The sequence below is a fragment of the Salmo trutta genome, chromosome 30, assembly GCF_901001165.1.
Source record: "Salmo trutta chromosome 30, fSalTru1.1, whole genome shotgun sequence".
Taxonomy (NCBI): domain Eukaryota; kingdom Metazoa; phylum Chordata; class Actinopteri; order Salmoniformes; family Salmonidae; genus Salmo; species Salmo trutta.
Window position 1 is genome coordinate 21,797,499 of NC_042986.1, and position 118,960 is coordinate 21,916,458.

Consider the following 118,960-nt stretch of genomic DNA (forward strand, 5'->3'; position numbering starts at 1 on the left):
CCTTTTGGAACCCTTTAAAAAAAAAATGTTTTCCGAAAAGGAATGATGATTCATCATCATTGTGACCAAGGGTGTCATTTCTTGGTCCACCTAGGCACTGAGGGGCTACTCCACAGCCTTCCATATCCGCTCCACACACTACAGTTCTGGGAAGTATTGTGCACTGGGAACTAAGCTTTCCTTTTTGAGGAAGTGACTTATCCATTACAGGATACAGTTCCAAATCGGTAGTGAACACCACTTACTATGTACTAGTACTGGCTTAACTATTTACACTTGTTTTAAAGTTTTCCAGCAAACAGTCATCTAACAAAATCTTAATGCATTTTGTTCTGAGTCAGTGTACCCCTGAAAGTGTAGGAATATAAATATAGCCACATCTTAGGGGAGATCATCCTGACGTTTCAGAGAACAATAGCTACAGTATGACTGATGATGGGGCTGTGACTTTGTGTGATCCTTATGTCAACTGGCCCAAAGGAAATGTATTATTTGTGGCTACCACCTGCCTTTATTCATTTTCGGATGACAGAGAACGATGGAGAATTTTACTTTAATTGAACGTAATGACAGCTAAACTCTTCCCCTTTAGTAATCTACACGCTGCTGATATATCAAGTTATTGTGTTTTATTGTGTTTTGTTAAGATGTTAAGATTTAGTGTTTTAAAATGATATATTATCATGAATTATAAACCAGTTTAGCCCTGGTTGTCCTTTGGGTGAAAAACAGAAGCTGCGGAAAAGTCCCGTAATGAATAATTATGCATAAAACTGGCAGACCTGATGTTCCTGTAAATATTATAATCTAAAAAGAACTCATACTGTAGATATTAGAAATAAACTAATGCAAATTATTTGTAGAATATCGTTAATTGATCAAAATAAAGAATTCCTAAAGTCATCATATAAGTCATTCATTGGCTGGGGTGAATCCAGTACCTTAGGTTGGTTGACTCTAGTGTAACTGACATTCAGGGTGTGTGTGACAGAGTTTCCTGAGCTGGAAATGAACAATATCCCTTACGAGATGTAAAACAGTGACAGAGTTGACAGAGTTGACATCCCACTTCTGTGTGTGGGTGTTCTCTCACAAACTCATCCCCATCATAACTTGCTGACTCCATACTGAAATGATCCCCCATCTGTTTTTGAACCAAACCTCTATGTGCTTTGGACAAAACACTCAAGTATCTTCTGTTCTATGTATTGTGGATATGACATACACTGTTGTTGCTGTCCTCCACAGACCTTAAATGATCTGAGTTTGAATAACCAGTGTTGTGAAAGGAGATTCATGTTCAGTATGCCAACATGCATTGTAAATTCACATTCAATCCCAGGATATGGTGTAAACACTACCTCAAGGAAATGCTACATGTATATCCATAGCTGTTAGCTAATATTCCAATGTGGCCAGAAAAACAGTATTTTGTGACAAACAGGTGTCCTACCTGGAAGCCACCTAACCTCTGAGCAAGCATTAATTATGTAAAAACATTTTATGAAATAAAACAACAGAGACAAGCTGTGTTTTACGTGACACAAATCCTAATTGGCTCTAACTATAATGTTCTGCATAAATTAGCCATGCCCCCACTGTGCTGGGACTCCAAGCTGTTTTCAGAAATGTGCTCCCAACAGGATCCCTTTAATTGTTGAGAACAAAATACTACACAATACATTTTTCTTCAGTAGAATCGCCATAACAGAGTCCTACTGTTTGCAGCTGCTCTAAAGCATACTCATGATAGTACTCTGGCTGCAGAGATGGAATGGAGAGTCTGGGATATCTGTCCAATGAAACAATAAATCTTTCACTCCTTACAGTACATAAGTGCAGGAAACTGCAGAAAAAAAGAAGATTCTGGAAATGCTTTAACTCATTAATGATGTATACTCTTTTCATTTGGAACAGATCATTCTCCAAGATAGCTCTTGAAAAGTAATGAGACAGAGAAGCCCAAATGAATCTGGATTACTGTAATGGTTTATATCATGTTTACTGACATCTCAGTAGGCTATCAGGGATGGGAACGTTTTCAAAGCAGCTACAACAAATCAATAGGCTTTAAAAAACGTCTTGGGAAAATCTTGTTGTGCATGGATATAATTCAAAAGTTCCTTTTTGGGAGAAAACATGCATTACATTTAGACATGGATGAAGGTAACCTGTAGCTGTTCATTTTACCACAATGGACTTCATTTAGCCAACTCAAAAGACGCCACTGTGGTTTCTTTGAACGTAAACAACCTATCACCCTAGCGGAATGGTGGTGGTGTGTGGGGGGGGGGGGGGGGGGGGTCAGGCAATGGGGTGTTGGAAGGTTGGATCAAGCCATTCATCTGGTTTGCATAACTCTGTCATATCAAAGGAGATGGGGCTAATTACCCAACTATACACCATTCTGCCCTCTACTAGAATATGCGTGCTTGTGTGTTGGTGGGGGAGGGGGTTGTCTGTCTTTCTGGATTTGTGTGCATATGTATTCGTGAGTCAATGATTGTGGATGTATGGCTATGTGTAGTTCTGCTGTGTGAAATCACAGGCAATAGTATTGTTGTTTACAAAAGCATGTTTAGTGCCAAAATGGGACAATTCCAGTGCTAACTCAGAACCAACGGTGGACATGTAAATCCACCCAAGGGATAAATCTTCAATGTAGGACAACTGTCCCTCTTTGTTCACTGTTGTCAAGCACAGCACAGTTGTTTTTATTTTCTATGAGATATGTTTCAAGAGTGTTGCATCTCTCTTTTGACTGCTAAGTGTGTTCAACGGGTGTGTTTAATGTGTTCACACTTTGCTGAGGGACTTTAATCATGCTCTGAGCAATTATATTTTATACAGCCCGCCAGCAGGAGACAGAGAAATGGGTGAACTCATGCAAGTTATCATCCGTCTCCCCCCAGGCTGCTCCATTCAAATGTCATGGCATCAAAGTGGTGGAAAGTCCTGGGCTGTCAGACAGCATCAGGAGCTTGTCAGGCCCTCCGGTGGGATAACCCCATCCAGTGAAATGGAAACCAGCTCTCTGTTCATGTTCTCTGTTCAGATACAGCATCTTCTCTCTCAAAGACAGTGGGAGCGGCACCATAACAGAGGAAAACACAGACAATGTCATTCCTCTGAACTAAATCCTGAATATGTATTTTGCAATCATTATAGGAATTCATATCAGACATGAATCCCTTTATAGTTTGTAGTTTCCTGGAAAAACAGGAAAAAACTGAGAACCATCTTGAAGCATTTAGTTTGAAGATTGGGTTTAAATGTGTCCCCCATAGGATGGGCTTGGCTTGGAGGGCTTTGATATTCAGAATAACTCGTTGGGGATTAGGCATGACCTTTGAACCCATAATCCCCAACAGCAAAACACAGAGTTGGGAAAGGACTACAACTGTCAAAACTGCAGCCACCAGGTCATGCAATATGCTTCTGAGCTGTGACAGAAGTATAACAGAACCACATTATCCAAACAGTAAACTTATCCAAAGGGTACACTTATGATTGTATACACAACATACCCGCCAATTAAATGTTATCTTGCAAAATCAAAGTATTTGAACATTATCTTTTTGGGATAGTCCAGCAGATGGGTGAAATAATTGTTCTGGTGACTATTAAACACTCTGAATCTGAATCCATTGCTGCCTAGAAAGCCAGCAGCCTGGAGTCACCTCTTCACTGTTGACGTTGAGACTGGTGTTTCGCGGGTACTATTTAATGAAGCTGCCAGTTGAGGACTTGTGAGGCGTCTGTTTCTCAAACTAGACACTCTAATGTACTTGTCCTGTTGCTCAGTTGTGCACCGGGGCCTCCCACTCCTCTTTCTATTCTGGTTAGGCCAGTTTGTGCTGTTCTGTGAAGGGAGTAGTGCACAGCTTTGTACAAGATCTGCAGTTTCTTAGCAATTACTCACATGGAATAGCCTTCATTTCTCAGAACAAGAATAGACTGACAAGTTTCAGAAGAAATTTGTTTCTGGACATTTTGAGCCTGTAATTGAACCCACAAATGCTGATGCTCCAGATACTCAACTAGTCTAAAGAAGGCCAGTTTTATTACTTCTTTAATCAGGACAACAGTTTTTAGCTGTGCTCACATAATTGCAAAAGGGTTTCCTAATGATCAATTAGCCTTTTAAAATGATAAACTTGGATTAGCTAACACAACGTGCCATTGGAACACAGGAGTGATGGTTGCTGATAATGGGCCTCTGTAGATATTATGTAGATATTGCATAAAAAATCTGCCGTTTCCAGCTACAATAGTCATTTACAACATTAACAATGTCTACACTGTACTTGTGATCAGTTTGATGTTATTTTAATGGAAAAAAATGTGCTTTTCTTTAAAAAACACCGACATTTCTAAGTGACCCCAAACCTTTGAACGATAGTGTACATATCCTTAAAAATGTGAGTAGAAAAGTGGCAAAAACATGTGCCAACTTAATTTTTTATGTACATGTTTTCATGGCTAGTTCCAATAGTTTACATGTAAATGCTCCAAAAAAATATATGGGTGTTCCCTGAAGTCTACTGATTGCAATAATATGATATTATGTTTAGTTAAAATGCCATATGTCCAGCAGAGAGACAGGTGACCCATTAAAATGAGAGCTTTCAGTCTTTACACAAAGTCAATAAAATAGTACATAAAGGTGTCTAGCTATAGTGCCATTGTAGATTTAATAACCTAATATACCACAGTGTTGTTGAATACTCGTTTCTGATTGGCTAGAAAAGTATTCTAGAATGGACATTACAGTTTTTTTACAATCGCTAGGACCCATTTCTCAATACTTAGGTCACTTTTTCAAAACTCTTCACACAGTTCTCCTAACTAACTTTCAGCTTGGCACAGCAGCAGGGGCGGAAATCCCGGGGGGGACGGGGGGGACACGACCCCCCCAACCTGGGAAAAATATTATTTGTCCCCCCCAATATATCAATGAAACATAACTATGTCATTTAAATAATATTAATAATACGCAATGAAAGCAATTGTGCTGATTATAGACACTTAATAGCGCGTTTTTAAGTTGCAAAAGATTGCGACCCCCCCACCCTTTGCCTCACAATGGTTTGATCCACTGCCAGTTCCTTAGCTTGCTAGGTAACAGAGAGGTCGTATCTACTGTCTGAAAGGCACTCAATGCACATAACTGACGTGAGGTTAATCCAGTCAATCGCGCACACACACTAGCTGAATATGCAGAGCTAGCGCGCAAATATTAACTATTAAGCTAGCTAGTACCTATTCCATTTATGTGGCGTCGTCAAAGATGGAATCTTTGCTATCATCAATTTATTCCAAGATCAGCACGCAGATGATGTAAGTTAGTGCTTCAAAGTCCCTGTGATAAGGTTAGCGATAAACTGAAATCCAAACTGAACAGAACTACACTCTCTTCTACCATTGTCTTAAATATATTTAATGGTCTCGTTGCAAAAGCTAAATTGTCGCAAGGGAACTTTTATTTATTTATTTTATTTCACCTTTATTTAACCCGGGTAGCAAAGATTATAGCAAACACCACTGAAACTGAATTGGGGCTCGCTAGCTTTGCAAATTCAGCTATTGTTGGAAGCCAGTCAATATGAAACAAACTATTAAAATTACAAAAGGTTGCAGCATATGTTGTGTAAATGGTGAACTCATACAGCTGTCAACTCTTGTCATTTTAATCCGTTTCACATTTGCTAGCTACCATTTAGATCGAAGCCCAAATAGAATGATTGAAGATGATAGAAGCCCATCTCCTACTGTAAATAACCTACACACTGTGTGTGTAGCCAGCCAGCCAGCCAGGTAGAAAAATGGCAGAAAAATAAAAGACGGACATCAGAGTATTTTTCAATACACCAAAACGCATAGTAAGAACCCTAGTAGCCTAATATCTCAAAGACTAGTTGATAAAATGTTCATAAGAAAGAAATGAAATTCTAATGGAAATGTTTCACAATGATGTCATTAGGCAGAGCAGGCAACAGATGGCACACAGACAGCAGAGTTGGGGACAGATATGCAGGGACAGACTGGCAGAGACAGGGAGTCACAGGTAAGTTTGTTGAGTCTTTGGCAACATTATGAAAGGTTCTCAATTTTTTTGACTTGTAAAATAGGAACATAATTGGAAAATGCCATGGATACCCCCACTCTCAACTTAAACTGGTGACTGAACTAAGATTTGTTAAAGGCAATGGTATTGCTGTTGTGATTAGTTGTGTAGTTTTGGGTACCGGTAGTTAGGAGTACTGCAAATACCTTATTTCTTTGGTTCCTCAATATACATTTACCATATTACAATGTAGGCTATGTGTTACAGCACTACTTTTGGTGTCCCCCTCAGGAATTGCTCTTGAGAAAATTTCATGGAATTGTCCCCTCCAAAGTTGATATCAGATTTTCGCCCCTGCACAGCAGTTAATTTCACGTTCAAAATGCCCTAAAACTACCAAAACACTTCATACATGTCTCAAATCAACTCGTTCTTCCATAACACTAGCAAAGGTTGTCACCCAACAAGCACACGTTGTCACTCATAAAACAACGACCTAAAAAACACTAACAACAGGTAGCATTACACAATGTTTTCTTTACAAAACAAGAATGACACCTCGCTACTGTTTAGAATTCACTGCAGAATATGTTACAGGAATGAATCAGACATGATACAATATGCTTCAATATGTTTTATGTCATTGAGTGATTCCAAAATACAATAATTTGTATATACACCATCTACCGATACAGATACAGTAGCAATACTAGTCAACCATGTCTTCTGCATTTGGCCACAGGTTCTCATCCACGTCACATCTTATGTCAATTTGTAAGTCGCTCTGGATAAGAGCGTCTGCTAAATGACTTAAATGTAAATGTAAATGTAAATGTCATCTTGGGCAATACACCTAGGAAAGAATATTTTGGCATGCCTGATCCATCCCTGGCAATCTTCTGCAGATATGTCCAGGCATCCAGCATTCATTGCGTCCAGGAGGGACATTTGATCATGTGGATGGTGGTCATAAACCTTCCACCTCCATGAGGAAAATAATTCCTCTATGGGGTTGAGGAATAGAGAGTAAGGTAGGAGAAGAAGTGACATCATCCTGGGATGGGCTGCAAACCACTCTGTGACTGCACAGGAGTGGTGAAATGCCACATTGTCCCATACAATTACAAACATTGGCCGATTTGGCCTCACTGCAACCCTTTCCTCACCTGGCACAACCCTTCCATAGAGGTCATCCAGGAATGAAGTGAGACGCTCGGTGTTGTATGGCCCAATTAGCGGTTTGTGTAACAGCAATCCATCAGAGGATACTGCTGCACACATTGTGATGTTGGCACCCCTCTGGCCCGGGACATCCACTGTGGCTCTTTTTCCAATCACATTCCTTCCTCACCGCTGTGTTTTGGCCAAGTTGAAACCAGCCTCATCCACAAAGATGAATATGTGGGGTGTTTGCCTGGCTTCAATCCCCATAACTCTCTAAAATAAATCAACAAGGCAACATAAGAATTAGGCTATTACGGTAGCTTACATTATACCTTAAAACATGCCATTGTGTGCCTCTGCCCTGTTTGGTTTTGTTCAAAACCAGTTCTGTATTTTATAGTCATCTTACCTGGACTTATTGGTTTCTGAGTTGCTTGACTCGTTCAGAGTTACTCTCAAAGGGGACAGTGTACAACTGCTTCATCCTGACTTGATGTTGTTTCAGGACTCTAGAAATATTTGTTATGCTTACATTGTCTGCCAACACTCGTCCCGAATCTCTGTGAGTTTTATGCCATTGTTTCTGATGACCATATCAACGATTGCAGTTTCCTGCACAGCAGTGAAAATCCTACCTCTCCCGCCTGTAGGAGGTAACCGTTGGGTCCTAAGCAGAAATACAAAAGCAATTACACACAAGTAGGTTTGGAGGCTTTGCTCAATTTACTTCTGTAATGTGAAGTTCAGTCATATGCCCTTGCAGAATGCACATCTTACCCTTTGTTTTGCCGGAAATTTCTCAGAATAGATGCCACTGTTGAGCGTTGCAGATTTGGCTGCACTCTCAGACCAGCCTCTCTCATTGATAGATCATGATTTAATACATGATCAATTATAGTAGCCCTAATCTCATCTGAGACGACAGCTCTTGATCTTCCTCTCAGTCTTCTTCCACCACGCGTACGTACTCCTCTCCCTCTCCCAGCCACTCTTCTTCCTCTGTCAGCCACTTCTCTATCTCTTGCTGGGTCCATGTTTACATTACACTACAGCATTATTCCTAAGATGTCCCCTTTTGTATAGATGGCAATGTAATTGAAAGACTAACACCTGTGTAGGTGTTCAGCTACAATGGGAATCAGCTGTGGTTGGTCTAATTGTTTTGATAGTATTTCATTTTTTAGATTTGGAATATATTTCAATATGGTATTACTGTAGAAATGTAGCAAATTTATATCTTATTCAATTTTGTGTTATTTTAGGTTTTGAACTTAAGTTTAACAGTTTTGAAAAGAGTATGTAAACATGTGCAAATTGTCCTGTAGCTACATAGAGTTTTGGTGGTGGTTGTGTCTGAGTGAGAAAAGAGTTCATGAAAATTGAAAGATGTAGTCATTGAATGCATTGAATCAGTAATTTTGTTGAGCACTTTTTAACCACTTTTCTATAAAATATTTAAATGAAGTAGGTGCCAGGCATAGAGGTTTGTGTCAAGAACTGCAACGCTGCTAGGTTTTTCACACTCAACAGTTTCCCAAGTGTCAAGAATGGTCCACCACCCAAAGGACATCTAGCCAACTTGACACAACTGTGGGAAGCATTGGAGTCAACGTGGGCCAGCAACCCTGTGGAACGCTTTTGAAACCTTGTAGAGTCCATGCCCCGACAAATTGAGGCTGTTCTGAGGGGGGGGCCTTCCCCAAACTGTTGCCACAAAGTTGGTAGCAAAGAATTGTCTAGAATGTAATTTTATGCTGTAGCGTTAAGATTTCCCTTCACCTAGCCCGAACCATGAAAAACAGCCCCAGACCATTATTCTTCCTCCACCAAACTTTACAGTTGGCACTATGCATTCGGGTAGGTATAATTCTCATGGCATCTGCCAAACCCAGATTCGTCCGTCGGACTGCCTGATGGGGATGCGTGATTCATCACTCCAGAGAATGCGTTTCCACTGCTCCAGAGCCCAATAGCGGCGAGCTTTGGTGATCTTAGGCTTGTGTGCTGCTGCTCGGCCATGGAAACCCATTTCATGAAGCTCCCAATGAATAGTTATTGTGCTGAAGTTGATTCTGGGGGAAGTTTGGAACTCGGGAGTGAGTGTTGCAACTGAGGTCAGACGATTTTACGCGCTACACGCTTCAGCACTCGGCGGACCCGTTCTGTGAGCTTGTTAGGCCTATCACTTCGCAGGCTGAGCCTTTGTTAATCCTAGAAGTCTCCACTTCACAGTAACAGCACTTACAGTCGACCAGGGGAGCTCTAGCAGGGCAGAAATTTGACGAACTGACTTGTTGGAAAGGAGGCATCCTATGACGGTGCCATGTTGAAAGTCACTGAGCTCTTTAGTAAGGCCATTCTACTGCCAATGTTAGCCTATGGAGATTGCATGAATGTGTGCTCAATTATATACACCTGTCAGCAACTGGTGTTGCTGAAATAGCCGAATCCACTAATTTGAAGAGCTGTCCACATACTTTTGTATATACTGTGCATTCGGAAAGTATTCAGACCCCTTGACCTTTTGCACATTTTGTTATGTTACAGCCTTATTCTAAAATTGATTCAATCGTTTTTTCCCTTATCAATCTACACACAATACGCCACAATGACAATGAAAGAACAGGTTTTTAGAAAATGCTGTAAATGTTTTACAAAAAAAATATATATATATCACATTTACATAAGTATTCAGACCCTTTACTCAGTACTTTGTTGAAGCAACTTTGGTAGCGATTAAATCCTCGAGTCTTCTTGGGTAGGACGCTACAAGCTTGGCACACCTGTATTTGTGGAGTTTCTCCCATTCTTCTCTGCAGATCCTCTCAAGCTCTGTCAGGTTGGATGGGCAGGGTCGCAACACAGCTATTTTCAGGTTTCTCCAGACATGTTCGATCGGGTTCATGTCCGGGCTCTGGCTGGGCCACTCAAGGACATTCAGAGACTTGTCCACAAGCCACTCATTTGTTGTTTTGGCTGTGTGCTTAGGGTCGTTATTCTGTTGGAAGGTGAACCTTCACCCAGTCTAAAGGTGCTGAGCACTCTGGAGCAGGTTTTTACTTTCCTTCGTTTATCTTTCCCTCGATCCTAACTAGTCTCCCAGTCCCTGCCACTGAAAAACATCCCCACAGCATGATGCTGCCACCACCATGCTTCAGGTTTGCCAGATTTCCTCCAGACGTGATGCTTGGCATTCAGGCCAAATAATTCAATCTTGGTTTCATCAGACCAGAGAATCTTGTTTCTCATGGTCTGAGAGTCCTTTAGGTGCCTTTTGGCAAACTCCAAGAGGGCTGTCATATGCCTTTTACGGAGGAGTGGCTTCTGTCAGGATGCACCTGAGCTCATTTTGAGTCTCATAGCAAAGGGTCTGAGTACTTATCTAAATAAGGTATTTCTGTTTGTAATTTTGAATGCATTTGCAAACATTTCTAAAAACCTGTTTTAACTCTTACATTATGGGGTATTGTGTGTAGATTGATGAGGATTTAATTTTAAATCCATTTTAGAATAAGGCAGTAACGTAACAAAATGTGGAAAAAGGGAAGGGGTCTGAATACTTTTCAAATGCACTGTATAGCGTAACATACCATAACGTAACTGTAAGACCAAAAACAACACGTCATTTGTTATTAGATTTAAGGATGATTGTGCTGAATATTCACGTTTCTTCTCATAGTGTGGCCAAAACTAAACAGCACGCGACATAGGATAAATGTGCTCTGATGGAAGCAATACAGGTAGAATAAGCTATAGCTTGTTAATATCCCCTGCTCTGAAATCCGATCAAAGAGTATTTACTCATATCACTCAAGAAGATCTAAATGCATATTGTCATGAAACTGCATGAGATCAAATGGTTATGGTTGGCATAGTTGGCAGCTTGGACGTTTCACCCGTAAAATGAGAAGAATTAGGCCTATGATGGCCTATTTTGAAATTAGGTTTGCCTAATTTGGCGTTTGGGGGTATTAAATGTCCAAACATTTATTCAAGTCAGTGTGTGTAGCCAACGGCAGACACTGCATTTGGATGATGCGTTTTATGCATATAAAATTATATTATTCAACAGGTTAAGGCACATAGTACTTCACTAGTGAGAATAAGGTTCAATCTGCAATGGCAATATAGCTAGACATCTTTGTTAGACTTCTACTTACTTTGTGTAAAGGCTGAAAGGTCTCATCATAAAAGTATTTAGTTAAGATGGGTTACCTGTCTCTCTGCTGGACATAATACATTCCTATGGGATTTTACCTAAAGTGACAGGTACAGCTAGAGCAGGTTTCCTGTAATTTTACTTCAAATTTAAACACAATATCATATTATATATCATTGCAATCAGTAGACTTCAGGGAACACCTGCATTACTTTTTAGAGTGTTTACATGTAAACTATTGGAAATAACCATGAAAACATTTACTAAAAACAGAGCTAAAAGTGAATTCAAAATGGATTAAATAGATTTTTTTCTCTCACCCATCTAGACACAATACCCCATAATGACAAAGTGAAAACATGGATTTAGATATGTTTGCTAATTTATTGAAAAGGAAATCCAAAAATACTGTATCTTATTTACATAAACATTCACACACCTGAGTCAATACACCCCTTTGGCACCGATTACAGCTTTGAGTCTTTTTGGGTAAGTCTCTAAGAGCTTTGGTTGTACAATATTTGAACATTATTATTTTAAAAATTCTTCACGCTCTGTCAAGTTGGTTGTTGGACATTGTTAGACAGCCATTTTCAAGTCTTGCCATAGATTTTCAAGCCGATTTAAGTCAAAACAGACATTTGCATCCTGTAGCACTCCAAAAAGTTCTGGGACACTGTAAAGTCCTTGGAGAATAAGAGCACCTCCTCTCAGATGCCCACTGCACTGAGGCTAGGAAACACTGTCACCACCAATAAATCGGCGAAAATTGAGAATTTCAATAAGCATTTTTCTACGGCTGGCCATGCTTTCCACCTGGCTACCCCTACCCCGGTCAACAGCCCTGCACCCCTCACAGCAACTTGCCCAAGCCTCCCCCATTTCTCCTTCGCCCAAATCCAGATAGATGATGTCCTGAAAAAGCTGCAATATCTGAACCCCTACAAATCAGCCTGGCTAGACAATCTGGACCCTCTCTTCCTAAAATTATCAGCCGAAATTGTTGCAACACCTATTACTAGCCTATTCTACCTCTCTTTCGTATCGTCTGAGATCCCCAAAGATTGGAAAGCTGCTGCGGTCATCCCCCTCTTCAAAGGGGGAGACACTCTAGACCCAAACTGCTACAGACCTATATCTATCCTACCCTTCCTTTCTAAGGTCTTCAAAAGCCAAGTTAACAAAGATCACTAACCATTTCGAATCCCACCGTACCTTCTCCGCTATGCAATCTGGTTTCCGAGCTGGTCATGGGTGCACCTCAGCCACGCTCAAGGTCCTAAACGATATCATAACCGCCATCGATAAGAGACAATACGGCGCAGCTGTATTCATCGACCAGGCCAAGGCTTTTGACTCTGTCAATCACCACATTCTTATCGGCAGACTCAACAGTCTTGGTTTCTCAAATGACTGCCTCGCCTGGTTCGTGTCAAATCGGAGGGCCTGTTGTCCGGACCTCTGGCAGTCTCTATGGGGGTGCCACAGGGTTCAAACCTCGGGCCAACTCTTTTCTCTGTATATATCAATGATGTAGCTCTTGCTGCTGGTGATTCTCTGATCCACCTCTACGCAGACGACACCATTCTGTATACTTCTGGCCCTTCTTTGGACATTGTGTTAACTAACCACCAGACGAGCTTCAATACTCTTAAATGCAAGCAAAACTAAATGCATGCTCTTCAATCGATCGCTGCCCACACCTACCCACCCATCCAGCATCACTACTCGGACGGTTCTGACTTATGTGTACAACTCCAAATACCCAGGTGTCTGGTTAGACTGTAAACTCTCCTTCCAGACTCACATTAAGCATCTCCAATACAAAATTAAACCTAGAATCGGCTTCCTATTTCGCAACAAAGCATCCTTCACTCATGTGGCTCAGTTGGTAGAGCATGGTGTTTGCAACGCCAGCATGGTGTTTGCAACGCCAGCATGGTGTTTGCAACGCCAGGGTTGTGGGTTGGATTACCACGGGGGGCCAGTACGAAAAAGAAAAAAAAAAAGAAATGTATGCATTCACTACTGTAAGTCGCTCTGGTTAAGAGCGTCTGCTAAATGACTAAAATGTAAATGCTGCCAAATATACCCTTGTAAAACTGACTATCCTACCAATCCTTGACTTTGGCGATGTCATTTACAAAATAGCTTCCTACACTCTACTCAGCAAATTGGATGCAGTCTATCACACTGCCATCTGCTTTGTCACCAAAGCCCCATATACTACCCACCAATGCAACCTGTATGCTCTTGTTGGCTGGCCCCCGCTTCATATCCCTCGCCAAACCCACTGGCTCCAGGTCATCTGTAAGTCGTTGCTAGGTAAAGCCCCACATTATCTCAGCTCACTGGTCACCATAGCAGCACCCACCTGTAGCACGCACTCCAGCAGGTATATTTCACTGGTCACCCCCAAAGCCAATTCCTCCTTTGGCTGCCTTTCCTTCCAGTTCTCTGCTGCCAATGACTGGAACGAATTGCAAAAATCACTGAAGCTGGAGACTCATATCTCCCTCACTAACTTTAAGCACCAGCTGTCAGAGCAGCTCACAGATCACTGCACCTGTACATAGCCAATCTGTAAATAGCCCATCCAACTACCTCGTCACCATATTGTTATTTATTTTATTTATTTTGCTCCTTTGCACCCCAGTACCACTACTTGACTTTCTCTATTGTATTATTGACTGTATATTTGTTTATTCCATGTGAAACTCTGTGTTGTTGTTTGTGACGCACTGCTTCTCTTTATTTTGGCCAGGTCGCAGTTGTAAATGAGAACTTGTTCTCAATTAGCCTACCTGGTTAAATAAAGGTGAAATAAAAAAATTAAAAATAAGAAAACTGTAACTAGGCCACACGGGAACATTCAATTTAGTCGTAGTAAGCAACCTCAATGTCTGCTTTGTTTAGTTTTACCTATCTACCAATAGGCATTGGAAAACCTCCCTGGTCTTTGTGGTTGAATCTGTATTTGTTATTTACTGCCAGCTGATAATTGTATAGTGCATTCAAAAATAATTTAGACCCCTTGACTCTTTCCCAATTTTGTTACGTTTCAGCCTTATTCTAAAATTGATTAAATAAATTGTATCCTCCTTAATCTACACACAATACCCCATAATGACAAAGCGAAAACAGGTTTTTAGAAATGTTTGCAAATGTATTAAAAATAAAAAACAGAAACACCTTATTTACTTAAGTATTCAGACCCTTTGCTATGAGACTCGAAATTGAGCTCAGGTGCATCCTGTTTCCATTGATCATCCTTGAGATGTTTCTACAACTTGATTGGAGTCCACCTGTGGTAAATTCGATTGATTGGACATGATTTGGAAAGGAACACACCTGTCTATATAAGGTCCCACAGCTGACAGTGGATGTCAGAGCAAAAACCAAGCCATGAGGTTGAAGGAAATGTCCGTAGAGCGCCGAGGCAGGATTGTTTCAAGACACAGATCAGGGGAAGGGTACCAAAAAAATGTCTGCAGCATTGAAGGTCCCCAAGAACACAGTGGCCTCCATCATTCTTAAATGGAAGAAGTCTGGAAGCACCAAGACTCTTCCTAGAGCTGGCCGCCTGGCCAAAGTCAGCAATCGGGGGAGAAGTGCCTTGGTCAGGGAGGTGACCAAGAACCCGATGGTCACTGTGACAGAGCTTCAGAGTTCCTCTGTGAAGATGGGAGAACCTTTCAGATGGACAACCATCTCTGCAGCACTCCACCAATCAGGCCTTTATGGTAGAGTGGCCAGATGGAAGACACTCCTCAGTAAAATGCACATGACAGCCTGCTTGGAGTTTGCCAAAAGGCACCTAAAGAACTCTCAGACCATGATAAACAAGATTCTCTGGTCTGATGAAACCAAGATTGAATTCTTTGGCCTGAATGCCAAGCATCACGTCTGGAGGAAACCTGGCAAACCTGAAGCATGTTGGTGGCAGCATCATGCTGTGGGGATGTTTTTCAGCAGCAGAGAAGATGAACGGAGCAAAGTACAGAGAGATCCTCGATGAAGACTGAGGCGAAGGTTCACCTTCCAACAGGACAACGACCCTAAGCACACAACGCAGGAGTGGCTTGGGGACAAGTCTCTGAATGTCCTTGAGTGGCCCAGCCAGAGCCCGGACTCGAACGCAATTGAACATCTCTGGGGAGACCTGAAAATAGCCAGAGACGCTCCCCATCCACCTGACAGAGCTTGAGAGGATCTGCACTAAATAATTGGAGAAACTCACCAAATACAAGTGTGCAACGCTTGTAGCGTCCTACCCAAAAAGACTCGAGGCTGTAATTGCTGCCAAAGGTGCTTCAACAAAGTACTGAGTAAAGGGTCTGACAACTTATGTAAATGTTTTTTTTTGTGTGTTTTTTTTTTTTTGCAATTAAAAAAAAAAAAACCTGTCTGCCTTGTCATTATGGTGTATTGTGTGTAGGTTGATGAGTGAGGGAAAAACGATTTAATTAATTTTAGAATAAGGCTCTAATGTAACGAAATATGGAAAAGGTCCAGGGGTCTGAATACTTTCCGAATGCACTCTATGTGTGGGGTACAAAGATGAAGCAGTCATTCAAAAATCGTTTTAAACATTATTATTGCACACAGAGTGAGATCATGCATCTTATTATGTGACCTTTTATTTAATATTTACTCCTGAACTTATTTAAGCTTGCCATAGCAAATGGGTTCAATACATATTGACTCAAGAAATTTCTGCTTATATGTTTTATTCATTTGTAAAACTTTCTAAAAACATTATTCCACTTTGATATTATGGGATATTGTGTGTAGGCCAGTGACACAAAATCTAAATGTAATACATTTTAAACTCAGGCTTTAACAGAACAAAATGTTGAAAAGTTAAAGGTTGTAAATACTTTCTGAAGGCATTTCTGAGCCATTTTATTGTGTTTTTATTTCATAAAATGTTAGGTGTGCTTGCAAAGCAAAACACAACTCCAGATTTATTACATACTCATATTATTATTTGATTTCTTTAGTTTGCTCTAGAGCTTAAATTATTTAAGTAATTAACACAAAACCAACTCCAAATGTCTAGACTGCCCCAACTGTGATTGCTTAAGAAAAAAAATGTCATAGCATTTATACTTTTTGAACTATAACAATATTTAAATGAGCTCCCAATGCACTTCAATGGCAAAAAAATGTCCCATAGACTTGAATGTTAAAAAAACCCTAAACGTTCTAGAACTATCTCCTCCTACACTGTTTAGACCATTAACACCAAACCAACATTGAGATGTTCAGACTGGCCAAACTTAGATTGCTTGTCAAAGGATATTTGATACTATGCATACTTTTGGAACTATAACCATTTTAAATTGTAATAAATTAACATGGGTTTGAATGAGAACCATAGGAATAAAGTGATAGCAATTCAAAAGTGTCCTGCTCCTTGGTTATCTTGAATGAGAACCATAGGAATAAAGTGGGAGCTATTCAAAATGATCCTGCTCCTTGGTTAATTAAGCTACAAGACCAACTTTAAAACATTCAGGCTATCCTAACTTCAAATTCTCTAAAACCTTTATAAACTATTTTTTTTTAGTATTAGCAAAATTACCATAAAATAACTCACCTATAGTAACTCAAGCTAGAGACACCAAACTAACTTTCACATGTTCAGGCTATCCTAACCTAGCTATCCTAACTTCAATATTAGTTTTTACTTTGATCAATTATAACTATATACATTTGCATAAATATGCATAACATAACACACCAACAGTACAGTAACTCTTGAATCTTTCAAGAGACACCAAACCAACTTTCACATGTTCAGGCTATCCTAACTTCAAATTCTTAAATAATGTTTATCAACTTTAACTATATAAATGTGCCTACATTTGCATAATATAACTCACCAACAGTAACTCTTTTATTTTTCTATATGTACTTTTCTAGTTTTATTTTGTGTTTTTATTTTGTTTGTTTATTGTGTTTCCATACCCCCTCAAACAATCTGAAGTATATGTATCTGAGTTAGGAGTAAAAATGCTAATCATGATATGAGATCAGTTTGTTATTGATTTACAGGCGAACACTTTTATAATTTAGCGGTTGCCTTGAACAGGCGTCGGCTAGTTAACATTTTTCCATATTTTGGATGGTTATTTTACAGGTGAACACTTTTATATTTACGACTCAAGGTCTGAAAAGTGGAAAAGTGTCATCTCCACAGAACTCTCTCTGTCTTGTCCTGTCAAAAATACCTTGCCTGAGGCACTTTTCTGAGAGCTAGCAGGTTTGTGGATGTGAGCTTGTCAGTGAGAGATAAGAGGCAGACACTTTACAGACTTGAAACAAAATATGGGGGGAAATATGCATATATCTCTGGAAAGAGAGAGCAAAGAGGAATGTGCAAAATGACTCACCTCATATGGAATTACACAGAAATGTTTTTCACATTGTAGTATACTTTTGCGTTTAGAAAGCATTATTAGCATGCATTATCTTCCAAGTCATAAGGAAAAGAGATCTACACCATATATAATTATTCGCATTACCCAAGGCTTGTGCATATTTTCTGTCATGCATGTTTATATTAAGAAGTACATTGTAAAAACACTTGATACTGTAGTCTTGAATTTAATTGAGTTACATTTTGGGATTGCACATAAAACAGACATCGACAAGATGTGCAATGGTATCTCCTATGAAAGTAATTTCACATGAAAACACTTCCAAAGTGATCTTATTCGATCAGGTCAATGTGACAACTACTATAGGTCTACTCATGAATGAGCATACTGCACATCTGGATATATTGGACTTCATACTGCACATCTGGATATATTGGACTTTCCATACTTCACATCTCCACAGAAACAAAACACTGGTCCAAGTGCTTATTTAAGCAGATGAGGAAAACACTGTGATTAGCTCAAACTGTCCTCACTTTCAAGACTACACCTTATACTTTGAGATGGTGTGTTTTCCCCAAAAGGAAATAGCTTTCGATTTTATCTTGTATTGGCAGTCTGTTTGTGTCATTGTAAATGCTGCCAAGGGGTTTGATGGCTAGCGTTTACAGAGGAAGTTGAATCGGTAATAATAACCACCTGCCAGCATAAACCATAAGAGTAGAGGTTTTAGAGGATGTAACACTGTACAGGATTCTCCTAAAGGAAATGCTTTAAATGACAGGCCTGGGAAATGGATCTGGTCCAGCCTGAGGTGTGCCTAGAGTAAGGAGTTATATTTTAGCCTCATATCGCACAGTCTCATGTTTACCCATGCACACCAGATAAATCCCTTTTGTCCTTTAGAAAAATAACTCTGGATATAAATAACTGGATATCCCTTTCTAGTGGAAAGACTGATTCATACAGAAGGACAACTGCTGGGTCTGTGGAAAAACTGACTAATAGCTGTGAAATATGAAAAACACAATGGAGACATTTAAAAACCGTAGGGCTAATGTATAGACAATATTTTGCTTGATGTCAGTGACACTGTGGAATGTTAGACCCATTGTGTTCATGAGATATTATTCAGTTTGTGGTAAAGATTAAGTGGCTAAAGTTCAATGGCAATGAAGGAGTGTCAGGAGCAACAAAAGAGGCTGAAGGCACTGAAGCAAGACGGAGGCTCTCAAAGGTTGTGAGAGCATTGAGGAGTACATGTACTGTCGGAATCATGCATGTGGGAGCGAGGAGAATGGGTTTTATTTATACTTCACCTTCTGACTGAGACTCACCAGGGAGCTGAGAGAACTGCAGCAGGCTGCTACTCACAGGTGAAAACACTATTAAACAGGGCTTTCACATTGCAGGAAGATACATTCTCCCTTTGTCTTTCACAGAGTTAATCTGGACTTATGGAGAATGATGTAAAAGGGATTGTGGAGGGTAGCTGTTATTTGAAGGTTTGTGGGTAAAGTGGTTAACTGATTTGGTTTTCTCACAAAATATTATCAAATAATGACTGCAACAGGTGATCCAAAATCAGAGATACATTCAAATATGAATTTAATTATTTTATGAATTTTTGACAGATATCAAATTTTTACTTGCGTAACACATATGTAGCCAACACTACAAAACAAATGATTGTTCACCTTTTCACTGTGTTTTTATTGACAAATACTTTTTAAGTGTATATTTGTATTTCAAAGGCTGCAAAATATATTGCCATTCCAGCCATGCATACTTCTTCATGATCAGAGTCTAGAGAGGCAAAAGAGTCCGGGGCTATGCTATGTATTATAGCACCATCTGCTGCTGAACAAAGAAGGTGATGCTGGGTGCTGTAGATACTGTAGACCAGGACTGGTCAACCCTCCACCTGGAGAGCTAATATGGAGGCTTTTGCTCCAGCCCTGTTATAATATACCTGATTCAGTTATAGGTCCTGGTGACTTCCTTTTCCTGTAGTTTTCATTCATTGAAGGGGTGGCTATGTTCAAGGTTCCTCTGGACGGAATAAGGAGAAGGGTGCCAACCATTTCACATGATGATCCCTGAAATAGTTTTTCATGTTATTACAATATAATAAAAAACATGCCTTTGTTAATGGGTGGGGTTAACAATAGCACACTCACTTGTTGAGTTGGAATGAAGTTGCAAAACTAAGAGTGAATGAAGAAAGCACATCCAGAGCAGAGGCCTACCTGTGATATTTTTGTCCCTTTCTCCTTTGATATTCCATTTCATCCACTGTCCAGACAGCCCCCTTGCCTCCCTCCACTCGCACAAAACACTTGTGCAAGCTAAGATTATGACGGACAGCGTTCTGTGGTGGCAAAGGAATACAGCTTGTGTTAGGATCTCGGGAGCCAATATTCCTCAAAACTCAAATGTAAGACTCAAATGTAAGTTAACATAATGATCCAAGGAGAAGCCAAACCTTCCATGTGGCCGTGTTGTGTCGGAAGTAGAAGAACATGGTGGTGAACCAGTTGTAGATGTCATTCAGAGAGCGCTGCTTGTCTGGAGTCTCCATTATAGACTGCAGACAGACATGGTGGACATTCACAGTAGACTTGTGCAATTGAAACAGCTCACATGAAGTCTAGACATAAATAGAAGTCTTGCTACTCATGTAGTCCAATACAATGGATTCGATATTAATGTCCCACTTGTGTAGACGAAAAGGTAGAATGTTGTTGTCTTTCAGTTCAACAAAGATGCGTGAACTACAGATCAAACTGTATTAGTTGCTCAGCCAGACTCTCGACACTCTACCTTTTCCTTTACTCAAGTGTGCCTTTACCTGAGTGTTCAGAGGGACTCTACTGTCTGATTCAGACAACTCACCCATCTTATCAGGCAGGCGTAGGTGTACGGAGGCCGGATGTTGTTGTATTTGTAACACTCAACACTCGGGACAAGATCTGTGGGGTGCCCAACGAAAGCAAACATGCTGGGTCTTGAGTTTGGATCAGATTTCGTGGCAACGCGACAGGCATCATCACCAAAACAAACAAGCAAAACACTTGGAGGAATGCAAAATGGAGTGGAACTTTCTCTAGCTTAAGAAAAGTGAATCAGCAGTCATGCTATGTGAATGTTATGTGAATGTTACTCCGTGTTGAAGATGAGCGTGAAATGGTGTTACCTGGGAGTAGGTGGTGGGGAGCGGCAGCGGGCCAATACTCCTGCTGTGCCAGCTCCTCTGGCTCTTTAGTGGCGCAGCGTGGCACTCCATCTGCTGCCCGAGCCGGGGAAGGGTTCTGGGGCAGGACTAGTGCCAGGCTGTGGCTGTAGGGCCAATCTGAACCTGCCTTCTGACAGGGAGAGACAACCAACAACACAGACATTCAATATGGGCAGGTTGGGGTGCATAGGACATTTCTTAAAAAGGGAAGGATAATGGGCAATGGCATGGGCGGTTACTATAGTCATTTGAAGGCATTAGCCAAAATAGGGAAGCCTTGAGGAGTTACCATGCCAGTTGACTTGTGTTCAGACAGGTGCAGATGGAGTTGCATTGCAAAGAGTTTCTGTTTTTCCACAGTCAGCTAAAAAAGAGAGAAGATTAATCAAGGTTCATTAGGGGCCACATTTCCACTTAGTTGGACTTGGAGCTTTACAACCTTTCTCTGTTGTCAGTGTTCACTATTTGGAGCTTTTCTGTAAAACTGTCTATTATACTGTGTGTAGAACTACAGGAACAAACCTGGGTCTCCATGTATTGCACCATGTCTTGTTGTACCCTCCACTGTGCAATGCTTCTGTCTCCATGGCCATGGTCAGAGTGGAGGTGTCTGGAGATGTAATCAAAGTCATGACTATAAAGAACAGCACTCCAACTGCATAACAATAACCAATGAAATATACTGGTGCTCATGACTCACTTCAAAAAACGGGGAAATTCTTCAAATACCGCATCGCAGCCTGGCCAGCAGCAGAGTCCGTTGAGAAACAGAGCACTGGAGCTCCGTAGGGTTGGGTGACCTGGCCTGCAGAAGGAAGGGAGGAGTATTATCAACTCAGGACTGAACGCAATCAAACCAGCCTTGCATTGTTTATGCAGTGTCTGTTTACACACGTACACACACATAGAGGACGGCTCCTAATAATGGCTGGAAAGGAGCGAATGGAATGGCATCGAACACATGGAACCCATGTGTTTAATGCAGTTTATGCAATCCACTCATTCCACTCCAGCCATTACCACAAGCCCGTCCTCCCCAATTAAGGTGCCACCAACCTCCTGTGACACACATAACTCACTCATGATGCCTGGTGATGATGGAGCTCTGCTTAGGACTGGCTCTCCTCAGGGGCGAGGGGTGACGAGTGGGCCCAGGAGAGTGCTCAGAGTGTGGGGGTGAGGACTGTCCACGGCTCCCTGTGTCCACCTCCACCTTGCACAGTGATATGGGTTGAGCTGAACCGGCCGCTGCTATAGTGCACGGTGTTGGAAAAGAAAGGTAGAGAAATATTTATATTATGGAAAAAGACCTACAGTGGGAAGAAAAAGTATGTGAGCCCTTTAGAATGACCTGGGTTTCTGCATAAATTGGTCATACAATTGTATCTGATCTTAATCTAAATCCCAACAATAGACAAACCACAGTCTGCTTAAACTAATAACACACAAACAATTATAATTTTTCATGTCTTTATTGAACACACCGTGTAAACATTCACAGTGCAGGGTGGAAAAAGTATGTGAACCCTTGGATTTAATAACTGGTTGACCCTCCTTTGGCAGCAATAACCTAAACCAAACGTTTTCTGTAGTTGTGGATCAGACCTGCACAACAGTCAGGAGGAATTTTGGACTATTCCTCTTTCCATTTTTTTTCAGTTCCACAATATTCTTGGGATGTCTGCTGTGAACTGCTCTCTTGAGGTCATGCCACAGCATCTCAATCGGATTGAGGTCAGGACTGACTGGGCCACTCCAGAAGGTGTATTTTCTTCTGTTCAAACCATTCTGTTGTTGATTTACTTCTGTCTTTTGGGATGTTGTCCTGTTGCATCACCTAACTTCTGTTGAGCTTCAATTGGCGGACAGACAGCCTTACATTCTCCTGTAAAATGTCTTGATAAACTTGGGAATTAATTTTTCCGTCAATGATAGCAAGCTGTCCAGGCCCTGAGGCAGCAAAGCAGCCCCAAACCATGATGCTGGTGTGCTGTACCTTTTTTGGTGTGCTGTGCCTTTTTTTCTCCACACATAGTGTTGTGTGTTCCTTCCAAACAACACAACTTTAGTTTCATCTGTCCACAGAATATTCTGCAAGTAGCGCTGTGGAACATCCAGGTGCTCTTTTGCGAACTTCAGATGTGCAGCAATGTTTTTTGGGACAGCTATGGCTTCTTCCGTGGTGTCCTCCCATGAACACCATTCTTGTTTAGTGTTTTACGTATTGTAGACTCGTCAACAGAGATGTTAGCATCTTACAGAGATTTCTGTAAGTCTTTAGCTGACCCTCTAGGATTCTTCTTAACCTCATTGAGCATTCTGCGCTGTGCTCTTACAGTCGTCTTTGCAGCACGGCCACTCCTAGGGAGAGTAGCAACAGTGCTGAAATTTCTCCATTTATAGAGAATTTGTCTTACCGTGGACTGACTTTTGGAGATACTTATGTAACCCTTTCCAGCTTTATGCAAGGCAACAATTCTTAATCTTAGGTCTTCTGAGATTTATTTTGTTCGAGGCATGGTTCACATCAGGCAATGCTTCATGTGAAAAGCAAACTCAAATTTTGTGAGGGTTTTTTATAGGGCAGGGCAGCTGTAACCAAAATCTCCAATCTCGTCTCATTGATTCGACGCCAGGTTAGCTGACTCCTGACTCCAATTAGCTTTCGGAGAAGTCATTAGCCTAGGGGTTCACATACTTTTTTCATCCTACACTGTGAATGTTTCAATTATGTATTCAATGTAGACAAGAAAAATACAATCATTTGTGTGTTATTTGTTTATGTCACGTCCTGGCCAGTATAAGGTTAATTGGTATTGTAGTTTGGTCAGGACGTGGCAGAGGGTATTCGTTTTATGTGGTTCGGGGTGGTGTGTTTGTTGAAGGGGCATTTGATTTAAGTATTCCGGGGTTTTTGGGCATTGTTTGGTTTTCATGTATTCTATGGTTAGTCTAGTGTGTGTGTTTCTATGTTGAGTTAATTGGGGTTGGACTTCCAATTGAAGGCAGCTGTTTGGTGTTGCCTTTGATTGGAAGTCCTATATTAGTTGGGTGTGTTTGTCTTGTATTTTGTGGGAGATTGTTCTGTGATGAGCCTTATGCTTTGCCAGACTGTTTGTTGTTGTTGTTGTTGTTGTTGTTGTTGTTGTTGTTGTTGTTGTTATTCGTTCATTTTGTTCGTTCGTTCTCGTGGTTTTGTTATTTTGATATTCATTTTTGAAAGTAAATAAACATCAAAGATGAGCATACACATACCTGCTGCGTTTTGGTCCTCCATTACCGACGACAACCGTGACAGAATCTCCCAACAACTATGGACCAAGCAGCAGAGGAAGGAGCAGAGGGACTTCGAGTTGGACTGGCGGGAGAAATGGACCTGGGAGGAAGTTCTGGACGGGGCCGGACCTTGGCACCAGGCTGGGGATTATCGCCGCCCGAAGTGGGAAATTGAGGCAGCCAAGGCAGAGAGGCGGAGGTACGAGGCCATGGACGCGCTGAGGGAGAAGCACGAGAGGCACCCCCAATAATTTTTTTGGGGGGGGCACACGGGTAGTTTGGCTAGGCCTAGGAAGAGCCGGAAGCCAGCTACCCGTGGTTATATGGAGGAGCGTATGGGGTGGAGAGCGCCATGTTTCGCTGAGGAGCGCACTATCTCACCCATACGCACGCACAGTCCGGTGCGCGTTATTTCAGCCCCTCGCAGGTGCCGTGCTAGAGCGGGCATCCAGCCTGGTAGGAGGATGCCTGCGCAGCGCATCTGGTCGCCGGTACGCCTCCGAGGACCAGGCTACACAACTCCCGCTCTACGCACGGCTACCATCAGGCCCCTGCACAGCCCAGTCTGCCCTGTACGAGCACCCCGCTCGTACAGGGCTACTAGTTCCATCCAGCCAAGGCGGGTTGTGCAGGAGGTAAGATCAAGACCGACTGTGCGCCTCCATAGCCCTGGGTTTCCAGCTCCTGTCTCTCGTGCGAACCCGGAAGTGCGTCAACCCAGTCCGACTCGTCCTGTTCCCGCTCCCCGCACTAGCCTGGAGGTGCGTGTTCACAATCTGGTAAGCCCAGTACCAGCACCACGCACCAGGCTTCAAGTGCGTAAACCCAGCCTCGCCAGTCAACAGTCACCAGAGCTGCCCGCCAGTCAACAGTCACCAGAGCTGCCCCCAGTCAACAGTCACCAGAGCTGCCCACCAGTCAACAGTCACCAGAGCTGCCCGCCAGTCAACAGTCGTCGGAGCTGCCCGCCAGTCAACAGTCGTCGGAGCTGCCCGCCAGTCAACAGTCGTCGGAGCTGCCCGCCAGTCAACAGTCGTCGGAGCTGCCCGCCAGTCAACAGTCGTCGGAGAACAGTCGTCGGAGCTGCCCGCCAGTCAACAGTCGTCGGAGCTGCCCGCCAGTCAACAGTCGTCGGAGCTGCCCGCCAGTCAACAGTCGTCGGAGCTGCCCGCCAGTCAACAGTCGTCGGAGCTGCCCGCCAGTCAACAGTCGTCGGAGCTGCTCGCCAGTCAACAGTCGTCGGAGCTGCCCGCCAGTCAACAGTCGTCGGAGCTGCCCGCCATTCAACAGTCGTCGGAGCTGCCCGCCAGTCAACAGTCGTCGGAGCTGCCCGCCAGTCAACAGTCGCCGGAGTGGCCAGACTGCGCTGAACTGCCGGAGTGGCCAGACTGCGCTGAACTGCCGGAGTGGCCAGACTGCGCTGAACTGCTGGAGTGGCCAGACTGCCCCGAACTGCCGGAGTGGCCAGACTGCCCCGAACTGCCGGAGTGGCGAGACTGCCCCGAGCTGCCAGACTGCCCAGACTGTCCCGAGCCGCTAGACTGCCCAGACTGTCCCGAGCCGCTAGACTGCCCAGACTGTCCCGAGCCGCTAGACTGCCCAGACTGTCCCGAGCCGCCAGACTGGCCAGACTGCCCCGAGCTGCCAGAGTGGCCCGACTGCCTGGAACGGCCAGAACCGGAGCCACCTCCTGATATAGGTGGGTTGGGGAGGGGGGGTGTAGCACAGTGCCGTCGTTGACGGCAGCCACCCTCCCTTCCCTCCCTTTTAGTAGAGGGGAAATTTTGTTTTGTTGTTTGGGGTTGTGGTTTGTTTTTTGTTTTTTGTTTTTGTAAGGTGCTTCCGGGGTTAGCACCTTTAAGGGGGGGGGGGGGGGGTACTGTCACGTCCTGGCCAGTATAAGGTTAATTGGTATTGTAGTTTGGTCAGGACGTGGCAGAGGGTATTCGTTTTATGTGGTTCGGGGTGGTGTGTTTGTTGAAGGGGCATTTGATTTAAGTATTCCGGGGTTTTTGGGCACTGTTTGGTTTTCATGTATTCTATGGTTAGTCTAGTGTGTGTGTTTCTATGTTGAGTTAATTGGGGTTGGACTTCCAATTGAAGGCAGCTGTTTGGTGTTGCCTTTGATTGGAAGTCCTATATTAGTTGGGTGTGTTTGTCTTGTATTTTGTGGGAGATTGTTCTGTGTTGAGCCTTATGCTTTGCCAGACTGTTTGTTGTTATTCGTTCATTTTGTTCGTTCGTTCGTTCTCGTGGTTTTGTTATTTTGATATTCATTTTTGAAAGTAAATAAACATCAAAGATGAGCATACACATACCTGCTGCGTTTTGGTCCTCCATTACCGACGACAACCGTGACAGTTTAAGCACACTGTGTATGTCTATTGTTGTGACTTAGATGAAGATCAGATCAATTTTATGTAAAATTTATGCAGAAATACAGGTAATTCGAAAGGGTACACCTACTTTTTCTTGCCACTGTAGAAACACTTTCCATGAACCTCCTATATGAATTATGCATAATGGCTGTATAGAATTGTGTACAACATATGTAATGACACCATTTTTTTATTAAACCACCAGTGTTTCCATTCAAAAGTGCGACCCTACACCCGCATTACCTGGGGCATCAGGTAGCGTAGTGGTTAGAGTGTTGGGCCAGTAACCGAAAGGTTGCTAGATTGAATCCCCGAGCTGACAAGGTAAAAATCGGTGGTTCTTCCCCTGAACAAGATAGTTAACCCACTGTTCCTAGGCCGTCATTGTAAATAAGAATTTGTTCTTAACTGACTTGCCTAGTTAAATATAAATGACCTATGTTGGGAAGGGGGAATTAAAAAAAAAAAATTGACAATGAAAAGCTATAATGGTTTGGTTGTAAGGATGCTGCAGTGGGAGAGAAGAGCGGAGAGAAGTGAACTATGGAGTTGGTTTTGGATTCTATACATCCATTCTACATCCATTCTACATTATTACACAGCAGTGTCATGGACAGTGTTTCTCCATACAGAGCTGTTTTATTCTATCTTCTCATACGACATGATAGTTCAGTTGTATATGTACTGTAAGGGTGCTGGTGCAGAGGATCAGTCAGAGCAGAGCTTACCCTGTGGTCGTACGTGGGCAGCTAGGACACCCTGGCGTAGGACAGAGGGTCTGTGCTGGCTCAGCTGGGTGCACCGAGACACCCGCTGCAGGAACGGTTTCCCCTCCTCCTCACTGGAACACTGGGAAGGACGAATAACATGCTCACACTTACAGTACCCCCCTTTTACCAGCAGGGAGTGCTCTGAGCAAACACAAGCAGCTTTTTTTGTGAATATCAGTGTATGCATTACATGAATCTCTGGTCAGAATAGGGCCTTGAAACATGTTATAATAGGAGGTATAAGAAGAGGATAATATCCTACCTGCTGTAACAGTATGCTTTGGAGCTGAGATGAGGCCATAAGTGGACGTCCAGGTCTAATCATCAATGGGAAACCCATCTATAAATAATGGCCATTTATTTATATCATTCATCTATCTCACTATTAGGAAAAACTCCATGTAATGAAAATATAGATATTGCCTCCTGGGAACTTGTCTTTAAATTAGCATTATTATACAAAATATAATAAACAAAAACAACATGAAAAAGCCAACTGTAAGGAACTGTCTTGATTTAAATTTTAGCTCTATACTTTCCATTGATATTTATTTTAGTCTTCTTCCAATTATGTGTTACATGTTGATTGAAACCACGCTAGCAGTTCAACCAATACCTGAGTAACAGAGGTACGAGCATAGAGCCGAGGGGAGACAGAATCATTTGGCTTGGTACGTGTGTCTGGCTCCTCTCCGTGTTCACCCCGCCGATCTCGCTGCTGCTGCTGTCTACCACTGTTCAGCCGCCCACTCTTCAACCTCTCACTCTCAGTCTGTGGCATCCCTGGGCTTGGTGTAGAAGAGAGGAAACGGATGGTTAGTGCTAAGTGCATGCCTCCGCCAGGAATGCATGGGTGGCGGTGGATAAAAGTTGTGAATGTGTAGACAACATAAACATTTGCAAATAATCAAAAGTCACAATAGATCGTCCCCACACAGGGCACCAATTATGTAGAGATGTTCATATTTGTAAGGATATGTTGTATTCGGTCTTGCATATATTTCAACATATGACATTAAAACAACACATCGCTACCATAAGAAAGAGAGAGAGCGAGAGAGAGAGGAGGTGGGGCAAACCAATGTGCTCTTTGATAAATGTTAGACAGCAACAGGTTTGGAGGCATGGTGTCTTTTGTTCCCTTATCAGACATAATGAAAGGTAAAGGAGTTCAAACCCAGTCTGGGCTGAGAGATGTTGTGGTTGCGCACAGGTGCAACTACACAGACATTGAAGCGTACAGAGATGGAACTGATAGCAGCAGGTATCTCAAAAACATACAGTGATTCGAACAGTGACATATTTAGTTGTTGTTTTGGCTCTGTACTCCAGCACTTTGGATTTGAAATGATACAATGGCTTTGAGGTTAAAGTGCAGACTGTCAGCTTTATTTTCAGGGTATTTTCATCCATATCGGGTGAACCATTTAGAAATTACATCACTTTTTGTACATAGTCCCCCTATTTTAGGGGACCAAAAGTATTGGGACAAATTCACTTATATGTGTTTTAAAGTAATCAAAAGTTTAGTATTTGGTCCCATATTCCTAACACGCAATGACTACATCAAGCTTGTGACTCTACAAACTTGTTGGATTCATTTTCTGATGTTTTGGTTGTGTGTCAGATTATTTTGTGCCCAATAGAAATTAAAGGCAAATTTAACTTCCTGACTGATGTCTTGAGATGTTTCTTCAATATATCCACGTAATTTTATTTTCTCATGATGCCATCTATTTTGTGAAGTGCACTAGTCCCTCCTGCAGCAAAGCACCCTCACAACATGATGCTGCCACCCCCGTGTTTCACGGTTGGGATGGTGTTCTTCGGCTTGCAAGCCTCCCCCTTTTCCTCTAGACATAACGATGGTCATTATGGCCAAACAGTTCTATTTTTGTTTCATCAGACCAGAGGACATTTCTCCAAAAAGTATGATCTTTGTCCCCATGTGCAGTTGCAAACCATAGCCTGGCTTTTTAATGGCAGTTTTGGAGCAGTGGCTTCTTCCTTGCTGAGCGGCCTCTCAGGTTATGTCGATATAGGACTCGTTTTACTGTGGACATAGATACTTTTGTACCTGTTTCCTCCAGCATCTTCACAAGGTCCTTTGCTGTTGTTCTGGGATTGATTTGCACTTCTCGCACCAAAGTACGTTCATCTCTAGGAGACAGAACGCGTCTCCTTCCTGAGCGGTATGATGGCTGCGTGGTCCCATGGCGTTTATACTTGCGTACTGTTGTTTGAACAGATGAACGTGGTACCTTCAGGCGTTTGGAAATTGCTCTCAAGGATGAACCAGACTTGTGGAGGTCTACATTTTTTCTTCTGATTTCTTTTGATTTTCCCATGATATCAAGCAAAGAGACACTGAGTTTGGTAGGCCTTGAAATACATCCACAGGTACACCTCCAATTGACTCAAATTATGTCAATTAGCCTATCAAAAGCTTCTAAAGCCATGACATTCTTTTCTGGAATTTTCCAAACTGTTTAAAGGCACAGTCAACTTAGTGTATGTAAACTTCTGACCCACTGGAATTATGATACAGTGAATTATAAGTGAAATAATCTGTCTGTAAACAATTGTTGGAAAAATGACTTGTGTCATGTACAAAGTAGATGTCCTAACCGACTTTCTAAAACTATAGTTTGTCAACATGAAATTTGTGGAGTGTATGTAAACTTCCGACTTCAACTGTAAGTATTCAGACCCTTTGCTATGAGACTCGAAATTGAGCTCAGGTGCATCTTGTTTCCATTGATCATGCTTGAGATGTGTCTACAACTTGAGTGGAAACAACCTATGGTAAATTCAATCGATTGGACATAATTTGTAAAGGCACACACCTGTCTATATAAGGTCCCACATTTGACAGTGCATGTCAGAGCAAAAACCAAGCCATGAGGTGAAGGAATTGTCTGTCGAGCTCTGAGACAGGATTGTGGTGAGGTACAGATCTGGGGAAGGGTACCAAAAAATGTCTGCAGCATTGAAGATACCCAAGAACACAGTGGCTTCCATCATTCTTAAAGAAGTTAAAGAAGTTTGGAACCACCAAGACTCTTCCTAGAGCTGAACTGCTCTGCGAAACTGAGCAATCGGGGGAAAAGGGCCTTGGTCAGGAAAGTAACCAAGAACCCGATGGTCACTCTGACAGAGCTCCAGAGTTCCTCTGTAGAGATGGGAGAACCTTCCAGAAGGACAACCATCTTTGCAGCACTCCACCAATCAGGCCTTTATGGTATAGTGGCCAGACGGAAACCACTCCTCAGTAAAAGGCACATGACAGCCCTCTTGGAGTTTGCCAAAAGGCACCTAAAGGACTCTCAGACCATGATAAACAAGATTATTTGGTCTGATGAAACCAAGATTGAACTCTTTGGCCTGAATGCCAAGCGTCATGTCTGGAGAAAACCTGGCACCATACCTACGGTGAAGCATGGTGGTGGCAGCAATATGCTGTGGGGATGTTTTTCAGTGGCAGGGACTGGGAGACTAGTCAGTATCGAGGGAAAGATTAATGGAGCAAAGTACAGAGAGATCCTTGATGAAAACCTGCTCCAGAGCCCTCAGGACCTCAGACTGGGGCGAAGGTTCACCTTTCAACAGGACAACGACCCTAAGCACACAGCCAAGACAACGCAGGAGTGGCTTGTGGACAAGTGTCTGAATGTTCTTGAATGGCCCAGCCAGAACCTGGACTTGAACCCGATCGAACATGTCTGGAGAGACCTGAAAATAGCTGTGCAGCGACGCTCCCCATCCAACCTGACAGAGCTTGAGAGGATCTGCAGAGTAGAATGGGAGAAACTCACCAAATAAAGGTGTGCCAGGCTTGTAGTGTCCTACCCAAGATGGCGCCAAAGAGGATGGCTGACGTTTTACATGCCCGTAACCAACTCTACTTGTTCATTCTTTTGTGTTGTTTGTAACTTTTTTTATATTGTGTAGATAATGTTGCTGCTACCGTCTCTTATGACCAAAAATAAATTCTGGACGTCAGAACTGGGATTACTCACCACGAACTGGAAGAAGCCTTTTCCTTTAACGAGTCTGACGAAAAAGATATAGTGCTCTCCCGTGAACAGGGCCAGATCCCCATAATTTACATGAAGAAAAGACAGAGGATAAGAGGATGCAGATCGGGCTGCATTTTGAGAATCTGTAGGCAAGCGTGTAAACTCCCACTGCCATAAATTCTACTTGCTAACATGCTATCATTGGAAAATAAAATTGATGTTCTACGATTACGATTATCCTACCAACGGGACATTAAGAACTGTAATATCTTATGCTTCACCGAGTCGTGGCTGAACGACGACACAGATAATATAGAGCTGGAGGGATTTTCAATGCACCGGCAGAACAGAGAAGCTACATCTGGTAAGACAAAGGGTGGGGGTGTGTGTCTTTTTGTCAATAACAGCTGGTGCGCAATGTCTAATATTAAAGAAGTCTTGAGGTATTGCTCGCCTGAGGTAGAGTACCTTATGATAAGCTGTAGACCACATTATCTACCAAGAAAGCTCTCATCTATATTATTTGTAGCCATCTATTTACCACCACATACCGATGCTGGCACTAAGACCGCACTCAACCAACTCTATAAGGCCATAAGCGAACAAGAAAATGCTCACCCAGAAGCTACTAGTGGCCGGGGATTTTAATACAGACAAACTTAAATCAGTTTTACTACATTTTTACCAGCATGTTACATGTGCAACCAGAGGAAAAAAAACTCTCAACCACCTTTACTCCACACACAGAGATGCATACAAAGCTCTCCCCCGCCCTCCATTTGGCAAATCTGACCATAATTCTATCCTCCCGATTCCTGCTTACAAGCCAAAACTAAAGCAGGAAGTACCAGTGACTCTCTCAATACGGAAGTGGTCAGATGACGCAGTAGCTACGTAACAGGACTGTTTTGCTAGCACAGACTGGAATATGTTCCGGGATTCATCCCATGGCATTGAGGAGTATACCACCTCAGTCATCGGCTTCAATAAGTGCATTGACGACGTCATCCCCACGGTGACCGTATGTACATATCCCAACCAGAAGCCATGGATTACAGGCCGCTTTGAAGGATCGAGACACTAATCCGGACACCTATAAGAAATCCCGCTATGCCCTCAGATGAACCATCAAACAAGCAAAGCGTCAACACAGGATAAAGATTGAATCCTACTACACCGGCTCTGACGCTAGTCAGATGTGGCAGGGCTTAAAAACTATTACAGACTACAAAGGGAAACCCAGACGTGAGCTGCCCTGTGATGCGAGTCTACCAGGCGAGCTAAATGCCTTTTATGCTCGCTTCGAGGCAAGCAACACTGAGCATGCACGAGAGCACCAGCTGTTCTGGATGACTGTGATAACGCTCTCGTTAGCCGATGTGAGCAAGACCTTTAAACAGGTCAACATTCACAAAGCCGCGGGTCCAGATGGATTACCAGGACATGTACTCAAAGCATGCGTGGACCAACTGGCAAGTGTCTTCACTGACATTTTCAACCTCTCCTTGACCGAGTCTGTAATACCTACATGTTTCAAGCATACCACCATAGTCCGAGTGTCCAAGGAAGTGAAGGTAACCTGCCTAAAAGATTACCGCCTTGTAGCACACAGCCATGAAGTGCTTTGAAAGGCTGGTCATGGCTCACATCAACAGCATCCTCCCGGATACCCTAGACCCAATCCAATTCGCATACCGCCCCAACAGATCCACAGATGATGCAATCTCAATCGCACTCCACACTGCCCTTTTCCACCTGGACAAAAGGATCACCTATGTGAGAATGCTGTGCATTGACTACAGCTCAGTGTTTAACACCATAGTGATCACGAAGCTCATCACTAAGCTAAGGACCCTGGGACTAAACACCTCCCTCTGCAACTGGATCCTGGACTTCCTGACGGGCTGCCCCCAGGTGGTAAGGGTGGACAACAACACGTCTGTCACGCTGATCCTCAACACTGGGGCAACTCAGGGGTGTGTATTTAGACCCCTCCTGTACTCCCTGTTCACCCACGCGGCCAATCACGACTCCAACATCATCATTAAGTTTGCTGATTACACAACAGTGGTAGGCCTGATCATCAACAATGATGAGACAGCCTATAGGGAGGAGGCCAGAGAACTGGCAGTGTGGTACCAGGATAACAACCTCTCCCTCAATATGAGCAAGACAAAGGTGCTGATCGTGGATTACAGGAAAAGGCTGGCCGAACAGGCCCCCATTAACATCAACAAGGCTGTAGTGGAGCAGGTCGAGAGTTTCAAGTACCTTGGTGTCCAGATCACCAATGCTCTATCTTTGTCCAAACACACCAAGAAAGTTGTGAAGAGGGCACGACAAAACCTTTTCCCCTCAGGAGACTGAAAAAATTTGGCATGGGTCCTCAGATCCTCAAAAAGTTATACAGCTGCACCATCGAGAGCATCCTGACCGGTTGCGTCACCGCCTGGTATGGCAACTGCTCGGCATCTGACCGTAAGGCGCTACAGAGGGTAGTGCGTACGGCCCAGTACATCACTGGGGCCAAGCTTCCTGCAATCCAGGACGTATATAATAGGTTGTGTCAGAGGAAAGCACATAAAATTGTCAGAGACTCCAGTCACCCAAGTCATAGATTGTTTTCTCTGCTACTGCACGGCAAGCGGTACCGGAGCGCCAAGTCTAGGACCAAAAAGGTATTTTACAGCTTCTACCCCCAAGCCATAAGACTGCTGAACAATTAATCAAATGACCACCAGACTATTACATTGACCCCCCCCCCCCCCCATTTGTTTTGTACACTGCTGCTACTCGCTGTTTATTATCTATGTATAGTCACTTCAGCCCTACCTACATGTACAAATTACCTCTAACCTGTACCCCCGCACACTGACTCAGTACCGGTACCCCCTGTATATATCCTCGCTATTGTTATGTTAATGTGTTACTTTTTATAATTATTTACTTTAGTTTATTTGATAAATATTTTCTTAACTCTTCTTGAACTGCACTGTTGGTTAAGGGCTTGTAAGAAAGCATTTCACGGTAAGGTCTACACTTGTTATATTCGGTGCATGTGGCAAATAAAGTTTGATTTGATTTGACTCAAGGCTGTCATCACTGCCAAAGGTGTTTCAACAAAGTACTGAGTAAAGGGTCTGAATACTTATGTAAATGTGATATTTCAGTTTTTTGTTTTATACATTTGCAAAAATTCTTAAAGCTGTTTTTGTTTTGTCATTATGCGGTATCGTGTGTAGATTGATGAGGAAAGTAAAATATTTAGGCAATTTTAGAATAAGCCTATAACATAACAAAATGTGGAAAAAGACCAGACCACCGTGTACAATTGCAAATGCACGCCCTCACCCAGCAACCCAGGAAGAGGAAACAGGAATTCAGTAGAAATAGAAAGTACTGAAGCTCTTTGTGGTTTCTCGTTTTTATCTCCACTTCACGAGCAAACCTAACATATCTCCTGTACAGAGAGCTCAGATCAAAGTAAAGAGAAGACTGAATCAACAAGTCACATAACAGGCATTAAATGAATAAGCAAATCTTTTTTATTTGGAATTGAGAGCTACGTGTTGATATCACACAGATTTGTAGAGTGTGATCTGATGAATGGATGTGCTACAAGAACATTACAAGTAGAAGATATTAACACTTCTTTCAACACTTCTCTCAACTGAGGGCAATGACATTCAGCTTTTACTGTAGTCTAGGAGTGGGTTTGATGATCAAAATACCATATTTTTAATCAACTACATACTGTTACAGTGAGGGGAAAAAGTATTTGATCCCCTGCTGATTTTGTACGTTTGCCCACTGACAAAGAAATTATCAGTCTATAATTTTAATGGTAGGTTTATTTGAACAGTGAGAGACAGAATAACAACAAAAGAATTCAGAAAAACACATGTCAAAAATGTTATAAAATGATTTGCATTTTAATGAGGGAAATAAGTATTTGACCCCTCTGCAAAACATGACTTAGTACTTGGTGGCAAAACCCGTGTTGGCAATCACAGGGCTGTTGTCCCACTCCTCTTTGCAAATCTTCTCCAAGTCATTAAGGTTTCAAGGCTGACGTTTGGCAACTCGAACCTTCAGCTCCCTCCACAGATTTTCTATGGGATTAAGGTCTGGAGACTGGCTAGGCCACTCCAGGACCTTAATGTGCTTCTTCTTGAGCCACTCCTTTGTTGCCTTGGCCATGTGTTTTAGGTCATTGTCATGCTGGAATACCCATCCATGACCCATTTTCAATGCCCTGGCTGAGGGAAGGAGGTTCTCACCCAAGATTTGACGGTACATGGCCCCGTCCATCGTTCCTTTGATGCGGTGAAGTTGTCCTGTCCCCTTAGCAGAAAAACACCCCCAAAGCATGTTTCCACCTCCATGTTTGACGGTGGGGATGGTGTTCTTGGGGTCATAGGCAGCATTCCTCCTCCTCCAAACACGGCGCGTTGAGTTGATGCCAAAGAGCTCCATTTTGGTCTGTTGACCACAACACTTTCACCCAGTTGTCCTCTGAATCATTCAGATGTTCATTGGCAAACTTCAGACGGGCATGTATATGTGCTTTCTTGAGCAGGGGGACCTTGCGGGCGCTGCAGGATTTCAGTCCTTCCCGGCGTAGTGTGTTACCAATTGTTTTCTTGGTGACTATGGTCCCAGCTGCCTTGAGATCATTGACAAGATCCTCCCGTGTAGTTCTGGGCTGATTCCTCACCGTTCTCATGATCATTGCAACTCCACGAGGTGAGATCTTGTATGGAGCCCCAGGCCGAGGGAGATTGACAGTTCTTTTGTGTTTCTTCCATTTGCGAATAATCGCACCAACTGTTGTCACCTTCTCACCAAGCTGCTTGGCGATGGTCTTGTAGCCCATTCCAGCCTTGTATAGGTCTACAATCTTGTCCCTGACATCCTTGGAGAGCTCTTTGGTCTTGGCCATGGTTGAGAGTTTGGAAGCTGATTGACTGATTGCTTCTGTAGACAGGTGTCTTTTATACAGGTAACAAGCTGAGATTAGGAGCTCTCCCTTTAAGAGTGTGCTCCTAATCTCAGCTCGTTACCTGTATAAAAGACACCTGGGAGCCAGAAATCTTTCTGATTGAGAGGGGGTCAAATACTTATTTCCCTCATTAAAATGCAAATCAATTTATAACATTTTTGCCATGCGTTTTTCTGACATTGTTTGTTGTTATTCTGTCTCTCACTGTTCAAATAAACCTACCATTAAAATTATAGACTGATAATTTCTTTGTCAGTGGGCAAACGTACAAAATCAGCAGGGGATCAAATACTTTTTTCCCTCACTGTATGTAAAGCTATTCATCATGTGTCATATCTAAAGTATTTCTCTTTGAGTTTTGTTATTACTCACTATCCTCCCATATCTAGGATATCTGTCTGGTGTTGGCGCTTTGGTAGGAACCTATGGGTGACATTGATTTGAAGAGGAGCTTTTTTTGGCCTATAACACTACACTAGGGGAGGGAGACTTCATAAGCAGAGGAAATGTTATTGTTAATCTTTGATCCAAAAAGGACATTATTTAACTTGATATTTTTCTAAATTCTATTACGTTTAACTCATAATATATTTTCTTCAAAATAAAATGTTCTATTTGAATGAGAACAAAACATATATAAAATAGATTAGAGTATACTGGAGTGGTGACAATTTCATGTCCAAAATGACCGAATGAATCTAAATAGCAAAATCAGTATGAAACCAAACTACGAATTTGATCGTCATGTAATACAAGTCCTACAGCTTTTTATTTTTATCATACTGAGCAAATTAGGAATTTGCTAACATTTTTGCAGTTTAAATTACAAAGTCAGGATATTTCTTGAACATTTATGTCCAGATTCTATATTTCCAGATGTTGGGCTGTAAAGGAACATTTAAAAAGCAATTGAGATAGAACATGAACGTCTACTCAAGATTACTCATGTGGCATTAGCATGCAGCGTAAATCCAGCCACAACAAGTGAGGGGTGTAAATGCTGGAATGAGCAGTTCCCACATTCTACAAACCCACACTCTACAATCATGTCACACTGACTCAGAGCTTCCATTTATAACTATGACTAGTACATCACTATTGGCTTTCACCAGAATTTAACCTACATTTATTATTCTATAAACTACAATACAAAGAATTGTGCTCATTCCCTTATGTATTAATCTGTTCATCCTAATCTGATCTTTAAATTAGGTTAAGCATCAATATGTCCATTAGAAACACAACCTAATCTTCCTGGAATGTTTTGATGAGTTTCAGATTAAATGCATGTTGTGAAGCCTCAATACTTTATTTTTAGACTCACTGCAAATAAATCATAGAGACTAAATGCTTTCTTGGTTTCTAACCTAAAAATGTATATCTCACAGATCAAAAGTAATACAATTGAAAGACCAAAGCATAACAGTACAAATTCTGCAAGGTGATTCATAGTTTTTGACATTGATGTACCGAAAACATTATCGTATTCCATCATTTGCTTTTTTGTGGTAAGAAAAAGTACAGTTATTGACAGAGTCAGATAAACCAGAATGTAGGGTCATTTTGATTACACGGCAACATGTGATGATAACGGTACACATTCTTGAAAAAATGACATCCTTGTACTATATTTAAGCAATAAGGCATGAGGGGTTGTGGTATATGGTCAATAAACCATGGCTAAGGGCTATTCTTACGCACGATGCAAAACAGAGTGCCTGGATATAGCCGTTAGCCGTGGTATATTGACCATATACCACAAACCCCAGAGGAACCTTATTGCTATTATAAACTGGTTACCAATGTAATTACAGCAGTAAAAATACATGTTTTGTCATACCTATACGGTCTAATATACCACGGCTGTCAACCAATCAGCATTCAGGGCTCGAACCACCCAGTTTATAATTAGGTATAAAATCCAAATGTGCCACAGAACAAATTCTGTTTGGTGTAAATACATGAAATTTGTCGTCAACAGTAAAAGTGTCTAGACAGGCCACATTGGATTTTAAGATGGTCATTATCGATCATACTTCCAGTGTCAATCAAAGTTGGGATTTAGAGAAAATATGAAAAAATCTAAAATACTAAAGCATATATTTATTTAAATACAAAAGAAACAAATACTATTGTTATTTGACCTGTTCTAAGCCCAAATATGCTAAATATACACTGAGTGTACAAAACATTAGGAACACGTGCTCTTTCAATGACAGACTGACCAGGTGAATCGAGGTGAAAGCTATGATCCCTTATTGATGTCACTTGTTAAATCCACTTCAATCAGTGTAGATAAAGGGGAAGGCAGGTTAATTAAATAAGGATTTTTAAGCCTTGGGGCAATTGAGACATGGATTGTATATTGGGGCAGCAGGTAGCCTAGTGGTTAGAGTGTTGGACTAGTAACCGGAAGGTTGCGAGAGCAAATCCCTGAGCTGACAAGGTAAAAAATCTGTTGTTCTGCCCCTGAACAAGGTAGTTAACCCATCATTGAAAATAAAAATTTGTTTTTAACTAACTTGTCTAGTTAAATAAAGGTAAAAAAATTAAAAAGGATTGGATATATGTGCCATTCAGAGGGTGAATGGGCAAGACAAAAGATTGAAGTGCCTTTGAACAAGGTATGATAGTAGGTGCTAGGCTCACCGGTTTAAGGGTGTCAAGAACTGCAACTGCTGTTTTTTTTACGCTCAACAGTTTCCTGTGTGTATCAAGAACGGTTTACCACCCAAAGGACATCAAGCCAACTTGACGCAACTGTGAGAAGCCTTGGAGTCAACATTGGGCAGCATCCCTGTGGAATGCTTTCGACACCTTGTAGAGTCCATGTCGGATGAATTGAGGCTATTCTGAAGGCAAAAGGGGGTGAAACTCAATTTTAGGAAGGTGTTCCTAATGTTTTTTACACTCAATGAATGATTCAACTTATTGTCGTTTGTGAAATACAGCCGTTTCTGTATCATACTATATTTAGTCTATGGGCATGTGGTTACTGTTTTTTTTTACACAAGTCTGTGGGAGATAAATAGAGAGAATTATTTAGCATGCCTCATTCTCTATAGATGTGCATTGGATTTTCTTATACTGTACAATATACTCTAGGAGTGTGTGTTAGTGTGAGTGTGTGTGTATTTCTTTAGATATTGTTTTTATATATATATATATTGGTTCAGACAATATATACACCAAAATGTATTAAGATCTGAACATGTTTAAGATCTGAGAAGGAGAGAAAATGTTGTAAAAATGATGGATTTGCTTATGTTGCTTAATATACGCTACAGGTGTGTGTTTGTGAGAAAGCGTGTTTGTGGATTTTTTTAGATATGTTGACAGTGCCTCCAGAAAGTATTCACACCCATTGACTTTTTCCACATGTTGTTGTGTTACAGCCTGAACTTAGAATTTATTACATAGCGATTTTTTGGGGCATGGAGTTATACAAGATGCCCTATAATATCAGTGGAATAAGTGGAATAATGTTTTACAAATATTTGTACAAATGAATGACAAATGAAAAGCTGAAATGTCTTGAGTCAATAAGTATTCAACCCCTTTGTTATGGAAAGCCTAACTACGTTCAGGAGTAAGAATGTGCTTAACAAGTGACATGATGAGTTGCATGGTATCACTCTGTGTGCAATAATAGTTTTTAACATTATTTTTTTATGACTACCTCATCTCTGTACCCCACACATACAGATAACTGTAAGGTCTCTCAGTCGAGCAGTGAATTTGAAACACAGATTCAACCACAAAGACCAGGGAGGTTTTCCAATGCCTCGCAAACAAGGGCACCTATTGGTAAACATTGAATATCCCTTTGAGCAGGGTGAAGTTAGTAATTACACTTTGGATGGTGTATCAATACACCCAGTCACTACAAAGATACAGGTGTCCTTCCTAACTCAGTTGCCGGAGAGGAAGGAAACCAATCAGGGATTTCACCATGAGGCCAATAGTGACCTTAAAACAGTTAGAGTTTAATGGCTGTGATAGGAGAAAACAGAGTATGGATCAACAGCATTGCAGTTACTCCACAATACTAACCTAATGACACAGTGAAAAGAAGGAAGCTTGTACAGAATAAAAAATATTCCAAAACATGCATCCTATTTGCAACAAGGCACTAAAGTAATACTGCAAAGAATGTGGCAAAGCAATTAACTTTTTGTCCTGAATACAAAGTGTTATGTTCGGGGAAAATCCAACACAACACATTACTGAGTACCACTTTCCATATTTTCAAGCATAGTGGTGGCTGCATCATCTTAAGGGTATGCTTGTAAATGTTAACGGCTGGGAAAATGGTTGTCTAGCAATGATAAACAACCAATTATTTTCATAATAATGGCCAAATGTTGCAGAATTCAGGTGTGGAAAGCTCTTAGAGACTTACCCAGAAAGACTTACAGCTGTAATCACTCCCAAAGGTGCTTCTACAAAGTAGGGGTGTAGGGGTGTGAATACTTATATAAATGATATACTGTATTTTTGTATTTTTCGAAAAACAATTTCTAAAAACCTGTTTTCACTTTGTAATTATGGAGTATTGTGTGTAGATGGATGAGAGAAAAAAATCTATTTTATTCATTTTGAATTCAAGCTGTAACACAACAAAAAGTGGAATAAGTCAAGGGTTATGAATACTTAGTGAAGGCACTGTATATTGGTCCAGGCAATATATATACCAAACATGTTAAAGATCTGATGATTTGAACATGTATTCATTCACATGACTTGATTCATGAAATGTGTAAAAACTGTAACCCCATGTATCCAAGGACTAAATATTGTACAATATCAAAAACGTACATAGTAGAAAAAGATGTTCAGATTTGTCCGCCAGTAAGCTCAGAGAACAAGTTAACCAAATTAAATTAGAAATGTCCATTATGGACATTAATGGGTTAATAATAAAAGACACATCCAGGACAAGTCCCCATGTTAGTCACAAATTACTTTTCGCATCATGACTACCATGCAAGTGAAGAGATCAATCCATCAACAGTTCATTGTGTTATGAATATCAGATCTTGGGTCTTAACCCAAATCAATTTAAAAATTATATTGGATGAGATTGTCAATCATTTTTTATTTATTCTTCTCTTGAACATACTGAATTCAAATAATCTACCCGAAATGTAATAGATATCATTCCAGAGTCGTTTCAATTTTGTGAATGATTGTGTCAGAACTGTGTCGACTGGGGTGTCATTGAATAATCCATTCACTGAGAAGTAAAAAAAAAAAAAAGCTATTGAACATAATGTTTCAATGTGAAGAGGAATGATTAGATTGTTTTAGCCTAAATTATTAGTGATGCTTTAAATGCTTACTTTTACACCTGTTAACACCTTTTAACAGGTTCCTCACTACATCAGCCATTGCAAACTTTTCTTGATCGTGTGTACTTAATAAAATCTATCAGCCGCTTTTCACAAAACATACCTTTTTCACTCTTTCGCTATATGCCTACAATCTCTCATCTATGTTACCCAACTAGTATACAATATTGATACTTTTTACATTTTTAAAGGAGTAAGGTCCATGATCATTAGACTACACTATGAAATAGCTCATACACCACAGTTACATACAATCCACCATTACAGATCACACCACGGTCTGGAGTTTTGCGTACCTAGCATACCTCTGGTGGACACGCACCCCAATTTGAGAGACACTTGCCCACTGAATTATCTCCCTTCTGATGCTCAGAATGGTTTGCCAACAAATACTCTAGCTGAAAGCAAAGAAGTACATTCCTAAAATGCAAATGCCACACACTAAAAGAGACAGTTTTCTCACCTTACTCTGTATCTCCTGCTCACTTTCTGTCTTCCTGTTCTCAGGAGGAAGAGATGCTAGAAAATGAAAAAAGATAACAAATGTGTCAGAGGAAGGGGGGGGAGTAGTATTCCACTAATGATGTTTGACGTCTATTATTCAACACTCACCTAAAGATGCCTCACGCAATGTGCGAGAGAGGGAACAGATGTGTGAAATGTGTGTTTGCAGAATCCAGTCTGTATTTATACCTGGAAGTTACTGAAGGTAAGAAAAGCTTTCTCAAAAAAAAAGTTTGAGCATGCCAACAGAATAAAAATGTACTACATACATTCACATCCAACATTATTGGCACCCTTGATAAAGATGAGCAAAAAAGACTGTATAAAATAAATAATACAAATACTGAGCTATATTGAATCCTCAAAAACATTTTAAAATTATATTATTTTATACTAGTACAATGCTCAGAAAATAATATTTTGTTTAACAAATAATAAAATAACATTTTCATTTTGTGGGTCAATTAAGCATTTCTTTGTGGATTTTATGTGTGCTTGGGGTTATTGTCTTGTTGGAAGATTCACGTGTGGCCAAGTTTCAGCCTCCTGGCAGAGGCAACCAGCTTGTTGGCTAAAATATCCTGGTACTAGGTAGAGTTCATGATGCCATTGACCTTAACAATAATAATTGACCCCAGGACCAGTGGAAGCAAAACGGCCCCATAACATCAAAGATCCACCACCATATTTTACAGTAGGTATGAGGTTCTTTTCGGCATATGCATCCTTCATTTGAGACCAAACACTGTGTGGCCAAAGAGCTATACCCCAGTGAAACAGGAAGCTATGGAAGGTCACAATAATTTGACATCAACATTTTTTATGAGGAATGGTCTACAATCCCTCCCAATGTGTTCTCCAATCTCATAAAACATTTTTGAAAAATGCTCAGTGCCGTTATCCTCGCAAGGTGAGGTATAGAAAGGTACTGAAAACAGGGGTGCCAATAATTTCGACACCTATCTTTTGAGGAGGGAATAAATATGACTTGTTAAACAAGTTTTCTGATCATTTGTATTCATTTAAAATAATATAGTAAAATATATATATATGTATCATACAATATAGCTCAGTATTTGGAATTTCTATTTTATACTGTCTTTTATGCTCATCTTTCTCAAGAGTGCCAACAATTTGGGATGTGACTGTAACTGTAACTGGGACAGGTTTGACACAAATAGGGCTTGCATAATTTAAGTGACTTACCCTACCCTCAATAGTTTGAAACACAATATATTTCATTCCAAACAAATCCTTCAAGCCACAATGGCTATAAGGGCTCAGGGCTCAGGGCCAGACCCAGATGCAGACACGGGAGGCAGATGGTTTGAGTGTTTGATATTTATTCGTTCCAAAAGGGGTAGGCAAGAGAATGGTCGTGGACAGGCGAAAGGTCAAAACCAGATCAGAGTCCAGGAGGTACAGAGTGACAGGCAGGCTCAAGGTCAGGGCAGGCAGGCAGGCAGGCGGGTACAGAGTCCAGAAAACAGGCAAGGGTCAAAACCGGGAGGACTAGTAAAAGAAAGAATAACAAAAGCAGGAGCACGGGAAAAAGACGCTGGTTGACTTGAAACAGACAAGACGAACTGGCACAGAGAGACAGGAAACACAGGGATAAATACACTGGGGAAAATAAGCGACACCTGGAGGGGGTGGAGACAATCACAAGGACAGGTGAAACAGATCAGGGCGTGACAATGGCAGTGTACAGAAAGAGTTTGTGTTGTGATACTGTTGATTAGCTAGGCTAGGGGTTAGGGTTAAGGTTAGGGTTTAGTTTAGGAGTTAGGTTAAAGGGTTAGGGGAAGGGTTAGCTAAAAGGGTTAAGGTTTGGGTTTAGGGGAAGGGTTAGCTAACATGCTAAGTTGTTGCAAAGTAGCTAAAAAGTAGTAAGCAGTTGAAAATGTGCTAATTAGCTTAAATGCTAAAGTTCTCGTGATGAGAACTTGCAACCTTTGGTTTGCTAGACATTCGCGTTAAACACCCATCCACGCTGACCAAGCACTTTCATTTTTGCCTTAATTAACCATCTGTCTTATGTAACCATACCAAATGTAACATTTTTTACTAATTTGAAAAGTAGTAAGCAGTTGAAAATATGCTAATTAGCTTAAATGCTAAAGTTACTCGTGATGAGAACTTGCAACCTTTGGTTTGCTAGACATTCGCGTTAAACACCCATCCACGCTGACCAACCATTTTCATGTTTGCCTTAATTAACCATCTGTCTTATGTAACCATACAAAATGTAACATATTTTACTAATTTGAGTAAATGTACATTTACTATGTTATGTCTAGTCTATGAGACCACGTTACGGGACACCATGACCCTGAGGGGCCTACACTCTCTGCAGTGCTATCTGCAGGCTCTAAACCCTGCATCTAGCCTACAATTAACCAGCACTGTCTCCAAACCACATCCCTAAATAACTTTCCAGAGTTCTCTCTTAACTCCTTTTACCCATTTAACTCTTGGACTGGCTATGAGGAGTAGGGTTTATCATGTGTACCAAGACACATTTGCCTGAAACTTGTATTCTTGTGTGAATGTAAAACACAGCTGAGGGAAAACAATGAAATTAACCTCATTCTGCGGTGGAACAGAGAAAGGACACAGATTGTTCCGTCTTTTACCACACATTCTGACATTCCTGACCACACATACTGTATTGATACTTGCTGACAAGACATTTTAAAAGCACTTTTTTGTGAATTTGCATCCTTACCTCCTACATATTAATTTGAAAGTGATTCATAATGAAATGAATATGTCTCTGATTCAACTTTTCCTCTTTCCTCGCGTGAGAGGAGTGGTGGTGAAAGTAGGCAGTTGTTGACCTCAAAGTGTCATAATCGTGACTTGCTGAAGGTTACATTTTCATTATGACGTACAGTAGTACATGCTCAAAACAGTAATAGCATGAAAAGTTCCCTAGAATGAAGGCCAGACGTAGGTTTATATTGAATGAGAATATAAGGTACTGCAAGAAGTTGTGCAATGTTTACCATTGGGTAGTAGACTGATCAGTATCGTTTTAGAATTAAACAGTTTATGAAAATATCAATGTTACAGCTGATGACATCAAAATGTGTATTTCTTATGAGAAATTGAATTTCTTGCTGTTGTTGTGTCTACTTTACTTCTTCATTTATTCTGTAATAAAGATGATGATCATCAGTATCATTAATACCACCATCACCACCGAAAATTGTTAGCAAGGCATTTTACAGAGGAAACATTAACATAACCAACGAAAAATTGTCCATTACGCAACGGGGAAGCCCACGCGAGGTAAAGTACGACATTCTAAGCAGGTGTAAACACTTTGTTCTGAAAAGTTATTTTTCAGGTTTTCAAAGGTCATCTATCTAAAATACACCACAGGAAGTTGCAAGGAAGCTGTCTACTTGAGCATCTCAATTTCATTTTCAATACATTCTTATTAAACATTACCCTTATTAGATAACAACTGAATACAGGCCTTGACAAAAACCTGTGTGGGGTTTGTTTTTCATAACTGTTTTTTAATTAATGCCATGGTGTGTTTTTCAATTTTTTAGGATATAATTTGGAAATTCTGTAACGGTTACTGTATGATTGTCACGGTTGTCGTCGGTGAAGGAGGACCAAAACGCAGCAGGTACGTGTATGCTCATCTTGAATATTATTTATTTTCAAAAAATGAATACAAAAGGAACAAAACCACGATAACTAACGAACGAACAACAAACAGTCTGGCAAAGCCGAAGGCTCAACACAGAACAATCACCCACGAATAACAAACAAACACACCCTAATATATGGGACTCTCAATCAAAGGCAGATAGACAACATCTGCCTTCAACTGAGAGTCCCAACCCCAATCAACACAACATAGAAACACACTCACCAGACTAGACATAGAAATACATAAACATAGACTATAAACCAAAACCCCGGAAATACTAAATCAAACACCCTTTAACCAAACACACCACCCTGAACCACATAAAACAAATACCCCCTGCCACGCCCTGACCAAACTACAAAACAATTAACCTTATATACTGGCCAGGACGTGACAATGATAGTAGGCCTATTTTCATTCATCATCACAAATCTATTTGTTAAAAACCAATAGTTTAATCTGCTAACTGAAGCAACAAAATACACTGAAAATTACAGAAATATATCCATTGATATCACATGACTTTGACTGAATACAGATTGACAAAATGTTTTGTCCTAAAACTTATTTCAGAACTCATTAGCCTTGCTGTATTAATAACTTGTCATTGAAAATAGTCTCATCAAATTTCAAGGTGGCCTTTTTCTATTACTATTTTATGACAATGGCCAACATACAGTATTAGTAATTTAGTACAGGGTTATATAGAGTTAGATAATGACTTTACTTGGTAATACTCATATGTGGTTCATCCTGTTACAGAGCTAACATTGACGTTGATTAATGCAGATGGAATTGAGATGTTTTAGTTCCAGTACCACTGTATACAGTATAACTACATTGAGGTCATTTGATTTAATTCTAACTACCCAATGGTAAACATTACACAACAGTATTTTATATTCTCATTCAATAAAACCTAAGTCTGGCCCTCGTTCTAGGGAAATACCCATCAGTTTCATAGACCATTCAGATAACACTGTTGTCATACCAACAGATGAACCATAAACATGTGAGTACAAGGCTATTGAGAGAGATGAACCATCTCTGTTAAAGGGAAAGTTCACCCAAATTACAGATTTAAGTAATTGTATTAATAAAGTATTCTAAAGGCATACAGAATCTGCAATCCATAGTTTTGCTATGCTAACGAATATATTCTCATCTTAATATTAGTATCATAAAATATAAAACAATGGGGGGTAATAAGCCCTGTTCTTCCAGATAGTATTGGGTCATAGACTCCCCAGATCCTTAGCCTACACATCAAACACTGCAGGTTCCCAGACTACTCCATATGATATTCAGCTCTTTTTTATGGTCTGTCGAGACAGATAGGAACAGTTGTCCAGGAATCATGAGCAGTAGGGACAGGCTACAGTTCACTTTGCCTCCCAGCCAAAATCTTACCTGGGACCAGGCTTCCCGGTTGGCAGATGCACACTATATGCCTCGTTTGCCATACACACAACGGCAAGAAGTTCCTAGAAGTCCATTATTATGTAATATTCACCATTTACTTTGACATTGACCTTGGCTGAACAAGCTTATACTAGGACACAAATTAAATTGAAAAAAGACAGTTTTACATTCTTCCCCGGCCCCACAGAATGAAGAAAAACCTCCAATGGATTGTTGCTATGATTTTTGGGAGAGTTACTCTGTGTCCAGCTCTCTTTCCTAAATATTTCCCTTTGTCAGGAGATGCCATCTGGTCCCCTAGCTTCCAGCGGTTTAGACAGCTGTCGAGGCAGGCATGACGGCACTCGGCACAGTGTTGTGTCATGCCGAGACAAAACACCTTTTTACCAGGGATTTAGAGCAGGATTAAATGATTGGGCACCAAGAGCCTTACAAGGGAAGTGACTTACAGCACCGCTTTTTATGTCAATATCAACATCACCTGGTGGAGCCATGTGGTCTGATGCATCCACAATGCAGTCTGACCTTCACTAATACTATGGAAGTATTTGTAGAGATGACGATAGTGATGATGGTGATATTAATGATGATAAGGATGAGGATGGGGTTGAGGATGATGATGATTATGATTATGATTATAATTACGATGATGATTATTATGATGAGGAGGATGATAGGGCGATGATGATTATTATGATGATGATGAGGATGACGATGATTCAAGTAAAAAAACAACAACATCTAAACAGATAGTCATCTAAACTAAAGCCAGATGAGAAATTGCAGTGCACCTGACTTTTTCTTTAGCTCTCTAGAGTGGCAGCTGTTGCTTCAGTCTGACCCTTGATATATAGTGAGCTCCAAAAGTATTGTAACAGTGACACATTTGTGTTGTTGTTTTGGCTCTGTACTCCAACACTTTGGATTTGAAATTATACAATGGCTATGGTAAATAATGTATTGTGTTATTTTGGAGTCACTTTTATTGTAAATAAGAATAGAATATGTTTCTAAACACTTCTACATTAATATGGATGCTACCATGATTACGGATAGGCCTGAATGAATCGTGAATAATGATGAGTGAGAAAGTAACAGACGCGCAAATATCATACCCACCAAAAAATGCTAATCTCCCCTGCTATTGTAATGGTGAGAGGTTAGCATGTCTTGGGGGTATGATATTTGGGTGTCTGTAACTTTCTTACTCATCATTATTCACGATTAATTCAGGCCTATCCGTAATCATGGTAGCATCCAGATGAATGTAGAAGTGTTTAGAAACATATTCTATTCTTATTTACAATAAAAGTGACTCCAAAAGGACGCAAGGCATTATATACCATTCATTTCTATTGGGCACAAAATATAAACAAAACAAAGAGCAAATGCATTCAACAAATGTGTAGAGTCACAAGCTTGATGTAGTCATTGCGTGCTATGAATATGGGACCAAATACTTAACGTTTCGCTACTTTAATACACATATAAGGGCATTTGTCCCAATACTTTTGGTTCCTTAAAATGGGGGGACTATGTACAAAAAGTGCTGTAATTTCTAAACGGTTCACCAATATGGATGAAAATACCCTCAAATTAAAGCTGACAGTCTGCACTTTAACCTCATATCATTTCAAATTCAATTGTCACTGTCCCAATACTTTTGGAGCTCACTGTATAAACAATCTATATTTACATATAAATATACTTTGCTATCACATGATCAAGTCAAGTAATACTTTATTATAGGGCCTACCACCATGATGGGAAAGCAACAACATTAAAAACAATAGCCTACAGCAATTGAAATATATGCTTTGTTAAAAAAAAGGGCACAGTAACTTCAAACTGTCACATCATGAAGAGGGGAGATAATATTTCCAATATCCTTTCCATGTAGGGAAGTTATGTGATTGATTGTGTATCACACGGATTCTTTTTTTTCTCTAGAACACGGTACCACGCGCCTGTCCTATTCCGAAAGATCCCGAATCTTACCTCGCTAATTCCGAAGGGAGCCGAGGGAAAACCGAGGCTCCGCGCATAGACGAGAGCCGCTGTTTCCAATTCACCATTGCTAACAGCCATTTCATTTAGGTCATTTCTAGTTTTCATTATTTATACAAGGACCGAGGATGGATTCCGAACGACTTGACATGTCCGTGAAAGACCTGGGATTTGGGATTTATCACCGCAAACAATGAATCGTTTTTTTCAATCCCTTCAAAGACCAAACCAGACGGGTGCATTTTTAAATATATAGGGCGCCTACAGACACAGTGTACATATTTTTCAAAAAAAAGATGACTGCACTCTGAACGGAGTCCGCATATTGGCCTACAGTTGAATATGGAAGAGGATGGGTTATCACTGAAAATATAAATCACTGGAGACTAGAATGGTCGAAAAAAGGCGTCTCTTTTTTTGATGGAGAATCCAACAAGCAGATCAAGACCCACAATAAAAGCGTGATGTTCTGTAATATGACCACCGTTATTTTCACAATTGAGAGGCGTTTACCAGTGATAGGATCCAGTTGATGACATTCACCGAGAAATAAGTATTTGAAAACAGAAAAGATTGTCAGAATTGGAATTTACCCATTTGTTCTATTCTGTCAATGTGATGGGAATTTATTGCTGAACATTGGGAGAGCTTTATGGAAAACCCGAAGACATGACATGCACACGAAAAAAGAGGAAACGATCCTTTTTGTTCTTTAAAACCTGTGTTTATTTAAGAAGTCTGCAACAGGCTTAATTGACGGGGAGCCTTGCAAAAGTAAAAGTATATGTGCATTAAGATCTGATTCTACTGAGGTGACAATACCCTGTATAAATTATGTTTTCAGTCATTTAATTGTGAAGGATGTCGACATTCATTGTGGATTATATTTGGAATTTATGCTCGTTTTGTTGACCCCTCTATGCCATTTACTGTTGCTTTACCATGATCTTTGAATCATTTTATATTTAATGTGGACTGCAACAAGCGGCCTAGAATAAAATCCTAAGCCTTTGTCTCGAGGACAAGCATAATAAATAAGGTAAGATTTCCTTTCACCTTCCTATGTCATTTTTTTGTTTCGGTGTTTTTGTTATTACTCCCAGGCCCCACGTAGCCTTATTTTTTTCTCTCGGGTACCTGGTTAATTCGTTAACGCGAGTGAAACCCATTTTTGGGGCTACAACATAGCCTATTTCTGTTATGATTCATGCAGCCCCATGACGCATGCCATAGACAAACTGTACATGTAGGGCCTTAATATCTTTTGGTTATTGTAGTCGACACACACCACTGCAGATTTAAGTGCCATTTGTGTGATCTATGCCCTATGTAAATTACAACAAGGAACCGCATTATCAATCGGTAACTATATTATTCACTGGGCGAATTTCCGTTATGACAGCATCGATACAGGTCTACCCATTTGCGAATGCGATGCAACTGGGGTGTTGGGGTCTCGTCATCAGCCCTCGGTGATGAATTATTATCAACATCATCTGTTCTTGAATTCTGAAAGGATCGGATCAAGTTGAATGCTTCAAATGACCCAGCCTACCATAGGCTCTAGGCCTATTCGCAATTGTTCATGCATTTACTTAACTTCAAACATGACGCGTCAAGCCCACCACTAAACCTATTGTATTTTCCCTAGCCCCGGATGTGTTTATTCATATTCTAATACCGTTGTTTATAATTGCATTCGGTCGGTGTTGAACAGTGTCAGAGGGATTCCGGCTCCTTTGGTTGGTGAATTCCGCGTCGCCTCCTCCCACCGCGACCATGGCAGCGGTACTCTATTGCTGTTGCTATCCAGTTCTTGACAATGGCTCAGCTACCACCAACCCACTCCAATTTCTCCAGGCCCCTCCCTTCATGATCAATAGCCTTTCGGTATTCCTGTGAAGCTCTTATATCCCTATAGTCAGTATATTCATTTTGCAATCAAAATTATATAGGCCTACACATGGTGATGTAATCTTACCTCATCAATATCTTTATTTTTTCCCAACGTTTGAACTCTTTTTCCACTCACATCTTTCTGTAAATTAATAATCTATTCTTCATATGCCTATTTCTCTTATACCTTTTTGGCCAACAGGCATAAGTAACATAAGCGGCAAAATGAGTAGAATCGCAAGAAATGTGTTATAAAATTGTTAAATGTTCTCTCCGCCCCATGGCAAAATGGGTAGAACTGCAGAAAACTTGCTTTAAAACAGCAAAAATGTCTCCCTGCCCCGAGGCAAAATTTGTGGAATTGCAGGAAATTAACTTTAAAATTCTCTGCTGTCAAGAGTTGGCCTGCTTGTTAGCATTCCCCCAAACCAAATCTCGCTTAGGGCCTCCAAAAGGCTAGAGCCGGCCCTGACTGTAGGGCTTCTACAAACTGTTCTCATGTTCTAGCCACCAAGGTTCATGCCACTTAGACTAATAAAGTCACATGAAATGTAATAGACTTATATTTGGATTATAGATTCTTTATCTCAATATAAGTCTCTGGAACAGCCTAATTCATTCTAAATATCTTAGGCCTACAGTGTAATGATAGAGGTGATTGAATAGGAGACACCAATAGTGTATGCTACAATAAAAAAAAGATTCTAATACTTTACCAATTATTAGCCTATGACAGGTGTTTCTGCTGTGATTCTGCTATTGACACAGACAAGTGACCCTCAACCACATACTTCATCTAGCTATTGTTAATCTACTAACTCAATATATCAGGTGCCACCCAGGACCGGCCCCAGGCATAAGCCATAAGCAGTCACAGGGCCCCCGGTCGTTTGTTGGAATCTATAGTATTCCACAAATGTAACCATGGGGAATGGTAATATAGAAGACATTATGTCTCCATGACCATAGTATTGCATCATGTGAACAGAGTCAAATGATACCACAGTCCCTTTCTATAGCTAGCAACACAAAACTGTGACATTGCTTTGGTTTAAAAATGTCTCATGACTTATTCGGTAAGCCCCTGTTTATATCTGAAATATTGGATTTACTATAACAAATAAAAAATGGAAGAATATATGTATATGAGAGATTAGGCAATTAACAAGAATATAGGCCCCTATAGGTTTTTTTTTTAAATATGCCATATTGAAATTGGTTTAAAGGTACACTACCGGTCAAAAGTTTTAGAACACCTATTCATTCAAGGAGTTTTCTTTATTTGTACTATTTTCTATATTGTAGAATAATAGTGAAGACATCAAAACTATGAAATAACATATATGGAATCGTGTAGTAACCAAAAAAGTGTTAAACAAATCAAAATATATTTTAGATTTGGGATTCTTCAAATAACCACCCTTTGCCTTGATGACAGCTTTGCACAATCTTGGCATTCTCTCAACCAGCTTCACCTGGAATGCTTTTCCAACAGTCTTGATGGAGTTCCCACATATGCTCAGCACTTGTTGGCTGCTTTTCCTTCACTCTGCGGTCTGACTCATCCCAAACCATCTCAATTGGGTTGAGGTCTGGTGATTGTGGAGGCCAGGTCATCTGATGCAGCACTCCATCACTCTCCTTCTTGGTAAAATAGCCCTTACACATCCTGGAGGTGTGTTGGGTCATTGTCCTATTGAAAAACAAATGATAGTCCCACGAAGCACAAACCAGATGGGATGGTGTATCGATGCAGAATGCTGTGATAGCCATGCTGGTTAAGTATGCCTTGTATTCTAAATAAATCACAGACAGTGTCACCAGCAAAGCACCCCCACACCATAACACCTCCTCCTCCATGCTTTACAGTGGGAAATACACATGTGGAGACCATCCGGTTGGAACTAAAAATCTCAAATTTGGACTCCAGAACAAAGGACAAATTTCCATCGGTCTAATGTCCATTGCTCGTGTTTCTTGGCCCAAGCAAGTCTCTTCTTCTTATTGATGTCCTTTAGTAGTGGTTCCTTTGCAGCAATTCGACCATGATTCACTCATGGTCTCATGATTCACTTGATTCACTGTCTCCTCTGAAAAGTTGATGTTGAGATGTGTCTGTTACTTGAACTCTGTGAAGCATTTATTTGGGCTGCAATTTCTGAGGCTGGTAACTCAATTTAAAATATATATTTTTTATATTATATTTTTATATAATAATATTATATTATTATATTATTATATATATATATATATATATTACCTTTATTTAACTATTAACGTATTATTTGCAGTAGAGGTAGCTCTGGGTCTTCCATTCCTTTGGCGGTCCTCATGAGAGCCAATTTCATCATAGCGCTTGATGGTTTTTGCGACTGCACTTGAAGAAACTTTCAAGTTCTTGAAATTTTGCAGATTGACTGATCTTCATGTCTTAAAGTAATGATGGACTGTCGTTTCTCTTTGCTTATTTGAGCTGTTCTTGCCATAATATGGACTTGGTCTTTTACCAAATAGGTCTATCTTCTGTATACCCCCCCACCTTGTCACAACACAACTGGATTGGCTCAAATGCATTAAGAAGGAAATAAATTCCACAAATGAACTTTTAAGAAGGCACACCTGTTAATTGAAATGCATTCCAGGTGACTTCCTCATGAAGCTGATTGAGAGAATGCTAAGAGTGTGCAAAGTTGTCATCAAGGCACAGGGTGGCTATTTGAAGAATCTCAAATATAAAATATATTTAGATTTGTTTAACACTTTTTTGGTTACTTCATGATTCCATATGTGTTATTTAATAGTGTTGATATCTTCACTATTATTCTACAATGTAGAAATAGCAGAAAATAGTAAAAATAAAGAAAAACCCTTGAATGAGTAGGTGTTCTAAAACTTTTGACCAGTAGTGTACATTTATGTATTTCAGCTCTTATTCATTAATATAAGCATTATTATTCAATAATGTGGGTGTTATTTTAAATGAAGGAGAACTGGGTTCATCAGGGACCACTGGGTTATTATGAGTAACTGTGTTAGCAGTTACGCCATCATAAATACTCAGGTATGCTTATAAATGTTTTAGAAATTATTCTAAATGTGTATAATAATTTTACTCTACGTATAAATAATTGTTTATTAAGAAAATTATTCTGAAGTGTTATCATAGACTTTGAGAACTAACTATGGGTGCACTAATAACTGAAAACAGTTTATTGTGTGATACCTTCATTGGCTTTCTCATATGGTATGCACTCCCCAGAAAAAACGAAACCATAGCTATTCTCCATCTGAAACTATCAATGCCCCCACCATTCATCACAATAGTTCATATAGTCTTGCAGACAGACAGACAGACAGACAGACAGACAGACAGACAGACAGACAGACAGACAGACAGACAGACAGACAGACAGACAGACAGACAGACAGACAGACAGACAGACAGACAGACAGACAGACAGACAGACAGACAGACAGACAGACACAGAGACACACAGAGACACACACACAGAATAGCACAGCACAAGGCAGAATGGTCCTGTAGCCTAGCAACAAGCTGCTGTAATTACTGTGACAGAAATACATTAGTATGCCTGCGGTGAAACAATGGGTCTAAGCCCTTCTCTCTCCTGTAGGACTCACATACTCCATAATCATCACCTGTGCATTCCCCCGATCACTTCCGACGGTTTCATCAATACAAATGATGGTGGTGGAGTGGTCAATACCGATTGACTCCCATCACACACACACACACACACACACACACCCACTCATACACAAGAGAGCATGCACAGACACCTACACATGCACACCACTGAGCTATCAGACATACTGTACATCTCAAGTGTCACTGTGCAATGCAACCTCTTTAGGAAATGCCCGGTCAGTGGTCCCCAAAGTGACTGCACCAATGAGGCTTCATCAAGCAAATGCCATCTCAACTTCACAAGTGATTTGTTTTCCCCCATCTCCTTCACACACACACACACACACGCACGCACGCACGCACGCACGCACGCACGCACGCACGCACACACACACACACACACACACACACACACACACACACACACACACACACACACACACACACACACACACACAAAATAATATAAGGTGTTGTAGCCTAGCAACAAGCGAGGTAATTACCGTGACAGACTAGTTGCTGGCATGCCATGTAGCGTGTGGAGAAAACAGCTGATATGATTGGTGCTGAGGGGGAAGGAGAAGATGTTCCACAGCATGCTACAGCAGATGCCTATGTGAGCCCTGTTTCGCCCCTTGTAGAAACAGTTGATTGATTCCATGGGACAAATGATTTGTGTAATTCCGAGGATGATGACTTGAACATCTTCCTCCACTATTATGACATTTGATTCTGTATTACAGGCCTTGTATAATGCTCGAAGATAGGGGCTTTAATACAATGTATTAATGTTGTAAACAACTAGTCAGAACTTTATTTTGGGGTAAAGGGTGGGACAGGTGGGACAGACTTAGACATAAATATGGAAAATGAGTTAAAGGGATAGTTCAGGATACCATTTGTATGTCTCTGCGTCCAGTATGAAGGAAGTTAGAGGTAGTTTTGCGAGCCAATTCTAACTAGCGTTAGCTTAGTGAAAAATAATAATAATTGTATCCACGGGTCCATCTGACTCTGGGGAAGTAGATAAAGGGGTTAATTGTCAAAATCCCGAAGTATCCCTTAAAGAGTTAACTGAAATGGAATAACATACCTTATTATTATGATGTACTACATACAGTGGGGTCCAGAATTATTGGTTCCCTTGATAACAATGAGCAAAAAATACCGTATAAAATAAATAAATAATTCAAATACTGGGCTAAATTGTATGCTCATTTGTTAAACAAGTAATACAAAAAATATATTAAAAAGATATGGGTCAAAATTATTGGATCCCCTGTTTTCAATGCTCCAGAAACATTTAATTACATTTGCATTTTAGTCTTTTTTGTATTTTTTAGCAGAAGCTCTTATCCAGAGCAACTTACAGTTAAACTAGCTGAGACATATTATTTAAGATACTCTTTGAAGAGGTAGGTTTTCAGACATTTTCATAAGATGGGCATGGACAGTGCTGTCCTAGCATAAGGGGAAAGCTGGTTCCACCATTGGGGTGCCAGGACAGAGGAGAGCTTTGACCACTGCTCCCGTAGGGGTGGGACAGCCAAGAGACCAGGGGTGGCAGAACAGAGCGCTCGGGTTTGGATGTAGGGTTTGAGCATAGCCTGAAGGTAGAGCAGGGCAGTTCCCTTTGCTGCTCCATAGGCAGGTACTTTGGTCTTGTAGTGGATGCCCGCTTCGACTGGAAGCCAGTGGAGTGTATGGAGGAGTGGAATGAAGAGAGAACTTGGGAGGTTGAACACAAGACGGGCTGCAGTGTTCTGGATAAGTTGTAGGTGTTTGATGGCACAAGCGGGGAGTCCAGCCAGTAGAGAGTTGCAGTAGTCCAGAAGGGATATGACGAGTGACTGGATTAGGACCTGCGCCGCTTCCTGTGTGAGGTAGGGTCATACTCCACGGATGTTGTAGAGCATGAACCTGCAGGAGCGAGTCACTGCTTTGATGTTTGCAGAAAATGACAGGGTGTTGTCCAGGGTCACGCCAAGGTCTTTTGCACTCTGGGAGGGGGACACAGTAGAGTTTTCAAACATGATGGAGAGGTCTTGGGAGGAAGAGCAGCTCTGTCTTGTTGAGGTTGAGCTTGAGGTGGCGGGCTAACATGCAAGCTGAGATATCTGCCAGGCACGCAGAGATGCTTGTTGCCACCTGGGTGTCAGAAGAGGGGAATGAGAAAAGCAGTTGAGTGTCATCCGCATAGCAACGATAGAAGAGACCATGAGAGGATATGACAAAGCCGAGTGACTTGGTGTATAGAGAAAAGAGGAGAGGACCTAGAACTGAGCCCTGGGGGACACCAGTAGTGAGAGCACATGGTGCAGACACAGATCCTCTCCGCGCCACCTGGTAGGAGCACATGCCAAGTAGGATGCAATCCAGGAGTGTGCAGAGCATGAGACGCACAATCCTGAGAGGGTGGAGAGGAGGGTCTGGTAATTCACAGTGTCGAAGGCAGCAGATAGATCGAGGAGGATAAGAACAGCAGAGAGAGAGAGTCAGCTTTGGCACAGAGAAGAGCAGTCTCAGTTGAGTGACCCGTCTTGAAGTCTGACTGATTATTGTCAAGAAGACCGTTCTGAGAGAGATAACGAGAGAGTTGGTCAGTGAAAGCACGCTCAAGTGTTTTGGAAAGAAAAGAATGAAGGGATACCGATCAGAGGGGTTGAGTGTTGGTTTCTTGAGGAGGAGAGATACTCTGACCATCTTGAAGTCAGAGGGGACGCAGCCAGTGGTCAGGGATGAGTTGATGAGGGAGGAATGGGAGAAGGTCTCCAGAGATGGTCTGGAGAAGGGAAGAGGGGATGGCCGTCGAGTGGGAAGGTTGTAGGGCATGGCTGGATTTCAGCTGGATTTCAGCAGGATTTCAGCTGGAGAAAGAGGGAAGAAAGAGGTCAAGGCGTAGGGAGTTCTGTGTGAGTGGGACCATTGGACTCAGTATGCTGAGTGAATGAGGAGTGGATGTCATCAACTTTTTTATCAAGAGAGGAAGGAGGGAGAGGAGGTGGAGGATTAAGGAGGAAGGAGAAGGTGGAAAAGAGTTTCCCAGGGTTGGAGGCAGAGGCTTGGAATTAAGAGTGATAGAAAGTGGCTTTAGCAGAGGATACAGAAGAGAAGGTAAAGAGGAGGGAGTGGAAGGATGATAGGTTCTCCGGAAGTTTAGTTTTCCTCCATTTTTGCCTAGCTGCTCAGCACCCTCCCCCTGCGAGGATAAAGTCACTGAACCTTTTTCTAAAATGTTTAGGAGATTGGAGAACACATTGGGAGGGACCTTAGACCATTCCTAGTCAAAAACCTGGTTGCCTCTGCCCGGAGGCCGCAAGTGAATCTTCTAGCAAGACAATAACCACAAGCGTACACCAAAATCCACAAAGAAATTGTTAATTTACCACAAAATCAATATTTTGCAATGGTCATCTCAGTCTCCAGAATTGAACCCCATTGAAAATGTGTTGTTTGGATTGAAGAGGGCAGTCCATAAGCACAGATGAAGGATATTGAGGATCTGGAAAGATTCTGAATGGAGGAATGGTTTAAGAACCCTCCCAATGTGTTCTTTAATTTCATAAAACATTTTAGAAAAAGGCTCAGTGTCATTATCCAAGCAGGGGGAGGGTGCTGGAGTATTGAAAACAGATGATCCAATCATTTTGATCAATATCTTTTAAATATTTTGTATTACTTGTTGAACAAAACCTCTTTCTCTGAGCAATTGTATTAGTATAAAATAATATAATTGTTCTATTTTTTGGTAGCATACAATATAGCTCAGTATTTGTATTATTCATTTTATACAGTCTTTTGTCCTCATCTTTATTAAGGGATCATTAGCTGACATGGTCTAGTTGATCTGGAGATTCTGAATAGTTATAAATAGCTCTCTTAAGACAGGGGTTCCCACACTTTTTCATTCGGGGCCCCCCTTCCAGCGTTGGGGAACATCCACCGCCACGTCTATATCTATGGGCACCATCACTGTTCATCACTGTTCAGAGAATTTTGCAGGTTTAAAGCTTATTTCTTGCAATTCTACACATTTTGTCAGGGTGCAAAGAAAATTTTTCAGTTTTAAAGGAAATTTTCTTGCAATTCTATACATTTTGCCATGCCATGTGATATTTGAGTGACAAAAAAATTGACAACAGTATATATGGGCTAAAAAAACATTAGCTGCAATGGGCTAGTTGATCTGGACATTTCTGACAAGTTATAAATATCTCTCTAAGGTCTGCAATGACTGACATGACAAGAGGAACTGATGATGCACTAGCCAATTTCAAATTGCACCTTGTGCATTCTACTATTACAACTTTTAAGAGTAAGTTGAAAGCCGGCGTGATTGTTTTATTATTTATTTTTTGGGGGAGGGGGGACCCACGGGCCCCAGAGTTTGGGAACCACTGTGCTAAATGACATCAATGCAAATGTAAAAAATGCTGCTGGAGTATTAAAAACAATTTTGACAAATAATCATTTTGACAAATATCTTTCTTTTTTTTTAATTAAATGAGCATACAATTTAGCTCAGTATTTGTATTATTTATTTGATATCGTATTTTTTGCTCATCCTTATCTAGGGATCCAATCATTCTGGAAACCACTGTATGTAAACTGGGACTACTAGGGCTAATCATCTGCATATCTGCCATCTGCCGTTGTATTACACGGTTGGTAGAACGGCTGTGTCTAACACTTCATACTGTTACCTAACTCCATATTGGCCTAGCACGATATTGACAGTTAGGCAATCATTGCATATCATAACCACCACTTCCTGGAAATTATGACATTTTACAAAACAACTGCTGCAGTCCAGCTAGGCCAATGCTGGAATCATAAAAGCATTGTATTTTAATACTAGAAAAGCCAAGAGACACACACCTCTCATATTAACCTTATACAGTATACTCCCTGTAAACGCTTACACTGTTGTATTATTCCACACTGATGTCAGACCTGGAAGTCCATCCAAACGTTTAATGCTTGCTGTTCTTACTTCCTGTTTACAGGAGCTGAAGCTGTGAGAAGAAGAGGCACGAGAGGTAGAGCTACAGGAAACGAGGGGCTTAGTGAAAAATGGGGCAATGCGGACTGAAGCGCTCCGGTTCCATGTGAGATCAAAAGGAGAGGCAACCACGAGGACGAACGAAAGGGCAGCTGGAGGAGGAGGCGGAGGAGGAGAGGGAGAAGGAGGAGTGGATTTCAGGAGAGAAGAGGGCATAACCTGGCAGACAAAGGGATGGCCAATGGCAACGAGACCAGTGAGGGGCTCGGCGGTCCCCTGGCGGCGGTGGTGGCCACGACGGGAGGGATGGCAGTCGGGGGCCCATCGTCAGCTGTGTCCACCTACATCAAACTGGTCCTACTGGGGCTAATCATCTGCATCAGCCTGGTGGGGAACCTGGTGGTGTCTCTGCTGGTCCTCAGGGACCGGGCCCTGCACAAGGCCCCCTACTACTTCCTGCTGGACCTGTGCCTGGCCGACACCATCCGCTCGGCCGTCTGCTTCCCCTTCGTGCTGGTGTCCATCAAGAACGGCTCGGCCTGGACCTACAGCGTGCTCAGCTGCAAGGTGGTGGCCTTCATGGCCGTGCTCTTCTGCTTCCATGCCGCCTTCATGCTGTTTTGCATCAGCGTGACGCGCTACATGGCCATCGCCCACCACCGCTTCTACTCCAAGCGCATGACCTTCTGGACGTGTGTGGCGGTGGTGTGCATGGTGTGGACACTGTCGGTGGCCATGGCCTTCCCACCTGTCTTTGATGTGGGCACCTACAAGTTCATCCGCGAGGAGGACCAGTGCATCTTCGAGCACCGCTACTTCAAGGCAAACGACACACTGGGCTTTATGCTGATGCTGGCCGTGCTGATCCTGGCCACGCACGTGGTCTACATGAAACTGCTGCTCTTCGAGTACAAGCACCGCAAGATGAAGCCTGTCCAGATGGTGCCAGCTATTAGCCAAAACTGGACCTTCCACGGGCCTGGCGCCACCGGCCAGGCGGCAGCCAACTGGATCGCAGGCTTTGGTCGGGGCCCCATGCCGCCCACCCTGCTGGGCATCCGGCAGAACTTGCACAACCAGAACCGGCGCCTGTTGGGCATGGAGGAGTTCAAGGCGGAGAAGCAGCTCGGCAGGATGTTCTACGTGATCACCCTGTTGTTCCTGGTGCTGTGGTCACCCTACATAGTGGCCTGCTACTGGCGGGTGTTTGTCAAGGCCTGCACCATACCGCACCGGTACCTCTCCACCACCGTATGGATGAGCTTTGCCCAGGCAGGGGTAAACCCCATTGTCTGCTTCTTCCTCAACAAGGACCTGAAGAAGGGGCTCCTGGCACACCTGCCAGCCAGCTGTAGGACTAAACCTCATCTGCCCCGAGAGCCTTATCGCGTCATGTGAAGGGGACGGTGGGCGGTCGTTACCTGGGGAGGGTGGGGTGACAGGGATGTCTGGGAGTTGTTTTGGTTGGCTGAGGGACCATTTGAGTTGTTGTGGCTTTTGATTCAGTGCAAGATGATTTAAAAGGGGTGGGTGTCAGTCTGGAACAGCTGAAGAGGTTAGAATGTCAGAATTCCATTCACCTCCACGTGATGTATCTGGGTTTCTCCTTGTCAGAGGAGAGCAGAGGTATTTCAAGCTCATTTGGGATGTTCTAAATTGTTTTTCTAAAGTCTTATTGGGGGAGTATTACACGCAGTAACAGGCATGTGGTTGCTGCAGTGTAGAAATCATGAAACCAATTGTTGGTCTAAAATTATTATAGAAAGAATGTATGATTTCCACATTTTATTATCAAACCAAAAACACCTTTGACTCCAGCTTATAGATTTGGATACATTTTTAGATCAGTTACATTAAACTGCTAACTGCCATTTTTATTTTTTTAATAAATGGCCTTCTCCACACAGAAAGAATAGGAGACTGAACCAACAACAAAAGAGTCCATCTCAGATGCATGTATGTATTCTTACTTTTAATGTGGAACAAATATGAAACTGCTTCCTTCAACTGCTTGAATCAAAGGCATCAGTAACACAGTCAAACATACAAAATATGAGTTTTGTACAAATAGCATATTCAGGCACTCTCATGGGTTTATTTGGTGTTTCTCAGATTATTTATTATGTTTATTTATTTGTCCATCTTGAGATCTACATTAATTTTGATGATTTGAACAACTAATAGCCTTGAAAGAAAACATGCAAGATTTAGTGAAGTCGACGGAAGTAGAAACTGACAAGAGGCTATCATGGAAAGTCAGCAAGAGTTATTATGGCATGGTCATACGTTACGAAAATGTGCAATTAACATTCTCATTTGGTCTAATGAACACCTCAAATCAGTGGGAGATGGGAAAAACACGTGTTAACAAGAGCTGCCATCGAGAAAAGTTTGATCTTGTATTCATTAGCGTTGAACAGAAATGAGCAGATACTAATTGTGAAGTGTTAATAGTAAGACAGAATTATGAAGTGCATGTTTAGGTGATATTTGTGTTATCCCATGATTCCTGAGGATAACTTAAACAAAACAATGCCCCAATCAAGGACAAACTATGAGAATCTGAGTCCATTTTATAACAGAAAACCAATGATGCATTGACAGAAAATGCTCAGTGCTCTTTCTAAATTCCTGTTGCTGCAGGTGGTATTGTTACAGATGATTGAACACCTTGGAAATCTCTTTAAATCTCACAAATTGTTTAAAAAGACAGTTGATAGTAATGTTCATAAAAGCTAAATCAGAATGTTTATATCTTCAGATAGAATAAAGTTATTTATCTATGATGACATCATCACTTCATGTGAAGGTCTTGGAAGAGGGGTGGGGGGAAAAACTTGCCCATTTATGTTTTTGCACATCGGAGGATGATAAATCAATTGTTTTTTCTTAACATGATTTAGAATTGAACCAGAATGCTAACCAAGTGTAGGCCAGGACACAGAGATTGTAATATCTTAAGTGAATGTCAAGGAGAGGTTTGGAACGTGAAACTATCCCTTTGTGGGTACAACTGTACGTTTCTTTAGGTTTTCTAATTGTCAACTGTTGTCTGCAAACAATAACAATGACACAAACTAACAATAACAATGAAAAAGCAACAGAAATTTGAATTGTTATTTCTATTATCTGGGTTATGGCCTTACTCTGTAAAAAAAAAAGAAAAAAAGTTTGTTTATAACCAATGCAAGAAAGAGTTGACAGCTGTATGCCTCTATGTGTTGAAGTAATAAACATCAAGGGATTATTCCAACTAATGAGGAAACACAACACTGTGGAATGAATGACTTTCAGTGGGAACACATAACTCTCCCCCTCGCAACCTAAAAGTAAATGCTCCAGTCAAAAACTTTAACAAGGATGGTATTAGAGAAAAAACACTTGCCAAATTGTAACACGGGAGTGTACAATTTTGTGCAAAGGACAGAGGAAACTTTAATCCAAAATGGACAATTAATGGAATTAACAAAAGCCCTTCCTGGATTAATGTGGATTTCTTTCAGAATTTTTGTTGTTGTTTCTTCTCTTATCAGTGGAAGGGGGGAGGGGATGAGGCTGGTGTTGTGTATTGATCTGTGAAAACAAGGAATGAAAAAAGATGTGTGAATTTTGGGGTTGGTTGGTGTTGGGGAGGGAAGGAGGGAGACCGGGAGGGATTTTTTGATAAGCAGAAATGCCTGACAGTGCTTTTTTTGTTGCTTCAGGCACACTACCTTTTGTAAATTAACTGTGACCTCTGTACTATTTAATGTGTATTATATGGACAATGGACTAACTTGGAATTGAGGGGGGGGGGGGGGTCCCGGTCATCATATTTTTACCATGCATGTGTGTGTGAGTGTTTCTGTTCGTAAGTATGATGGTGTGTATGTTTAGAGGCTAGACTAGAGGGATGAAAACCAAGGATATTTGGGGAATAGGAATGGCCAGAAACACGTTGCATTTTGAAAAATGTCAGTCCTGCAATGCTTATTCGAGTCTTTTTCACCCTCAGCCTGTTCCTGACACAGAGAATTGAATGTGCTAAAACCAATGAGGTTCATTCAAAAACCTGATGCAACGAGTGTGTCTTCTTAAACTATTGAATTGCAAAGCCTCTAGAGGTATAACATTTTTTACACGTGCAGTTCCTCTAAATTGGACGACAGAGCCTTCTGTCTGAATGGGGATTATGTTATTGCTTGTATGGGAATATAAAGGTTGAAGACAGTTTGAGATTGTCTTGGGGCGAGTGGTTCTATCCACACAGATACTATGATTATTGCACTCTTATTAATTTCCAATGTGTCTCAGTGAAAGGAATAACATCATATAAAATAATGTTATACATGATTTTTGTTTGGTTTGAAATACACTGCATTTTGTTAGTCATAGAACTGATTCAATTTCTATCTCTTCTGTAGTGTTTGGGCTTTGTAAAAGCCCAAAGCCATCCAAAAGCCAATTTGACTTCTGAATATTTCATTTGATGTCTCATCTAAGTTCACGGATTTTACAGTGTAGTTGTAGTTATTATGACCCTGTATGTGGAGAGACTACATACATACTTATGTTGTGGATTTAAAATAAGAAATTTCACGTGTGCATCCACAGTGTTATTATACATGAAATCTATGAAAACACAGAATCATAAGAATAGTCTCTGAATAGTAGAACAAATCCTGAATTTCAGGACTTAAACACTTTTTTTTTACTTTACCCTTTAAGCTGGACCCCAAAATGTCAAAGCTCACAGAACAATCCGCAGATGAATATCAAACGTAAAATACAAGAGGTTTGAAGGATACCTATGTAAATGTCTTTAAACCCCTAAATATTATGGAAGCAGCAAGTCAGAGTGTGTGATTTCCATTTCTTTCTTGTATTATTTAAAAAGAAAATGGTTGAGCTGTTAAGCATGTCTCGCGCCATTTAGGATTTTTGTTGTTGGTTTTTGTAATGAAAAATAAATTTCCTTTGAAACTATTCTCTGCTAGAGTATGTTGCTCCTCACCTGGGATATTAATGCTAACATGTATTTTGTGTATTGCACTCATAATGGTTTTTAGCACACGCAATAGAAAGAGGACATAACCCCGCCACAAAAGTATGAGTTCACAGGGTTACAAGACCATTGTAAAGGTAGTAAAGATACGGTATTCCTTTTCCATGCCTTGTTATCCATATTTAAGGTCACCAAGTTGTCAAGAGTTTACAAAGCCCCAGATTAGCATAGATTTTGTCATTTAATCTGCCTTTTAGATGATCAGCACTTGTGGGTAGAAAGAAGCTCATGATCAGTTCGCAGATCCGTAATATTATGATAAGCTATGTTTCAACTTTTGATGTCATCTTTCCTTTATACCAACTTTTGGCATCAAACTTGGGAAGCTTCCCCTCAAATTAACTTACAACTAATGCTATCCCACATGCTTGAAATTAAGTAGACATACCTGTACATAGTGGCACAGCGGTCTAAGGCACTGCATCTCAGTGCAAGAGGAGTCACTGCAGTCCCTGGTTTGAATCCAGGTTGCATCACATCTGGGAGTCCCATAGGGCGGCACACAATTGGCCCAGCGTCGTCCGGGTTTGGCCGGGGTAGGCCATCATTGTAAATAAGAATGTGTTCTTAACTGACTTCCCTAGTTAAATAAAGGTTCAAATAATGTATATATTTTCTTCAATATGACCAAATTATTAAACAAATCTAGATATTTCTAATGGTTCTTTAGAGAATTCATATTTGTCATATAACCTCATCCTCATACAGGTTGCTCATCACTGTTGATGAGCAACCTGAAAACAACTCTCTAGTCAGTCCATTCATAAAATCAAATCCCTGTTCTCACACATGCCTGTTCTAGACAGGGGCAATCTGGGTGCTTTGGTTGATTCTCCATTTCCATCTCTGATCCTCCATAAATCCAGCCAATTCAATAAGGGTCCCAGTCATGCCCTCTCACCCAGCAGACACCTAGCCTAACGCAGCCCCCCATGGGTGTCCTGCTGCCCCAGGCTCTGGTGCTGCTGCAGAAATCTGAATTCCAAAGTAAAGCTAATGCTAACCAGAGGCAACTGCTTGACCAGAACATTCTGAAGACTGAGATATGATAGTCCATGATAGCTAATAGGGAGCAGCCTCCTGACCCTTGACGTGTCAATAGAAATGGTGTGTATTGGTGCCATTGCATTGACGTTGAGAGGGGAAGGGAAAAGGCCCTGTGCTGTGCTCACTAATGCCAGTTACTGCCTATACAAACTTGACTAAAAAGAGCTCCAGTACATATCCTTGAGCCAAGAGCGGAGAGAGCTGTGGCCTGGTGAATTCATCGGATAGAGTGGGAGGTGAGAACAGGCAGTGGAGGGACAGAGAGGGAGGAGTGTGTTGTGTGTGAGACATACATAGAGGGACAAGCACTACTCTTTACTGAAAGACTGGGATGGAAGATACAGGTATTGCTGTCTAAATGTTGATAGAACAAAATTACTGTCGACCCAGAGACATGTCATATTTTTGCCGTTTCAGCTAGTGCTAATACTTAATGTCAGGACAATTATAAAAGGAAAGTATACATTTTCAGTTGTTGGGTATCGCCAGTATAGAAATTATGCTACAGGTTTTTAGAGATGTAAAACATTTTTTTTTTTTTTAAATGAGAACACCATTGTTTGATGTTGAGTTGAAAAACCTAAAATATCTACATTCTGACCAGGTGAAAGTTATCCCTTATTGATTTAGTCACTTGTTAAATCCACTTCAATCACTGTAGATGAAGGGGAACATACAAGTTAAAGGAGGATTTAAGCCATGAGACAATTGAGAAATGGATGGGGGGGGGGGGGGGGGGGCACTTAGAGGGTGAATGGGCAACACAAAATATTTAAGTACATTTGAACAGGGTATGGTAGTAGGTGCCAGGCACACCGGTTTGTTGTGTCAAGAACTGTAACGCTGCTGGGTTTTTCACTCAACAGTTTCCCATGCGTATCAAGAATGGTCCACCACCCAAAGGACATCCAGCCAACTTGACACAACTGTGGGAAGCATCCCTGTGGAATGCTTTCGACACCTTTTGGAGTCCATACCCTGACAAATTGAGGCTGTTCTGAGGACAAGAGGGGGACTCCAGATTAGGAAGTTGTTCTTAAACGTTTTGCAGACTCACTGTAGCTACAGCAGCACCATATTATTGGGGGATTTGATGTGAAGTCATAGGAATGCAGTTGCACCATCTAGTGGTATTGAGGTTGTACTCAAATTAATTGTAAACTTTACATTTTGATTCAGCTACATTTACATTACACTTTTAGTGCTGCATCACTCAAAATATTGTCCAGAAGAATAAATCAGATTAAAACTTTTATTTACAATGTTTTTTGCTGGCTGTAAACCTTAAAAAAGATTTGCATTGATAAAAATGAACGTGAATAAAAGAAAGTTAAATATAAATGACTAAGGAAAAAATAAAAAGGAACAGCTTTGTTTGGCCATCACATTACTACATGAACAATAATATTGACTTCCACACAAAGGACATTTCTCATCTGATTCACACAAAAATAGGTTAAACCATGGAGAGCCGTTTCATGGTGTGGCTTGTTGTGAAATTATACTGCAGCTCACAAACAACCAATTGAAGGACAACAAAATGGGAGTGTCAGAGGGGATTCATTCACATTTAAGAAAAAGTAGGCCAATTCAAAAACAAAAAAAGCACTGGGACAGTTTGGAGGTACACAAAATTCCTAAACATTTTTTCAAGACAACATACAGCACTATCTACAAGAAGTGGGGAACTTAGTCATTTTCTCAACAGTCATTGAAAGCATATCAGTATAAAAGTACACCTTTTACACCTTATAATGCTTCTTTCCACCAACAAGGCTTGAAGCTCAATAAACTTGAGACAGGACGAACTGCTAGCGAAAATGACTGGGCACCATAGAATTTGCAATGACTATGTTCCACTGAATTTATAGGTTGAGATTTTGAATTCTCAAACACTGACAAAATGTACAGACTGACAAGTGCACTACAGATATGTAAGCTCTGAAGATATTCTAAAATCCAGATTTGTGTAAAATGTATGTTTAAGCTGGGTCATATTGGCCATTGTTTTACTAAAATGGTTTACCAACATACTAGATACATTTGGCGACATTTAAAATGAAGTAAAAAAAAATATTACAAAAATGCATCATATCACTTTTGATATCACCCAACATGCACCAATGTGGCTTAAAAGTTAATGAAAGTAAAAAAAGAAAATAAAAAAAATTGACAAATACAAATAAAGCCGTACAATTTTCATAATTCCCCAAAATATTACACAGTGTCTGTTCAAGCTTTGCTGTTCCGTTTACAATCCATATCAGAAGAGATACTTCCGACATGTGTCAGATCCACACCGGCATTCCACCCGAATCCGCTTTTTGGGAGAGCTTGGGAGTCCCGCTAAACTGAAATTTGAGTCCATCCTCGTGCTCTCCGCATCGACTGGATCAACTGCAATGACAATGTCAAGAGTCAAATTCAGCCAAGACAGCACATCTGAGATATATACGTTATGGTTAGCTCACCTGCACCACATAATTGTCAAACTGCTTAACAAGCCAAATATGAAAATCATTTTGCCCAAGCATCAAACACACTCAAGAGTGAAAAGCTAAACAAAGTTTCATGTTGAAATGTCCAGTGTTCATTGAAATTGTATAACTCAATGTAATTAATGTGTTACTGTAGTACAAAAACAAAGTTGGGTTTTCCCAGCTGCACTCTCCTACCTAGCTCTGAAAGGACTGAGTTTAGGTAATATGACACATTTGGTGCCCACTCCCACTTTTACAGTTAGTGAAAGTAGCTAGCAAGTTACCTGCAATGCCCACTAGCAGTGATGGGTGATGACAAAATGACAGAGCCTATTCATTTTCAATGAGCCAGGTGAAATGTGCAAAGCGAAGACAGCGACGCAAAAAAATTGAGAAAGCCAAACTCTATGCAAATCTCCAGCGATATTGCGGCACGATTACCAATAGAGGCTCACGATAGCTTCCAGCCGATGCTGTATTGGATGTTGATAAATCCACTACCTATTGTGCTGTGGGCTTGCTGCTCGAAAGAATCACCCACATGGTGATCAACTGTTGGAAAATCAAGTGACTTGTTGCTTTCAGTTGATATTAGTAACAGTAGCTGTATTATCTACCTTTAATGTGTAAACTGTCATGTTGGGTCAAGCTAGTAGAGCCGGGACGAAACCAGAATCGCAATACTCATTAGTATCGTGGCAAGTAAACAAAACGCGAAGCAGATTTACCTTCTTTAGGAAAACAGCTCTAATGTTGGAAACAAACATCATTATGTTGTCATCCAGAGTCACATGTATTTATTTTCTAAGTTATAACACACTATATATTTTACATATAGCAGGTTTTTAAAGGACCAAAGCGATTAGTTTGCTTTGTGTTTTCATTTTTGAAATGTAAAAAATATCTTGATACTAGTATCGTCACAGCCCTACATGTCAGGCAGTGAAACTTCACACTTACTTTGCATCTTGTAGTCAAAAGTGAGCTCTTCTCCTGCCCTGATGGGGCGTGTTGAAAATAAAGCTATCCTCGGGAGCCTCTCATCCAGGTTGTCTATAAACACATTGTATACTTGCAGGTTGGGGTTGCACTGCAAAACAGAGAAGAGACAACTTAAAGGTCAATACTTTATGGTCAAATCACATTACAGCAATTAATGCTTTATTTCAGAATAGCCTACTGCTTATAATACATTCATAAACACAATTATATTCAGATTTTCATACAACTTTGAGAAAGAATGCTCTATAATATTGACAAATTTGCTGCACTTCATGCTGTTTGAGGAAGCATATTACAATGCAATACTATAACATTCATGGGTTGAACCACTTCCATTCGGCTGTGTCTACGATGCGACTGCTTTCACTTGCACCTAGAATACCAAAATATACTACTACCAAAAAGGTACGACATGGTGCTTTGGCTACTCTGCAGGTATGCCTCAGGTTTTAAAAGGAGAACATATATGATAATGTGCCACTCACACTGTGGTTGACAAAGTGGGAGATGTTGCCATGGTGAGCAGCATCCACTGTATAAACGTCCTCCACGTAGTCCAGGTCAAACAGGTAGGTGGCGCCCTGCCGGTCGTACAGGTGTCCTCTCTTCTCCGCCTCGTCCGATGTGATGATCTTGACAAACAGACACACACACCACTTCAGAAACTGTTCAAACACCCGTAATAGAAACACAGCACTAGCACAACGTTTGTCTAATGTTCTTTGTCCATTACTCCAATCCAATTTATACATTTTCATGACAGAATAGCTCATTCTGGTAAATGCAGTTGACATAGGCCAATACATTTTACCTAAAGTATTGGCCAATACTTTATACTACTTACCTCTCCAACGTACTCCATGACAAAGGTGTTCTTTTTGATGTGCTGTAGTGCGCGCACGCCCCAGCCTCGGCCATTCCCAGTCTTGAAGATGCACAGGTCGAATGGAATGCCCTTCTGGACCACTCGGTTGGGGCAGTCAGAACCGCAGCTGCAGCGGGTGTTACACTCGTAGATGGGCTCCCCGGCCCGCACTCGCACCTGGCCCTTGTCAGTATAGGCCAGGCGGTGGAGGGAGGCCCCGGGGCAGCAGCCTCCGACCGGATCACTGAAGCAGTCCTTACACTCACAGCCAACGGCCATCTCATTGAGCACGATGCCCTCGCCCACCTTATAGGTGTTGATGTAGGTGAAGTCCCTGGGAGGGCCGTCCAGGTCCACCTCGTTCAGGACAAAGATGCGGCCTGGGTGGTTGCGCGTCTTGTTCAGGTCGGCCTCCCAGTGCTGGAGCCTCTGGCGGAGTTTGGCTTTCTGCACCAGGATCCAGGCTACGTCCTTGTCCAGCCGCTTGGGACAGGTGGTCCGTCTCTTTTGCCGCCTCAGCTCACGCTCCATGTCCTCATGGAACTGAGTCATCAGCTTCCTGCACTTGAGATTTTTGCGGGGCTCCCAAGAATTGGCCGACTCAGGGAAGCCCTTCCATTTGACCAGGTACAACTCCTGCTCCTGATAGATGACAAGAGGACACATGACTTGGATTGCGTATTAAGCCACAAAATAATTATACTGAACGTGGTACATTTTACAGTGAGGTCCAAAAGTATTGGGACAGTGACACATTTTGTTGTTTTGGCTCTGTACTCCAGCACTTTGGATTTTAAATGATACAATGACTATGAGGTTAAAGTGCAGACTGTCAGCTTTAATAGAAATGAATGGTAAATAATGTAGTGTCATTTTGGAGCCACTTTTATTGTAAATATGAATAGAATATGTTTCAAAACAGTTCTACATTAATGAATGAATCGTTAATAATGAGTGAGAAAGTTAAAGGGATAAATATCTTACACCCCCCCCCCCAAAGATGCTAACCTCTCCTGTTATTGGTAATTGTGAGAGGTTAGCATGTCTTGGGGGTATGACCTTTGTGCCTCTAACTTTCTCACTCATTATTCACAATTCATTCAGGATTGCCTGTAATCATGTTTGCATCCACATTGTTCAAAAACATTATATTCTTATTTACAATAAAAGTGACTCCAAAATGGCACTACATTATTTACTCTTCATTTCTATTGAGTACAAAATAATCTGAAACCAAAACAAACTGCAAATGCATCACAATTTGTCGAGTTATAAGCTTGATGTAGTCATTGCGTGCTGTAACTGCTGACTCTTTCTCAGTATCCATATGAAACCAAAAGTTAAAGGAGCCACACCAACTGACAGTTGCAATGCTTGAGATAACTCTACCGAGCACTTGTCCCAGCCTTCATAGTCCCATTGTGAATTCATTCACTCACCTTAGACTTCTTGTAGTCACAGAGGTACTCAACCTCATAGTCATCGATGTTATGCTTGTTCACCTGTAGTTCTTTACAGTGAAGCCTTTCCCGGCGGCAGACAGCCTGCAGATCGTCCAAAGACAGCTTGCAGGATACGCTGCAACCTGCAATGTTGTAATTGTAGCCACCATGTTTAGCTAGCTACGTTAGCTAATAGCTGCCAACTACGTTAGGTTTAGAAGGCAACAAATGAACGAGACAATTAAATATATTCAGCTTGAACATATTCGTATTTGTTGTAATTTGGAATTGTGCAGGCTAACGGGTTCTGTGAAATGATTGCAAGACAGCTTGCAGACACTGCCAGACATTTCTAGCTAACTAGCTACTCAACGAGGTCTGTGTTTTGGCGCGTTATGAAGTTATCCGTTGTTTGCAAGTAGCTATGGCTGTCTGAAAACCGGGCCGATTTTCCTCGAATTTACGCTTTATATTGCCATGCAGCTTGCGATCCTTTCTTTGGCTAGTTTAGTTACTAGTTATTCGATATCCGTATGCATTCGTTTAGCTTTTAATCAAAACGTTATCCACTACAATTTATTTTTTTAAAGACCACACAATCGAAGTGCGCAGATAGAGCTGCCTACTCAATGTCATTGTTATTGCTTTATCAATGCTAAATATTCCATGACAAGCGTGTATTAAAGGTCACAGAATTAAGTGTAACATTTGATCAGTTGAAACAGCCACAATAACCTCAAAACACAGCAAATATACACGTATTAACTTCCCACCCTCCTTACCGTTCAAATCTTCCGCCATGTTTTCCGCACCGCCAAAATGGAACAATCCTTCGATTGGGGGAAAGACTTTCGAGGAAGCAGCGGTTTCATGCTGTTGATTGGATGGAGCACATTCTAGCGGTATTTCTATTGGAGCAGAAATAACTGTTGCTGCAAGCGAAGCTTTGTAAGGATGTAATTCTTTTGCAAGGTCAGCAAGGTATGGAAAGAGAAGAATATGCATATTCTCACTCTAATGTTCAGATAATATTGGTGGGAGAATTTTTTTTATATTCTTATTTATTAATTAAACCATTGGAAAAATGTGTATCACTAAAAGGTCACAGTAGACACATTGTTTCAAAACGTGGCTCTTACTACATGCCTGGGGGAGTTACAGTAGCCAGCGTAAACTACTTCATATTTGTTTGACATATTTTACAATATGAGACCTACAGTACACTACATGGCCAAAAGTATGTGGACACCTGCACGTCGAACATCTCATTCCAAAATCATGGGCATTAATATGGAGTTGGTCCCCCCCTTTGCTGCTATAACAGCCTCCACTCTTCTGTGAAGGCTTTCCACTAAGATGCTGGAACATTGCTGCGGGGACTTGCTTCCATTCAGCCACAAGATAATTAGTGAGCTCGGGCACTGATGTTGGGCGATTAGGCCTGGCTCGCAGTTGGCGTTCCAATTCATCCCAAAGGTGTTTGATGCTGTTGAGGTCAGGGCTCTGTGCAGGCCAGTCAAGTTCTTCCACACGGATCCCGACAAACAATTTATGCATGGAACTCACTTTGTGCATGGGGCCATTGTCATGCTGAAACAGGAAAGGGCCTTCCCCAAACTGTTGCAACAAAGTTGGAAGTGCAAAATCAGCTAGAATGTCATTGTATACTGGAGCGTTAAGATTTCCATTCAATGGAACTAAGGGGCCAAGCTCGAACCATGAAAAACAGCCCCAGGCCATTATTCCAAACTTTACAGTTGGCACTATGCATTGGGGCAGGTAGCGTTCTCCTGGCATCCTCCAAACCCAGATTTGTCCGTCGGACTGACAGATGGTGAAGCGTGATTCATCACTCCAGAGAATGCGTTTCCACTGCTCCAGAGCAGTGGCGGTTCTAGACCATTTCAACTGGGGGGGCCAAGCTGGGGACAGTTGTACTGTTAGAGGGACCAGTTACATTAGACGTTATTGTTGTCATATTGTTTTCTTCACTGCATTGCAGGCATTAGAAGGCAAAATACCATGTTCATAATCATTATCGTTGCCACTGTCTAATAACCGATGTAAAAAAAGAACGATAGCAAAAATTTGTTATGTAAAAATTATTTCATACTCCACATTTAGGGGGGCCACAAGGAGGTCCAAAATTATTTTCACAGGGGCACTGCCCCCCCCCCCCCCAGAACCGCTAGTGCTCCAGAGTCAAATGGCGGCTAGCTTTACACCACTCCAGCCGACGCTTGGCATTGAGCATGGGGATCTTAGGCTTGTGTGCAGCTGCTCGGCCATGGAAACCGATTTCATGAAGCTCCCAACAGTTATTGTGCTGACGTTGCTTCCAGAGGCAGTTTGTAACTGGGTAGTGAGTGTTGCAACCGAAAACAGACGATTTTTACGCGACATGCACTTCAGCACTTGGCGGTCCAGTTCTGTGAGCTTGTGTGGCCTACCACTTCGCGGCTGTGCCGTAGTTGCTCCTAGACGTTTCCACTTCACAATAACAGCACTTACAGTTGACCAGGGCAGCTCTAGCAGGGCAGAAATTTGAGGAACTGACTTGTTGGAAAAGTAGCATCCTATGACAGTGCCATATTGAAAGTTACTGAGCTCTTCAGTAAGGCCATTCTACTGCCAATGTTTGTCTATGTTAATTGCATGGCTGTGTGCTCGATTTTATACACCTGTCAGCAACTGGTGTGGCTGAAATAGCCGAATCCACTAATTTGAAGGTGTGTCCACATACTTTTGTGTATATAGTGTATCTTTGGTATCAAGGCACTTCAGAGGGAAGGCTAGGCCAGAGGCCTACTATGTATGTGGTGTGAGAAGCTCATAGGGAGCCAATATCATCTGCCCCATGGGGCAGTTATGAGAACAGATTATATTAGTGCTTACTTTGAATTGAACATTACATTAACCCATGAAGGTAATCAAATTCATATCATACTCCAAAGATTTTTTGTACGTTTTGAGAGACGGCATTAGAGACACAGAGACCGATTAATAAATATGCAATAGGCATTTTAAAAATGAGTTTATTGGCTTTTTGAGATAACATTGCAAAACAAAATGTAGAGTATAAAAAGTAGGAAAAAAATCTGGGTAGGAAAAAAAAAAAATCACAGCCTATCACACCAGTAGCTACCAACTTCATTCAGCTAAGGAATAGATAGAATGGATAGAGCCAGAGTCTCAGTCAATATACGCAAAAAGGAACAAACTGGTTAAGGTAGTACCTCAAGCGGTGTGGTGTGTTTCTTCCATTTTCTGGAGGTGACCCCTATGTTGTCTTCCCACCAGGAGATTCCAGGACAGTACATTCCATATTGTCATACAACAGTAACATTTCTAGATTCTACAACATTGATGTCAGCAGTGACAGTCAGTTTGGGCAACTCCAAAGTGCCACTTTCATCAGTTACGTTTTCTGGCCTCACTGTCTCTTGACGTCTTGGTTGAAGAGGGAAAGGGAAGCAATCCAAAGGGGCGTGTTCGACTTTACAGAGGCTGTCCTCATTGCTGTCACTACTACAGTCGGGATTGGAGACTCCGGCGCCGCCCCAGCAAGGCCAGGGGTTCTCCCTGAGCGGCACCACATCTTCAGTCTGAACCGCCTTCTCCATCAGCATGCCTCTCGGGGGCCTCTCCTCCAGCCCAAAGCCCTCCTCTAGACTAGGCTCCACTTTACGGAAAGTGTGGCGGGCAAAGAGGCATATGCAGAACATCTCCACAATCACAGAGTAGTGGTAAATTACTGAGAGAGGAAGATAATAAAATAGAAAAAGTTACCACCAATGTCACATTGATAATTTCATAATAAACATGTATCTCCACTGTTACAATATTGACATGGAGATGATGTTGAGAGGGAGATGTATGGGGGAGGACTTCCATCACAGTGCACTTACGCTGGGAACGCATGAGGACAGAGAAGGGAGGGGTGCAGGGCACCACCTCCAGGGCCCCCATGGTCTCCAGGATTCCACTCTGAAGGCCACACAGCACCAACACTACAATGATACAGACAAATTTGGCCCTCAGCCCATAGCCAGGCAAGGCCTTTTTGGTGGCCTTGTAAAACAGCAGGTGGCCATAGAAGGACAAGAAGGTAGACACGCCTATGATGACATTCATGTACATATTGGGATTGGCATAATCCACCTGTGAAAAATTGCATGGATATGGTAAAAAAAAAATATATATATATATAATGAGCTAATTGACTTATTAACCAGGGACTCATTTGGTTAAATTAAGGACAAAAATAAATTGATTACAATGCAAATATGTCTTGCAATATATGCAATCCACTCACATCTCCATAATCATACTGCTCATCTGTCCAGAGGACCAGAGTGACAAAGAACAGGATGGTTCTGACCACAGACAGTTGCAGCACAGCAGCCATCATCCATCCCAGGCTGGTCCTATGGAGGGAGAGGTAGTGGGCAGGGTGATTACGGCAATATATGTGCATTTATCATTATCGCAACATGGGAGATTATGGTGATATATTGTGCATTTATCAATATTGCGATATGGGGCCATTACAGCAATATTGTTTATCTATCATTATTGCGATGTGGCCATATCTTATGAATCTATCATTATCAGGATATGGATTCGCACACTGAGGAGGACACCCAGTTATAAAGTACCTGTTGATGGCTATCATAGGGAGGCAGCAGCAGCAGCAACATGGGAACGGATCCGGAGACACCTGCTCTCCAGCTAAGATCTCCAGCATGCAGGCCTTACCCCCAAAGAAGTCTGTGATGAGCCCCATAAACTTTAGCAAAGTAATGGAGTGGTACCTACAGAGCGAGAGCGACAAATGGAGAGATAGTTTTACTGATGGACGTTTTAGCCCAGAATGATGTGAACAATTGAAATTAGTACACAAAACAAAATGATGGTCAGAAAGAGGTTGTACTCGATACTTACAGAGAAGCTATGAAGCTACATAGTGAGGAGGAGCGAGGAACGTACAGCGCAATGATTGAGGTTAAGCCAAAGACCTGACCGAAAGAGAATGAGTGTAGTTAGGCAACAATGACAAAATTTACAAATACCTATCCGAAACAATTGAAATGTGTGGCAAAAATGAGAGGTCCCTTTACCGGGTACATGCCCAGTATCCACAGGTAGAGGCGCCGGCGTCTGGAGTAGGGCACGTGACGCAGGAAGAAGCCCACCTCTTCTAGGAACAGGGCCAGCATGATCACAGCGAACCCAGCAGGAATGAGAAACAGCCATAGCTCATCCTTGATCACTGGGTACAAACGCACAACACAAGGACTTGTGGTGGGACAAATCATATACAACACATATACAGTGAGGGAAAAAAGTACTTGATCCCCTGCTGATTTTGTACGTTTGCCCACTGACAAATAAATTATCAGTCTATAATTTTAATGGTAGGTTTATTTGAACAGTGAGAGACAAAATAATAACAAAAAAAATCCAGAAAAACGCATCTCAAAAATGTTATAAAATGATTTGCATTTTAATGAGGGAAATAAGTATTTGACCCCTCTGCAAAACATGACTTAGTACTTGGTGGTAAAACCCTTGTTGGCAATCACAGAGGTCAGACGTTTCTTGTAGTTGGCCACCAGGTTTGCACACATATCAGGAGGGATTTTGTCCCACTCCTCTTTGCAGATCTTCTCCAAGTCATTAAGGTTTCGAGGCTGACGTTTGGCAACTCAAACCTTCAGCTCCCTCCACAGATATTCTATGGGATTAAGGTCTGGAGACTGGCTAGGCCACTCCAGGACCTTAATGTGCTTCTTCTTGAGCCACTCCTTTGTTGCCTTGGCCGTGTGTTTTGGGTTATTGTCATGCTGGAATACCCATCCACGACCCATTTTCAATGCCCTGGCTGAGGGAAGGAGGTTCTCACCCAAGATTTGACGGTACATGGCCCCGTCCATCGTCCCTTTGATGCGGTGAAGTTGTCCTGTCCTCTTAGCAGAAAAACACCCCCAAAGAATAATGTTTCCACCTCCATGTTTGATGGTGGGGATGGTGTTCTTGGGGTCATAGGCAGCATTCCTCCTCTTCCAAACACGGCGAGTTGAGTTGATGCCAAAGAGCTCCATTTTGGTCTCATCTGACCACAACACTTTCCCCCAGTTGTCCTCTGAATCATTCAGATGTTCATTGGCAAACTTCAGACAGGTATGTATATGTGCTTTCTTGAGCAGGGGGACCTTGCGGGCGCTGCAGGATTTCAGTCCTTCACGGTGTAGTGTGTTACCAATTGTTTTCTTGGTGACTATGGTCCCAGCATCCTTGAGATCATTGACAAGATCCTCCCGTGTAGTTCTGGGCTGATTCCTCACCGTTCTCATGATCATGGCAACTCCACGAGGTGAGATCTTGCATGGAGCCCCAGGCCGAGGGAGATTGACAGTTCTTTTGTGTTTCTTCCATTTGCGAATAATCGCACCAACTGTTGTCACCTTCTCACCAAGCTGCTTGGCGATGGCCTTGTAGCCCATTCCAGCCTTGTGTAGGTCTACAATCTTGTCCCTGACATCCTTGGCGAGCTCTTTGGTCTTGGCCATGGTGGAGAGTTTGGAATCTGATTGATTGATTGCTTCTGTGGACAGGTGTCTTTTATACAGGTAACAAACTGAGATTAGGAGCACTCCCTTTAAGAGTGTGCTCCTAATCTCAGCTCGTTACCTGTATAAAAGACACCTGGGAGCCAGAAATCTTTCTGATTGAGAGGGGGTCAAATACTTATTTCCCTCATTAAAATACAAATCAATTTATAACATTTTTGACATGCATTTTTCTGGATTTTTTAGTTGTTATTCTGTCTCTCACTGTTCAAATAAACCTACCATTAAAATTATAGACTGATCATTTCTTTGTCAGTTGGCAAACGTACAAAATCAGCAGGGGATCAAATACTTTTTTCCCTCACTGAAGTTCCCAGAAAACAACACTAGAGCTAACATTATCATAAACACTGGTGACACACTGGTGTGAGGTAAGTCTCAGGCGGAAATGCCCCAATACATTAGCAGGGTTGGTGTAGCAGAGAATGGCTCAGTTAGCATCACTCAGAATCTAAGACGGCCAACACCAATATTGCACATAGTCAAAGTATTGAAAATGCATTGTGCCGTTTTTGGCATAGAAAGAAAATGTTGGTGTCTTCAAACACGGACCTTTATCACACAGATCTTGATATGTATCAGATCCAATGACTGTAAAATCTCTGGCCAGTCAAAAACATAGCCCATACAGTTCATGTGAATGCATAAATGCTGGTCTTACCGCTGAAGAACTCCCAGGACAGCGGGATCTCTGCTCCTAACCAGCTGCAGTTAACTCCTCTCCTCATCCTCTCAGAGAGCACAGTTCCCACTAACAAACACCACAAACCCTAGACGTATTATGAATAGGACAGAATTTAGAGTAGATCTCAAATTTAGGGAGGGACAATTACTTTTGAACTAACTGACCTCGTATAGAAAGACTGATGTAATAAAGGACGAGACTTTGTTTTTCTATTCTCGAAGGACAGACACTTGGCGAGTGTCTTGTCAGTTCCGTGTTGAGATGGCGTCCTGTCGTCTGAACGATGCTTTCCTGATAGCAGTGTTTAATGATTGACTAAACACAGGTAAGCCGACAGATGGGGAGCCAAGTCCACTCTGGAATGTGTCAACTTGTGTTGTCTCTGAACCGATTATGAGGGGGCTCTAAACAAGCTGGGTTGTGAAACTAACGTAACAAATTGTTTTAAAGTTGTCATACCATGTATCATTTAGCTATTTGATTTGGAATTCTAGGACCCCTGTAGGTATCAAAACAATTGTTTAAAATTATTTGATAAAATATTGAATTTGGGATTTACTAGTATAGCCCATAGAAATGCATTGAATAAGACATTCATAAATGGAAAAACACAGTAAAAAAAAAAGGATAAAAAATCATAAGGAATAAGTGTCTCTAGGAGATACAGTATAAGAACGCTCAGGAAATATTTTACTTTTTTGGACACATATTTCACCCCTTTTTTTGTTGGTACAAAACTACCTCCATAGTTCCATAATTTTTTAAAGTTGGTGTTACCTTCAGTCGAGTCCTGTCATTGTTGTGGGGGTTGTAGAGCAAAACAGAAATACCACCGTGTTCGTAAGTCTCCCCTTTCCAATATGGGGTCATATCAGCAGAGGCTGCTGAGGGAAGAACGGCTCATAATAATGGTCGGAACGTAGCAAATGGAATGGCATCAAACACCTGGAAACCATTTGTTTGATGCATTTGATACCATTCATCTGAGCCCGCTCTCCTCAATGAAGGTTCCACAAACCTCCTGTGGGTATTATTAGTTTGTAGCCCAAACGGTTCGGATGCTACAGACAGACATTGGCACATTGACGGTACTGATTTTAGACCAGTCCCATGGGGCTTGTGGGGGTCGTAGAGCAAAATGGAGTACACCATCGTGTTCGTGAGTCTCATCTTTCCATATAGTGGTCATATTAGTTAGTCGGCCAAACCGTTCGGACACTACGTTTTCGTGAGAAGACCAATTTTCAATGTCTCCTGGTCTGACAAACAGTACTGTAGCTCTGCCACTTTCCACCGCAGATACGGAAGGCCGACATCGGCGGATTGAGATGCAGCCCATGCAAAAAAGCCCATACAGATATCTCTACCTTAAAACTGACGGATTTTGATGGGAATTGTTGTATTATGTTAATTAGATTGACGCATAGACTCTTAAGGATTAAGACAAATTATTTACAATCGTCTTTGTACACAACACTTGTAATAAGCATGATACTCTTCTTAGTGGTTAAGATTAACTCCACTGAACAAAAATATAAACGCAACATCTAAAGTGTTGGTCCCATGTTTCATGAGCCGAAATAAAATATCCCAGAAATGTTCCATATGCACAAAATGCTTATTTCTCTCAAATTTTGTGCACAAATTTATTTACATTCCTGTTAGTGAGCATTTCTCCTTTGCCAAAATAATCCATCTAGTTGACAGGTGTGGCATATCAAGAAGCTGATTAAACAGCATGATCATTACACAGGTGCACCTTGTGCTGGGGACAATAAATGGCCACTCTAAAATGTGCAGTTTTGTCACACAATGCCACAGATGTCTCAAGTTGAATGCAATTGGCAATCTTGACTGCAGGAATGTCCATCAGAGCTGTTGCCAGATAAATGTTAATTTCTCTACCATAAATCGCCTCCAACAACATTCCAAAGGCCACAATCAACAGCCTGATCAACTCTATGTGCAGGAGATGTGTCGCACTGCATAAGGAAAATGGTGGTGACACCAGATACTAACTGGTTTTCTGATCCATGCCCCTACTTTTTATTTTAAGGTATCTGTGACCAACAGATGCATATCGGTATTCCCAGTCATGTCAAATCCATAGATTAGGGCTTTGTGAATTTATTTCAATTAACTGATTTCCATATATGAATTGTTACTCAGTAAAAAAATTGAAATTGTTGCATGTTGCATTTACATTTTTGTTCAGTCTACTTGTACTAACCATTGTTTTGATCTGGCATTTTAAATTATATAATTTGCTACAAAATACAGTACAATCCTTCACCTTGTTGAATAAATAATGTAACTACTAGGGTGCGTTTTACCTCCCATTACCAAATAAACCCTTCATTGATTAGTGTTTAAGTAGGGCCACGGAACTAGAAATAAAATGTCTTTAATAGAAAAACAGATACACAAGTAGAAAAAAAGTACCTCCATCGAGAACATCATGTATTATAAACTGGGTGGTTCAAGCCCTGAATGCTGATTGGCTGACAGCCGTGGTATATCAGACCGTATACCACGGGTATGACAAAACATTTATTTTTACTGCTTTAATTACGTTGGTAACCAGTTTATAATAGCAATAAGACACCTCAGGGTTTGTGGTATATGGCCAATATACCACAGCTAAGGGCTGAATCCAGGCACTCCACGTTGTGTCGTGCGTAAGAACAGCCCTTAGCCGTGGTATACTGGCCAAATGCCACACCCCCCCGTGCCTAATTATAACATCAATGGTCCAACATAATACATTCACTTAAGGCACACTGCACCTTAGCCCCAGGTTAACAAATGCTTGTATGAACACAGGATAAGCTAGCCCAGGGCCCAGTCTTAGCCTGGGGCTAAGAACAATGCAGTGTGAGAAGGCTAATAGTGCTACTAATATACACAGAAGCATAAATATTCATAATGATTGTGTGTGATCAAACTCCAAAAGACCTGAAGATGAACAGTAGCCTATACAGAAGCCACTGACAAATCTTCAGCCTACCTCTGGTTCTCAATCTCAACAGTGTGATGCATCATAGCAAGGAACTTGTGTGTGACTGGTTTGTTAGTGTTCACCACAACAAACAAATACAGAAAGACCCTAGTAAACAATGCAGCATTCTTCCAGTCATGATGGTGTGGGACAATCGCTACTCCGTGTCCACTAAGTCTTTACCCACACCAGACCTTGCTAGGTAAGATGGCCCACCTGTGAACTAAGGGTTCTTTTTGGACCAGGCTTTTGTCTTCTGTTCAGTACAGACCTTCGCCCAATGAGATTACTGAATGAGGCGGTAGAAGAGCCAGCTGCCGAACACCAGCCAGTGGCCGGCCCAGTTCAACTCTGACCACTTCTGAATGGTGTGGTTGGCCACATAACCCTGAGAAGGAGGACAATGGTGACTAAATGTGTATAAGTAATATGTTCATATAGACCACTGTTTAATTCTTATGTTCTCCATTAACTTGGCCCTAGCCAGCAGTAGCAGGTCATTGGTGGGCCTTACCTCCTCTGCAGCCAAGTTGTCTACTTCAGCGTCAAACAGGGAGCCCAGGTATGTCAGGTGGAAGATGGCCATGGCACTGAAGGCCAGGTTGATGCCATACACCCACAGCTCCTACGAGAGAGGCACAGATCATTCACTACACTGGGGATGTGTTCTGAATCCCAAACCTCCCCGCAATGTGCACTAGCTAGCTCACTCACCCCACATGGACCCATTCAATGTGCACTAGCTAGCTCACTCACCCCACATGGACCCATTCAATGTGCACTAGCTAGCTCACTCACCCCACATGGACCCATTCAATGTGCAATTAACAATAGGTTCTCTTATGGAAAGCATCTTCAAAATATGATATACAAACTTGAGTGTAAAACATTCCTGGATGCAACAAGCATGTACCTTCTTCTGCTGATGATGGCAATTGTTGGGACACTGTTTGGACAGGATACAGGCACTAAAGATGGCTGCCAGCCTCTTCCTCAGAACTGACAGAGGATGACAAGACAATAAGGTGATGTACAACCTTTGAAACAAAACTCACATAAAACAAGCGAGCATGTGAATGTGAAAAGCAGATAGGCGCGGTAACTTCACCATGTTCCACGTAGGTGATGAAGCCCAGAGACAGCAGCACGGCCCCAAGATGGAAGCTGAGGCCCTGGAGAAAACAAAATGGCAGGTTGGTTTTACAACATCGGAAGCTGATCAACCAACTATTCACTTTGGCCTCAGCCAGAGGGATAAGGCAGTGACATTTTCAAAATCAGAACAAATCTTACTAAAGCAAAAAAACAGTATTAAAGTGCAATGGTGAGTGACCTTTTCTGAATCATCACATAAGATGACATCACTGAGTTGGTTGACTCATACTCACATGTAGCAGGGCACTGGCTGTGTAAGTCACAATGATGGAAGAAAATGTGCCAAGTTTCAAAGCACTTTTGAAAACATCTATAACAAAATGGGGGAAAGACACAGTAATCAGTTGACATTTTAATGTGTAAAAAAATAAATATGGTTGGTTAAACAGGGCCCATAGTTCTAACATTTCTGTCTAATCTGTTTATAGTAAATTGAAGGTGTAATGATGCTTACATATGTTGAGCCAGCGAGACATGGGGATGTTCCAGGAGGTCACCACCAGCACCATGGACCTGGGCAACTCCACATTCAGAGGCTTAACCACTTTCAGATCCCTAAAAACACATTTTGTGCATTCATGCACACACACATTATTTTCACATATCTTATCTAGACAGATATTACAATAGGTACATAGTATAGTAACACAGTGTCTATCACAATACTGCAATTATAAACTTAACCTACAGGCAAATTGATAATATTTGAAATATGTGTACCACTAATTGAACCACAGATCGTATGAATTGAACTCCCCATTTGACATTGTCTTTGTCTTCAGTGAAACCTCCTCCTGCCAGCACAGTAGTACTTTCACTGAGGTGGCCCACAAAGTAGTTACTGAAGTGGAAGGATACAGCATTCTCATACGCATGGAGCCACCTGTACACAGGGAAAATAGACAGGATAGCTCTAAGATACTGTTTATAGCCTTTCTTCATTCAGCAATAATGCCAGGAATAGCAATATGCACTGACACCATCTTGAAGTGTTAACTATTGCTACTACCACTGCTTGTCTGAAGAACTTTGCTTGATGTTCTTCATCACAATAACCCTTACCTTGCTTATGTGCCTCTTGGAAGCAGAGGAACAGAAATAAATGGAAATCACTAATATAAAGTTGGTGTACATTCACATATCAAAATAGCACTGACATTGGAATGACCAAGGAATTGCTCAGTGAAACGTGCACTCACGTGCGAAGTCCTCTGCTCCCGTGGATTGGAATGAAGTAAGGGAAGAGGTATGGGGCGACGCAGTTGGATATCACCAAGCATACCTGGCATTTCACCAAGCTGACTGAAAACTTCTGGAGCCAGGACCAACTCTGGGGGACAGAGAAGCCAAGTTAAAAAAGGACAGATTTTAGCAGCCATTTTGACTTAAAGCAGCTACAGAATGTGAATCTAACTGCGGTGAAAAGAGGTGTAAACTTTGCACCAGCGCAAACACTTAGTAAATCTGAACCAATATGTTATAGGCCTATATGTCAAATGGAAATTCAGATACTATCCAGGAATCTATTCAGCTTTCTTTTAACAAGTTGACTGAGAATACATAATTTTTTTGCAAAACAGTAGCACATCTCTTCACCTGTGGCTTACCAGTTTACGGCTCTCAATGGCCTCTTTGTAGCTTGAGTAGCTAATCCAGGGTCCAAAGATGACAGTGCCCACAAAGAGAATGTAGCCTGTGAACTCCAGAGGGTTGGGCACAGCGAGCACAGTGCCTCTGTCCAGGTCAAAGGCCAGAGAAATGGCCTTCATGGCCACCACCATCTGAGAACCTGAGGAAGTGGGGATGATAGGTAAAGCATGCACAGTTGATCCTTCACTAAGAACTCAATGTAACAGGAGGATGTCCGTGTCTGAATCTATAAAATCATGCATTTGTCTCATACTGCCTTTCCATCCAACCATTCACATCTGTGCAGGACATTTACCTCTCATTTTATGCCAGGTCACTGTGTCAATCATATGCAGCTCTCTGGAGAGAAAAAAGCCCAGGAGAAAACAGTTAAGTGGAGCAACATTGCCTATGATGCAGCATTAGCAATAGATGGCGTTATCATTTTCATTCATTACCCCATGAGTAGATAGATGAGGATAGTGGCAGAGAGGAAGATTCCTCGGCTGCTGGAGTGGCGGTTGAGGAACAGGACAGTGTAGCAGAGCATACTGAGCATTAACACCCACACCATGGACTGCTCAAAGAACAGGTAGAGGGCATATAGACCCGCTGACACTGAGCCAAAGTGTTTCACAGAGGACGAGAGACCTACTGGAGGACAGGAAACACTAAGTACCAGGCTGGCACCACCAAAGGCCTTTGTACAAATTGGGGTACTTTTCTAGACATCAGTAAGGTAATACTGAATGATTTATCTGTCATCTTTACATGTGTCCCACACACTGTGGATTGTGTCATGGCAAAGTATACATTACATGATTCAGTCTTTGTCTCTAAAGTTTGGCACATCCTCTGTTTAATCCTCATTAAATAATGTTATTGGTCAAGTGTTCAAGTGAACTCACCCAGCCTACAGAGGAGTCGACAGAGCAAGCAGAGGAGCAGTAGCTGCCAGACCTGTTCCACTCCCTGCTGTGCCGTAGGGAGCACACAGCTCTCCCCTAGCTCCTGGAAGAACTCTATCCTGCTGAACTCCATGGTGTAGCCTCAACTCTGCCTGGCTCTCACTGGAGTGGAGAAACATGAAAATAATGCAGCTGTATGTGTGTGATCAATGTTAAAAAGGCATAATGTATAAAATGTCCTACTGTTCAATTGTCAGTGTAATTTAAATTAATGCCTTGGCTTTCTTGAGTATAACTTATTATATATTATGAGCTTGGTACAATGGCCCACAATAGGTTGTAATCAGGGTTGTGCGGTCTGTCCAACGCATCACCGGGGGCAAACTACCCGCGCTCCAGGACGCCTACAGCACCCGATGTCACAGGAAGGCCAAAAAGATAATCAAGGCCATCAACCACCTGAGCCACTGCCTGTTCACCCTGCTATCATCTAGAAGGCAAGGTCTGTGCAGGTGCATCAAAGCTGAGACCGAGAGACTGAAAAACTGCTTCTGTCTCAAGGCCATCAGACTGTTAAACAGCCATCACTAGCACATTAGAGGCTGCTGCATATAGGCATAGCCTAGAAATCCCTGGCCACTATAAGGAATGGTACACTAGTCACTTTAATAATGTTTACATATATGGCATTACTCATCTCATATGTATATATATTGTATTCTATTCTACGGTATCTTACCAGGTAGCCTAGTGGTTAGAGCATTGGGCCAGTAACCGAAAGGTTGCTGGATTGAATCCCCGAGCTGACAAGGTAAATCTGTCGTTCTGCCCCTGAACAAGGCAGTTAACCCACTGTTCCGCGGTAGGCCTTCATTGTAAATAAGAATTTGTTCTTAACTGACTTGCCTAGTTAAATAAACGTTAAATTAAAAACAAATAAATAATAATAATGTTTACATATCTGGCATTACTCCTCTCATATGTATATACTGTTTTCTATACTTCTACGGTATATTAGTCACTTAATAATGTTTACATATCTTGCATTACTCATCTCAAATGTATATACTGTATTCTATACTATTCTACATTATCTTAGTCTGCTCTGACATCGCTTGTCCATACATGTATATAGTCTTAATTAATTCCTACTTAGATTTGTGTGTATTGGGTATATGTTGTGTAATTTGTTAGATATTGCTTGTTCGATATGACTGCACTGTTGGAGCTAGAAGCACAAGCATTTCGCTACACCCGTAATAACATCTGCTAATCACGTGTATGTGACCAATACAATTTGATTTCATTTGATTTGTATTACCGGTATTTTGTGTTGTCAATAATCCGTGTTGGGGAGTAGTGAACTACATGTAGTTCAACAAGTAATTTAATAAATATTCAGTTGCTTCGTGGTAGTTTAACTAAATTCAAACCTTGGTAGTGTTTGCAGTAGTTTCTTTTGCCATGTAGTGGTGAAGCTAACTATACTCTACTTGTTTTGCAAAAAGAAAAGATGGGTGAAGTAGGCAATAATGTTCTTTCTTTTTCAGCATCAGACCTGCCTATTCTGATTTTGTGTTTAAAAGGCTAACTTCTTCCAGTGTGAAGTCATTGGTAGCAAGCTTGGTAAACTGTATTTTCCCCAACACTGTAAATAACGTAACATGTTTGAGTAAATGTCCGAACTCCATTACAAAAGTAGCTGGGTCAAACTGTTGAAATAAAAAATAAGAAATCCTCTAAAACTTTGTAATTTTTAACGAGGTTTTGTCATGTTATGGCAGTGGCTACTAATTTAAGGCGGGGTTGGCAAAAATAGCAAACTTGCCTGTTGCTCGAAGACAATGGTACAAGGCAGAGGCAGCAAGAGTGCAACACATTGAAAGGATAGCTAGCTAGCTTGCAGAGTATTTGTGCCAACTCTCGATATCTGGACGAAAGTTGAAGAAACGCCAACCTCCGCTAGCTAACTTTAAACTTGAATGAGTTGTTCGCTAACATGCAGCCAACACTGCTGGCTAACTAATAAAGCAGACGAAGTGAAACGCTAGCTAACTCGCTAGCCAGCCAGAGCTCACCTGAAACACTTTTCACTTGTCTGATTCGTGTCCTACTCGTCCTGTACTATGCCAATGTCCGTGTCCACTCGTCTCCTACTGAAAATCAAGTTATTTTAGAATCAATATATTCCAAAAATGTTTTGGAATAGGAAATCTCGTGCAACGCATTACCTTGAAAGACATTCGTATTTCGACTCTTCATAATCACTGGCTACACTGTCCACCAGGGGACACCATTCTCTGAGCTCTCTCTGTGTTTGCATGCTGAATGCAAGCGGAATCCACATGCTATATTCCAAATGATCAAGCTGTTTTTGTATAAACCTTATGTACGTGTTGAGTGGGTTAAGATGCAAGTCACACTTTGAACGGATTGGACTGCCATTTTTGTGATTTTGCTCACTGAGAAAACGCATGGCCCCTGCTGTAACAGTGTGAATGTGAAAAACACAATTACTCTAATAACATAATTACACTGGCTTGAATAATATCCAAACATGCATCAGCACCCAAACCTTTGAATCTAATTTCTAGCAAAGCAGCGCAATATCCTACATGACAAGGCTACTCAACCCGTGAGATATGAACTACCACTTTTGTCAGACTTGTGTTACCTTTAACTGTATGTACCATACCCACAGCACTGACAGTCATTCCAGAAACTATATATTTTAAATGTGTAGATTTTATTGTGTAGATGCAATGGATAATTCTTGTGTATTGTGTATTAATGAAAATGTTACATTTGTTTCAAGTAATTCAGCCTTAGCTGCTATTGATAGCTGCTATTGATACCATGGCATGTTGCCTTATTGAAATAAAACCACTCTTTCTTAACTCACACTTTTCTCTTCATGACAGATAATGAGATGTCTTTGCATGAAATAGCCTATTCTATTCAATTGTACACCATCAACCTAAGAAACAATGAAAACCAATATTGTTAGTATGTTAACAAAAGATGACTGTAAATTCATTTCAATACCAGTGTTCACAACTGTAAGCTTCAGACTTCTATTTTTTTGTCATAGAGAAATGAGATTGAAACTGATCTGGAAGAGGGAAGAAAGATGAGAGGAAAGAATAAATGTTTTCCCTTCATCTCCCCTTTCCTTCTGAGGGTCCTGGGCAGTATCCCCCCCTGTCGTTCTGTCTTAATGCCGAGCCTCTTCTCTCTACTTCCTCTTTCCCTCTCTCTTGTAGGAGCATATGTTAAGACTGGGCAGTTCTCTACTAATAAGAGGCTCCTATTGTGTCAGGTTTCTTTTTTCAGTGCAGTAGTAGTGGTTGTTATAGTTTTGTTGGTGGGGGAATGGTGCAAGGCTTGCTGTGCTGGCAGAAGGTTTTTATAGGACTCTTAATGAGTTTACCTCCAGGTGGTCGGCTCTGTAGACCCACTGCTTTGCACATGTTTGTTTGTTCTGCGTTGAGAACAGTCAGGCCCTGAAGAGGTCCACATTTCACCTTCTATCCCCTCTTTCCTGGTGAGAGAAGTTTGTCAGTGAGCGGTAACAGAGAGCATTGACATGAAACCTTGTCATGAATACTTTAAATTAAAACAGATGCACATGTATATGTTCAATATATACTAAGATAATAATATGTTTTTAAGCCTGTTGTTCATGCAGTATATAATAAATGATAAGCAGGCCATATGTGATTATTAGGTTTGTTTAATTGAGTTGCAGTGTTGGCAGTGTCTATGTTGGCAGTGTCTCCCTCACCCCTAGGGAGAGAGGCACGTGTGGCACATTCAACTCCAGTAAATAATCAAACAGCCCTTTCATTCTCCTCAAGAGGTCAGCCCTTTTGCAACACCTGCTCCCACTGGAGGAGAAAGAGAAGCCTCTCCGGGGTGGCGACCTCTGTTACCACGCACCTCCGTGAGGTCAGGGGTCAAAGAGTGACCGGTGTGGCTGCCCATCGTGACACTTCTTCTCTGGGAGAGGTGTCCTGTTTCCCTGTGACCTCCAGGGAATAGAGTGAAAAGTTGGTCATCAGAAGACATTTTCATACATTATTGTATAACAAATAAGTAAATAATTCATTAATAAATGTCCTCATTTTGTGCAGGTCTAGACATCAAAATGTCTCCAGCCATTATAATACTACATGAAAACATTGTCTGCAATATTGTGTTGTTTATTGTATGGTTTATTTTAGATGTGTGTGTGAAACAGATGTAGGAACATGCATGGGGAAACAGCTTAATAACAAAGGCACAGAAATGCCCGGTTTTGAAGTACTGTTTAAAAGATGTTCACAATGTAATAATGTAAGCAGATTGACTTAATTAAGTATTTTTTTCATTTGTAACAATTTCATAATCAATATTTTACAAATGGCAATTGCAAGGGGCTTTGCCTCTCTGGATGACAGCCATAGAAAGCAGGCCGGCAGCTGCTTATAATGTCACACAATTTATATCTTAGTGCATAAGTATGGGGGAGTCCTACATCCCCTTCCCCTCCATACATTATCTATATACCATGAAGGTTATTTGCATACAGATGCCAACTCAGCCTGGCTAGTTGGATGAGAAAGGGGGGGGGGGGGGGGCAATTCACCCAGTCCTTTGGCTCTGCGCCATGGCGACAGGAATGTGGAATTAAAATGACCATGGATACTTCGGAGTGTTGGCCGGTACTAATTAATCTTAGAAGATGTCTAATCTAACAGTGATATTGGCTGGGCTTCAGCAGTCTGCAGATAGATTTTATATTTTTCTGGCTTTCTTTTTGAACGAGGGGGAATGGGGGCTGCTGTATAGCCGGAGGCAAGGTGACGAAACAAAAATAGTCTGGAGACCAGAAAGTGAGTGTGCTTAATTATGGGGGGGGGGGGGGGGGGGGGGGGGGGCTGAGCTGGGTGGGAGGGTGTATGAGGGCAGGTGGCATGAACATCTAGAGTAGAAGGCAAATTGTCTTATTGGGAGGGGTATGGTGGGGGGTCTATTGAGAAGTTGAGGGATGAATGAAAAAAGAGGACTATTGGCACGTTGTCATATTCCCTCCACCAAAACAAGTGAACCTATATTTTCGACATCTGCTGAGCTTATTTGGCAAGGCATGGCAGAATACTATCCACACAGTACTAAAACTTTCAGCGCAAACCCATTGGTGAACACTCCTCTTGATCGCGGTTCTCTAACAACTCCAAATATGTCCTCAATATTTTGGTATTTTAAGTGTGATGCATTTTTACAAATAGAAAAATTTACTTGAAAATACTGAAATGTGTCTTTTTTTGTATTTGAGCTTCAAATAATTATTGAAATGATCCAGGGATATTGATGCAGTCGTTCTTTTCACACTAACTTTAGACAGACTAGAGTGATATTACACTGAAGTATGACAGCTGTGGCAAAGAGCCTTTTTTTCACTATTCACACACAAACACACACACACAGACACACACACACACGCAGACACACACGCACTCACAGAGTCCTCATTAAGCAGCCAATGGCCTGGAAATCATCCCGCTGGCTCCGCCCCAAAGTGTGAGCAGCCTTTGTTATTGTAATCAGGCTCTTAGTGTGCAGGGGGCAGGGGGTGCATGTGTGTGCGTGTGTGCAGTGCAGCAGGACTTGGCCATCCGTCAGTACGCCTCCTCACAGCTCCCATCCATAGGCCCATACAGCATCAGATTTGAAAAAACAACTACTGATGCAAACACTACAAAATACAGTTTATTTTGATGAAAACCATTGATGAAAACCATGTGAAAAACACCAAATCGAAAAAGGAAATTTCAAGGTAATCATAATCAGGTCTCAGCCATATGCCTCAACTCTCAAAAGTTTGAGCCTGCAAAATACCTTTACGACAACCAGAAACGCTGTCAGAAAGGAGGTGGGGGGGGGGGGGGGCTGCAGCCTGCGGTCATCAATATCTGCAGGCCATCTGTCATAGGGGTCTATGGAGGCGCACAGTCTCCACTCAGGACTAGAAGGACATATGGTGAACCATAAAGTTACAGAGCACCATTCACAGGGAGAGGAGAAGGGCCAGACTAACAGAGACACAGGGACAGACAGACAGACAGACAGACAGACAGACAGACAGACAGACAGACAGACAGACAGACAGACAGACAGACAGACAGACAGACAGACAGACAGACAGAGTTGAGTTGAAAACAATGAGAGAATGGGAAGCAAGTAAGAGAGAGAGATGGCATTTGTAGATGACAGTCAGGCTACAGTGTGTCAAACTGTAGGCATGTGTCTGAGAAACGTCCTTCATTGATTTGTAAGTAACTGATTGATAGACCTGTCAAACCTTGACTAGAACTCAGTGATCGGGGTTTGGCATCCCTATCTGACAGAACACAACCTTACTGTAGCATGTTGCTGTACTATAGCACAACAAATGTGGTGTAATAGCCTGAAGAAAGAACGTAATTACACTGAAATTAAGGGTATAGGCTATGTGAGATTTCATTAACCTATGAGTAGGCATACTAGGCCTATAACTTGTTTCCACACTATTGCCATGTTATAACCACTTTATTGCATGCTATTCTATAAAGTGCTACCAACATAATTGCATTGACTAAATTAATCTGATTGTGCATTTGTACACACTACTTCAGTATTATATAATTAGTTTCATTACATTTTATGGGAAATTGGTAGGGTATGCCTTCCTTTCACCTGCTGATAAGATTCTGAGAGAGGCATTCTAAGAAATGAAAGCTTCCTTTCAGAGACACTTTGAAAGCTCAAGCATCTTTGAGGAGTTGCAATGAGAGAGCCGGGAAGAAGTTGAATTTCACTTGTGACTTACTAGGGATACCGCGACCCCTTTGTGTTCCTTTTCAATGGGCATTGTTTTGGAACGCTGACAGTGTGCGGCGCTCTCATTGGCTGTTTTGGAAACAATAAAAGGACCGGTGGCCTCTGATTGGTTCAAATCGACAGCTGCCCAATAATACCCCCCTTCCCGAATCGTAAGTTTCTCTACCCAACTTTCCATAGTATGAAGTAAAGTTGCTGTGTTTGGAAGCGGTGTGCAAGTGGAAAAGTCACAGCAAAGATGAAGATGAAGCTGTGTAAAACTTTTTTAGGTGAGTCACCTATTTATCATTTGTTTCTCGCTCTCTCTTCAGCAAGCAATGTGTTGACGGCTAACTGAACTATGGTTAGGAGCAGATGTGACGGTCTACGCATCTGTCACTTTTTAGACTGTTAGGATAGGCCTTGCATGCTCTTCTGTTGTAGCCTAAACTGGCATGTTCTCTATTCAAACTCATTTAAAGACACAGTAGCCTATTCATCGTAAAGAAAGTGTCAGTATTTGCATTGGCTTTTGTGATGATAAAGAAGCATCTTCCACCCACTACAAAACACTCACAGGTGGCGTCAACATTATTTAAACATACTCCAATTATGTTAATGTAACTTCTTCGTATTTCATTAACAAAAACTCATCAACTATATTTACACAATGTCTAAATTTAACCCAAAATGTACGGAAGCTATAAGCTTGTCGACAACGTATAAAAAAGGTTGATTTGTAGTCTGTGCCCAGTTGCTGAATTTTCTGGGCCTTTTAACCGTTCAGCTGTTTATGAAAAGTTTTTCAGTATATGCCCGAATTTATATTAACAGAAAAACAATGTTGAATCCTAACCACACAAGGCCCTTTGTGCTGACCAAAGATTTCCTGAACTCACACTCTGTTCAGACACTTTGTTAGACAAAGGAAAGTTTTGTCCCCTCAGGGATTAGTGGCTCTTAACTCTGTATAGGAGACGTCAGGCTGCAAGCGTATTAAACATTTTTATGCGGGGTGGGGGAGTCTGTCAGATAGGTCCATCTGTTTTTGGGGAGTCGAGAGAGCAGCCTACCCTCTCGTCGGTCACCCACCATGTAATATTTATACAGCCTGTCCCAGTCACAGCAGATCCGACGCTGATTGTATTCCAGAGTAGGGCTGTCCATCTGCACTGGGGCTTTAAAACGTGACTGAGATGGGGGAGAAAATGGCCCCAGCTGGTAACCGAAGAGGAGTTGAGACTTTAAATATGCAAAACTCTTTTGAAGAGCTTTAACAGTGCCAAAATGTTGATCATTTTTTCACCATATTTACAACCGGACGTTTGAGGGGTATAGACTAGGCCTACTAGGGTACTTTATATGCCCAATAAGTAAAAACATTGATTTACACGCATTCAAAAGGGTATACTACTATAAAACTACTAATAGCATATTCGTTTTGTTTAATTATTGATTGGTTTTCCTAATGTGTATAGGTATAAGCTTCATGATTAGACCTAGATTATGGTCATATCCTATATATTCGTGGTTATATTAGCATTTATTAGCCTACTCTATTTTAACAATACATTGTTCTAAAGTAGCTTTTTTTCTGTAACATTATTTGATTTTCCTCAAAACACAATCAGTAGAGAGCAAATATAGGCAAAGATACGTATTGGGCTCCCGAGTGGCGCAGCGGTCTAAGGCACTGTATCTCAGAGCTAGAGGGGTCACTACAGACCCTAGTCCGATTCCAGGCTGTATCACAACCGGCCATGATTGGGAGTCCCATAGGGCGGCGCACAATTGGCCTAGCGTTGTTCGGGTTTGGCCGGGGTAGGCCGTAATTGTAAATGAGAATTTCTTCTTAACTGACTTGCCTAGTTAAAGAAAGGTTAAATAAACACTGTTGGATTACTAGTACTTCGTCCAGAGGCGCTCAGGCTGTAGGCCTAATTATATTTTGCGGAGTATTGCCTATGTATTGTTGCACAAGAAAAACTTGTTCCCTCTGAGAGGGGTAAGTTACGCTTTTTTTGCCTTGACAACAATGTTTCAGTTTTTGTGCTACGAAGACATTGTCTTTAACAGACACCATGCAATCGATATTTTTTTCTTCTCCAATAAAACATCGGTATTTAAGTTAACTTTGAAGGAATTTAAATCGGTGTGAATTGGAAAGTGGTTTATATTTAGCTCTGAGAGTAGTTACCACATCTATAAGGACCAACGTTACAGTATGTTTCTGGACCGCCGTTTTAGCAGAGCGCTCTAGCTACTGTCCATGGTGCTGAAACTAAGGCACGCACCACCCGGGCTACTGAAATCTTCTAAATATTTTTACGGTGCTTAGATTTACCTTGATACTGATGCTGATGGAGGGTGTAGACTACAACAAATTATGATTGATGCTGCAGCATGATAACTGATATAAAAAAATGACCGGAGTACCCGAAGCCACCTCTTATCCTATGTTGTGGGCTTTGCTATGGTGATGTCAGAGCATGGGGGGAGGGGTGAACAATGACCCATGAGCGAAAGGTAAGGCAATATTACGTAGGCCTGTTCTCGCTGACAAAGGCAAATGAAGCCATGTTTTTTTTGCTTATGAATTTTGGAGTAGGCTATTCTACATTTAAAGTTGGAGTAATGCCGCTTTTGTAAACTGAAGACTGGTGGAAGAGCACTGAGCTCCGGATTATGTTTGATGTCTCTAACGGTCAATTAAAGAGTTGCGGGGATATTGTGGAGGTAGTATTCAACGCTGAGAAGAAGTTGTTGAAATAGGAATCAGGAGGCCCGCCTTACCTACTTGAAAACAACGAAGCAACCAGAGCCATTCAATGATGGTATTTATAATCATATTATGGTTTCAAATTCTGTAGTATAGTTAAATGCGTGTGTTCCTCAAATGTATTTGAAATCAGATTGTAAACATATTTATTATCTTTTCGCGAACATCCATTGCTGTTGGTTTCTATCGCCTAATGGATGTCCCGGTCATAATTCTTAAAGATGCAGTCTCTTTAGGATGCTAATTCGTATAGAAAATAATTGTATCTTATTTCACACAACCTTCAGTACTATAGACTTATGGCATGAACAAGCAGAACACACCGTTCTGTTTTGGTAATCCAAAAGTAATCCAGACGGCCAGAGAATGTCCTTTCGGACGAATTACGAACTCTTTTGATAGTCCCCTTTAAAAAAACGTTGATCGTTTTGATGTGAGTTTCAGATAAGCTATATTGTTCACAGTTTGTAAAAACATTCATGTGTGATTTGTATCGGACTTCGTGTTGCTTAGGGTTTCTGAAACTTCGAGAAAAGAGGCATATAGACCTAATGTTGATAAGTTTGAAAGCTGTAGGCCTATTGTGTGGCATTGTACATAGACATGTAATTGTATTTTATGGTTTATCCTTTCTTTCCATTACGAAGAGCCTATAGAAAAGTAGGCTACCGGGGTGATAATATAAAATAATATTTGAACCACTAGGCATATTTGTTTCGGTTTAGGGTTCTATTGTGAAAGTCATTTAGTGTTTTTGCGATCCGGAGAGGCATAGGCCTTTATACGGGCAATGTAGCCTACTTTTCTTGTTCTTATCTCGTGTATGTTTTTTGTCTTTATATTTCAGTTGTATGTGGATGTTCAATCGATGATCAAGGCATAAACCGGCATGTTATTTGGTTACAAAGTGACTTTGCAATGGGCCTACTGCTGCGTTGCTATATATCTGCCTGTGCTTTCCTACTCGGCTTGCAGGAGGTCGTGTTTGTAGTCGATGACTGTGAAATGTGTCAGTAGGAAACTGGGGGAGGTGGAGCTACATATCCGAGAGCCGATGATCATGTGCCCCTCAAATGTCACCATCTCCCGGGGCTATGTGCGCTAAGAGTGCCATTACAACGACCTTATTATTATAATAGCACTAGAAAAACACACCCAAACTTGATATTTGAAGGCTTTCTCTCTCTCACTAAAGCAAGACCGATAAACTCGAAGGCGTTGTGTCATAGCGGAGCGTGTGAGGTCGTGTTAGCAGCACCATGGACAGCACCGTGGTGTTTTTGTGCAAGGCCGATAAACAAAGCCACGAAGCCATTTTCTTTCTCTTTAAACACATATTCATAAATCATTTAAATGTATTAAAATGTGTCCTACTCTAGGCCTTGAGGTCTAATTCCATTATGTGCAAGAGAGAAGAAAAATAGGCTAACATGGTCGAGGAGGAGGCTTTGGGTAGGCTAGTTGCAGTTCCGTTGTAAATGCAGTTTAATATTTTAGTATATACTGATTAACTGTCTGGTTCATTAAAGGCTATTCCTCAAATAATATAATCACCACCGGTTATAACGTCCAACTACATAGGCCAAGTAGGCCTAATCATAGGTATGCCTAAAATGCTATATGATACGTATTTTTTTGCACATTGCTGCATGTTTAACGCAACATGATCTTGGAACAGTGTAATGTCATTGATTTAACAGCGCTAGTGATAGCACATGGGCAGACCTTCTGTACCTGTCGGCCTACTGTATTGTTCTCTTTTATTTCTCTGGGAGAATCCCAACCACACAGCCCTATTGTGTATGGGGAGCTTGTTGTGTTTGCAATAACAGTCATGGTTATTTATCGACCTCTTATCAACCATCGACCGTTTTTACCTGTAGCTCTGTCCAGATTGAACATGTGATGATTTTCTAGGGCTTCTCTTCAAGGATCGTTTTGTGTTTAATCTTTTTAGAACATTTTGTACACAAATAAGAATAACAACAAATAAGAAGAACACCAACAATTAACATTACATTATGTCATGGAATGAAATTGCCATACATGGAAAAAATAAAGCATGTCACACAGTCTTATATCTTGTATCCCTAATAGTTTTAGGAAGTCACCAGTATAGGCCTGTCTAAGTGTGTACACAATATATACAAAGTATGTGGACACCCCTTCAAATGAGTGGATTCTTCTATTTCAGCCACACCGGTTGCTGACAGGTGTATAAAATCGAGCACACCGCCATGCAATCTCCATAGACAAACGCTGGCAGTAGAATGGCCTTACTGAAGAGCTCAGTGACTTTCAATGTGGCACCGTCATAGGATGCCACCTTTCCAACAAGTCAGTTTGTCAAATATCTGCCCTGCTAGAGCTGCCCCGGTCAACTGTAAGTGCTGTTATTGTGAAGTGGAAACGTCTAGGAGCAACAACGGCTCAGTCACAAAGTGGTAGGCCACACAAGCTCACTGAATGGGACCACCGAGTGCTGAAGCGCGTAGCGCGTAAAATCCTCTGTCCTCTGTTGCAACACTCACTATCGAGTTCCAAACTTGCTCTGGAAGCAACGTCAGCACAATAAATGTTTGTCGGGAGCTTCATGAAATGGGTTTCCATGGCCGAGCAGCCGCACACAAGCCTAAGATCATTATGCGCAATGCCAATCATCGGCTGGAGTGTGGTAAAGCTCGCCGCCATTGGACTCTGGAGCAGTGGAAACACATTCTCTGGAGTGATGAATCACGCTTCACCATCTGGCTGTCCAGTGGACGAATTTGGGTTTGGTGGAGAGAACGCTACCTGCTTGAATGCATAGTGCCAACTGTAAAGTTTGGTGGAAGAGGAATAATGGTCTGGGGCTGTTTTTCATGGTTCGGGCTAGGCCACTTAGTTCCAAGAAAGGGAAGTCTTAACGCTACAGCATACAATGACATTCTAGACAATTCTATGCTTCCAACTTTGTGACAACAGTTTGGGGAAGGCCCTTTCCTGTTTCAACATGACAATGTCCCCATGCACAAAGCGAGGTCCATACAGAAATGGTTTGTCGAGATCGGTGTGGAAGAACTTGACTGGCCTGCACAGAGCCCTGACCTCAACCCCATTGAACACCTTTGGGATGAATTGGAACACCGACTGCAAGCCAGGCCTAATCGCCCAACATCAGTGCCCGACCTCACTAATGCTTTTGTGGCTGAATGAAAACAAGTCCCCACAGCAATGTTTCAAAATCTAGTCGAAAGCCTTCCCAAAAGAGTGGAGGCTGTTGTTGCAGCAAAGGGGGGACCAACTCCATATTAATTCCCATGATTTTGGAATGAGATTTTCGACGAGCAGGTGTCCACACACTTTTGGTCATGTAGTGTATGTCAAAGGTGGGCAAACTTTTGCGCGCCTCTGTGTGGCCCTCCATTGAATTTCGAAATCCCGATGTGGCTCTCGAGCCAAAAGGTTTGCCCAACCCTGATGTATGCTGTATGCTGTTGATGTATAACCCTGACTGTGTGTCCTATGTCTCTCCTCTCCAATAGAAAATGAGTTCAGAGGGCAGCTGCTGAACCAGAGGTGGACGCGAGGAGACAGAATAAGCAGATTCTGTGAGACCAAGAGGAGCCTTCGAATCAAAGTCAGAAGCTGTGTGTGTGTGTGTGTGTGTGTGTGTGTGTGTGTGTGTGTGTGTGTGTGTGTGTGTGTGTGTGTGTGTGTGTGTGTGTGTGTGTGTGTGTGTGTGTGTGTGTGTGTGTGTGTGTGTGTGTGTGTGAGAAAGAGAAAGAGAAAGAGAAAGAGAGACAGATAGTAAGTGCAGTGTCATGACACTCTGTGTGTTTCAGATGAGTCAGGACACAGCAGAAACGAGAACCCGGACCCGCTCAAAAGGCATCAGAGGTGAGCTGGGGCCAAACACACATGCACGTACAGTAGACACGCACGCAGCCACCGCACGCAGCCACACATTCACACACACTAATTGAAACGGCTTCATTTGTCGTGTATTTAGGATAAGTGTGTGTCTTATGATGTTCTCTCTCTGTCTTTTTATTCCCCAGTACCCGTTGAACTCGTGGGAGCAGAGTTAAGGTGAGAGAATACTTTTTTTTCTGCTACTGTATTGAATCCAGCCACACAGTTGTCCTATTACTGTATACATGTAGTCCACTCCTGATAAATGCAATATGGCTTTAGACTGGTCGGGTGCACTAAAACCAGAGCATGCAGATATTCAGAGCAAATTAACTAGGCTGGTAATGAACTGAAAAGCACATACAAAGTTTGAACGTATTCATTGTGCAAAATGAATAAAACAAATGTTTGTTTTCTGTTTGTACCACTAAGTAGCTGCCCCACCCCCGGGTGCGATGGTTCAGGCCATGTCATAGGGAGATATTCACGACACAGAAGGTATGATATGCTAACTACACTAACCACCACCAACTCTTAGCGCTCCTCTGTTAACACCGGTTTTTAAATACAAATACTATTCAATTGAGAAAAAGCTCCATTAAAAATACCACATATAGTGGTATTAAGGGTAATTCAATAGTCTCTTAAAGACATTCTCCAGTGATTTTTAAACTTTACCTGTTGAAAAACAATATCCCATGTATAAATACAGTAAAGTGCATACACTAAAGGGTAAAAAAATGTGTTTTGAGCAAAATAGTGTTTTTTGGACAACTGCAAACTTCAAGGAGTAGGGCATTGGTCTGATGGTGACTTTGTGATGTCATCGGCCACCCTCCTTGCTCAAGGAACAGTAGAGAACAAAAGAGGAAAGGCTCCTCCCCCCACTTGTGCCATGTCATGAGGATACCTGGACCACCTATTGAGATGTGCCTTTTGTTAAGTAAATCAGGTGTTAAAAGAGATGAAAAGGAGACTGGAGTAAGACTTTAACATCCATCTCCTCACCTTGCACCCATAGCATTCTTGGATGCCCAATAGTGAAGAAGAGGAAACTTGTGGAGGCGGAGGCAGAAGAGAATCAACCTGCCCCCAAGAAAAAGACCCTGGCCCTGAAGTTGGCCATGGACGAGGGTTTCAACACAGCAGATAGTGATGCCACCAGTGAGGCAGAGAATAAGGAGGGGGAGGAGTCAGAGGAGGAGGAGCAGAAAGAGAAGGAAAATTACAAAACGCCAAACCCAGCCATGTCCATGAAAGGTGAGTCAAGAGAAGACCAGAATCCAAGGAATATATCACATTTATCATGGATTGCTATTGGCCATTGCAGTGGTACAGATTGATAATGATACTAAAGTAAGTATTGATAGAAAGACAAATACAGGGAGCGCTCATTATTTAGCAATAATCTATCAACTCTGCACTGTACACAGCCGATTGCTCACAGGTGGTACCCGAAGACACCGAAAAAGAGACCTCTGTCGAGTCCGACACCATAGCTGTACCTGAAGCAGGTACTTCACAGAAGGACACAGCCACCATAACCCAACAGCAAGCTTCCACAGAGGCAGAAGCAGAGGCAGAGGCAGACAGACACAAAGAGGAGGTGCAAGTAGTGACAGAGATACAGGCCGCTGAGGAGGAGAAGGAGGAGGAAGATGAGGATACAGTTGATGTACACAGAACAATAGAGCAGAACAAGGGAAACAATGAAACAGGGAGAGCAGAGAGTGAGGAGAAGCAAAAGGAGGAGGTAGGAGAGGAGGAGGAGGGAGGAGGGGAGGAAGAGAAAGAAGAGGAGAGGCAATTTGTGAGTCAGGAGATCTCAGATCACCAGTATTCCAGTGGCGACTATAGCAGGCATCAGGCAAAAGAGGAGGGAGATGAGGAAGAAGAGAAGAAGGGAGAGGAAAAGGAGGAGGAGGAGGAAGAGAAGGAGAAGGTGGAAGAGGAGGTAGAAGAAGAAAAGGAGGAAGAGGAAGACGAGGTGGTCTACATGGAGCCTGCCATCCCTTTTGCCCCTAGTACTCCTGCTCAGGAATGTGAGGATACAGAAGTGGCAGCGGGGGAGGTAAAGATTGGTTCCCCGTTGACTGAAGAGGAGGAAGAGGAGGAGGAAGAAAAGGAGGAAACAGAAGCAGGGGAGGTAGAAGAAGAGGACCACGACTCTCACAAAGCCCCACCTATCACAGTGGTCATTGAGATACGATCTGAGGAGGAGGAGGAGGAAGATGAGGAGGAAGATGACTGTCTCTCACAGGGTTCTGGTGTGACAGATGACTCAGAGACCTGGGATATGACCCGGGGGAACTTGGGACTGCTGGAGCAAGCCATCGCCCTGAAGGCCGAGCAGGTGAGAGGGCCGCACGTCGACCAACAGTCTCCAGAGCACCAGCACTACCACAGCCCCGACGACAGGGCCAGCAAAGCCATGGACCAAGCCATGCGACACAGAGGACACCACAGCAAAGGTAGGACAGTTTATGCTTTATCAGGATATCTTTTAACCCGCCATAGAATCAGAATCATGTTCTAATTGTTAGGGATTTTGCTCACTCAACATCCCTCCCTTTCCCATCCAGAAAAGAAGGAGGTGAAATGCCCTACCCCTGGGTGTGATGGGACGGGTCATGTGACTGGGCTGTACCCCCACCACCGCAGCCTCTCTGGGTGCCCTCACAAAGACAGGATCCCACCTGAGAGTGAGTACTAGCAGAGCACTAACACGCTAATACCAAAGTTCTAACAGCGAAACATTACACCTACTCGTTTGAACAATTTGCATATCTGACCCACATTCTTATATCTCTCTGTCTATCTCTCCCTAGTACTGGCCATGCACGAGAACGTGCTGAAGTGTCCAACTCCAGGATGCATAGGCCAGGGTCACGTAAACAGCAATCGCAACACACACCGCAGGTATTATACTATCCAACGATTACAACCTGACATTGACCTTATATTTCTGGTGGAATTCTATGAGAAAATGTATACATTTTCACTATCTCTCTTTGTCCCTCTCAGTCTGTCCGGTTGTCCCATAGCAGCTGCAGAGAAACTCTCCAAGGGGGGCCATGTCACCCCCAGTCACCCCCAGCTTTCAGTCAGCGAGCCCCCAACTGGGAGCCCCCATTCAGACAGAGTTCTCAGGTGAGCCCTCTCAGGTCCTCCCTTTCTCCATATCTCCACTTACTACAATAGCTGTCCATCTGATGCATTTTACTCATCTTTTACCCCTTCTCTTGTACAAAATGTTCTGACTGTTTCACCACCTCTGTCTTACCTTTCACCTCTCTCTCTCTCTCTCGCTCTCTCTCTCTCTCTCTCCTACAGACCTATGTGTTTTGTGAAGCAGCTGGAGATCCCTCAGTACGGCTATAGACCCAACATGGTGCCTGCCACACCCCGCGCCAACCTGGCCAAAGAGCTGGAGAAATACTCCAAGGTCTCCTTCGACTATGCAAGTTTCGACGTCCAGGTGTTTGGGAAGCCTTTGCTGGTTCCAAAGATACCCGCCACCAGTCAAACCTCACCCAAAGCCTTCAAATGTAAGATGATCTTGTCAGTTGTTGAATTTCTGTTGGAAACCAAAAGGACATCGTTTTTTTGCCCTGTAAGCGTTCTATGGACAAGGTATCACAGCAATTCATGCTCTGGTTTGTTTCCCTGGCACTGTTTCCACATGCTAACTTTTTAGCATTTGTGGCACAAATCTATTCAAGTCATGAGACCGATATTAGCATTTTTCGCGCATCATGTCCAAATCATCCAAAAGCATTTAAAATTTGTTTCATTTTTTCATTTTTAAAAGTCTATATATAGCATGTGCAAATGAGGTAGGATAAGGGAGATAAATAGGCCATGGTGGCGAAGTGATTACAATATAGCAATTAAACACTGGAATGGTAGATGTGCAGAAGATGAATGTGCAAGTAGAGATACTGGGGTGCAAAGGAGCAAGATAAATAAATAAATACAGTATGGGGATGAGGTAGTTGGATGGGCTATTTACAGATGGGCTATGTACAGGTGCAGTGATCTGTGAGCTGCTCTGACAGCTGGTGCTTAAAGCTAGTGAGGGAGATAAGAGCCTCTAGCTTCAGTGACTTTTGCAGTTCATTCCAGTCATTGGCAGCAGAGAACTGGAAGGAGAGGCGGCCAAAGGAAGAATTGGCTTTTGGGGTGACCAGTGAGATATATCTGCTGGAGCGTGTGCTACGGGTGGATGCTGCTATGGTGATCAGTGAGCTGAGATAAGGCGGGGTTTTACCTAGCAGAGACTTGTAGATGACTTAGAGCCAGTGGGTTTGGCGACGAGTATGAAGCGAGGGCCAGCCAACGAGAGCGTACAGGTCGCAGTGGTGGGTAGTATATGGGACTTTGGTGACAAAACGGATGGCACTGTGATAGACTGTATCCAATTTGTTGAGTAGAGTGTTGGAGGCTATTTTGTAAATGACATCGCCGAAGTCGAGGATCGGTAGGATGGTCAGTTTTATGAGGGTATGTTTGGCAGCATGAGTGAAGGATGCTTTGTTGCGAAATAGGAAGCCGATTCTAGATTTAATTTTGGATTGGAGATGTTTAATGTGAGTCTGGAAGGAGAGTTTACAGTCTAACGAGACACCTAGGTATTTGTAGTTGTCCACATATTCTAAGTCAGAACTGTCCAGAGTAGTGATGCTGGATGGGCGGGTGGGTGCGTGCAGCGATCGGTTGAAGAGCATGCATTTAGTTTTACTTGGATTTAAGAGCAGTTGGAAGCCACGGAAGGAGAGTTGTATGGCATTGAAGCTCGTCTGGAGGTTAGTTAACACAGTGTCCAAAGAAGGGCCAGAAGTATACAGAATGGTGTCGTCTGCGTAGAGGTGGATCAGAGAATCACCAGCAGCAAGAGCGACATCATTGATGTATACAGAGAAGAGAGTCGGCCCGAGAATTGAACCCTGTGGCACCCCCATAGAGACTGCCAGAGGTCCGGACAACAGGCCCTCCGATTTGACACACTGAACTCTATCAGAGCAGTAGTTGGTGAACCAGGCGAGGCAATCATTTGAGAAACCAAGGCTGTTGAGTCTGCCAATAAGAATGTTGTGATCGACAGAGTCGAAAGCCTTAGCCAGGTCGATGAATACGGCTGCATAGTAATGTCTCTTATCGATGGCGGTTATGATATCGTTTAGGACCTTGAGCGTGGCTGAGGTGCACCCATGACCAGCTCTGAAACCAGATTGCATAGCGGAGAAGGTACGGAGGGATTCAAAATGGTCTGTAATCTGTTTGTTAACTTGGCTTTCGAAGACCTTAGAAAGGCAGGGTAGGATAGAAATAGGTCTGTAGCAGTTTGGGTCTAGAGTGTCTCACCCAATTGATTTTGAAGCTCAACAAAGTCACTTATAGATGATTTAAACATGATGCATGAAAAATGCAAATATAAGTCCCATGACTTCCTAAAACGTTAGCATGTGAAAACAATGCCAGGGAAACTAAACTAAGGCATGTATTGCTGTCATACCTTGCCCATAGACCGCTTACAGGGTAAGGAAACGTATGTCATTTTGTAATTTGGGTGAACTGTCCCTTTAACTAACAAAACATAACTTTTTCGTTTCACGTCAGTATTCATGAGAGAAATTGGTTGGTAGTCTTGGATCATGACCCTGCTGGTTATAGGGGAACTGTAATGGCGGCTTGGTGCGTGTTATACTGTGAAGGTAAATTCCAATTTGCACACACCCACCCTCTCTCTCTTCTACAGCTAAACCATTCCCTAAGGCCACGTCCCCGGGCCATAGCTTCTCGGGAGGATATGCAAAGAGCAGCTCCTCCTCGTCCTCCAGTGGCTATGATTACACCCATGATGCTGAGGCTGCTCACATGGCTGCCACTGCCATTCTGAACCTGTCCACACGCTGCTGGGAGAGTCCAGAGAACCTTAGCACCAAACAACAGGATCCAGCTGGCAAGGTAGGCCTCTCTGCTACCCAGCTCAGCCCAGCCTAGCCTGTTGGTGGTTGACTTTATAAAGAATATATTTTTCCCTCCTCATTACTACCCACACACGCACATACGCATGCACGCACGCACGCACACGCACGCACGCACGCACCCACGCACCCACGCACCCACGCACACACACACACACACACACACACACACACACACACACACACACACACACACACACACACACACACACACACACACACGCGCTAACATAGTCCTTGTACCTTCAGGACATAGATATTGAAGTTGATGAGAATGGGACACTGGACCTGAGCATGAAGAAGCCCATCAAGATGGAAGGGATGCAATCACCAGACCCCTGTTCTTCCTCCTCCTCGCAGCACCCGGGAGACGTTCCCTCGTCCCAGGGCCACCTACAGGAGGAGTTGGAGGGGCCTCTGGACTTCACTAAGCCAAACTGTCCCAAAGAGAAGGAGGAGCAGGATGAGGTAACTGCCTTATGCCAAGCCTGCGACTAACACCAAACCATTGGAATTATGATAATGTAATAGTATTGAGAGAGGTTAGTGTGTGTTCTAGTCTCAGCTTCCAGTGATACACGAGAATTGGAAATATGGCAAGGTGAGACTTGTGTGATTATGTTCTGATTGCATGATTTTTTATACTGGAGCTGTCATCTTTGCCAGATCTTCTTTGTAAAATAGCTTTTTTTTCTCAATGGGACAACCTGGTTTGAATAAAGGGTGGATTACATGATAAACTATAATCTCCACCCTTACCTGTGTTTGTTTGACCTTCTGCCAGATGGACTATGTGGCCCACTCCAACACCTCCTCTGATGCAGAAGATGATGACATCACCCAGGAGAGCATGGAGGACAGGAAGTACCCAGGCGAGGTCACCACGTCCAGCTTCAAGGTCCAGTTCTCACCCAAAGACTGCAAAAAAGAGGTTCTACTGTAAGAATACTCTAAAATAACTTCAATCCAGCATTCATAACAATGTTATAAGTAAAAAAGAACCTACATTTTAATTATCTGTCTCTCTACCTAGTACTCTAATATCAAGGCTGACACATCACCATTGTAAAGAATTCAGTTCAAAGTAGTACTGCCATCCACCCTCATGTTTTTGAATGAATCCATGAATGAATTTCTAATCATTCCCAATTATCTCCAGATGTCCCACCCCAGGTTGTGATGGCAGTGGGCACATCACTGGAAACTACGCTTCACATCGGAGGTATGACACAGCCCTACTCCCCTGCATTACAACCAATGCAGTCGGTAGCGCTGTTTCACATTGTACGTCTTACAGCTGGATTTATAGTGTTTTTCAGGCACTGACACTGAATGTCAACTAATCTACACATCTGTATAAAAAATCCTGAACTTTCAATAATTACTATACTCTATTGCTCTTATGAGTCCTGTAAACAGTATTCATTGTTATGATTGTGATTGAGATCTTTCCTTAATTCTGCCCTTATTAAATGACTACACAATATACTCTGTCTATATATATATTTCCATATCTTCTAGTCTGTCAGGCTGTCCTCTTGCTGATAAGTCTCTTCGGACCCTCATGGCTGCCCACTCTGCTGAACTCAAGTATGTCTGTGCTTGTATTACTCCTTCCTTCCTTCCTTCCTTCCTTCCTTCCTTCCTTCCTTCCTTCCTTCCTTCCTTCCTTCCTTCCTTCCTTCCTTCCTTCCTTCCTTCCTTCCTTCCTTCCTTCCTTCCTTCCTTCCTTCCTTGTTTCTAACCCAGGCATGTGTGCAGGCATTGGTTCCAGTTCAGCTCCAACACACCTAAAAACCTAATTGTTGTCTGACTTCAAGGATTTTAATTAGGTGTGTTAGTGCTGGGCTGGAACAAAAACCTTCACACACTGCGGCCCTCCTTGACCAGAGTTTCCTATCCCTGTTCTAACCCTACTTTATACTGACATGACTGAACCCTTTGTATTGTCACTACAATGCGCAGGGATGTGTTTTCCCTCTGCTGCGATCTCCTGTATAAAACAAATTCTATCCCATAGAGAAAGTGTTAGCTACTTTTATGACAAAGTGCTTTCATAACATCTCTACATTTGCAACAAATATGAATATCTCATGCAGTGCTATGCTGACCTGACTTTTCTCTGGTTGACTCCCAGGTGTCCGACCCCTGAATGCGATGGATCAGGTCACATCACTGGAAACTACGCCTCCCATAGAAGGTATGCACAGATCATTTATTGCTTTTGTTTAAAAAAAAATGTAATCCTAGAAAATCCAACTGGAAGATAATCTAAAAAGGACTTTATTAAAATTTCTCTCTACGTCTCTGTCAGTTTGTCTGGATGCCCCCGTGCTAAGAAAGGTGCCGTCAAGACAACACCCACCAAGGATGACAAGGAAGATTCTGAGCTTTTAAGGTTGGTCCACGACAAACCATTCCTTTTCTTTACCATCCACACAACAGACCGCCCTTTATTCGTCCCTCTAGTTTTCAAACTATTACTGATTGCTTCCTCTGTCTCTCTCTTTCTATCCTTTCCCCTCTCATTCCCTGTCGTCCCTGGCTTTCCCCACTCCATTAGTAGATGCCCGGTGCCCGGCTGTGACAGCCTGGGCCACATCAGTGGGAAGTATGCCACCCACCGTAGTGCCTACGGGTGCCCCCTGGCAGCGCGGCGTCAGAAGGAGGGGCTCCTCAACGGTTCTCCTTTCTCCTGGAAGGCCTTTAAGACGGAGGGCCCCACCTGTCCCACCCCCGGCTGTGATGGATCAGGACACGCCAACGGCAGCTTCCTCACACACCGCAGGTATTACACTCAATCAAATTCAATCGTTTTTTGGCGGGGTTCGTGCAAACACTTTACAAAAAGCTGGGCCTAAACCTGAAATATTATTAACCTATTATAGGTTATTATTGAGTTTGTTTATTTTATGATTTCATTTCATAGATTTCTACATCTAGTCAGGTTTTTAAAGCCCAGCAAAACATATTGTATAAAGACAAAAAACTGATTGGCGTATTAAAATGAACTAAACTAACTGGCCGTATTCTAGCAGTGCTCCATCACCAGCCTCATCTCTCTTTTCCTCTTCTGTTGTTCCAAGTCTCTCTGGTTGTCCCAAAGCCTCCGCTAATAAGAAGAGAACCAGGTTCCCTGGAGACGAGTACATTACAGCAAAGTTCAAGGCCAGCGATGGTAAGTCTGGGGATATACAGTAACTGAAATGTTTAATCTGACAGTTTCTGCATAATAGGGAAAATCGTAATTTCCGCTTAACTCAAATTTTCACTTAGTCATGCATTGATTTCAGTGGAAGTTAGGATTTGTCCCAACATTATGAGTGGGTCAAGTCAACAATACATCAGTAAAACTGGATGATCTTCAATTATGTTAGACTGTTTCTAGTTGTTTTATTGGTTGTTACTGGTTGCTTAATTTCCCCAGTTCTGGATAATGATGAAGACATCAAGCAGCTGAACAAAGAGATCGGGGAACTGAGTGAGTCCAACTCAGAGATGGAGGATGATATGATGAACCTGCACACACAGGTGAGTCTGATACTTGTTAACAATACCCACTAAATACTGTCCCGACCGTACATTCCTAATTCAATTCAAAATCAAAAACAGATTGTATAAAGGGTGTTTCTGACTGGTTTGTGGCTGACTGAAGAACTGTGGTTGATTGATTGGTGGTTCTCTGCTCCAGATTTCATCCATGGAGAAGAACCTGAAGAGTATGGAGGAGGAAAACAAGCAGATCGAGGAGAGGAATGATGCCCTGTACATGGAGCTGTCTGGCCTGAGCCAAGCTCTGATCCGCAGCCTGTCCAACATCCGGCTGCCACACATGGTGAGCTACACATAGGGATGGATCACTCAGAGCATGCATGAACTCACGCACACCCACATACTCTCCAGAAATGCAATGCACTCGCTTACAAATTAACGCATACAACTTGTCTTTAAAGCGTTACTTGTGTTTACTTCAGCAGGAACCTATGTCGGACCAGAACTTCGATAATTACGTGGACACCTTGACCCATATGTTCTCCAATAAAGATTGCTACCAAAACCCGGAGAACCGCACTCTGTTGGAGTCCATCAACCAAGCAGTAAAAGGCATTGAAGTGTAGTCTCTAAAAGTGTGGTGAGACATAATGGAACATACGAAAGAGAGGTAGAAGAGGAGAGAGGAGGCAAGGTGACATGGTGTCTGGGTATACAAAACCCAACAACCATAAATAATCATCCCTTGCTTTTGGAATATATACTTGGTTTTTCTCTGATTTGTTTTGGAGAAAATATGTTGTCCATTTCATGTTGCTCCCCTCCCTGTTTGCATGAAGGTTAACAGGATGAATGGACACACGAGTGGTTTTGTGCGCATTGGAGTAAACTGTGTTGGTGTGGGTGTTTGGGAACCTTTTGAGGGGTATAATAAAAAAAGACATCCACTTTAATTGTACAGAACAGACTAAGAATGCAGTATACTGGCTCCAATACCCCATCATAACATACGCTCCAAAATAGTGTACTTGTGTTCCAACCCTATTGAGTAATGTTAATAGTATTTATGGGCATAGATATTGCACTTCCAGGAATAGTTTGTTGTTTCATTATTATTGTTGTGTATGAATTTGAGTCTGTTTAATATATTATTTATTCATGTTGTGTTAATTTTGCTTATTTATTCAGCATTTATTTATTGACCTATTTATTTATTTTTACAAAAAAAATGACACTGAAGACATTTTTAAACAGCGACTGAGAGGACTTGTTTATCCTCTGCATTGTTGAGAAAGAGGAAATATTTTAAAATATCAACTATAAATTGTTTTATATATCTTATTTATTTGAAATACTGGGATCTTTTTTAAGTGCAAATATTTTGTAACCGACAAGTTTTGATAATTTTTTAAAGAGTTAGATTTTTGTTTATATCATTTCTTTTATTTCCATAAAGTATTTTGAGACACCTTTGCAATGAACTAGGAAAAATGTGATGAACGTATTTAATATTTATTTGATAATGAAGAACAAAGTGAATGGAGATGTTGGTGTATATTTATTTTGTATTGTCTATGTCACGTGTTAGTGATGATGGCTGTGTATGGATTAGTCTTTGCCCATATGTTGATTTTGAAATAAAGGAAAACCTGTGCTAAGATAACTAAGCATCATGGAATATTTCATGATTAATTATAATTATGCGTAATTATTGTGAAAGTGTATGAATATTGTTTATGGCTACAGATATTTTGTTGACGTCCCTTCAGAACCTAGAAATGGCAGTGGATGTCAGCAAACAACCTATCGGGACCAGGATGGAAAAGCTTGTCATAGTGTTTGATGAGGCGAGTGATTGCGTTCTTCGGATCCAGCACTCCTGGGTGCACCAGTTCTGGTTCGAGAGTCTCAGCTCTCTAGAACATGCTCCCAACTCGAATGAGACCTGGAGACTTGTCCAATTCAGGAGAGAGGTTTTGGAGGCTGCTTTTCAAAGGGACTACTTCACAACTTTCCAGCGTATGGAGGTCTTCTGGGAAGGAATTTCTCTGGGAGTGCTGGAGGAGCAGGATCTCACATTGAGAACCGCCAGTAGCTGGAGAACCAGGGTTTTGAGAGGGAGTTTGGTTGATGGACTGGTAAGTGGCTTCAATCAGTTTATTCCAGGTATTGAAGTGAGTGGCGTCTGGCAGCGGAGTCACAGTGGTTTTCTCAACTCTGATAGTTACTCCTGTGGTGCTACAGAGGGAGTCTTTGGCCACTGATTCGGGGGTAGGTGAAGGAATGGAGGGCCATGATTCAACCTGTGTGGAGCCGACAACTCAGCCACTCTTTCCTCTGGGGATGTCATCTGCTGGGTTGATCTGTGTGTCAACATACCTCCAGTTCTGAGGTGATGTGTGGTCCAGGATTTTAGTTACACGGTTGGCAACAAAGACTTTGTATCGAAAAGAGTGATTTCTGAGTTAAGTGTGGAGCAATTGAAGTTGAAAATTCCTGGTGTTTGTGATGCCCACCATTTGGTGCGACGCAGACCCGGTGGGGAGCATGGTGAGATAGTGTCATTGTCAGTCCTTTTGAGTCAGAGTCTCTACCAGACAAAGTCATGTTAGGATACATCAATTATCCTGTTAGAGCTTTTGTCCAGAATCCACTGCGCTGTTTCAGGTGCAACGTTTATGGTCATGTTGCAGCAGTGTGTATGAGGGAGATTCCAAGATGTGGGAAGTGTGGAGGCAACCATGGGACAGAGGATTGTGAAGGTTCGGAGGATAAAGTTGTGTGTGTTTCAATTGTAAGGGTGCTCATGTTGCTGGGGATCGGAAGTGTCAGCTGCGAGAGAGGCAGATAGAAGTGGCCAGAGTCAGAGCAGTGCAGAGGGTGTCATATGCTGAGGCAGTGAAGAAAATGGAGGAGGATGGGTCAAAGGTGAAGGATCCTGAGAGGATTCCAGTGAGTCGTAGATTTGAGCCAGTACAGAGGGATAGGGTAACGCGTGAGTTATTTTTCAGTAAGGTTGACATCTTAGCGTTCATAGTAATGGTTATCAACTGTACCGCAGAAATGGAAAGTAAATCACTGAAAATAGATGTTGTGGTGGCAGCTGCAGAGAAGTATTTGGGTAGATGAGATTTAACTTCAGAAGTGTTACAGCAGGGGTGGGCAATTCTAGTCCTCGAGGGCCTGATTAGTGTCCCAGTTTTGCCCCAGCCCCAGCTAACACACCTGACTCCAATAATCACCTAATCATGATCTTCAGTTTAGAATGCAATTTGATTAACCAGCTGTGTTTGCTAGGGATGGAGAAGAAGTGTGACACCAATCAGGCCCTCGAGGACTGGAGTTGCACACCCCTGGTTTACAGGGTGAGTTGAAGTGTGGTGTATTTGTATTTTTATTCATTATGGATCCTCATTAGCTGCTTCCAAGGCAGCAGCTATCTTTCCTGGGGTCCAGCAAAATGAAGGCAGTTTATTCAATTTTAAAAACATTACAATACATTCACAGATTTCACAACACACTGTGTGCCCTCAGGCCCCTACTCCACCACTACCACATATCTACAATACAAGATCCATGTATACGTGTGTGTGTATGCATGTGTCTGTGCCTATGTTTGTGTTGCTTCACAGTCCCCACTGTTCCATAAGGTGTATTTTTATGTTTTTAAATCAAATTTTACTGCTTGCATCAGTTACTTGATGTGGAATAGAGTTCCATGTAGTCATGGCTTTATGTAGTACTGTGCACCTCCCATAGTCTGTTCTGTACTTGGGGACTGTATAGAGACCCCTTGTGGCATGTCCCGTGTGGCTCAGTTGGTAGAGCATGGTGTTTGCAACGCCAGGGTTGTGGGTTTGATTCCCACAGGGGACCAGTACGGGAAAAAATTTATGAAATGTATGCATTCGCTACTGTAAGTCGCTCTGGATAAGAGTGTCTGCTAAATGACTAAAATATAAAATGGGTATGCATGGGTGTCTGAGCTGTGCGCCAGTAGTTCAAACAGATAGTTCGGTGCATTCAGCATATCAATACCTCTCATAAATACAAGTAGTGATGAAGTCAATCTCTCCTCCACTTTGAGCCAGGAGAGATTGACATGCATATTATTAATATTTGCTCTCTGTGTACATCCAAGGGCCAGCTTTGCTGCCCTGTTCTGAGCCAATTGCAATTTTCCTAAGTCCCTTCTTGTGGCACCTGACCACGACTGAACAGTAGTCCATGTGCAACAAAACTAGGACCTGTAGGACCGGCCTTGTTGATAGCGCTGTTAAAAAGGCAGAGCAGCGCTTTTTTATGGACAAACTTCTCCCCATCTTAGCTACTGTTGCATCAATATGTTTTGACCATGACAGTCAACTTGCTCTATTTACACATTATTTATTACAAGATTTAGTTGAGGTTTAGGGTTTAGTGAATGCTTTTAGTTTTAGAAATATTTAGGACTAACATTCCTTGCCTGTAAAGGTCTGGGTGTAGCTGGTGCAGAGGAGTCAGGTGCAGGACAGCAGAGATGAGTAATAAAAGTAATTTTACTCAAAATTACCAAGTACATGTAGAAATACCAAGCCCACACAAACGGACCAAAATACAATAAACAAACACGCACAAAAACCATGGGGAAAACAGAGGGTTAAATAATGAACATGTAATTGGGGAATTGAAACCAGGTGTGTAAAACAAAGACAAAACAAATGGAAAATTAAAAGTGGATTGGCGATGGCTAGAAGGCAGGTGACGTCGACCGCCAAACGCCGCCTGAACAAGGAGAGAGACCGACTTTGGCGGAAGTCATGACAGTACCCCCTCCCCCCTGACGCGCGGCTCCAGCTGCGCGTCGACACCGACCTCCGGGACAACCTGGAGGACGAGGCGCAGGGCGACCAGGATGGAGACGGTGGAACTCCCGCAGCAGCGAAGGGTCCAAAACGCCCTCCACCGGCACCCAGCATCTCTCCTCCAGACCGTACCCTTCCCACTCCACGAGGTACTGAAGGCCCCTCGCCCGACGCCTCGAGTCTAGTATGGCTCGAACAGCATACGCCGGAGCCCCCTTGATGTCCAGAGCGGAAGGAGGAACCTCCCGCACCTCAGACTCCTGGAGTGGACCAGCCACCACCGGCCTGAGGAGAGACACATGGAACGAGGGGTTAATACGGTAATCTGGGGGAAGCTGTAACCTGTAGCAAACCTCATTCAGTCTCCTCAGGACTTTGAATGGCCCCACAAACCGCGGGCCCAGCTTCCAGCAGGGCAGGCGGAGGGGCAGGCGGAGGGGCAGGTTTTGGGTCGAGAGCCAGACCCGGTCCTCACTGCGGTGGCGATCAGTGCTCACCTTCTGACGCCTCACGGCCCATTGCAGGTGCACATGAGCGGTGTCCCAGGTGTCCTCCGAGCGCTTAAACCATCCACCGCAGGAGCCTCGATCTGGCTCTGATGCCAAGGTGACAGAACCGGCTGATACCCCAGTACGCACTGGAAGGGAGAGAGGTTAGTGGAGGAGTGGTGGAGCGAGTTTTGGGCCATTTCTGCCCAGGGGATGAACGCCGCCCACTCCCCCGGCCGGTCCTGGCAATAAGACCACAGAAACCTACCCACATCCTGGTTAACTCTCTCCACCTGCCTGTTACTCTAGGGGTGAAAGCCCAAGGTAAGGCTAACCGAGACCCCCAGACATTCCATGAACGCCCTCCAGACCCTTGACATGAACTGGGGACCTCGATCAGACACTATATCCTCAGGCACCCCGTAGTGCCGGAAGACGTGTGTAAACAGGGCCTCCGCAGTCTGTAGGGCCGTAGGGAGACCGGGCAAAGGAAGGCGACGGCAGGACTTAGAGAACCGATCCACAACAACCAGGATCGTGGTGTTACCCTGTGAGGGAGGAAGATCCGTGAGGAAATCCACCGATAGGTGCGACCACGGCCGTTGTGGAACGGGTAAGGGCTGTAACTTCCCTCTGGGCAAGTGCCGAATGGCCTTGCACTGGGCGCACACCGAGCAGGAGGAAACATAAACCCTCACGTCCCTGGCCAAGGTGGACCACCAGTACTTCCCACTAAAACAACGCACCGTCCAACCGATGCCAGGATGACCAGAGGAGGGTGACGTGTGGGCCCAATAGATCAAACGGTCGCGGACAGCAGACGGAACGTACTGACGCCAAGCTGGACACTGGGGAGGAGTGGGCTCGGTACGTAATGCCCGCTCGATGTCCGCGTCCAGCTCCCACACCACCGGTGCCACCAGGCAAGAGGCCGGAAGTATGGGAGTGTGATCCATGGACCGCTCCTCTGTGTCATACATCCGGGACAGTGCGTCTGCCTTAGTGTTCTGGGAACCTGGTCTGTAGGACAGGGTGAAAACAAAACGGGTAAAGAACATGGCCCACCTTGCCTGGCGAGGGTTCAGTCTCCTCGTCGCCCGGATGTACTCCAGATTGCGGTGGTCAGTCCAGATGAGAAAAGGGTGTTTAGCCCCCTCAAGCCAATGTCTCTACGCCTTCAGAACCTTGACAACAGCCAACAGCTCCTGGTCCCCCACATCATAGTTTCGCTCCGCCGGGCTGAGCTTCCTCGAAAAGAAAGCACAGGGACGGAGCTTTGGTGGCGTACCCGAGCGCTGAGAGAGCACGGCTCCTATCGCAGCCTCGGACGCGTCCACCTCCACTATGAACACCAAAGAGGGATCCGGATGAGCCAGCACGGGAGCCGAGGTAAACAGAGCCTTCAGGTGACCAAAAGCCCTATCCGCCTCAGCCGACCACTGCAGTCGCACCGGTCCCCCCTTCAGCAGTGAGGTAATGGGAGCTGCTACCTGACCAAAACCCCGGATAAACCTCCGGTAGTAGTTGGCAAACCCTAGAAACCGCTGCACTTCCTTTACCGTGGTGGGAGTTGACCAATTACGCACGGCTGAAATGCGATCACTCTCCATCTCCACCCCTGAAGTGGAAATGCGGTACCCTAGGAAGGAGACAGACTGTTGGAAGAACAGACATTTCTCAGCCTTGACGTACAGGTCATGCTCCAACAACAGTCGACCAAGCACCCTGCGCACCAGGGACACATGCTCGGCGCGTGTAGCGGAGTATATCAGAATGTCATCGATATACACCACTACACCCTGCCCGTGCAAGTGCCAGAAAATCTTGTCTACAAATGCCTGGAAGACTGATGGAGCATTCATCAACCCGTACGGCATGCCGAGGTATTCATAGTGCCGTGAGGTGGTACTAAATACCGTCTTCCACTCGTCCCCCTCCCGGATACGCACCAGGTTGTAAGCGCTCCTGAGATTCAATTTTGTGAAGAAGCGTGCCCCATGCATTGACGCTATCGCACTGGCTATGAGAAGCAGTGAGTAGCTGTATCTCACAGTGATTTGGTTGATACCTCGATAGTCAATGCACGGGCGTAAACCTCCATCCTTCTTCTTCACAAAAAAGAAACTCGAAGAGGCAGGGGAAGTGGAGGGCCGAATGTACCGCTGCCCCAGGGATTCGGAGACATATGTTTCCATAACCGCAGTCTCCTCCTGTGACAGGGGATACATGTGACTCCTGGGAAGTGCTGCGTCTACCAGGAGATTTATAGCACAATCCCCCCGTCGATGGGGTGGTAATTGAGTCGCCTTCTTCTTACAGAAGGCGAGAGCCAAATCGGCATATTCAGAGGGGATGCGCACGGTGGAGACCTGGTCTGGACTTTTCAGCGTAGTAGCACCGACGGAAACCCCTAAACACCTCCCCAAGCACCTTCGTGACCACCCCTTGAGAGCCCTCTGTTGCCACGAAATAGTGGGGTCATGACAGGCCAACCAGGGTATGCCCAGCACCACGGGAAACGCAGGAGAATCAATAAGGAAAAAACAAATTCTCTCCTTGTGACCCTCCTGCTTAACCATGCCCAGTGGAGCGGTGGCCTCCCGAATTAGACCTGACCCTAATGGTCAACTATCTAGGGCGTGTTTCTGTAAAGGTCTGGGTGTAGCTGGTGCAGAGGAGTCAGGCGCAGGAGAGCAGAGATAAGTAATAAAAGTAACTTTACTCAAAATTACCAAGTACATGTAGAAATACCAAGCCCACACAAACGGACCGAAATACAATAAACAAACACGCACAAAAACCATGGGGAAAACAGAGGGTTAAATAATGAACATGTAATTGGGGAATTGAAACCAGGTGTGTAAAACAAAGACAAAACAAATGGAAAATTAAAAGTGGATCGGCGATGGCTAGAAGGCAGGTGACGTCAACCGCCGAACGCCGCCCGAACAAGGAGAGGGACCGATTTCGGCGGAAGTCGTGACATTGCCACCCATTCTGAAACGAAATGAAGCTCTTTGTTAAGCGTTGCAGTCGCTGAAGTAGCTGACATGTATAGTGTTGAGTCAACCGCACACATAGACACACTGGCTTTACTCATTTACATACATTACATTTAAGTCATTTAGCAGACGCTCTTATCCAGAGCGACTTACAAATTGGTGCATTCACCTTAAGATATCCAGTGGAACAACCACTTTCCAATAGTGCATCTAAATCTTTTGGGGGGGGGGGGGGGGTTAGAAGGATTACTTTATCCTATCCCAGGTATTCCTTAAAGAGGTGGGGTTTCAGGTGTCTCCGGAAGGTGGTGATTGACTCCGCTGTCCTGGCGTCGTGAGGGAGCTTGTTCCACCATTGGGGTGCCAGAGCAGCGAACAGTTTTGATTGGGCTGAGCGGGAACTGTGCTTCCTCAGAGGTAGGGAGGCGAGCAGGCCAGAGGTGGATGAACGCAGTGCCCTTGTTTGGGTGTAGGGCCTGATCAGAGCCTGAAGGTACGGAGGTGCCGTTCCCCTCACAGCTCCGTAGGCGAGCACCATGGACTTGTAGCGGATGCGAGCTTCAACTGGAAGCCAGTGGAGAGAGCGGAGGAGAGGGGTGACGTGAGAGAACTTGGGAAGGTTGAACACCAGACGGGCTGCGGCGTTCTGGATGAGTTGTAGGGGTTTAATGGCACAGGCAGGGAGCCCAGCCAACAGCGAGTTGCAGTAATCCAGACGGGAGATGACAAGTGCCTGGACTAGGACCTGCGCTGCTTCCTGTGTGAGGCAGGGTCGTACTCTGCGAATGTTGTAGAGCATGAACCTACAGGATCGGGTCACCGCCTTGATGTTAGTGGAGAACGACAGGGTGTTGTCCAGGGTCACGCCAAGGTTCTTAGCACTCTGGGAGGAGGACACAAGGGAGTTGTCAACCGTGATGGTGAGATCATGGAACGGGCAGTCCTTCCCCGGGAGGAGGAGCAGCTCCGTCTTGCCGAGGTTCAGCTTGAGGTGTTGAGCCGTCATCCACACTGATATGTCTGCCAGACATGCAGAGAAGCGATTCGCCACCTGGTTATCAGAAGGGGGAAAGGAGAAGATTAATTGTGTGTCGTCTGCGTAGCAATGATAGGAGAGACCATGTGAGGATATGACCGAGCCAAGTGACTTGGTGTTTAGTGAGAATAGGAGAGGGCCTAGAACAGAGCCCTGGGGGACACCAGTGGTGAGAGCACGTGGTGCGGAGACAGATTCTCGCCACGCCACCTGGTAGGAGCGACCTGTCAGGTAGGACGCAAAGTTAATCAGCTGCCCTGGGGAATTGCTGATTCTACCTGGAATATTTTGAAGATCCATTAAAGAACACCCTCCGTGTTCTGTTAGACAGCTAACTCTTTATCCACAATATAGCAGGGTGTGTAAAGCCATAACGCATACATTTTTCCAGCAGAAGACTATGATCGATAATGTCAAAAGCCACACTGAAGTTTAACAAAACAGCCTCCAAAATGTTTTTATCATAAATTTCTCTCAGCCAATCATCAGTTATTTGTGTCCCATCCTCCCAGGCTGTTGGCCGGGGCAGATATGGTCAAAGTAGTGGAATGGGGTAGTGGGTTTTTATTGAGTGTAGATGGCAACTGCAAAGAAGTACCTGGTTCAATGATATTTTACTGGAGAAGAGTTAATGGGGTGGTGATTTATATTTTTATGAAATAGTGGTGTATATAGGTGTAGGGTTAGTTGGTGTTGCACTTTTTATTTTATCTTTAGGAAGAGGAATAATTAAGATAATTGAATGTAGGTACGC

At 42.4% G+C, this 118,960-nt stretch overlaps 6 protein-coding genes across 18 annotated transcripts; 2 read left to right on the top strand and 4 right to left on the bottom strand.

The window, feature by feature from the left end:
* Positions 1-19,360: 19,360 nt before the first annotated feature.
* Positions 19,361-42,464, bottom strand: LOC115168251 (forkhead box protein P3). 4 transcript variants are annotated; one of them, XM_029723338.1, is made up of 14 exons: positions 42,420-42,464; positions 42,271-42,326; positions 28,052-28,223; positions 27,698-27,775; positions 27,394-27,514; positions 22,091-22,262; positions 21,712-21,816; positions 21,534-21,621; positions 21,301-21,375; positions 20,973-21,141; positions 20,672-20,748; positions 20,262-20,363; positions 20,026-20,147; positions 19,361-19,875 (listed from the first exon to the last, which is right to left on the bottom strand). In XM_029723338.1, the coding sequence occupies exons 3-14, from the start codon at positions 28,214-28,216 to the stop codon at positions 19,818-19,820; spliced, it is 1,332 nt and encodes a 443-aa protein (XP_029579198.1). In that variant the 5' UTR covers positions 28,217-28,223; positions 42,271-42,326; positions 42,420-42,464; the 3' UTR covers positions 19,361-19,817. The 4 variants fall into 4 exon arrangements, with proteins under 4 accessions (XP_029579198.1, XP_029579200.1, XP_029579201.1 ...); XM_029723340.1 differs by having other exon boundaries at positions 42,276-42,326; positions 42,420-42,445; XM_029723341.1 differs by having other exon boundaries at positions 28,052-28,218; positions 42,420-42,445.
* Positions 42,465-49,085: 6,621 nt separating this feature from the next.
* On the top strand, positions 49,086-61,375 carry LOC115168252 (probable G-protein coupled receptor 173). Its single transcript, XM_029723342.1, has 2 exons — positions 49,086-50,449; positions 59,962-61,375. Exon 2 carries the CDS (start codon positions 60,192-60,194, stop codon positions 61,353-61,355), a length of 1,164 nt encoding a protein of 387 aa, XP_029579202.1. The 5' UTR covers positions 49,086-50,449; positions 59,962-60,191; the 3' UTR covers positions 61,356-61,375.
* A 5,911-nt stretch (positions 61,376-67,286) lies between these two features.
* LOC115168254 (histone-lysine N-methyltransferase SUV39H1) lies at positions 67,287-72,685 on the bottom strand. The gene is made up of 6 exons (XM_029723343.1): positions 72,620-72,685; positions 71,835-71,980; positions 70,375-71,037; positions 70,016-70,162; positions 69,489-69,618; positions 67,287-68,445 (listed from the first exon to the last, which is right to left on the bottom strand). Exons 1-6 carry the CDS (start codon positions 72,636-72,638, stop codon positions 68,312-68,314), a joined length of 1,239 nt encoding a protein of 412 aa, XP_029579203.1. The 5' UTR covers positions 72,639-72,685; the 3' UTR covers positions 67,287-68,311.
* Positions 72,686-74,854: 2,169 nt separating this feature from the next.
* On the bottom strand, positions 74,855-79,362 carry si:dkey-16n15.6 (organic solute transporter subunit alpha). Its single transcript, XM_029723344.1, has 8 exons — positions 79,319-79,362; positions 79,131-79,239; positions 76,958-77,109; positions 76,782-76,855; positions 76,496-76,651; positions 76,153-76,264; positions 75,746-75,998; positions 74,855-75,591 (listed from the first exon to the last, which is right to left on the bottom strand). The coding sequence occupies exons 2-8, from the start codon at positions 79,195-79,197 to the stop codon at positions 75,167-75,169; spliced, it is 1,239 nt and encodes a 412-aa protein (XP_029579204.1). The 5' UTR covers positions 79,198-79,239; positions 79,319-79,362; the 3' UTR covers positions 74,855-75,166.
* A 3,023-nt stretch (positions 79,363-82,385) lies between these two features.
* On the bottom strand, positions 82,386-88,165 carry LOC115168256 (protein-serine O-palmitoleoyltransferase porcupine). Of its 4 annotated transcripts, none has more exons than XM_029723348.1 (14): positions 88,076-88,165; positions 87,923-87,997; positions 85,845-86,006; positions 85,395-85,587; positions 85,253-85,296; positions 84,915-85,096; positions 84,507-84,637; positions 84,065-84,190; positions 83,762-83,862; positions 83,541-83,617; positions 83,261-83,324; positions 83,066-83,151; positions 82,667-82,777; positions 82,386-82,540 (listed from the first exon to the last, which is right to left on the bottom strand). In XM_029723348.1, exons 3-14 carry the CDS (start codon positions 85,975-85,977, stop codon positions 82,439-82,441), a joined length of 1,350 nt encoding a protein of 449 aa, XP_029579208.1. In that variant the 5' UTR covers positions 85,978-86,006; positions 87,923-87,997; positions 88,076-88,165; the 3' UTR covers positions 82,386-82,438. The 4 variants fall into 4 exon arrangements, with proteins under 4 accessions (XP_029579208.1, XP_029579206.1, XP_029579207.1 ...); XM_029723346.1 differs by having other exon boundaries at positions 85,395-85,590; XM_029723347.1 differs by having other exon boundaries at positions 87,923-88,000.
* A 4,720-nt stretch (positions 88,166-92,885) lies between these two features.
* LOC115168257 (myelin transcription factor 1) lies at positions 92,886-110,503 on the top strand. 7 transcript variants are annotated; one of them, XM_029723349.1, is made up of 23 exons: positions 92,886-92,974; positions 98,988-99,082; positions 99,288-99,342; positions 99,504-99,534; positions 99,790-99,855; positions 100,379-100,617; positions 100,791-101,828; positions 101,940-102,059; positions 102,186-102,276; positions 102,382-102,507; positions 102,691-102,905; positions 105,116-105,324; positions 105,594-105,812; positions 106,129-106,283; positions 106,504-106,566; positions 106,866-106,934; positions 107,482-107,544; positions 107,659-107,742; positions 107,908-108,132; positions 108,431-108,522; positions 108,772-108,875; positions 109,036-109,179; positions 109,319-110,503. In XM_029723349.1, exons 1-23 carry the CDS (start codon positions 92,944-92,946, stop codon positions 109,460-109,462), a joined length of 3,678 nt encoding a protein of 1,225 aa, XP_029579209.1. In that variant the 5' UTR covers positions 92,886-92,943; the 3' UTR covers positions 109,463-110,503. The 7 variants fall into 7 exon arrangements, with proteins under 7 accessions (XP_029579209.1, XP_029579212.1, XP_029579210.1 ...); XM_029723352.1 differs by having other exon boundaries at positions 109,322-110,503; XM_029723350.1 differs by having other exon boundaries at positions 99,793-99,855.
* The last annotated feature ends 8,457 nt before the right edge of the window (positions 110,504-118,960 follow it).

Bases quoted from the DNA above. Each gene is read 5' to 3' on its own strand.
- LOC115168254 (XM_029723343.1), bottom strand. The intron at 71,038-71,834 runs GTGAGTGAATGA...GTCATCTATCAG, and splicing joins GTGACTACAAGAAGTCTAAG to GAGCAGGAGTTGTACCTGGT. The intron at 69,619-70,015 runs GTGAGTGGCACA...TCTGTTTTGCAG, and splicing joins CCCACTTTGTCAACCACAGT to TGCAACCCCAACCTGCAAGT.
- LOC115168257 (XM_029723349.1), top strand. From the start codon at position 92,944: ATGAAGATGAAGCTGTGTAAAACTTTTTTAG. The intron at 106,567-106,865 runs GTATGACACAGC...CATATCTTCTAG, and splicing joins AACTACGCTTCACATCGGAG to TCTGTCAGGCTGTCCTCTTG. The intron at 107,743-107,907 runs GTTGGTCCACGA...CCACTCCATTAG, and splicing joins GAAGATTCTGAGCTTTTAAG to TAGATGCCCGGTGCCCGGCT.
- LOC115168251 (XM_029723338.1), bottom strand. From the start codon at position 28,216: ATGCCACAGACTGAGAGTGAGAGGTTGAAGAGTGGGCGGCTGAACAGT. The intron at 20,148-20,261 runs GTTTGGCTTCTC...TTGCCACCACAG, and splicing joins ACAACACGGCCACATGGAAG to AACGCTGTCCGTCATAATCT. The intron at 19,876-20,025 runs GTAGGCCTCTGC...AAACTATTTCAG, and splicing joins AAGGGACAAAAATATCACAG to GGATCATCATGTGAAATGGT.
- LOC115168256 (XM_029723346.1), bottom strand. From the start codon at position 85,977: ATGGAGTTCAGCAGGATAGAGTTCTTCCAGGAGCTAGGGGAGAGCTGT. The intron at 85,591-85,844 runs GTGAGTTCACTT...CCTGTCCTCCAG, and splicing joins TCGACTCCTCTGTAGGCTGG to TAGGTCTCTCGTCCTCTGTG. The intron at 82,778-83,065 runs GTACATGCTTGT...CCTCTCTCGTAG, and splicing joins GCCATCATCAGCAGAAGAAG to GAGCTGTGGGTGTATGGCAT.
- LOC115168252 (XM_029723342.1), top strand. From the start codon at position 60,192: ATGGCCAATGGCAACGAGACCAGTGAGGGGCTCGGCGGTCCCCTGGCG.
- si:dkey-16n15.6 (XM_029723344.1), bottom strand. From the start codon at position 79,197: ATGAGGAGAGGAGTTAACTGCAGCTGGTTAGGAGCAGAGATCCCGCTG. The intron at 76,856-76,957 runs GTAAAGGGACCT...TCTTTCGGTCAG, and splicing joins GGATACTGGGCATGTACCCG to GTCTTTGGCTTAACCTCAAT. The intron at 76,265-76,495 runs GTACTTTATAAC...CTCCCTCCATAG, and splicing joins CCTATGATAGCCATCAACAG to GACCAGCCTGGGATGGATGA.